Source organism: Lygodium microphyllum, chromosome 5 (assembly GCF_053477565.2).
Source record: "Lygodium microphyllum isolate KBCC chromosome 5, Lygodium_microphyllum_v1.1.10, whole genome shotgun sequence".
Lineage (NCBI taxonomy): Eukaryota > Viridiplantae > Streptophyta > Polypodiopsida > Schizaeales > Lygodiaceae > Lygodium > Lygodium microphyllum.
Genome location: NC_141139.1, coordinates 73,094,639 through 73,238,817, shown reverse-complemented (window position 1 = coordinate 73,238,817; position 144,179 = coordinate 73,094,639). Strand labels below are relative to the sequence as shown.

Sequence of the window (144,179 nt, the reverse complement as noted above, 5' to 3'; positions counted from 1 at the left end):
AAAATGCTTGCAATAAAAAAATTTATTACCTATCAAAGATTGTTGAACTGCTCTCCACACAGGATGCAGGGACCTTGAAGGGAAGTCGAGATGAAATTTTGGCAGAGAAGAAGACAATGTCGGAGAAATGGGTTTGAAATGCTTTTATATCAACCGTTAAGCATGTGGTGATAGTTCCAACGAAAAAGTTTGTGTGATAATGGAAAAATACGTGTACACGTGTCTGACTTAACATAGCGTAATAAGCTCCTCAGAAGATGTGCGCATTCTCTTTTTTCAAAAATACGTCACACGTGTGTTAAATAACCCTTTTCAAAGTAAATAAAAAATTCTGGTAAGCGAGAGTACGTCACACGTGTGTTATTAACACTTTGTGAAGAACGTTGAGTCCATGCAAATTCACCACCTTCACCTTTCATCGCATTTCATCGCTACTCCATCTTTGTTTTTGGTGTTCCTTCCAGTCTCCAAGCATTTCCTTCCAATCTCCAACCATTTCACTGCTTCCCCAACAAAGCAAACCTTCAAGCATATTGTCATCTTTAGGCTGAGATTGTGAAGAACAAGCTAAAAAGAAGGTATGATTTCTGCATCTTGCCTTTCAATAACAAGCTCTATTCAATGCATTGTTTTGATATTTTTCCTTAATCCTTTATGTTATTATTAGCTCTAGACCACTACAAAAGAATTTTTTCCACAGTGAAAGCATTACTTAATATTATGGATATTTAAGGAAATCTTCAAATTTCCTCCCTAATTCTGTGAATATTTTAAATAATCTTAAAAGCTTTCCTTGGATCAAAGCTCTTTTTTCTTGGTTTTTTCAATTTTTATGCTATTCATGAGCTGTCCGGTGAAACGCGAAAATAAGGTACTTCAAGCAGGTTTCCTGGCTTAAATTCGCGTTTCACTGGACACAATGGACAACAAGTCCGGTGAAACGCGAAAAGAAGCAGCTGCAAGGAGGCGCCTTGCTTGACACTCGCGTTTCACTAGACAGCTCGAGAAAAATTGAGCTAATACGAGAAAACGCCATGCAGCATAGATAACTCTTGTCTGGGACTCACGTTTTGCTTTACATGCTGGAGAAGAAGTAACATATGTTTTTTTGGCAGATGGCTAGGACTAAGGCAACAGCAAGAAAAGAGAAGATTGATCCTAGGGATTTAGCATCAAAGATTCATCAGTCTTCAAAGCCTCAGAAGCTCTCTAGAAAATCAAAGCCAAGAAGAAGGTTTTCTCAAAATGTCATGTGTCTAAGGGAGATTAGGAAGGCAGTAAATGCTCTTGACAATGCAATTCCAAAGTTGTCTTTTCAGAGGCTTGTCAGGGAAATTTGTGACAGATATAGTTTGGATAGATTCTATTAGAGTTTTTGAGATTTTATCCTACTAATTTGTTGATATATGATTGCTTTTAGTTCTCATTGGAGCTTGATTGCAATAGACCTTGTGGATAAGCAATGCTTTTTAATCAACTCTATGAAAGGAAGCCATGGAAATGCTAAATTGTAAGTTATATTATCCAAGGGCTCCTTGATAGTTCAATTCTTTTTTTTGTAAGTACTCTAAATTTCAACATATATTTTTATATATAGAGGTGCCAAAAGATTAATTGAAGAGCTAGAGAAAATACCCCCTATGCCATCTGATTTGCTTGCAACAATGCAATATAGACAAGTTGCGGTAAGTTATTCATTAAAATAATTGAAACATGAGTTTATTCTATGAACTACCATTCGTCCTCTTTATAGTTTTACTTTGTGTTGGTGGTTGCAGTGTCCCCATCAGGATGATAGCCATTCTTGTGGCTGGAGGGTGATTGCAAATGCTAGAAGAATGGTTAACTTTGTTTATCTAAACATGTAAAGGTAATATGAAAGATGCTAAACTTTAAGATAGATATTAATTGCAAATAGTCCATTGATGATAAAAATATAGTCTATTGTAAGAACAATAATGAACTAAAACTCTTTTTTCTATAAATGTGTGACAGTTTTCGAAGGATTGTTATACATCTGAGCATATTTGGTATATCAGAGCAAAGCTCTTGAAGCATATGATGGTCAATTGTATACAACCAACAATAGAGATTGGTGGGGATTTGCACCATGAAGGAGATGCGGTGCCTATAACCACGGAAGGCAAATCCACAACTTCAACACCTTCTATACCCAAGACATCAAAGAAAGGCAAAAGGACTCCTAGAAAGGATAGTTCTCCAAAAAAGAAATAGCTTTGCCATATCGCCTTGTAGGCATTCATATATAGAAATTTGCCCTTCAGCCCTTGTATATCTCATAGAGATGGCAGATAGACATCTGCTACAAAATTTGTACATGTATTTTATATTGATAGTTAAGATATCTTTTCTTGAATGTCATTGCAGTGTATTTTATTTTCTCTCCTTTTCGATATCTACAAAAAATAAATTACAAATGTTTGTTAGTTAGAAAGTGAGATCTTGATATACATCTAAGTAGATATAATATGATATGAAAACTTACTCGTTTCTTGTCAAGTTGGAATACAAAGGAGCATGGTAGTTCAATGTCTTCATTTTGTAAATCCATCCTCACTTGATGTAGCGTACATGATTTTCTGATCTTTAAGATTGCAATAATATCCTCGTTGAACCAAATATCAAGATCCACAATAGGATCCTTGCTGAAATCATTAAGATTCTAGTCTAAAGCAACTAGACTACTACCAACAAAATGCCATCGACTATAGTAAAAGCTAAGGATAAAATTTTGAGTAGCAATCATATATTTACAAGCTATAGAGTCTTGATCTATCTTACATATAATTTTTCCTTATGTCCTTGTATCCCATCCTTCATCAACAAATTGTATGATATGATCATATGTTAGTCTCTTCACTGAAAGCATGGTTTTTGTTATTCTTATCTCCATATTAGAGAAGAAATCAATAAATATATTAATAGGCATAAATAAAGTAACTTTGCTTAGCCTACTTGAGATATTAGATTTTAGTGCTTTCTGGATCTTAGAAAATATCTTACATCTATAGCCCTCACTAGTAGCTGGACTTGGCAAAGGCCACTCAAAGCTTGAAAAATCTGGCAAAGGAAGGAGTTTTATTGATCCCCATTGGTAACGCCGCATAGGAATAACATAAGAATGGTCATAAAACAATATTCTATTCTCTGCAAGCTCTATCTTCTTTCTACCTCTATACATTTCTTCTCCAATTGAACCATGTATAACATCAATAACATCAATAATAGATTCCACTGGTTGCCATTCCTCAAGATTAGAGGGATAGACATCTACAAGACAAACAAATATTATAATGGAAAAACCTCAACCATGTTTAAGAAAGGAAAAACTTTAAGAATCAAATTCTTACAATTTGGTCTATGCATTGGAAGCTTTGAAGATCCAGGTTTCAAACACAGCTCTCTATGCATGAACACATGTTGCACTAGTACCTCTTTGATACTATTCTTATTTGCTCCAAGCTTAAAATCTCAGATTCTGCCGTTCCAAGCAGAGATAAACGAGCTCTCATGTCTTTGCCTTTTTCCACGTTTTGCTTGTTGCATGGTGATCCAACTACCTTTGCTAATGATAGTAGGAATCCATCTTCCATCAGTTTGGAATGAGTTAAACACTGATATGGATGTGATTTGGGAGCTTGGACGCCTTGTTGAAGGTCGAATTTTTGTATCCATGGTAGAAGAGAGAGATACATGCACAGAGAGAGAGAGAGAGAGAGAGAGAGAGAGGACTGGGCTATCATAACGGAGGGAAAAACAATAGAGGAATAAAAGAAAGGAGGGAAAAAACTAAGCGCCATGCTTTTCACCAATTTGAATTTCGATTACATCAGTCATTATCATTAATCTAGAAACATCATTAAATAAAAGTAGCTGAGACTCTATGCCATTAATGCAAAAGATGTCATAATCACGAATATAAGAGACTAAAAATACATAATAAAAATACAAATTCGTAATATTCTCATATTTATATATTTTTGTAAAATGATTTTTTACTTTTTTTTAAATAGAAGTTCCGTTACGGAGGCTTTGCTCTTATTGGTCTAGAGCACTCTCTCTCCACATCCTAAAAGGCATTTTCGAGACCTCAAAACTCCCCTAATGCTTCCGTTCACGGAAGAAGAACAAGCCAAGTACGGGATAGGTGTGGAGACACAAGGATTTAATCAATTCACCTTCAAGCACACTCTAAACCTGGACGAAGCCATCCTTGAGGACCCAGCAGTAAGCAGTTGATGGACAAGTGTACTCTCCGAAAGTATGTGGAGAAAGTGGGACAAGCGGTGGATTACAGTGCTTGGCAGAGTTCTTGAGGAGTTTTGATGCTCGTAGGAACTGTGGCACAATGACAATAAGAAGAGTGGATGTTGCCCACGAGGTGGAGGTACCGCTTAATGCTGAAGTGGTGGAGAAGGCCCTTGGCTTGGCCCCCAAGTTTGTGAAGCATCGTAGAAGAGACGTATATGCCATGCTGGGGATGAACATGAGTGAGGTGCACACAGTGGATGAAGTAAGTTTGGCAAATATCCCAAACCCAAAGTAAAGATGCAAGCAAAGATGGTGCAAGCCCTCTTCTCAGAACAAAGATACAATGCTTTGATGAATAGGACCAGTATCCTGGTGTTGGAAAGCATAGCGGCAAGGTCCCCTGAGAAAGTGGATTGGAATGGGTTCGTCATAAAGACCATCAAGACATTAGCAAAGGCCCTTACTATGGGTGCAACAGCAGCTGGAGGAGAGTCCCCATCCTCTACAGCGAGATCAGCCCGCAAGAAGTCCTCTGCCAAGGCTTCTACCATCAGATACGGAGGTGTACTGACGGCCATTATTCACGAGGCCTCCAAAGAAGCAGGGGGAATTGAAGAGATAGTAGCACCCTCCCAGCCATTGCATCGTGAGGAAGATAGATCCGGTGAACGCATCATTAGTGACAGAGAAGAGCCTGAAGCACCATCCACTCAAGCCGAAGCTAGGGCACAAGGAAAGGTGAAGACTGCCAAGATCCAAAAACAGAAGAAGGAAAAGTTAAGCAAGGAAGAGAAAGCTGATTTGAAAATAGCACAAGAAGAGTCCAAGAGAATGGAGGAGGAACGAAGGAGAAAAGAAGAGGAAGAATTTGAAAGAATCAGAGAAGAGTCAAGAAGAGCTGAGAAGGAGAGGAAGAGAAAAGCTGAAGATGAAGCTAAAGAAATGAGGAGGAAGGAAGCTGTGGATTTGGTAGAGGCAACTCACAGGTCCGTGGAAGAGACCCATGGAGGGGGAGAGATGAGCCCACTAAGCCCGCATCATGAGGCTGGATTTGGTGGCAGTGTAGAAACAGCCCCAATGGTTGCAGGAAAGGGCAAGGCCCCACTGCACCCCCTCCCCTCTTCCCTTGTGCTACTCCCAACTGAAACCACACCCACCACGACACAAGAGTCGATGCCAACTGTGGACGCGGCTTAATTAATGGCAGTGATATAGCTGTGGACGCAAATGTAGAATCACAGCAAGACCCTAAGCGACAGAAGCTGGAAGCATCAACCACTACGACCCCTCTCACAGTGTCACCAGCAGCAGCAGATTATGACGTATATGTGGCTGAACTCCTCACTCAATTGAGCAAGGCTAGAGAGGAAAAGAAAGCAGCCTTGGCAGAGCTGGATGTTGAAAAGGAAACCTCGGCAACTTTGAGGCTCAATGTGTCCAAGCAAACCGCATATCATCAAAAAGAGCTTAAGGCCCTAAACGAGCAGTTGAGTCCCAAGACCAAGGAAGCTCAAGAGAATGAGGATCATTTGAGGCGAAGATTGGAGGAGGAAAAACAAGATGTACTAGCTCATCTAAAGAGTCAGAAAATGTTAATTCAACAATATGATGAGCTAATGGAAAGGACCGCTCGCTCGGAGAAGTACTGGCAGGAAGAAAGCCAAGAGTCGGAAGAGCAACGTCAAGAGCAAGAGGACACCCTAGTGTTCCAGCTGTGGTATGAAATAGAGAAGCAAGGAAGACTAGAAAGAGAGATCCAAGTCCTAGAGCAAGAAAGGCAGGATGCCACATGAAGAAGCACACAAGAGCTGAAAGATGACTTGGAAAACACAAAAAGTGATGTGGAAGCTTTCATGGCTATGGCAATAACAAAAAGAAAACTGCATTTTGTAGAGTTAGAAATCCGTGAGCAAATCCAAGAAGAATTGTCAGAGAGATTTGCAAAGGCACAACTGTAGTTTACCATTGCGGAACAAGGAAGGAAAACAGCAGAAGAGCAGTTGAACCGCCGCAAAGGAGAAGACGCAGATGCTAGACTTAGTGAATGAGCAGCAATAGGTGGTAGTGATGTTGTCTCGAGAAATGGAGGAGGGAAGAAAAAAGATGGAAGAGAAGGCATGGCAATGGGAGTGGCACAACTTTGAAAGAGTGCATGGACTAACAGAATGCCAGGCGGCAAGTAAATGCAAAAGAGTGTTCGCGAAATCAAGAGCAAAGGTTGCCGAAGTGTGCTCAAACACTTAGAGACAAGCCTTCTTGAGCACAATGTTGAATGTCACCCAAATTGAAGGCGAGGACTCAATGGAAAGGATAAACAGGAAGTTAGAATTGACATCTCGTGCCTTGAGATATGGCCTTCAAGAACACACCCTTCCAACCGACACAGGTATTACTGTGGCACAACAATACAGTTACCTACGGCAAGCCGGCCTTTTCGTTGACGAGCTCAGGGAACTAGGGTTTAAAGGACAAGTGCAACAGCCACCACCTGAAGACCAACTAGCGGTAGAGCAAGCCGTCGAAGAGGGGCCGGACTTTGAGCAAGAATTCGAGGAAGAACTGTATAGAGAGCCCAGTCCACCCCTACCTGAATTGCCACCGGAAGAGCCAGAAGGGGCACAAATTCCTGAACACATGGTAGTAGCCCAAAGAAGAAGGCAAGAGCTTGTAGAGCAAGTCTAGAGAAGAGCAAGAGTACGGCCACAACAACTCCCTGAAGAGCCCATGCCGATACATGAGGATCCCCATCCCATCAATTGGTCTCAAGAGTTGACTATATGGCGACAACGGGAGTTTCAGACACAACCATTTGAGTTGTCCTTTTATTATCCATGAGCTTTGGATCGTGTTCTACCCCTGGAGACGGTGGCAAGAATCAACAGAATAGCTAATGACCTCGCCAACATATGGATAGAGGAGAGAAACATTGTAGTTACCAGATGGAGAAAAGTACCAGCAGATTATTGGCAGGACAAGGTGAACTGGGTTCCCAAGACTGTCCAAGGCTATGAGGTGCAATTGAAGTGGAGGAGGAGGATTTGGGATACCAACTTTGATGCCTGGACTGCTTTCTGCAACTCATTGCCTGAAGAGCGGAATGACCCCATCTACATGCCTTATCCCTGACATGGAGTTGACCATGACATGAACCTGCATGGTCCCCTTAACTTTCCAACAATCTACAATGTCAATGCACGAACTCCCGAGGGATGCTTGGTTTTTAGATTGGAGGATATCCTTCCATCCATCAACCGCTTACTCGAGGATTTCTCCTCATGTCCAGACCCGGCATTTATAGTAACTTGTAATTACCTTAGACTCATTAAGTTTTTGCTTAAGCAAAAGCCTGCAGCTGATGAAGTCCACCTTCCCCTGCTCTTTTTTTATATCAACTTAGGCATCGATAGTTGTGCCATGACTAGACTCATGATGAGGGCGACTTTACTCCCCTCCTTCTACACGGGAAACCTAGAGGACATGAGTGATACCCACTTCACGAGGTGTAACCATCCCTTTTTGTCATCAGCACCTCTGAAGGTGAGAGCTAGCATCAAAGAATATCTACAAAGCCACGCATTTTTGACTAAGTGCCTGAGGCCACCTTGTGGACCATCCGAGGATGATAGGAATACAGCATAAGAACTCTTTCTGTATTCCAGTCGGCAGCCATGATCAATAAGTCATCCAACCAAAAAAAAAAAGAGAGAGAGAAAGAAAGAGAAAATAGAAAAAAGAAAAAGAAAATAGGCCAGTACCAAGAATGAAAAGAAATAGGGCACTAGAGGACAAAAAGGTGCAAGAAAGAGAAAAGCAAAGGTTTGAGCTCCCCATGAAACATCTGGAGTACCACATTCACTACACCTAGGGTTTCCACCTAGCCCCTTCCCCACCTCACGCTTAGGGCACATCAAGGGCAGGACTACCAGACCTGTCACCCTAAGATCTGCACCGCACCCATGATGATGCATGAACTGGGTCCTCAAGTATGGGACAACACTGTGGGCTTTTGCCCAAGGTTTGACCCAACTCCCAGTTCCATCACCACGTGCACTGCACGCACCATGGAGAGGCAAACACGCCCCTTAGGACATGCACAAATTTCCCTTGCAGGTTAAGATCGGGCCCTATCAAGGAGAAAGCACATCAACCAATGGATCTACCCCAACACCATTTTCAATTTCAAGGCCATGTAAAAATTGAGGATGACTGCCCGTGGGAAGTAGGGTATGTATATAAACTTGAAAAGTGAATGAGAAGCTCATTCTTGTGTGTGGCAAAAAGCTTCTTTTTCTTCTTCTCTTCTTCTTGCCTTTTTTCTTGTGCTTGAGAGAGGGAGTGAGTGTGTGAGAGTGAGGGACCGAGTAGAATAAGCTCCCCATCTCCTCTCTTTATCTTCTTCTCTTCTCTACTCTTCTCTTGTCTCGCGTGGCTATGGAGGATGGAGCTTGTTGGAGAGGGATTGAGGTTGCTTGAGCTTGCCTCAAGGATCGTGGAGCTATCGGCATGCACGGGAGAGGAGGATACTCGATCGGGCATCAAGGTAAGCTCACTACACTCCATAGGTAGGGAGGGCGTGTCGGCTATGTGAGAGGTAGCCATGGCCGCTCGGCTTGAAACGCTTGACCAATAAGTGGTCCATAGGTCTTGAGGATTGAGCTTGTAGCTCCCTTCATTAGTGCAATTGATCATCTTTTTAAAGGCTACCCCTCCTCCCTTTAGCATATCCATTCACATTCTTTCTCCTTGAGCAATGATATTCACATTATTAGAAGTAACAATATCGATTATGGGGGGTCGAAGTGAACGCTTTGCCTCATTTCAGCAGCTCATGGAAAGAGGGTAGTAACGATCAAAGTACATCCTTTGGTGATCGATAAAGTAGTTCTACACCTTGTGTTAGGCCAGTTGATATTGATATATTGGATGGGCATGCCTAATAGATTGGACATTCCATATCCAAGTTTTTATTCCCACTCTAGTTCTCTTACATAAATACATGTGGAAACAACTCCCTTCATCTAATTTTCCAACAAGTCAAGTTCATTGTTAAAGATGATGACATCATAAATAAATATGGCAAGGGGGGGTGGTGCTAGCAAGTCTATCCATGGAGGATAGGAGAGGACGATGGGGTAGCAGGGGGTCAAGGGCAGTCCCATGGAAGCCTAAGGAGGTAGCAGCAAAGGAGGAGGTGGGGGTGTACATGTGTGCTTGAGAGAGAGAGAGAGAGAGAGAGAGAGAGAGAGAGAGAGAGAGAGAGAGAGCTATGTCATGACTATATTATGACATTCTTAATGTCATTATGTATAAGATATTCAAATTTTGTGATTAAATTCCTATTGTACATGATACAAAGTAGGAATTGAGGGTTCAACACAAGAAAACATATTCAAAAATTAGGGGTGCTATAGTCCACATCCTCAGTAGCGACTTGAGCTCCGAGTTGTATATTACCTTCTTCAGCTTTATCATAGTGTAGAAAGTTGGATAAGGTGGCGATCATTCTAACTCTCTTGTCTTGATTAGGTCATAGAGCAAGTAGCCTACATGTAAGACATGTGCCTACATGTGATTTACCATGTCAACCTCCATTACCAACGTGGTAAGGGTAGGAGAGGTGATTATAGTCCACCTTCACTCACTCTTGATGAAGCAAAAGCAGCATGTGGAGGAGTCCAATAATAATGATAGCCTTGTTGACATGCCAAACATAGCTATAGATTACTTCTATCATACATAGGTGTCCAACCCACAGGCACAAAGAGGGTTTTTTTTTTTGGGCGGGGGGGGGGGGGGGGGGGGGGGGGGGGGGGGGGGTGCGCGCGGATAGGGAGGTGTACAACAACAAATTATAAGCTACTCTAACATGGAGAGAGAAAGAGAGAGAGATGATGATGATGATGCTAATAATGAGAAGAAGAAGAAGCAACAGCAAAAATAACAACTTGTCCTATCACGCACAAGTGTCCAACAAGGGAGAGATCGAGAGAGATAGCTTCAAATTTTCCCCCTTGTGAGTGTAAATAGACACACATGCATGCACACTCACACACACACATGCACAGAGCATTATGATCAATAAACAATGTCCACAATTTCTTTTCTCGAAATAGCCATGAATTCATCTTGCTTTCTATTTTCTTATTTCTTTCTTGTTATATTTGTTGATCTCTTACTCTTTATTTGGCCTCCCCTCCACTTATTGTGTTACATAGGCGTGGGAGCAATATCCTTGGTTTGGAAGCATTGAACCAAAGCCTTCGTCAATATATAGAAAAGATACTTCAACTTTTTCTTCCATGTTTCCAAAATCTAAAGTTGTTTAGTTCTTTCCTTGCTTGATGACTTGCTATGGTATCATCTACTTGAACCCTTTTCCTCCTAGTATTGGCCTTGGTTTGGTCTCTAGCTAGTATGGCTAAGCATTCTTGGTGCTCTTTGTTAACTAGTTTCTCATGTTTCTTCATACTATCCCTTAAGAAGGCCTTCTATACATGCATGGAATGCAATCTTCTTTTGCAATAGAGCTTCATTAACTACTAATGAAAAGATGGTCTTTAACATAGCTTGTTGATATGCCCCCTACCTTGTTTCAATTTCTTTATGTAATTCTTGGTCATCCTCCTTTCTTGTTTCAATTTCCTTTTATTCCTATTGCACTTTGGTAGTTGTTTCTTTGAATTCATCTTCAACCTTTTATATTGGTTGTAGCCACTTCTGCTGCCAATTTTTCCCCTAGCTCCGTTAAGCATATAAGCATGTTGACAATTGAGTCTTTCAAAGTCGCATTCTCTAATTCCCAATACTCATCCCTTAAGCTCAACTCTCACTTTGGCTTGGGTGATGTTGGTAAGACTATTGAGAAAGTCTTTAGGTTCATCTCCTTGCTAGGGCAAGAGTTTAGACCTACTCCTCATATCCCTAGATGTTGTTTAGGTTCATCTCCTTGCTAGGGCAAGAGCTTAGACCTACTCCTCATATCCCTAGATGTTGCCCTTGTACCCTAGGGGCAAGTGATGAGGGAGACTTAAAACTAATCAAACCATCTAAAGAAAGTCTTTAGGTTCATCTCCTTGCTAGGGCAAGAGTTTAGACCTACTCCTCATATCCCTAGATGTTGTTTAGGTTCATCTCCTTGCTAGGGCAAGAGCTTAGACCTACTCCTCATATCCCTAGATGTTGCCCTTGCACCCTAGGGGCAAGTGATGAGGGAGACTTAAAACTAATCAAACCATCTAACAAACAAGCCTTTATTTAAGGGGAGAAATATGTGGATCGGAGAGAAGAAATCAAGAAAGGAACGTGTGAGGACAAAGAGACCATGGTTGTGATGGCAAACTATGAGAGACAAACTAGCAAGCTATGAAAGAAACAAGGTTGAGGCAAGCTAGTGAACTTTGCACAAAGAGTCACACACACAAAGCAAACTATGTAGGGACTGTTGGATTGTTCAAAGATGGTTTGCTACTGGAAAATTGTAAGCACAATGCATGTGAGCACACCCCGCAAACTTGTCGAAATGCACAAAGAGAGAGAGAGAGAGAGAGAGTAGTAGTTTAAACATAATAGGAGCAATCCTAAGATGCATTTTAAACATAATCGGGAGCAACCCTCTTAAGACATCCCACAAATCCAAAACTTGAACACCTCAAACTTGCAAATTTGGAAACATTTCCACTAACATGAAAAAACTACAAACTTGACTGAAAATACACTAAACTTACTGTAGTAGATGGTTAACAGGTATTTGATAAATTCAAATAACATATTAGAGGCCGTGGTGGTTAACACGAGTATTTGATGCATGCAAATATTATACTAAAGGTTGTGGTAGCACTATGCACGCAGCAAATAGAATAGAAAAGCACACAGCCATTGGGATCCAAGGATTTATCAAATACGCCAGCTTTGAAGCTCTACCAGTTGTCAACTCAGAGTAAGAAATTGCACAACGTCGTAGAGATGCCATGGAACTGGTAACCCAGATTGTATCTGCCAAAAGATAAATAATGAAGCTTGCAAAGCTTCATCCGGTAAGTTGGTTCTCTTGCAAAACGTGAATGATCAAAATTGTTACTACAAAACTTCCGCAACATGAAGGGGAGCTCAAGCTGAAGCTCCACCACTGTGAGAATATGTGTGAGAACCCGCGAGTTCGGTCACATAGCAGCACTAACTTAGTTTCCTAGCCCTCTGAGATAGGATTGGATCCCTGCATACAGCAAAGTGCTAGCCGAAATCAGTACAACTGGCAGCGCTATTCTCATAATCTTAGATTTTGCCTCAATAAACCTAGCTTTCTGCATCTTTGATTCATCAATGCCCCTTTCTCCACTTGCTGTGGAGGCACCATTGCTGATTTGTCCGTCCATGGTTTGAGCTTTCCTATGCTTCAATTTATTTGCCTTCCTCTTGGATCTGGACGTCTTCTCCAGAGAGGATGATGGTGGTGTCTCTTTACTTGCTTGTATTACCTCATTGCTTGCATTACTCTGCATTTTCATAAAGCCTTCTTCATCTCGCTTTGACTGCTGCTCTTCCAGACATCTTTCATGGGCTGCATCCAATATGCTGCCTAAGTTGGCCTTGGCCTCTATCACTGCTGCACGGGCAGCAAGCAGCTCGCTTTCCACCATCTTTACGTGCAATTCCAATACCTGTTGCCTCTCAGCTCTGTTTGCCAGTTGAACCTCCAATGCTTGAATTCTCTTCTTAGCCTCCATAGCCTCTTTCTCTGAATGCAGATAAGCGTTCTGCAGCTCATTAGTTAGGACTTTCATGTGCGACTCCAATTCGTTTTCACATTGGTCATTAGATTTTAAATTGGCCTCAAGCACATCGACTTTCTTGCATGCTTCCTTCAGCTGCTCCCTGATAGTTGCCGTCACCTTAGCGTCATTCTCTGCTTGCAATGACATGTGATGCAGGTCCTTTTTCATGACCTTTGCCTGCAGTTCCAGCTCGTTTTGCTTCTCAGTCTTGCTAGCAAGTTGGGCCTCGAGGATTGCCACCTGCTCGCTTGCTTTGGTCAATTGTGCCTTACACTTCTTAATCACATCTTCAGCTTGGAGGACTTCATTCTGCTTGGCAGTAAAGTTACTTTCCAGACACTTTACCTGCGACATAAGTTCAGTCCGATTCTCTACAGCAGCGGTTAATCTGGATTCGAGTACAGAAGCATGACTGCAAACCTCGCTTAATCGGTGCTCGACCTGTGCTGCATGTTCATCTTTAGCCTTCAGCAAGCTGTCCAGCTCTATCTTTGCCTGTCTCTCTTTCTCCACAATGAGTGCTTCTAGCTCACAAATTCTTTCGTTCTTCATTGACAGTTGATCTAGCAAGCTTGTAGCCTGCTCAGATGCTTCCTTCAATTGAACGTCAAGCTTGGCGACAGCTTCATTCTTAGCCTCCAGTATACTCTCCAGAAGTGCTTTTTCAGCTTCGACGCTTTTCTTAGCTACACCAGTACTTTCTAATACCTTGGCCTCGACTTGTAATCTGGCTAGCTCTTCCTCCTCCTTCTTCACTGTTGAAAGCAACTGTTTAATTTCATGGTCGCATCTATCAATTTTGGAGTTCAGAGAGGCGTTTTCTTCAGTCAGTTTCGCATTCCCAAGTCGAAGATGCTCGATTTCACACATTAGGCCATCTTGAGCAGCTGCTGCAGCCATCCTTTCTGACCGAAGCTGTTCATCTATCTCCCTGAAGTTCTCTCTCAGTTCACAAAGTGAACCTTCAAGCTCAATTTTATCAGCAAGCATGACCTGCTTCTCCCCCAACAAAGTGATCTTCTCCATGCTTAAACGAGATGAATCTTCCCTCAGAAAGGCTACTTCAGACTGCATCTTTTCATTCTCTAGTTGAAGATTCTCGAGTTCGGAGGTCAAAGAAGTAAGAGTCTCCTGACCTCCAAGCGCTATCTTATGTTCTGCCTCTAGCTGTTCACTGATCACCTGTACTTTGGAATTGAGCGCAGAGATGGTGCCTTCAAGCTCCACCTTCTCTGCAAGTATCATCATCTTCTCAGACAGCAACATACTTTTGTCCAGTCCCAGCCCATTGACTTCTTCCTTCAAGTAAGACAATTGGTTCAGAAGCTGTTCATTCTTCACCTGCAACTTTTCAATGTCGGCGTTCAAAGTACAGACACTCTTCTGTGCTACAGATGCAGTCTCCTTCTCTGCTTGCAGTTGACTAGAAAGTTCTGCCTGCAATAATCTCATATCTGAGAAAGACGTTTCCAAAGCTGATTTCTCTGCTAATAAGCCTGACAAAGTAGTTTCCAACTGTGCCTTCTCTGCTGACAAAGAAGCTTCCATCTGTGCCTTCTCTGCTAACAGTCCACAATTGAGCACTTCAGTTGCATTCCTCTCCGACTGTAATTTTTCAACGAGCTCTTGGTGCTGAGCAAGGAAAGCGGCTATTCTGGCTTCAAGCTCAGACTTGGCTCGCAAGAGTTCAGAAATCTGCACTTCAGCTGCAGCTGCCATCTTCTTTTCTGCAGCCAACTGATCGATGAGCTCTGTTCTCTCGGCAATGGAAGAAGACAGAACAGCTTCGAGTTTCTCCTTCTCCATGATGATGGACTGATTCTCGGCAAGCACGCCTTTGCTTTGGGAGCTAAGATGATCTGCTTCTTGTCTTGTGGACGCAACTTCCCTGACAAGCTTCTTATTCAGAAGGCGCAATTTGTCAGTCTCATCTTTCATTGCCAGATTCTTTTCCTGCTCTTGCACCAGCAGTTCTTGCAGTTGTGCAGAAACCATTTCTTTCTCCTCGGCGAGAGACCGGATTTTGTCAGCAAGGTGACTTATCTCCTCTTTGCAGAGATCCATCTCAAGCCCATGTTTGTGCTTCTCCTCATCCATGTCAGCCATGAGTCCCCTCAATTCTGAACTGCTCTTCTCAAGAAGAGCTTCCAGGGAATCGATTGTCTCAGCCCTCTCCCTCAATAGTTGCTCCATCTGATAGGTACTGTGGAGAAGCTCATCTGTCGCTGCTACAGCAGACTTCTTCTCTTCTTCCAAAAGCAGCTCCAGCTCTTGCCTCTTCTTATTGAAGGCGGACAACTGAGTTTCCTGGTTATTCATCTCAAGCAGCAATGTCTGCTTTTCTGCTAGAAGAGTAGTTTTCTCGAGGCCCATGCGAGAAATGTCTTCTTTGAAGAAAGCAACCTCCTGCACTAGCCTGCTGTTTTCGGCCCGGAGCTCCTCGACCTCGCGGGCGAGGGAGCCTAGCTGATTTTCGGCAGAGGACCGGGTGTGCCTTAGCTCTTCCAGTAGGAGGCTCATCTCCTCCTGCACGGCTTGGAGTTTCTGGCTCATCCCTTCCTCCCTGGAGCACGAAACGGAAAGATGATCTTGCAGCTCCTTCTTTGCAGCAAGCAATTCTTGCTTTTCTGCGTGCATTCGGTCGTTTTCTTCCCTAAGAGAGGAAATTTCTAGCTGAAGCTTGGAGTAATCATTTTGTAAGCTCTTTCTTTCCGAGAGAAGTCGGTCAGCGCAGGCCTGGCTCTTCTGGAGGCTCTCCTCTCGAGCTTGGATTTGGTCGCTGAGCTCCCTCTGAGAAACCCTAAGCGAGGAGACCTCTTTGACAAGGGAAGCGTTGAGCTGGACGAGGTTGGACATCTTCTCGTCTACGGACAGCGCCAGGTTTTGCTTGGCGGCGGCCGTGGCGCCAGGGTGTCCGTGTCCGCCACGGCTTGCGTTGGCCCTGAGGCCCCCGAACGTGCGCTGCTGAGCGCTGTTGTCGCTTTGGCAGCGGACGAGGCGAGGGGAGATGGACTCGTGGTCGGCACCTAGGGCATTGTTCTCCTTTTCGGGGGAAGAGGCACGGCGGGAGGGGGGGTTGCGGCTCCTCCTGCGGAAAGGCATGGCGAGGATTGGACTGAAAACTAGATTCTGAGGCTATGGGAGGGGCGAGAACGAGGGCTATGTCGGCAAGACGAGCGAAGAAGGACTAAATGTTCATGACAGAGCAGGAGGTTTACGGCTATGGGGTTTTGACAGGTTGTGTGTGGGTACAAAAGAGTGTGTGAGGTGCGAGCCGATGGCAAGAAGGGGAGTCGCCATTTTCAAATCCATTGTTTTCAAATTTTTGCCCCACTTAATTTTGCCGTTAAAACGTTTGGTCTTTCTTTTTTTTTTTTGTTTTTGTTTTTAATCGCCTGCCTTTTTCTTAACGGCTCTTTGCTTCCCGGGCTCTCTCACAAACCCACGATGGACTCGAGAGTCGCCGCTCGCGTTCAATTGGCCGCAGCCGCACTCGTGTTTGAAAATCGAATCCTCTGGAAAAAAGTCAGAAACCGATCACCTTCTCTCTCCTGCAGATTTAATGTTTCTTTAAAGAGCACCTTAACCTCCCTTCACAATGTCTCATAACAGCAAACACACTCGTGATTCATGAACCATGATAATACTCGTGATTCCTTATCATAATTTTCTACCGTAACCCTTTGCCCTTAGGCAGTGATGAAGTGATGATAATTTATTAGTGTTGTCCTTGGGCAACACATTTAGACCATGATCATAGTTTATTACTGATTATGTGTTTTCCTTAGGCAGTGTTCATGCCTAAGAGCATGTTCTTGCACAGTGTTTGCAAACGGGCAGCCAAACCCCCTACGAAGAATGTGTTAAAAAAGGGTTACCTTCCCACAAGGGGTAGACAAATCTATGGGAGGTTGGGACAACCAATCAAATGCATACCACCCCACCCTTCACATGCAATCTACCAACCCTCTCCCACACCCTCATAAGTAAGGCCCTCCATTCTCGTTACTCCCATGGACATTGTCTTCCAGCAACACCTATCATCGAATCTCCTATCTATCCACCAATACTCTCCTTCCAATTTGCACCCAGCACAAGCGGTTCCATCTCCGTTGGCTGAATCCTCCACCTCCCTCTTCCACTAGCCACCCACAGTGGCCAACTAACTACATTATCCCACAATGGCTGACTGTTGGTAGTCCATCATGAGTGTTCAAAGTGTTTTTTTAATAATGCACATGAAAATTATATTGTCAACTCCTCTCATGCTAATATATTCGTTCAAACCAGCCTTTTGTAGAAATTGCAGAACACAGTACAAATAGAATCTAAGCAAGGAGTAGAGAACACACGACAAATATGAGCAAAATAGAAACTACTTTAATCTCGAACGAACTAATACAAAGATGGCTCTGTCCACTTATGCACTTCCATTGTAAAACTTAGATAGCAATTCGGACATATAATAAGTGAAGAGCTTAAGCGTAGCTAGAAGAACTTTAATTGCATGAAAGATTGATTGGCAATGGCTTTGGAGGGGTCCTTTTTTATAGCCTGAGAAGGTAATCTAGTCGGCTTGTCTAACCATATTATATGAACCTTCCTTAATCGTCAGGGAATATTCTCTTTATTGTCAAGCCAGAGGAGTTGCCCTACAAGCCCCCGTCAAAGGGGGGGCCATTAGCACCCTTGAGACCCCTTCCGTGACCCCCAAATCCTAAAATAAGGGTCCATAATAACTCCCACACCCCGTAACTCAATGCATTGTGCCTCAAGTTGCTACCAGCATAACTACTCTATCTAACCCAAAGGCTAGATCCACAAAGGTCACCTTTTTGCCATCTGTTCACATAGACCTCATTTGACATACAAGTCAAGGCCCCACTATCATGCTCACACATGGTTTCTCCTTATAATGGGGGCCTTACAACTTACAACACCATGGATCATCGCTAACACCTTACGAGGGTGGGACATTGAGCATATCTAACACCCCACCTCGATGTTCACCTGTAAGTGAACTACATCCTCACCCCAACACCGAGTCTTTAAAGATAAACTTTAAGTAGATCCTTCATAAGAGCTTTAGTGAAGATATATGCTTCATTCTCCTTTGTTGGATAGTAGACCAGCTCTTCCGCACATATTGATACTGGATCTCAATGTGTTTGGTGCATGTATTAAAAGCTGGATTTTTGGCAATGGTGATGCAACTCTAATTGTCATATCTTAGCACTGTTGGATCTTCATCTTATACTCCTATATGCTATAGGATCCTCCTTAACCATACGACTTCACATGTAACAAAGCAAGCTGCCTTGTACTCTGCTGCAATAGAAGACAATGCCATAGTTGGTTGCTTCTTACTGACCCAAGAGAAGATTCTTGAGCCTAAAGAGAAACAATATCCATAAACTAATTTCTTGGAATCACTATCATCTGCCCAATCTGAGTCACAGTTCATGTGATACCATACTCGAGAGCTCCCTTCAAGTAGTTGAGCACCTGCATCCCAACTTTTCAATGACTTTCTCATGGTTTGTTTGAGAACTTGCTCAAAACACTAACAGCAAAACTAATATCTGGCCTGGTATTATATAAGTAGATGAGGCTGCTGACCAACCTCCTATACCTCCCAATGTGTGCTAGTGCTAACATATTCTCAATGGATAACTTCACATTAACATCCATAGGTGTAGCTATCTCCTTACACTTGGTCATGCCAAATGCTTTTAATATCTCCCATAAATACTTCTTTTAAGAGATAAAGATTTTGCCATACTCTTACTAGACTTCAATCCCCAAACAACAGTGCAACAAGCCCAAGTTTGTCATTTCAAACTCAGAGCTCAAAGCCTTTCGAGTCCAATGGATCATATCTTCATAGTCACCTATAATAAAAAGGTTGTCCATGTATAGGACAATGACTACACATTTTTACTATCCTTGTAAACATACAAATTAGCACCTAGGGCGCATCTTTTGAAATTCAAGCCTAAAAATAATTTATCTATCCAATGGTACCATACTCTAGGGGCTTGTTTCAACCCATACAATGCCTTCTTCAACTTACAAACTTTGTTCTTAGAAATGGGGGGCCTCAAACCCTAGTGGCTGAGCCATGTGCACCTCCTCCTTGAGGTCTCCATCCAAGAATACTCATTTAATATCCATTTGATAAATTGGACACTTCTTATGAGCGCCCATTATAAGTACTATATGAATAGTGGCTATCTTAGCAGTTGGAGCAAATGATTCTTGAAAATCAAATCTTTCAACATTTGAAAATCCCTATGCAACTAATTTGGCTTTGTACGTTTCTAAACTACCATCAACCTTGTACTTTATCTTCCAAACATGTTTGATACAAATAATCTTTCACTTTTCTGGATCCACTAGCTCCCAAGTATCATTTTTCATTATGTTGTCATACTCAACTTGCATAGCTTCTCTCCATGCTAGATTCGGCAAGTGCTTCTTCAAAGTCTACTAATTCCTTTACTTCTCTCATAATGTCAGCCATCAAGGCCATATTGACTATGTGAGCAGAAGCCTTTCTTTACTCCTCTATTCTCAAACACCTCGTTGGTCCATCTGCCTTTTCCTCAACTGTGGTAGGCATAAGATTACTATTATCATAGAGCTGCTTCACCCATTGTGGCAATGGCTTTTCCAATGGCATGATTGCAAGTTGGTGAACTTTTTCCTCATCATCGGAAGATGATGTTTCCTTCTCCTTAAGGATTGGGACAACTCTTAAGATAGGTTTATAGTGGATTACTTCTTCACTCGATGATAAAGTGGAAGAACTTATATTATCCTTCTCAATTGTATGTGGCTGCTCCTTGAACACCACATCACAGCTTGTTATGATCTTCTTTGCCTCTTGGACAAACAATTTATAAGCCTTTTGCTCATTACTATAACCTAAGAAGATACATTTTGTGATTTTTGAAGTTAACTTGTTTCTCTTATCCTTTGGAACATGTGCATAAGATTCATATCCAAAAGTTCTAAAATGTGAGATAGATGGTTTTTTACTAGAAAGCCCTCATGAGGAGTTTTGCCCTTAACAACATTTATGTAACCCCGGTTGAAAATGCAGACTACAATGTTAACAGCTTCTACCCAAATTGGTTAGGCAATCCCTTCCCGTTAAGTATATACCTTGCTATTTCCACAATGCTACAATTTCGATGTTCAACAATACCATTTTGTTGAGGTATATGAGGTATTTGTTTGAAAGCAGAGTTGCAGGATTGGAATGTGTGCACAAGAGGGAGAAAGAGGCTCAAAGTACAAGAACAATTTCTTGTTTAATAAGTTGCTCAAGGTACAACTTGGGTACACTTTATCTCACACTTGATAATGACCCATAGGCTATTTATATAGCCTCTGCCAAGCTAGGGTTAGGGTTTCCCCTACCCCTAGGGCTATTCACACCCATCTGCCCTCATACTCCCTTGCTTAAAGTGGGTTCCTATGCCTATCTTCTAACACCCCCCTCAATGCCAGGGTGGCAATGGATTACAAGGCATGTAAGATGTCCCTCCCTTCTTGCGATGCCTTTATAAATCAGGCTTACAAGAGTGTAAATCAAGCTTACAAGAGTCAAAACAGTTAATCTTCAAATGGATTGGAGGCATAGTTGGCCACCAATTCTTTGGGTACATTAGGAGTGTTGGGGCATTTACTAGTGATATGCCATGTCTTCTTACATTTCATTTTCTCGGGATACTTCTTCTAACAATTGTTTACAAGATGTCCTTTTTTCTTACAGAAAGAACATCTAGTGAGAGCTGTATGTACCAATACTTGATCACGGGAAGTTGAAGATGTCTGACTGTTGCTGCTTTCTTTGTGGTTCCTCTTTTCTTCATCCAAACAAGATTGAATGGTACTTGCCAATGTAGGATCTGGAATGTTGGTGAGAGTGGTTACAAGAGTAGGAAACACTTGTTTTACAGCTTTTAGGAGAATAGCAATAGCATCTTCTTCATGTATTGGAGCTTGTACAAAGGCAAGCTGTGCCATAAGTCCCTTCATGTGAGAGATGAATTTTTCCAAATCTTCTCCTAATTTATATTCCAAGCTAAAGATTTCAATTTTAAGGAAGATTTTAGTATTTTTACCAGTGGTTCCATAGAGTTTTTCAAGCTCATCCCATTTTTCTTTAGCAGTGTTTAGTTGATCAACATGATGAATCAGGGACTCATCTAAGTGTAGCATTATGATTGCTTGGGCACATTGGTCATCCTCTATATCAATTAGATTTGCAGAGTTTACAACTCTAGTGCCTTGAATGAGAGGCCAATACCCTCTCTCCATCATTTTGTACTTTATAAGTACCTGCCATGGGTGGAAATCTTTGCCATCAAACTTTTGAATTTGAGGATGGACATCAGCATATGTTGTGGCCATTGGGAAGATCTTACCACTTGTTAGGACAAGGGCAATGTCTAGTCTCTTACAATTTTTCCACTGAATGTGAACGCAAATCAAACAATTGAAATCAAAGTTGCAAGGAGGAGAAAGGCTGAAAATCATACACATGTAATATTTCAAGGTATGACTGTGGTGGTCCTTTCTTATGTGCAATCTTCTTCCAAGGTTTAATAGTCTTTTTAGGTTTTAATGAAGTAAACCTAGACTAGACTTCAAGCTCCTCCTTGTGGTATGGCTTAGTGGATGAAGCTTGTGTTGGACAAGGTTGGTCCATGATCTCAATGCTTGTTGTTGATGATTCTGAGGAGAGTACAATGACACTCATCCTTTTGATTTCATTGACCAGTGTACTTGAAACAAAGTCACTCAAGATATGCAATACATTTCTAGTGTATGATGGTCTATGTGTTTATAATTGTACACATAGCCTTAGAATTTTAAGCAGAGCATTTAGTTGTTTCCATTTCTTGATAAAAGCATTCAGATTGTGTAGGTATTAGCAGCAATGATGCTTTAAACAAAGTGCCTTAGTGCTTATAAGCACTCATCTGTAGCTCATGTTGCTAGAGATGGCAAATGTCAGTCTTAATGAGCTTGATGTTGACTCTTCGAGTAGAGAAACTTTTGAAACGAGATTTCCAAATTAATAACACACTCTATAAGGCTTGACTTAGTGATTAAAATCACTGTTGATGACCAAACATTGAAAAAAAAATTGAAAATGTATGAAGCTTAAAGCTCCTGGCTATGGTTGCCACCAGAGACCCACAGTTAGGGTTTGGCTTGGCTTGTAGCAGTCAACAGAGGTTGAATTTCTCAGAGCCCTCTTAGGAGTAGATGGCCCCCTAGGAGGACTACAAAAGCCCTATGGTAGCTGCCATCAATGCATCTCCTACAGCCCGCGTTTCAGCACGAAGTAGTCGCCTGCCCAGAACTACGTCGATCTGACTCAGAGCGTAATGCCGTCCTTCTGCATGCCTTATTCCAAGGTCTATGGTGATAGGCAACTGCGCCCTGAGATGTGGAAGAGTTCCTCAGAAGAAACAAGGAGCTGATATGGCCTCCTTTGTCCTCCCTAGGTCCTCCATCAGAGATGGGACTGGTTTGGCTATGGAGTCAAGAGGTAAAAGATGAAGAGATGGACTATCTTATGCACTTAGTGAGGCTGAGGATATAGAAAGCTGAGGGGATTAGAGGAGGCTATGATACCATGTTTGAAAGCAGAGTTGTAGCATTGGAATGTGTGCACAAGAGGGAGAAAGAGGCTCAAAGTACAAGAATAAATTCTTGTTTAATAAGTTGCTCAAGGTACAACTTGGGTACACTCTATCTCACACTTGATAGTGACCCATAGGTTGTTTATATAGCCTCTGCCAAGCTAGGGTTTTCCCTACCCCTAGGGCTATTCACACCCATCTGCCCTCATACTCCCTTGCTTATAGTGGGTTCCTATGCCTATCTTCTAACAGTATTGCCAATTGATACTTAATCCCATTGCTATTGCAAAAGTCAAACTCCTTTGAGTTAAACTCACCACCACCATGTATTCTAAACTTCTTCACACTTTGCCATGTTTCATTCTCAACAAGTTTTAGCCATTTTATAAACTTACCAAAAGCTTGAGTCTTATCATAAAGTAAGTATAGCCACATCTTCCTAATGTAGTCATTGACAATTAGCACAAAATAAAGAAGATCCTTCCAAGGCTTGTGTAGGTATTTTACTGCACAAGTCAACATGCACCAACTCCAAAGGAGCATTTGTTCTATTCCTACTTTCTTGTGGAAATGCCTTTCTCTGTTGCTTGCCCATCATAGAAGCTTCACATGGTTCCTTTATTTCAGTTTACTGCAGGTAGGTGAGCAACTATGGCTTGCTTATGCATCTCCTTTAACATTGCAAAACCAATGTGACCAAATCTTTTATGCAAAAGTTTACTTGTACCCACACTAGTGGTGGTTGTAAGAGCACTTAGCCAACACATATTGTTCCTTCTTTCTCCTTTGCTAACAAATTTCCTAGCACTATCGATGATTTTTTCACTTGTCTTAGTGAACCTCACCTCATGGCCAAGTCATTGTTCCTTCTTTCTCCTTTGCTAACAAATTTCCTAGCACTATCGATGATTTTTGCACTTGTCTTAGTGAATCTCACCTCATGGCCAAGTTCATTTTTTATAAAGCAATTGATAGTGGATTTCTCCTAATCTCTAAAATATATAATACATTTGAAAGAATTTTTAGTTCACCATTTACACACTAATAAAGGAAATAGTACATGTGCTCTCAATAAGGTATTTTACATCACTTCCAACTATCACAGTGATGGATTCTTGTAGAGGCTTTATAGAACTATATAGACCTTCTTATTGGTCATGTGACGACGGGAGGCACCACTATACACTACCTATAAGTTAGTAGTAGATATTTCTTGTATTGAGAAACATACTTCTGCAATGATCACCATGAATAACTCCAACTCTGTCTTGGCCATATTGGCTATCTCCTTCCCTTTAGTCTTCATAGTGCCATTATTTTCATCTGCCTTCTTGACATAATAATTTGCCATTGTATGTCCTTTCTCCTTGCAGTCGAAGCACTCTCCTTGAAACTTTTTCTTACCACCCTTCTTCTTCTTGCTACCATTGGTAGAGGAACCACCTTTGCCTTTTGCATTGATAGAGAATGCAACATCTCCACTACTACTACCTTCTCGAGCTTTAAGTTGCAACTCCTCCTCCATTAATAGTGCACAAAATTTCTCAAACATCAAGGTTTGGGGTCTCACCGGAGTGTTTAGAATAGTTACCAATCCATCAAACTTTGGTGGACAAATTTGAAGACATCTCAGAGCTAGCTCCTCAATAGTCTTTTGTATCCCAACACCAACCATCTGGTCATGTAGATTCTTGATTTGAGTGATGAATGCTTCAATTGTCTCTCATTTAGCAAACTTCTCCATTGCTAGTTGATTCTCCAAGTTCTAAATCCTTGTTTGATTTTGTGTTTCATACTAACTTCTCAATATGTCCCAAGCATGTGATGCCTTGGTTATATGATGAATCAAAATCAAAACACTATCAAAATAACTTGTAACAAAGGTATGTAATGCATTTGTGTTTCTTTATTTTGAAGCTCGTAGAAGTTTTGCATTTGGAGAAATCACAACACTTGAATTTGATGGATTGGAGGTGGGTTGTGGTTCTGGATTAGTCCCTAGCATCATCTCTAGAAGCTCATAAGAATCAAGGATAGTTGTAATTTTAAACTTTCATAAACTGTGGTTTGTACCATCTAACTTACCTTCACTAAAGGTTGATGGACAAATCCTTAGTGTTTGAATTGTTGATATAGTAGTAGCACCATCTGATGTACCAACACTGCTACCTAATGCAACATACAATAATGTACTCTTCACTCCTCAAAGCCCTTGAGCTCTGATACCATGTAGAAATTACATAACACAACGGAAAGAATCTAAGCAAGGAGTAGAGAACACACATCAAATATAAGAAGAATAGAAATTTCTTTTATCTTTAACGAACTAATACAAATATATCCACCCGTGCGCTTCCACTATGAAGCTTTAATAGTGATCCTGATGACAAATGATAGGTGAAGAGCTTAAGGGTAGCTAGAAGAACTCTAATTAGGTGAAAGATTGATTGATGATAGCTTTGGAGGGGTCTTCTTTTTATAGCCTGAGAAGGTAGTCTAGTCAACCTTTTTAACAATATTATGAACCTTCCCTAGTCAGTAAAGAAATATTCCAAGGACATTAGTTACCGAGGTAGTCCTTGATAACTCCCACACCCTGTAACTCGATGCATTGTGCCTCAAGTTGCTACCAACATAATACTTTATCTAACCCAAAGGCTAGATGATCAAAGGTTACCTTTTTCCCATCCAATCACATAAACCTTGTCTGACATATAAGTTAGGACCCAACCAATGTCTATGTTCACACATGGCACCTTACAAGGGTGGGGCATTGAGCATATTGAACACGTTTGTGATTCACTCCTTCATACTCCTCAAATCATGTTGGCTTCCTGGTAGTTTCAAAAAGTGAGGTTAGTTGTCTCTATGTGAGTGACATAGAATCCACAAGTTGTGCTACATCTAGTGTACTTAGCAACTTTTTATTTAGTGGGTAGCTCCCTAGCCATCACCTTCCATTAAAGCAAATTTAACCTTTGATTGGGTGTGGCTCTCCATGGCCTAGTCAAGCACCTGTGCCATGTCCTAATTGTAGTTTTTGGGTAAGGGGTCTTCCATTCTTTAGCAACTATTCCTGCAATCTCCCTTCATTTCTTATTCAAGTCCCTTCACCTCTTGACTTTGCAGGCTGATTTGTCCTTGTGGTCAACTAAGCATTGGAGGACTCTAACAAGACCGCCAACCTTGGCCTCCTTTAGCCACTTTTCATCTATCTTCTACAAAATCTATTATAGCAACATGGGTTCTTGATCTTCCAATTTGAACTTATCCTTGGCCTCTTCAACCCCAAGGACCTTGAGGTTACTTCCCAAAGATCTATCATTTGAGCAAAACTTTTGACGTGACCCTCTTGTAGAGCTTTGGGTTGGAGGAAAGTCAAGCTTTCTTGTCTTGAAATGCAAAGGGGAAGGTCCAGAGGGACTGCAATGTTACGTCCCCCTTCCTAGTGCCATCTTCGCCCCAACTCTAGCACCTTTAATCTACTTCTCCATAATGTTAGCAGCCTCCTTACAGTAATATGCCCCTTAACTTGAATTTTGGAGTTGACAACCAATATCTTATCTTCCCAATTGAGTTCCTCCTAATGGCATCCTTCCACTTGTGCTTGATTCAAGATTGACATGGAAATCAGGGCCCAAGGTTCTTCTTAATCTAATCTAGAGAGCAACTTCAAAGCATGCCTCTTAGCCTTCTCATGAATAAGCTCAAATTCCAATCCATTGTCTGTTGTATCTATTGTGATCATCTTTCATACCTTTGTTTCTCTCCATAACGCCATAAGTAGGCACGCATGATCTTTTTCACATTCTCCCATTAGGATCTTTCAAAGGGAGATGTCACAATGACAAACATAACTACAGGCAAAAATAATTACCAAGATCTCTAAATATATGAGATATTTACAAAGTGGATATCTATGAAATCCTTTTGTCCACATACTGACTTGTCCTTATCTTATCCAAGATTTTATCCTTATCCACAACTTTATCTTAACATGCCCTCTCAAAAGGATTCCATAGGTATTTGTAGAGAAATAAAAGATTACATTCAATTCATCAATTTAGCTAGAATGTTTTCCCCTCCCTATCAGATCATGCAAAGGATTTGCATGGCAATTTTGTGCTTCAAGTGAGGAACTGATTTGGTGAGGAAATCAACAGCATTATCACATGATGGTACATATTGAAGGATGATATGGGAATTTTCAACTAATTCATGTACAAAATGATATTTCATATCAATATGGCGGAGTTTAATACTTAATTTTGGGCCTTGAATGATAGAGATTGATGCTTTATTATCGGTGAAGATTGGGATTTGCTAATGTTGATACCCAAAATTGATGTCTTCCAAGAGTTTCTTCAGGTAAATTATTTCTTGGGCGGCCATGCTCCATGCCACATGTTCGGCTTCAATAGTAGAGAGTATATGGAGTGTTGTTGTTTGGTGCTTCAAGAGATGGAACCTCCTGCTAGAGTAATGATAAAACCACTGAGAGATCTTTGGGTAGCAAGGTCACGACTCCAATCTGCATCAGAATAGGCTTGTAAGAGAAAATCATTGTTGTCTTTTGTAAAACAAATTCCCACATTTGAGGTTGCCTTTAGATATCGTAAGACCCATTTGAGTTGCTTCCAATGTTCATAAGTGGGTTTATGCATGGCTTTGGAGAGAATGTGTCCTACATAATATAAATTTGGATGGGTAGAAGTAATTAGATATCGAAGACATCCAAGTACTTCCATATAAGGAATAGTCTCCATTTCACGAGCCTGGTCAGTTGAAAGAGAATGGGATGAGGATAGACTCAATTGGAGATTTTGGGCAAGTGGAGTGACCATGGGATTACATTTTAGCATAGAATAACGAGAGAGAATAGACATAATGTAGGCATGTTGATGTATTTTGATGGATGTGGGTGACTGTTCAATTTCAATGCCAAGACAGTAATGCAAAGGACCATAGTCTGTTATAGCAAACTGAGAAGATATTATAGATTTGGCTTTGGACATTGCGTGAGGAGAGTTGGCAAGAATATGACTGTCATCAACATAGAGACCTAAGATAATGATGGTGTTTCCCTGAAGAAGAGTATAAATGTTGTGGTCTATTTCTAGCCTCCAAAAGCCATGGTGTAGTATGTGAGAATGAATACGAGTGTACCACTGCCTTGGTACCTGTTTTAGGCCATAAAGTGCTTTATGCAATAGACAAACATGTGTAGGAAATTTTGGATCAACAAAGTTTGGTGGCTCAGACATATAGATTTTTTCTTCTAAGTGACCATGCAAGAAGGTAGCAATATGGTGAAGAATCAATTTAAAAATGAGCTACCATGGAGAGTAATACCCATAAGGAGGATAAAGAAAGTACAGGAGAGAATGTACTTTCATAATGGAGGCCTTCAATTTCTTCGAAACCATGAGCTACAAGTTGAGCTTTGTACTTGTCAATGGAGCCATCTGGTTTGAGCTTTTTGCGAAGTACCCATTTGCAGCTTATTGCACATTCTCTAGGAGGAAGGAGTACCAATTTCCAGGTGTTGTTGTGAAGAAGAGCTTTGTATTCATCAAGCATTGTAGCTTGCCATCATTGAGAGGCTTCAAAACTTTGAAGTGCTTGAGTAACATAAGGGAAAATTGGGGGTTCAGGAATAGTGATTGGAGGCGAATCTCAAGCTTGGCCAAGGGCAATGTTAGCTTGAAGATGAAGATCATGTAAGTTTTTGAAGCAAGGAGTTGATTGTGATTATACCTCTTTAGTGTTGGAGTTGGAAGTACTGAATAGAGTAATGGGCATTGATGGAGAACCTGGAGATGGAGGCCGTAGAGTCGTAACAATGAGAGCCATAGGGGAAGTATTGCTTGATGTTGAAGACATTGCTGCTATGCGAGCAGACCTTCGAGGTTTGTGCCCTTTAGGGGAAGAGGATGGCGCTATTTGTGGAGTAGAGGCATGGAGAGGATTCTAATTCTGCCGATAAAATGGAGCTTGTGGGAGATAGGAGACTTGCTGGTTATATAGATTTACTGTATCATATTGGGAGCTTTGAAGCTGTGGAGATAAGAGAGTATTCGGGAGAGTTGAAGTGTGAATTTGTTTATTGTAAATGGGGGCAGGTTGTTGTTCTGGATAGGCAGTAGTCGAGCTATCATTGTGCACCAGTTGTTGCCATTTGGGATTCATTGAAAATGCCTATATCTGCTTGTCGTGGAGTGGAGCAGCTAGCAGCCTGGGACTAAGCGAAGAAGCCTTTTGTTGTGTGTCGTGTAGTGAGGGTGACAGTTGCTCTCGCTTGGCGATTGGAGACGCAAGTTGCTGCCTGGCATGATTATTCGATGCCCTTTGGATTGGTGCGATGACATCAGGTGGCATGAGTTTTTTGTGAGTATGCTGATTAATAGCTTTTGAAACTTTGGCTAAGGTTGGATATGATATATTAAGGATTGAAAATTCTGGAGGTGAGGGTTGTTTACATGAACCAACCAACTTTGGACCTTTAAAATGAGATAAGTATGATGATAATGGTGAAGAGCCTATGTGGATAGAATTAGAAGGAGTGGATTCTGTCAAAGATATGGTGGGCCTTATATGAGGCATGTCTAATGTCGGAGATTCATTGACAGGATAAAGTGTGAGAAGTGGATTCTGTCAAAGATATGGTGGGCCTTATATGAGGCATGTCTAATGTCAGAGATTCGTTGACGGGTTAAAGTATGAGAAATGGGCATTGTGTTGTGTTGGATGGAAGAGGATTAACTTCATGAAAGATGGCACTTCGACCATAAATAAAGACCTTGTCAGTTGGATCATAGAAGCGATAGGCCTTGTGACCATGTGGCTCACCATATCCTGTAAAAATTAGTTATGTGGTTTTGGGAGAAAACTTGGATTTGTGATCTTGATTGACAAGAAATGCAGTGCATCCAAAGACTTTAAGATGTGATAAGTCAGGAGGGTGACCAAACCACAATCCGTAAGGAGTATTTTTGTGTAGAGAGTTTGAGTACAACCTGTTTTGAAGATATGTTGTTGTAGCAATTGCTTCTTCCCAATATTCTTTTCCATGATGAGCTAGTGATAGCATGGATCTTGTGGCATTGAGTAGTGTACAATTTTTGCATTTGGCAACTCCATTTTGCTGTGGATGATGTGGTATGGTAAACTCATGTTGAATGCCAAAGGCCTTGCAATTGCCTGTTCAAAGAGCTTTGAGTTGTAACTCATGCTTATTTTCAGTTGTATATTCTTGGAAATTGGAGAGGAATGTGACTTCTTTGTGAGAAAATATACAACAGTGTATCTTGAATAATCATCAATAAGTACCATAAAGTATTTTGCGCTAGTGAGAGAAATAGGATTTATTGGACTACAAATATCAGAGTGTACTAATTGAAAAGGTTGAGTTGTAATGGAGTAAGATTTGGGATAAGGAAGATTTGTGGCCTTACTGAGAGAACAAGCTTGACAAAATGGAAGATTTGTGATAAGGAAGATTTGTGGCCTTACTGAGAGAACAAGCTTGACAAAATGGAAGTTGAGAGAGAGAAGGTGGAATTCTTCTGAGATGACTAAACTAGATATTATGGTTTCATCTAGCAAAGATTGTCACTATTCTAAGAATAATATCTGTGTGTTCATATGTATTGTTGAAGAATTCCCAAATACATTTTGTAGTGGGTATTGTTCTTACTAGTTGTACTCGATCTCCACAATGGACAAGTGTTTCCATTTTCACAGCTACATCTCTTTGCATCCAATCTTCCTTGTCTGCTCCTTCTTGTTCATGGCACTCTTCCTTGCCATTGATAATATTACATAGGTTTGTTTGAGATGGGTAAAGTTCCATCCTTAACTTCCACACTTGATAGTTGCTTCCATTGAGTTTGTCGATCTTGATGTGTCAGTTGTAGGAGGTAGTAGCATTGACGAACGCCATTGGAAGAATGAGAGTAAACAAGGACGAGTGGTTTGTGATTTTGAGGAGAGTATGATAAGCTAGAAAGATAGGACCTAGTGCTCTCATACCATGTAGCGAAAACCAGGAACTTGAAGATAAGAGGATAATGTGCACAATAAGAGAAAGAGATAGAGAAAATATAGAGAAAGGAGTGAACTGCAGTTGGACATTTCATTGCTAGTAGTCGTATATATACATGGTACATTAAATGAGGTAGGTGAGCTCCATCTCCAAATATTTGAGATATTTACAAAGTGGATATCTATGATATCCTTTTGTCCACATACTGACCTGTCCTTATCTTATCCAAGATTTTATCCTTATCTACAACTTTGTCTTAACATCCCCCCCCCCTCATACATGGTCAATCATTACCAATTGTCACTATCATCAGAAATATGATTACAAAATAAGATTTTCTCCCAAAGTCCCTATCATACTCATAAGTATGTGCTGTGACTAAAACAAAATGTAAGCAAATGATATAGAAATTTGTCCCCTTGCCTACATCATTAATACTAATGATGGACATTACAATTGTGGGAGGTGCCCATTGGATGGCAATACATCATTGGATTCATTTGATTTAGATACATCACAATTTTGAAGTGGCTTGCATGTATAGCTTACTTGATTGGAGTAGCATTCTCTTTCAAAACGACCAAAGAGGCTACAAATTGCACATTGATTTTTGCCATTGTTTCTATAACTATTTTCTTCATGATTAGTTATCCACAATGATTGCACTTTAGCCTTGAATTTCTTACACTGATGAAGACATTGTCAAGAGTAGTGGTTGTCGTACTCTCTCTCTCTCTCTCTCTCTCTCTCTCTCTCTCTCTCTCTCTCTCTCTCTCTCTCTCTCTCTCTCTCTCTCTCTCTCTCTCTCTCTCTCTCTCTAGTAAGGATACCTCAATTTCATGTAGCTTTAAATCATCCATATTAGATAATATCTTGAGTAGATTTTGATAGCCATCAACATCATAACTTGCTAATAAAATAGCTTTGGCTTTGACCTTTATCAAGTGTTCTTTTTAGAATAGCCAATCGATGTATAATATTCTTATACTTGTTCAAGTGAGATCTTCTTTTGGCTTGAACTTCAAAGTATAGAGTTGGATTAAAAGTTTCACTTGGGAGTACTTGGATTAGGTGTCAATAACTTTGTTGAGCTCCTCCCATTCTAACTTTGCACTTAGAATATCATCAATATGATGCATGCATTCATTGCTTAAGCTTGCTACTATGTACCCCAACACTTTCTCGTTACTTGCTTCATATTCTTCACCCAAGCTTGTTGTTGTGTATCTCCCGATGATGATGACCCATAAGCTCTTTTCCATAAGAAGATATATCATTTTGGATTTCCAAATATGAAATCTGAACCCTGCAAATTTATCATTTACACCTTGAGTTGACATTATGCTTAATGGAGAGGCCTTACTGGGTTATTTCCTAGGACAACGTCTAACTCCAAGATGGACATTTTTTGAGATGTACAAAGGCCTTTGAATAATAGAGATTTCCACATGCAATTGCCTTTCACAAGGGTGTGAATCTGTTTGGATAAGCAATAATATGAATAACTTCCAAATAAATAGTTCTAACTTCTTCAATGTGAACAAGATTTTAAGTTTGGAACAATTCCAATATATGCAATGTGAATCAAATGGTGAGATAAACTAGTGTAGTTACACCAATGTGAATGGGGATTAAGGTGGAGCTAGTTTAAGAAGATATAAATGTGAAAGAGGCTTAATGTATTAAGGTTTAGAGCCTTGATATAAAGAAGAAAAGGAAAGGAAGAAAAAATTGTGGTCAACATTGTTTGCATAGTCGGGTCAATCTATGACATGCCATGAGGCTATTTTCAGTGACACTAGATCAATCCAACACATGTTTTTGTTGTTGCCACTAATTTTTAGTGAAGCTAGGACTTAAGAACAACCACAAGACCTTATCTCTCTCCTCTTTTTGTTTGTGACAAGAAGGACACCCCCTACTTCTAGAATAAGTAGCCCCTCTACTTCTATCCAAGCTTCCCCCCTTAAGTAGGGCCTATTTATGAAAACATAAAGAGATTCATGTAGGCTCATAGACAATGTACACCATAAGTTGGAGAAGCATAGAAAACCATATACCTCTATTGCAAGAGCTTGCCTCTTAAATAGGCACAAGAGTACATTAGATACATTGCATTGGGTCCAATTTGACTTGGCACCTCAGATCCTTATCCTTCCAACTCATCATTCTCATCTCTCCACACTGTAAAGACTATTTCATATTACATTCGCATACAAAGAATGCATCATCCTTTCATACACTCAAACAAATGTTTTGGCAACCCCCCCCCCCCCCCCCTTGGTGCCTTATTCAACAACTAAAAGGTGCTCATGTGGTTACATGATCGATTGCCCCCCCCCCCCCCCCCCCCCCCCCTTGGTGCCTTATTCAACAACTAAAAGGTGCTCATGTGGTTACATGATCGATTGCCCCCCCCCCCCCCTCCCCAGGTACATTTTGTGGCTATTGCTAGTGGGTGGTCATGCTCTCTGTCTTTATTCTTCAAGTCTTTAGATAAGGTGCCCTTCGACTTTTTTGTCTTACTTAATTTTCCTCCATGAAATTTGACTGTCTTTTAAAACCTACATACTTTTGCATGATGTCCAATCTTCTTACAATGATTGCATTTGTGTAGATGCTTCAATCTACATTTGGTGCTTATGTGTCCTTTCCTTCCACAGTGGTAGAATTCCTTGGGATTCTTCTTCATAAAGAACATGCTATCCTTGCTTGTTGATACATCAACCTACCCTTTAAGTTCCTTTTCTTACAAAATAATTGAAGATATACAACCTTCAATGTTAAGTGTTCCATGTGTAAGGACAAAACCAACCCCAAATCCAAGCTTGGCCATGACTGCCAGTAGAAAATCCCATTGGAGTCTATGTTTTTCAAGATCCATATTGAGTGATACATATTTACATTTGCATTCTATCGCCTACTTTGTTGCTGCCACCAAATTGAGGATTGCATCTTGAATTTTTGTGGCCCTAAACAAAGACACATTGCAACTTGTGAAGGATTTTATTAAGAATAAATTAGATTTTGAGAGCTATGACCTTTGCAATGATCTTATACATCATATTGAGCACACATTGAGCATAGTGTACATCACATTGAGCATACTTAAGGGTTGCCATTGGCTTTGGATAAGGACATAGGAAGACACTTGAGTCTGCCTGCATTGAAGTCCTCTAGGATTTGGCCACTTATGACACATTGGTTGGCAAATGTGTAGATGTCTAATCCACACGACCCCATAGTGCCTGGAAAACCTACACAAGTAACCTATCCAACCCAAGGGATTTTTCTCTCTTCATCTTCCTTATGATAAAATAGAGCTCATCAATTGAGAATGGTCTAGCTAGTAGAGTGGTGGTCTCTTCATCGATTACTAGTTCTATCGATTGTAGCTATTGTTGGAGACTACCCCTATATTCCTCATCCACCTTAGGAGGAGATCCAACAATCCTAAATAAGTGTTTGGTAAAAACACTTGTGATTGACACGTCATCTTGCACCATTACACCCTTCTCATTTTCAATCAATAGAATGGTCTCTTTGTTTTTCTTGAACTATAGGACCGTGAAGAAGGCAGTAGTAGGAGCATCTTTGTCAAGTAGGTTTTGTTCTTTTACTTGTGATTGCAAAGCTATTGTAGCTTTATGCCTCTCCTACATTCAAATGAAATCTTCAATTGCTTGCAAGTGATGAACCAAATAAGGATCATTAGGATAATCAACAAGAGTGAGCATAAATTTAGTGGCAAAGTCCCATAGATTTCTTCGCATCTTGATTTGTTGTCTCCCACGAGATTTAGCTAGCCTAGTGATGCTAGCAATGCCTTTCATCATGTCATTAGTGGAAAGTGTCCAACACTCATGCAGTGCTTTTAGAAATTTGTCATATTTTAGGAAAGAGCAATTGAACATGAATGGGGGGACCTTGAATATACTGCCCTAGGACTCGCTTGAGATGGCAAGGCGACGCGTGAGTTGGATAGGGGAGTGGTCCAGGTCGATGATGCCAGCAACATCTAAGACTTGGAGCATGGGTTGTGGTGCCACCTACCAACCTCCATGAGTGGCAAACGCCCTATCAAATCTAGTAGAGCTCTAGGTAGCACCACTCTACCTGCTTTGCCATGTGAGGATGGGCTTTCTCCCATCATCTCGCATTATTGCTATGTCCACAAAGCCATGCTCTTGGCAAATATTGTCCTAGCTCTCCCTTTCAATCGCCAACATTGTACTTGCCTCATGTGAACTATCGCCTTTTTCAGTTGTCATATCCCAATCCCCAATTGATAGGGATTGTCTATGATTGATGTTAGTGGACAATCTTTTCCACAACTTGGCCCTGGTCGATGAGCAATTTGGACCATAAATAGACTAGATTGTTGTATGTGTTCCTTCAAAGGAAATCTTGGCAACCACATAAGAGCCATTCTCCTACTTTTCAATCAATGTAGGTCTCAGCTCCTCCCTGGCTATAATTAGCAAGCCACCTTTTCCCTTGCTAGTATGGGTAATAAAGCACATACAACTCATAAACTAAATTGTCCATGCATCCTCTTTGCTTCTCCTATATCACTAATAGATATAGCTTCTCCTATTTAGCAATCTCCTACCTACATGTCTTCTACCATCATTCGAGCACAATCCCCAAACATTCCCAAGAGATGATTTTCAATTTCTTGAAGACACTAGCCATAGTAAGTTTCCCCATAAGCCTTAACCACGTCATCTTCTTTGTCTTCTAAGGGGGGCATATATACTATGATCAACAAGTGGCTACATGGATGTCCTTTTGATGGAGATGACACTCTTCTACTTGGTGGTCATCCATTTGGAGGTTTCTTTGAAGGGTGGCTTGATACTTTCTTTATCTTCCTTTTGCAAGCTTGTGTTTTTAACATCACATGGCTCTTTATTTGGTTGGGTGGCTTCTTTGCTAGAACTAGAACATGGTTGATTAGGCACATTTGCATTGCCTCTAACTTGTTTGTTTTGCATATAGGGCTTCCAAGCCTCCTTAGGATTCTCTTGGCTACATGCAACTTAGAAGTCTGCTCCTTCTATGTAGGGGGAATGGCCCCATCCTTGGGGCCACAATCATGTGAAAAATGGCATGTTTAATGGCGTGAATCTAGAAAGGGGCTAAACCTAACCTCAATGCAAAACCAAAGTGTGAGGATCAAAGACTTGGAGGAAATCTAGTGCTTCTTTCCTACGATCCCAAAGGATTCATGCCTTCTTTTCCACCCAAAGGACACAAAACCCCAAAGTGTGAGGATCAAAGACTTGTAGGAAATCTACTGCTTCTTTCTTACAATCCAAAGGATGCATGCCTTCTTTGCCATCCTAAGCTTGCCATCTTGGGAGCCATGGATGTAAAGGACCTTTGTAGAGGGGGCTCATGCTCAACCGCCAAGATCCACGGAGCGCTTATTCATTCAAGTGTTTCAATCGAGCACCTATGGCTATATCTCACCTAGCTGATGCGCCTTTGATCCTATCGGGGTGTAATAAGCTCACCTCAATGCTCGAATGAGTTGCCTCCTCCCTCAAGCACACTGGTAGCTCCACGATTCTTGATGCAAGCTCAAGCATCCTCAAGCCTCCACCTCCAAGCTCCATCCTCTATAGCCACATGCAAGACAAGAGAAGAGAAGAGAAGAGAAGAAGAAGAGAGGAGATGGTGGAGAGCTTCACCTCCTCAATCCCTCACCCTCACACACTCACTCTCTCTCACACTCTCACACTTCCTCTCTCAAGCACAGACAAGCAAGCAAAGAGAAGAGAAGAAGAGTCTTTTATTGCCACACACCAAAGAATGAGCTCTCATTCACTTTTTAGAGTTTATATATATGCCCTAAAATCCCTTGGGCAGTCATCCCCCTTTTTTACATGATTGGCCATTATGGCAAGGCCCTCTTTTCTATTCCCTTCTACTTGGCCTATTTCTTTAGCCTATGCTTGTCTACTCTTTTACAATTTGCGAGGGAGCCTGATGCTCTTTTACAAAAGTTTTGGGATGCCTTTCACTTAAGCATGCACTTTTGCCTTTAACTTGATTTTAGAGGACGCCCTTGCGCCTTTGCTTGTTCTCTGTCCTACTTCTTCTATTTCATCCACATTTCACTTCTTTTGCTTCTGTCTCGGGCGGGGTTTAACATTACTCCCCTCCTAGACGAGTGCTAGTCCCATGGCATTTGCGGAGCTTTGTTGTTGAGGGTCTGGTGCTTCGAAGGGTGGTTGCCTAATGGGGCCTTGTGCTGATTGGTAGTGGTTGAGGAGCTTGGAAATGATTGCGTTCTTGGAGACCATGGGTATGTTGAGTGGATAACGGGGTCTCCAATGTTGGTGGTTGTAGGATTCGAGAGTACATGAAAAAAGAAGACGTGCTCTACCTAGGGGGAGTGTCTACCTCACTATCTAGTGGAACGGGGAGCTGGGTCTAACCTAGGTTATGTCCCACACTTGAGGACCCCATGCGTGCGGAAATGAGGTGTGATGGTTGAGACTCAGGGAGATAGGTCTAACTATAAGCAAGTGTTACCTCCTTAGGTATCTCTTTCCCTTGAGTGCCCTAAGCGTGTGTAGTAGGGGATCAAAAAGGGCTAAGGGGTCAAACACAGAGCCTGCCGACCAAGGCCACCAGATGCGTCTAGCTTGAGAACCCCTAGGTGTAGTGACTGTGGTCTATGTGAAACTCGTTGTGTCTTTGTGTGATTCTCTCTTTCCATTTCCATTCTCTCTCTTTTTTTTTTGTGAGTTACATAGTCATGACAAAATCTAGTCTTCGTCATCGGAGTGAGGCGGAGAAGAGGGCTTAATAGATTTGTTAAGGAATTGGTGGCTTTGGAGATACCCCTTAAGGTATAGGCGGACTTGAAGGGTGGTGGAGGAGAGGAATGGATGATTACAACGAGTGAAGTGGCTATCATTCATACCCTCTAGAATAGCCAAGCAAAATGAAGGTAGTAGTGCAGCTCGCATCATTACTCGAGAAATTGTGCAACTATCTATAGCATTAGGATCAAATTGGAGGGCTGGAAGGCCACACTCTTGCGGAGTGGGGTCTTGCCTAAGGAGTATCCTAAGCAATCTAAGGTAATTACAAGTGGTAATAAAAGCGAGGTCAGGGCACAAAGAGAATTCGTTGATGAAGTGGACCACGGTATCATACAAAATCTTTGAGGTGAAAATAAGGGCATCTTCAAATGTAGTATAATGTGGATTATAGATTATCAGGAAGTCATACCGACCGTGGACATTGGGGCCAAAATTCACTCCTACCCTTTGAGGATATGGCATGAACATTGGGTTGTTCTGCTTGAAGGGTTGAGTGTTGCAACAGGCCATCCAAGTGTCCATGTTGATGTCGCAGATCCGCCTTCTCCATGTAGGTTAGCATTCATAACCAGGCACCACCCTCAACACTTCAAAAACTTTGTTTTGCCAAAATTCAGCATCTTCATTGCCCCATAGAGTGGGGTTCTATTCTCTCACCTTCAATCGTTTCTCCCCAAGCTTGCCTCTGATATTAATCACCTCCTCCACCACCTTGATGGGCAAAACTCTATGCAGGTTTGTGGGAAATTGGAAATTAAGATCAAAGGGGTTCTTGGCTATTTCTTGCTATTCCCAAATCACAAGGTTGGAGTGGAAGCTTGATGGGCATTCGTCCTTGCATGGTGGGACAGGTACAAGTGGTGTTATTACTAGTCTGGCATTCCATCTTCTTCTTGTTTCCTCCACCATTTGTTTTCTCCTTCCTCTCAGTGATGCCACCTTTCTTTCTACGGAGGTATCTGCTTGTTGCTACTCATCTGGACATGGAAAAGGAGGTGGTGGAACAAGCTCTTCCTCCTACGATCCCATTTCAAAGTTCATTTCAGCCTCCTCCTCCTGCCTTGGCTCTTGCTGTCCCCCTTCTGTGAATCCAAGTGCTTCAACTTCTTGTGGGGTTAGGCCTGCCAACAGTAGATAGTGGCGGCGCTCTTCAAGGCTAAGGCCAACTCCCACGGGTTGTGGTGGCATCTACAGGCCTACTCTCAGGACCATGCGTGCTATCCCTATCTTCTTCTTTATGGCTTCTATGGATTCTCCTTCCTCTACTTGTGTGACATCCAGTAAAGTATTCAGGAAGGTGCATTGCTGAGTTTCAAAGCCTACTTGGGCGGTCTCTTCTCTGCTTTCAGTGAATACTTTGTCTTTCTCCACTTGAGCCAAGCAGTGTGCCAAGGTTTTCACCCTCCTTACATTACAGTTGCCCACTCTTCTACTCTCTTTGTCATATCCTCGAAGCTCTCCCCCTACCTCTGTGTTAAGGCTGTTATTGCTGATTCTTGTTCTTTCCACTTTTGAGTTATCCCCTCCTTCTCCTTTTCCAAGTGCTCGATCTCTCTCTCTCCAAACTCTCATGTTCATATATCTCCAGCATCACCCTTATGCCATGTCTTCGACCTCTCGGTGATGCTCTTTCTCTTCTTGCTCTCTTTCTGCTTCTCTTGCAGAGCAAGCTCATCCATGCCCAGTTGGACTCTCTTCAGCTGAGCTTTCGTGTCCTCATGCTATATTATTAAGAGTTTATATCCACATTGTAGTCCAACCAACTCCTGGCTCTCATCTTTGAGTTGTTTTCTCTAGGTTTCCTCCTTTTCTTCCCTGGTATTGAGCTTTGCTTTTAGATTTCTAATTTCCTTTTAGTACATGGCCACCTACCGGGTTTTTTCCAGCTTGAAGGCCACCACTGACTCCAACTCAGCCCACTGCTATTCTCTTTTCCTCCTTGGCTTTCTCCAGTTGAGAGAGTAGCTCTGCGACATACTCATCGTAGTTAGCCAATGATGTCACTGTTGTGGGGATGGGAGTTGTGGAAATTTTCACCTTTTGCTACTTAGGGTCCTGCCTTGACTCTCAACGTCAGCTATTTGCTGACGGTCTCTTTTGCCCTACGATTGGGGTTTCCACACTCTTTACTTGAGCCACTTCCTTGTTAACAAAGTACTGCACCCAGACCATAAGATTATTGGCATCTACCATGGCTGGGGTGCCCTGAGTAGGCATTGTTGTTGTGGGGGTAGGTACCACGAGGGGTGGAATGGGATCGATGGGGGCTTTGCCCTTGCCTTCAGTCACTACATGTGGCATCATTTCTGGCACATGTGCACTAGAGCTTGGGCCTTCATCTCTTTACGAGCTCAAAGCACCCAGCTCGTCTTGCTTGCCTTGCTGTTCGATGGATAAGTGCATGGCTAGCACGATGTCCTCCTCTTCCTTCCTCTTCAATTCCTCCTCCTTTTCAGCGGCCTTTCTCTTCCTCTCTTCTTCAGCTCTTTTTGACTTTGCCTCCAACCTCTTAGACTCTTCTCTCACTTTATTCTTCCTTTCCTCCGCCTCTTTCTTCAACTCTTTCTTGGCTTTCTGCAAATCTCCTTTCTCCTTTTTCTTCCTTTCTTCCTCCTGCTTTTCTTATGTCTTCTTAGACTTCTTTGATTTCCTTCTGCTGGACTAAGCTTCTTGTTTACCCTCCTCTTCACACTAACTGTCCTCTCACTCGATTGTTCTCTATCATGATGGGGAGGTGATGTGTCTGTGCATACTTAGATATTACGTAGTTAGAAGATTGCTAGTTTGGTGCCTCGTAGCAACGTGTGGATGAAGCAAGGGTTCAGTGGGGTGGAAAAAGTTGTCAATGTTGAGGAGAAGTACACACGAAGGTGTATGAGACATCATTTGTGCTTTGGCAACACAATGTAGTATGATTGAGCTCATCAACACCTTAACTTTTGGTAGCTAGTGGCTAAGTGTATTGCTCGACGAGTACAGTGTACTTTTCATGGTCTTCCGTGTGTTGCTTACCATGATCAATTGCAATGGTATTGAGGTGGGGTGCAAAAAAGGAATCATGGAAATGGGCCAGGATGGCAGGTCTAACCATAGGCGAGACAAGCTTCCTAGGTATGTCCTACCCTTGATGTGCCCTGAACAATTGTGGGGGATATGTAAAGGGCTAGGGGACTAGGGATGGAGGAGGGACGGAGCCAGCCGACCAAGGTCACTGGATGTACCTAATTTGAGAACCCCTAGGTGTTGTGTTGTAATTGTGAGTGCTTTTTTTTTTGTTTTTTTTAAACATGAATACAGCCATTGCAATACGTTGAGACTATCAGCCTTTCATTTGGATTGGGAAATGTTGAGATTCAAAGGCTATGAAAATGGATATTACAACGATGATTATGTTACTAGCCTCATTGCTAGGGGAACAATTGTTGAGACGGGAAGATACACTTGAGATTTTGCAAAACCTCTTTGTAATGTGCGATGTCAGTACGATTGAGGTAACAACTGCCATGAGCCAAATATAGAGTTTGACCCAAAAGGAGAGAGTAGCCAATGACTATGCTTTGGGCCATGTAATGTGTGCGGGCTGCAATGGTGATTTTCACTTTCGGCAATGAGGCTTTTGTCATGGCTCTTTGTGGGGTTGGTGGTCGTGTGGTACCTTGGACATTGAACGCTTTCGAATAGAGACTTGTGTCTTCCTGTATCCACTTGACAACTTGTGAGGGTACATGCAAGTCATGCTTCAACTATAATGAATATGTGCAACGCAAAGAGACATCACTTATCTGAATCCTATGGTGTTGACTTAGATACATATCACCTATGCTTGATTATATATATATATATTTAAAGGCATGAAATATATTAAAAGTAGATATGGAAAGTTTGCATAATTGGAGGATTTGGCCCTTTTAACCATTCTAACGACAAAAAGTTATGGCAAGATAACACTTGGTAAGCATTTTATACAAAATAGGGCTATTCTATTTGTATGAGGCGGGGTGAGTTTGGGCAACCAGGTGACTGGGGCGTTGCCATTGGGGAGTTCCTATCAGGCTCGGTGGCAAGGGAGATATCGGTTAGGACCCAAATGGTGTAGTCCCTAGCCGATGTCATATCAAGAATGCTTTGAAATAGTTCAGCAATATTCTTCTTGTTTTTAGCTTTCTTTTCTTCTTTCGAGCACCTGGTGCCCGAGCGTCTGGGGAGGGCCTGCACGGCAAGGGTTGCTACCCCCTGGGTGTTCCCTTGAGACTTCCTCTTCCTAGCCTTGGGAATTTTTGACCTACGTCATGGGCGGTGTCGCTTTGGGCCTCATCTAGGTGCATACGTCTTGAGGGTAGGCACGTAGCATTCTGGTGGAGGAGCTTGTGCCATATGCTCCCTTCTACGGAGGAGAGCTTCTGTAACGTGTATGCTCATCCACTTGTGGGACACATCTTAGCAGCCCATCGGGAAGAGAGTCTAGAAAGTGCCACTTGGCACTCTCAAGGAATGTCACAAGGTTTGCGATCTAGGTATTTCCGAGTCTGCCCCGAGCGAAAGTATTCGACTGTTCCCACTTAGGACTGACCTGAAGTTAGGGTTTCTTTCCTATCAGCAAAGTCTCTAGGAAATAGCTAGCGTCGAGCTCCAGATGATCCACTTTGAGTAGGAACAACAGAGTCGAAGTGGATTTATACCGCACTTGGTTCATGGAGAATGGGAAACGAGAGGGATGTGAAGCTCAACCTCTTTGCCCATAAGGCATAGACCCATTCTGCTCCCCTAAAACAGCATAAATCGGGATTCTAACTCTACTGACGCTAGGTCTTCACAGTTTCGTTATCACGTCTTTTGAGAAAAGTTCCCAGCTAACCAGGACCACCCTTCCGTAGGACGGACCCAAGTCACATCCACCGCGCTTTCCTCGGGTTGCTTAGTTATCTAATTACCTACCACATTATGTTTGACATGCAAAAGCAACTTCCTTAATTAATCAATTTAAACACATATTCCTTCACGTAACTTAGGCACTGACACAAAAACAAGGTCAAGCAAGTTCCTTTTTCAAATATCTGATCTTTATTTATCATAGTCTCGGAATACATCAAGTATCATGCCCAGAGGCTATCCCAGCAATCAACAGGATTGCTGCTCCAAGTTTCGCATGTAGACTAGTACACGGGCCTCGAGATCCCATCTCGAGTCACGTCGGCCTCTTGTGCGGGATCTGGAGGCAAGGAATTTACAGTTAGAGTCTCCCCTGGCAGCTAAGCGTTCTCCCGCTCCAAGCAGCACTCACGGAGAGACCTCTCGCGGCGGCGAGTTCGGTCTATATACCCGGTGCGGCTAACAACCCCCTTGGATAAGGCCAGGCAGGCGGTCGAAGGTTACTGAACCTGCCTCTCCCTACAGGCTATTAACCTGAAGCATTAAGTGTTTGACCTTGAATTAGTTCCTTGAGCAAAGAAGGTCAAACAATGTACCCAAGTGTACAATCACGATCATTTTTGTTGTTGTTCGTACGACCAACTGCTAAGGTGTGATTCCTTTTTCCCGAATGCTCCCAGCATTCGATCCTGGATCGTTCGCAACTTGGCGAGATTCCAAGGGATTGGCAAGCTAGGTTGATTGTTTTCCCTTTTTCTTCGGGTTAGGGTTTGTACCCTACCGACCCTAATTATCCTTACCTTAGGTCTCCTTGTAAGATAGATCATGGACAACCCCGTCGTCCTCAGTTGGTCAACTTGCTGGTTGTATCCTAGATCCCTTGAAGTACCTATGTAGCTTTATCTTTGATCTTAATTGATCAAGATTGTCTATCCCCTTGACCATGGTTGGTCAAGATGGTTCTGTTTAGAACAATTCCTACTCCATCTTAAGTATAATCTTCTTAAGCCCTCTTAATAATGCTCACATGCACTAAGCTTTTACCTATCCCTCTTGAAGTCACCAAGGATTTTGACATGGGACTCATGGATCTCAGTCCCATTTGGTAGATTAAAAACAATGTTGAAATTTTCCAATAACTTTAATGTCGCAGCTTAATGCCATGCCTTCATTTCAATGCTTACAATTTTGATATAATCCATACGATATTTTATGCCACAAATGCGAAGGTACTTTCTATGCATGCAATCTTAACATTATCCTCTATGTAATTATTTACACAAGCTATAACTTTCTTGAATGATCTGATCTTTATAACTTTATGTGATCATTGTATGAGTCTAGCTACACTTTAATCTTTTATGTAGTTTATTACATGTACCTTAGAATCCATCTTGCGATATAGAGATGCACTTTGCTTCTTTTGATGTCGTCTGAAATGTATTTTGCAAGAACTTGTGCAAGGAGCAATGCACTTTATGCAAGAATTCATGCAAGAATTTTTTTGGGAAATTTACAATGCAATTACCTAATCAATTTCACCTATTGTGATGTCATCTTACAACGAAATTTATCTTGTTTGTTACAAACATCACAACTAAATTCATACCAAGGCAATTACGCATCAATCGCGCAATCAATGTGGTGCATGTGAATATGATTTTCATATTGATAATTATAATCTATGATTTAATAATAGAGCAACATGGGTTTGGAGTGAAGTCTTGATTCCAGTGGTGTTTACGCCTGATGATAGACCATTCGTGGTTGCGGTGCCATCTTGATTCGAACCACCATCCACACTTGCAGGGTTTCCGGCCATCCTTATGGATCTATGCTTCGGGGCCATACTCGAAGACGCGTGTACGAGTGATAGAATTCTCGCACTCTCCTATGCAACTATAAGTAAATTCTTGCAGTCTCTCCTTGAGTGGAGAAAAGATAATGAAAGGGGGGTGTATTTTCGACAATATTAGAGGGGATGTATGACCTCTCTTTAAGGGGAGGGAAAGAAGAACCCTCCAAAAGCTTCCCCCCTCTCTCTCTCTCTCTCTCTCTCTCTCTCTCTCTCTCTCTCTTTGTGAGATGATGATGAGGGGGTGTTGAAATCACAACCAGGGGGGGCTGCTGTCCACGAGGGAGGGGAGGGCTCCCCTTTTAAAGTGGGGGGAGGGGTGGTTTATTGGGGGGGAAGGGGGGAGGGCCTCTCTCTCTCTCTCTCTCCCTAACATGCCCTCGAGGAGGAGAGAGAGGGAGAGTAAAAAAATTTAAGTTAATTTTAAAAATTTTAAGAAGGGGGGGTGTTCTTATGCATGGGGGGGCACGGGGGGGGGGGGGGGGGGGGGGGGGGGGGTAGATATTACATCCTCTCCCCCTTAAAGGAATCGAGATGTCCTCATCTCAAGAAGACTTGGGGGCATTGTTGGTTGAGAGTATTTTCATCCATCCAAGTGGCATCCTCTTCGAGTCTTTCCACTGGATAAGGTATTCTCTCAAGGTCCTTGATCTCAAATGCCTCTCCCTAACATCTAGGATTCCATCAGGCCGTAGCTCAAGGACTCGTTGGCTAGGCATTACAATTTGCTGATTATCAAATACATTATTCGGATTAGGTAGATACTTTTTCAATAGGCTAATGTGGAATACATTATGAATCTTTAGAGTTGTGGGCAGTTGTAGTCTATAAGCATTAGGCCCTAAGCACTTGGTGATCTTATAAGGTCCACAATACCTTGGACTTAGCTTCTTGTACTCTCCCAAGGACAGTGAACTCTTTTTAGGGCGTACACGGATGAAGACCATATCACCTTCAACGAAGGATCTGTCTTGCCGTTTCAAGTCGGCGTAAGCCTTCTGTCTATCCTTGGCAGCTTGAATGTCTTATCTTATTGATTTGATTTGATCATCCATGTCTTCCAGCATCTGTCTAGAAGCTTCTACCCTCAAAGTTGGATCCGAGAAGTTCAAAGGGGTACGACAATCATACCCATACAATGCTTGGAAAGGGGTCATCTGAATACTCTGTTGGTAAGAAGCATTGTAGGCAAACTCAACTAGTGGTAAGTATTGAATCCACCTTTTGGATTCGGGAAAGCAGTATGCCCTAAGCATATCTTCAATGACTTGATTGACTCGTTCTGTTTGACTATCAATTTGGGGATGGTAAGCTATACTGAAACAGAGTTGAGTTCCAATAGCCTCAAAGATAGCCCTCCAAAAGTGTGATGTGAAAAGGAGTCACGATCACTAATGATTCTTCTGGGTAACCCATGAAGTTTGAATATTTCCTTGATCAATAATCTTGCGATGTCTGAAGCTTTATAGTTCGTCTTGACAGGGATGAGATGTGCGACCTTGGTGAGCATATCTACTACAACCAAAATAGAGTTATATCCTCCCTGAACTTGAGGTAAGCCAACAATAAAGTCCATACTAATGAACTCCCATTTCATTTGTGGAATGTCAAGTGGTTGCAATTTCCCAGCCAATTTAACATGTTCTGCCTTAATACGTTGACAAGACAAACATTCCATGACATATTTGAGTAGGTCTCCCTTGAGCCTTTCCCAAAAATAGCTCTTCCTGACCATGTTAAGGGTCTTGGCATAACCAGGATGTCTTGAGAAAGGGGAGTCATGGGCTTCCCAAAGTATCTTCTGCTTGAGAGTTTGGCTTGCAAAGATACATAATCTTGTCCTAAAGTAGACAAGTCCACTACTGATGGAGAATTCTTGATACTTCGTCTTTAGCTTTGGGTCTTGATCCTTGATGGGGATCTCCCTTAGCATTTTTTGATAAATTGGGTCATGATATGCCCCTTCTTTTGCTAGCTCAAGGATCAGGTTGTTTGGCATTGATACCTTTGTGGCTAGAGACCTTGCTATTGATGGATCTTGCAAAATAAGAGAATTTAGAAATGCCTTGCGACTGAGTGCACCGGAACTACATTCTCTTTTTCATGCCTATATTTGATTTCAAAATCATATTCTTCTAGCACTTCGATCCATCGACGTTGCCTCATATTGAGCTCATTCTGGGTGAAAATCCATTTAAGACTCTTGTGGTCCATTATTAAGGAAAATTTGTCACCTAGCAAGTAATGTCTCCAAGAGCATGGATGACAGCCAACAGCTCCAGGTCGTGGGTAGCATAATTCCTTTCACGGCTCTTCAAATTTCTTAAAGAATATGCTACGGGATGACCTTCTTGCATAAGTACACATCCTAAAGCAAGTGAGCTAGTATCAGTTACCACTTCAAACTCCTTACTAAGATCAGGAAGTTTCAGGATGGGTGCTGATACTAAGCTTTGCTTTAGTTTGTCAAAGCTGGTCTGTTCAGCAGGTGACCATACAATTGCTACTTGCTTCTTTAGTAGATTAGTCAGAGGTGCTGCAATCAAAGCATAATCTTTGATGAAAATCTTGTACCACCTTGTCAACCCAAGAAAACTATGTATTTCTTTGACAGAAGTTGGTGTTGGCCATTCCAGAACGTCTCTAACCTTAGCTGGATCTACTAAAATTCCTTCTGTTGATACAATGAATCCCAGATATTCAATCTGTCGCTTGAAAAATGCGCACTTCTTCTTATTGGCATAAAGCTTGTGTGCTCTCATTGTTTCAAGAACAATGCAAAGCTGGGGTTTATGATCATTTCTCTATTTTGAGTAGACTAGGGTATCGTCAAAAAAGATGAGTACGAAGTCATCAAGATAGGACCTAAATATATCTTGTATTAACCTGTTGAAGGTAGCAGGAGCATTCGTCAGCCTGAATGACATCACTATGAATTCGAAGTGTCCATACCTTGTACTGAATGCAGATGTCTTCTTCTTTGATCCTTATCTGATAGTATCTAGATTTGAGATCTACCTTTGAGAATATCTTCGCTCCTTGAAGACAGTCAAGTAATTCATCTATTCTTGGGATGGGGTATTTATTTTTTATAGTTGCTTGGTTCAATCCTCTGTAGTCAATGCATAGGCGAAGCGTTCCATCTTTCTTCTTTTGGAACAACACTGGAGCTCCCCATGGAGAACTGCTAGGACGGATGTAGCCTTGGTCTAACAGTTGCTTGAGTTTCTCTTTTAGTTTGATAGCTTTCGGGATGGACATCTTATACGCCCTCTTTGCGAGACTGGTGCAGCTCCTCGTACAAGTTTGATTTCGTGGTCGACTTCCCTTTGGGGAGGAAGTTTCGTCAGATCTTCAGGGAATACGTCTGTGTATTCCTTTAACCATGAAGGTTTTTCTCCAGATTCCTGATTCTGTTCTAGCTTATTTAGTTTAATCAGATAGATAGGTAGACCCTTTTGAACACCTTTTATTATCCATGTTGCTTTTGCCAACTGTATTTTTGGCTTACCGGTCTCACCTTGAGTCGTGACTACTTCCCCTTCAGAATTTCGGAAGGAGACTTGGCCCTTCCCACAGTGGATGTGGGCATCATTGGGTATTAGCCAATCCATTCCAAGTAAAACATTCGTGGACACCTAGGTTCATTACCCTGAATCTCACAGAAGTTGGCTTCTCACCCAATAGGAAATTCACCTTAGCAGTTTGCCTAGTACAAGTGACCTCACGACCGTTTGCTAATTCCACAAGTAAAGTAGCTGCATCTATTGTGGCTATCCCTAATCTTTTTGCACAGATTGGTGAAATGAAGGAGTGTGTATTGCCATAGTCAATCAAGGTTTTGAAGCTTTTATCTTGATATTATGATGGAGTTTGAATCACCGAGAATTGGCGATTTGGACCCTTCTTGTGAAGAGTGGCATCAACTGTTGCCCTCTCAATGTCAGCATCCATGGATGGATCTCCTTCATTGTCCAGCTCCTTGTTGGAAACACAGGAAGTTCTTCCTCTGGCCATAACGGTAATTCCTTGGCCACCAGTGGCTTTGTTTTTCCCTTGGAATTGCCCTTAGAGATGCCCTCTGCCAACTTTGGGATACTCCCTCTTGAAGTATTCGGGCTCGTTGTAATGGAAGCAACCTGGGTTACGATCATTGCTTTGTGTTGGAACAAAGTTGTTGATAGCATTGACCCTATCTTTCTTTCTTTGGCCCTGATTCTAACCCTGCGCTCTCTCAGTCTGAGCCTCAGACATACCCTTATTATGATCTTTGTAAGGCCAAATCCTGTTGTTCCTTGGTTTGATCTGCACCTCTTGTATTATTGAAGTAGCTCGAATGAGTGCATCTTGTAGGTCCGTTGGGCGCATTGATTCCAATCGAGTGTTTATGGGTGGATTCAACCCAACACAGAATTTTGAAACCTGTTGTGTCATATCCATTGGGGGTGCATACTTTAGGAGTGAAACGAACTTCGAATAATATGCTTCCAGGGATAATCCTAGCTGCTTCAAGTCATAGAATTCATTTATCTTTTGTGTGCGATAGGCAGGTGGCAGATACCTCCCTCGCACAACTTCCTTAAGCTTATCCCAAGTGATTGTCCCCTCCGAGATCGCTTAGTCTCTGCACCACTGTTTCCACCAAAGTCTCGCTTCGCCTGTGAGCTTAAATTTGGCAAGCATGGCTTGGTTAGCAGGTGCAGTTTCTGCTACCTCAAAATAGTCCTCCATGGACTCAATCCAGATCTCGGCATAGGCTTGAACAGTCCTTCCCTTGCCATCAAACTCGGGTGGCTTAATTTGTTTGATAAGGAATTTCTTCTCTTGAACCACAACTAGACTTAGTGCAGGAGTGGAATTCGGAACCTGCGCTTGGGGTTGCATCTGAACAATAAGATTCTTTATGTTAACATCTTATCACACATTCCCATATTATGTTAATATGACTAGCATAGCTTTTTAGCCAAGTGATTTAATCACTTAACACCTTAGCTAACATTTACGATCAAGATAGACAATCGTAAAAAGTCTTATTTATTCATGAAGGCATATCCCTTTGAGTGCATTGATTTTGGATAAGTAGGACAGGCTAATTGATACATCAGTTTGGGAAAAATAGGATTGTGTTACAATCAGCTACAGGGACAGAATAATAATATGGAGTGGGGTCATGGATTTTTAGGAAACGGTAAGTCATAGGAAGCTTGGGGTATCCCTTTCTTTGATACCCGTTCTTCTCATAGTGCCCTAACACTTTGATTCTATCAGCAGAGATCACCCGGGTCACTTCTTCATAGACATACTTGTTCTGCTTGACTTGCCAACCGCTAACATGCAAAGTTGCATTTACGCGAGCTTCAACAAAGATGAACAACTTCACGATCTTTAAATCCTCCATCCACTTGATTCTCTTCAAGTTGGTTTGAAGGTACTGAAAGGGAGCGACGAATCGAAGGTTGGACTCGAGAGCTCTGGCGGGAGAGCAAGAGCAAGAAAGGGAGATACTAGAAATGGGAACTCCAATAGTCACAATGTGTGATCGGGCCTTCCTTTATTCAAACTATCACTAAAAGAATAAAGAATAAAGTGACGGTAACGGGCGCCCGCCACCTGCAGTGTGTAGTGGTGGTGACTGTCAGTGTAGTAATACACAGGCGGCTAGACAGAGGTGCCTTTACCCCTAACAACCTCCCACTTAAAGGTGAATCTGCCCCAGTGAGGAGTGAAAAGAAAAAGAAAAAAGACAATACAACATGTACACATGTACAATAGGATGAGGAAAGACGTCATCTCATCCCATGCCCATCAACCTCCTGAGGAAGGCAAAAGAACTCTGTAGAGAGGCTTTTCGTGAGCAAATCTACAGGATTCTGGTCAGTTGAGATCTTGACACGATCAATAGACTTGTCCTCAACAAGCCCACGTATGAAGTGATACCTCACCTCAATGCGTTTCATCTTCGCATGGAAGACTAGATTATTGGCTAACTGAATAGCACTCATAGAATCCGAATGTAGTATAGGGATAGCATCAATACCAAGACCAGCAACTAAACGACCCAACCAAATGGCCTCCTTGCAAGCCTCAGTGTGGCTGCAACATACTTGGCCTCTATAGTAGAAAGGGCCGTGCATTTATGCACCCTGGACATCCAAGAAACAACACCTCCAGCATATGTGAATACATAGCCTGAAGTGGACTTCCTACTATCTGCATGTCCTGCATAATCAGAGTCAGTGTACCCCATGACTCCTGTATCCTAGCTGCCATAGCATATGCACATATCTGCAATGCCCTTCAGGTATCTCATGATACCCTTCACGGCATCCCAATGCTTCTTGCCAAAAGTGTAGCCATATAGCGTGCCACAACACCAACTGCAAAGGTAATATCTGGACGGGTGGCTATCATGGCATACATAAGATTGCCCACTGCAGATGCATAGGGAATCTTGGCCATCTCGGCCCTTTGCTCATCTGTCTGTGAACAATCAGTCTGTGATACCTTCACATAAGGAGGCAATGGACAGCCAATAGGCTTTACGTCCTGCATGAGGAAGCGCTCAAGGACTTTATGAATGTACTCCCTCTATGACAAGTAGAGGAGTCCCTGATGCCTATCACGTCTAATGTGCATACCAAGTATGTGAGTGGCTGTCCTAGATCTTTCATCTCAAAGCTCTTCTTGAGCTGATCCTTAAGAGCATCTAGCTCATCATGAGCTTTCCCTGCTATCAGCACATCATCCACATAGAGTCCCAAAATCAATAAAGAACCATCACGAGCTTTCTTCGTGTAAAGACACCGATCCATAGCACTCCGGCTGTAGCCATGTGACTGCATAAAGGCATCAAACTTATGATACCACTCCCTAGGTGCATGTTTCAAGCCATAAAGACTTTTCTTCAATTTGCACACTAGGTGCTGCCTGCCAAGTTCTGCAAAGCCCTTAGGATGCTCCATATAAATCTCATCATGCAAGTCCCCATGTAAGAAAGCCATCTTGACATTCATCTCGTATAAATCCAAGTCAAGCTGAGCAACCAAAGCCAAGACTAACCGCAGGGTGGTCATCTTAACCATAGGAGAAAAGACCTCGTCAAAGTCCACACCATGCTCCTGCTTAAAACCCTTTGCTACTAATCTAGCCTTGTATGCCGGCTTGGGGTTTCCAGGGGTACTTTTTAGCTTGTACACCCACTTGTATGGCAAAGCCTTCTTGCCCGTAGGCAAGGAAACCAAATCCCAAGTGTCATTCTTATGCAGGGAGTCTATGTCAGACTACATAGCCCTCTCCCAGGAGTGATTGTTACCCCTACGCATAGCCTCATCATAGGTGAACGGCTCTCCTGCATCTGTAACCAAAACATAATGCATCAAGGGCTAAAATCTATCAGGTGGACGTCTGTCTCTAGTAGAACGTCTCATGGTAGGCTCTGTTGCCTGCCTAGCTGCCTGTCCAATACCCTGACCATGAGCATCTGCTGCAGTTGTAGGCTGTCCAACTGGCTGTGTGGGAGCTCTCGGCTCCTCTTGAAATATGACCCTGTGGATCTCAACAACTCTCTCAGGCTACCTATGCATTTTGTCTTCATGGAAGACTACATCATGACTGCGGATGACTTTTCACGCCTGCGGATCCCAGAGACGGTAACCCATCTCGCCTACATCCCCATAACCAAGGTAAATGCATTTGACACTCTTGGGATCCAGCTTACTTCTCTTGTCCCTGGGCACATGGCAAAATGCCTCACATCTAAAGACACGAAGATGCGCATAAGAGGGAGGTTTTCCAGTCCATACCTTCTCTGCAACCTAGAAATCCAAACCACTAGAGGGTGATCTATTTATGACATGCACAGCTGTACTAACTGCCTCAGCCCAAAAGCCCTGTGGTAGGCTTGCATGGCTAAGCATATTGCGTACACGCTCCTGGATGGTTCTATTCATCCACTCAGCCAAATCATTCTGGGGGGGGTGTAGGGGGCGGTCAACTGACGCTTAATACCCCTATCATCACATAACTGCTCAAAAGCATGTGAGACATACTCACCCCCATTATCTGTCCTTAGGCATTTTAGCCTATACCTAGACTAGTTCTCAACCAATGCAAGCCATCTCTGAAACACAGCCAAGACATCGGATTTCAGCTTAATGGGATAAGCCCAAACTTTCCGTGAAAAATCATCTATGAACGTAACAAAATACTTTGCACCACCCATAGACTGACAAGGCATGGGTCCACAGACATCCGAATGTACCAATGCCAAGGGCTCACTCATGCGTGGCCTACCAGACTTCTTATGCGTAGACCTAGTCTACCTTCCATAAAGACAATGCTCACATGAATCAAAACATGCATAATCAAGGGGCGGTAAGTACTGCAAACCAGAAAGCATTTTCATTCCCTTCAAAGACATATGGCCCAAATGGGCATGCCAAAGAGATACATGTGGGATAGAACCCACATACAAAACATGATCAAGGGAAGAAGCTGATACAATCAATCACAAGTCTACCATGAGTGATCTTCCATGCAGAGTCTCCAAAACATACATGATATCCTGTGTCATCAAGCAGTCCAGCTGACATGAGACTGTATGTCAAAGCAGGTACATGACGTACATCCTGCATAACAAAACTGCTGCCAGAAGGAAACTGCAGCCTAACATCACCAACAGAACCCGAAACAGTATGGTATGAATGAAACCACTCTCGACAAGGTGTCACATGAAAGGACACACCTGAGTCCAAGAGCCAACACTATGCATACATAGAGTGTATCTCTATCATCTGTGAAGCACTAGAAGAGACTACTAGGATATAATCATCATCATCAACATTCTCAGGCTGCATAACATTGATCTCTTCAATTTTAACTCTGGACTTTGCAGGTACTATGCTGCGATCAGAAGACTTATCCTGCACTTTGTCTTTTCCCTCATCTTTGCGCCTTTCATTGTGCAATTCATGGCATTGTGGCCTAATATGGCCCTTTTTCCGACAATGGTGACAAGTAACATCTGCATTCCTGCCACGGGATTTGCTACGTGACTTCCCACGAGACTTGGATCGAGATGTCTGAGAATCCCGTCCACGGCCACTACCACTGCCATGCTTTCCATATCCATCATTCCTGCCTCTAACTGTCATAGCATAAGACACGCGAGAGGCATCCAAATTCTTACGGTTAACCTCTTCCTGTAGAAGAGCACTCTCAACATCATATAATTTCAAGGTAGCAGTAGAGGCACATAATGCAGTGCGGAATACATCCCATGACTCATTAAGAGTACCAAGCAAGAAAAGAGGAGTGACATCCTCTGCAAAAGTGATGTCCTGCGAAGTCAAGTTCTTGAGTATAGCATGGAACTGGCTCAAGTGAGCAGACATAGTCACATTCTCCTTCCAGATCCATAAGCTGCTTCAGCCAATACATCTGACCCGCTGGACTTTTCTTATCATAGAGATTTTTTATCTTTTCCTACAACTGCCATGTACTCTGTTCTTCCTCAAAGACATTATAGTGAACCTGTTCTATGAGAGACAATACAATAGTGGACTTGCATAACTCATCAAGCTCAAGCCATTCCTCTCTGGCATAGTTGTAGGCGGATGCCCGCTTAACCTCAAAGGTTTGATCTGCGATTTCTGCACCAACACCTGCCAAATCTGGCTCTTCCAATAAGAGTAATTCATACCATCAAGCTTAGTGATGTTGAAAATAGCATGATCAGTGGACGAACTTGCCATACTGCAGGTTGGAAGACTGTAGACAGTTCAAAACTGCTTGCTATTTACTACAGAAAATGACCAAAAAATCACCAAAATTGAGGAAAAATGGCAAAGAATGTGGAACCAAAGCTGCTGCCCACCAAGTACTAGTGAAAGTACATCATTTCAGAGTGTTTTAGCATGAAAAATCCATGTCAATCCATACATATATATGCTTGCTGTAATAAATTTCAGATTTTAGTAAAAGAGAGCTAATAGTGCCAAAATCGGATCCCAAGGCAATCAAATACTGCCAAGACCAAAGCCAGCATCATGTGGCCATAGCATAAGCATATGATGGTCAATAAGCATGAATCCAACACCCAAGTATGTCATACAAACATCTGCCAGTCAATAGGCACATCCCCCAAGCAACGGGGCAAAGTGTTCCTGCCACTACCAAAACTTGACACAAGTAGGTGTCAGTTCACAAAGATACAGATCCAAAACTGAGACTTAGCTTATAAGCATACAGTGAACCAAGACATATGATGTATCATCCCAAAAGGTAAAAAGTCCCAAAGTCTCAAGTGTATGTAACTGCTCAATAGCATGTAATGGCTCAATGCATAAAAGTACCACCTGCTTAATGTCTGATAAGCATTCAAGAATGCTCCCACTGGCACAAAAGCCATATGTACGAGCTCAAGAGCTCAAGAGCTCAAGAGCTCAAGAGCTCAAGCCAAGGCAAGACATAGTGCTAATGACATAAGTCCAAGACAATACATCAATAGTACATCCCGAACATGTAGGCGGTAGAGCATCCGTATATAGCATCCATAAGCATGTAAGACATCAAGTACATCCCAAGATACAACTCTGGCAAGTCAATAAATAGCTCAAGTAAGCTTCGAGAATCCAAGGTCAAGCCAAGACCGAGCTCCAGTAGCAATAGGCTCCAAATAATGTAACTAGCATGTAGTAATGGCATAGGCTAAGCTTGTCAAGACCAGTCAGATATAAGCAACATACATGCCATAAGTACATCCAAGACGGAGCATCCAAATGCTTTACAAATCGAGCTCAAGCTCAACCAACGATCCCAAGTGTCAATACATCACCATATATGTTCGAAACATAGCCCGAAAAGCATAGGCATAAGTATACATGAGTAAAATGACTTCAGCCCAACCATGTACAGCAATTATTTATGTTCAAAACTGAGAATTTCAGCTCCAAAATCAGCTCCAAATGGTTGCCAAACAATAGGCATACATTCCCCTAACTTTCGGGCATCAAATGGGACCAACCGGGCATCAAATGACAATGTCAAACAAGCTGTAGCATCAAATGTCACTGTAACACTGTCATAAACTGCCTGTGGACTGTTATGATAGTCCCAAAATAGTGTTAAATCAATCCAAATGCTATGCCAATACATCAACCATCAAAACCAAGTATCAAAGCATGTTCATATGCCTGGAATGGAGCCTTTCCAAGTGCCAATGGAGGGGGAGAGCTGCTGTTGTGACTGTCAATGCTAAAGACACATATGGGAGGGCTGCGTGATTCCACCAACTGTAAATGCTGGTCCTGGGGCTGCAAAAAATTGTGGCCAAGCTTTGGAGGGATCCGATTAAAGCCAAGGAAGGCCTCAAACAAGCTCCAATAAGTCTTGTTCAAAGGCAAGTGAGATATGAAGTAAGGGAGCTTCAATGGTGGCTGTCCCAATCTTGTTTACAGCCTGTGAGACCTAAGAACTGAAGTAAACCCTGAAAAAAATGATCAAATACCTCTGATGTAATGCCCTGAAGGTGCCCAACAATGCCAGGAAGGTGCTCGGGAAGCCGGGGAGTGACGGGAGCTCGAAGGAGTTGGATATAGCTGCCGAGAAGGAGACCCAATGCAAGTAGGGAGTCAATGGGATGCTGAGAATGCCACAAACCAAGCTCAAGATTCGGAAAGCAAAGCTTTGATACCAATTGAAAGGGAGTGACAGATCGAAGGTTGGACTCGAGAGCTATGGCGGGAGAGCAAGAGCAAGAAAGGGAGAGACTAGAAATGGGAACTCCAACAGTCACAATGTGTGACCGAGCCTTCCTTTATTCAAACTGTCACAAAAAGAATAAAGAATAAAGTGACGGTGACGGGGGCCTGCCACCTGCAGTGTGCAGTGGCGGTGACTGTCAGTGTAGTAATACACGGGCGGCTAAGCAGAGGCGCCTTTACCCCCAACAGGTACGCGAGTCGGTGGGCTACTATGTAGTATATTCCTAAGTCTCCCGTCCATCTCCGTTCCACATACAAGGGCAAAGGATTATAGATGCGGTCCAGAATATTCATCATGCCAAGCCACTGACAATAATTCGATAATTCGAAGCATGCATTGCAGTCATGAACATGACCTGGAACACCAAGAACTTGCGCCATGCTTCGTGACTCTGCAACCCAGCATCCATAAGTGAGTAAAGAAATATTTTCAATAGGAAATACTACTCTATTCTACTCACCTTCCCCTGTTTATCCCCTTATTCCCTTTATTTTCCTCCATTAAGTTCCCTTGTAATCCTTAGACCTCATTGGTTCGCTCTTATACCCATTGTAACGTGTACGCTCGTCCACTTGTGGGACATATCTTAGCAGCTCATCAGGAAGAGAGTCTAAAAAGCACCACCTGGCACTCGCAAGCAATGTCACAGGGTTTGCGATCTAGGTCTTTTCGAGTCTGCCTCAAGCGGAAGTATCCGGCCGTTGCCACTTAGGACCGACCTGAAGTCAGGGTTTCTTTCCTATCAGCAAAGTCTCTAAGAAATAGCTAGCATCGAGCTCTAGATGACCCACTTTGAGTAGGAACAACAGAGTCGAAGCGGATTTATGCTGCACTTGGTCCATGGAGAATGGGAATAAATGAGAGGGATGGAAAGCTCAACCTCTCTGCCCATAAGGCATAGACCCATTCCGCTCCCCTAAAACAGCATAAATCGGGATTCTAACTCTACTGACGCTAGGTCTTCATAGTTTCGTTATCATGTCTTTTGACAAAAGTTCCCAGCTAACCGGGACCACCCTTCCGTAGGACGGACCCAAGTCACGTCCACCGCACTTTCCTCGGGTTGCTTAGTTATCTAATTACCTACCACATTATGTTTGACATGCAAAAGCAGCTTCCTTAATTAATCAATTTAAACACAGGTTCCTTCACGTAACTTAGGCATTGACACAAAAACAATGTCAAGCAAGTTCCTTTTTCAAATATCTGATCTTTATTTATCATAGTCCCGGAATACATCAAGTATCATGCCCTAAGGCTATCCTAGTAATCAACAGGATTGCTGCTCCAAATTTTGCCCGTAGACCAGTACACGTGCCTCGAGATCCCATCTCGAGTCACGTCGGCCTCTTGTGTGGGATCTGGAGATAAGGAATTTATAGCCAGAGCCTCCCCTGGCACCCAAGCGTCCTCCCGCTCCAAGCAGCACCCACAGAGAGACCTCTCGCGGTGGGTTTGGTCCATATACCCGGTGCAGCTAACAACCTCCTTGGATAGAGCCAGGCAGGCAGTCGGAGGTAACTGAACTTGTATCTTCCTCCAGGCTATTAACTTGAAGCATTAAGTGTTTGACCTTGAATTAGTTCCTTGAGCAAAGAAGGTCAAACAATGTACCTAAGTATACAATCACGATCATTTCTATGGTTATTCGTACGACCAACTGCTAAGGTGTGATTCCTTTTTCCCGAATGCTCCCAGCATTCGATCCTAGATTGTTCGCGACTTGGCGAGATTCCAAGGGCTTGGCAAGCTAGGTTGCTTGTTTTCCCTTTTTTCTTCGGGTTAGGGTTTGTACCCTACCGACCCTAATTATCCTTACCTTAGGTCTCCTTGTAAGATAGATCATGGATAACCCCATCGTCCTCGGTTGGTCAACTTACTGGTTGTCTCCTAGATCCCTTGAAGTACCTATGTACCTTTATCTTTGATCTTAATTGATCAAGATTGTCTATCCCCTTGACCATGGTTGGTCAAGATGGTTTTGTTTAGAATAGTTCCTGCTCCATCTTAAGTATAATCTTCTTAAGCCCTCTTAATAATGCTCACATGCACTAAGCTTTTACCTATCCCTCTTGAAGTCACCAAGGACTTTGACATGGGACTCATGGATCTCAGTCCCATTTGGTAGATTACAAACAACGTTGAATTTTTCCAACAACTTTAATGTCGCAACATAATGCCATGCCTTCATTTCAATGCTTACAATTTTGATATAATCCATACGATATTTTATGCTACAAATGCGAAGGTACTTTCTATGCATGCAATCTTAACATTATCCTCTATGTAATTATTTACACGATCTATAACCTTCTTGAATGATATGATCTTTATTACTTTATGTGATCATTGTATGAGTCTAGCTGCACTTTAATCTTTTCTGCAATTTATTACATGTATCTTAGAATCCATCTTGTGATACGGAGATGCACTTTACTTCTTTTGATGTCCTCTGAAATGTATTTTGCAAGAACTTGTGCAAGGAGCAATGCACTTTATGCAAGAATTCATGCAATAATTTTTTTTGGGTAATTTACGATGCAATTACCTAATCAATTTCACCTATTGTGATGTCATCTTACAACAAAATTTATCTTGTTTATTAGAAACATCACAACTAAATTCATACCAAGGCAATTATCCATCAATCACGCAATCAATGTGATGCATGTGAATATGATTTTCATCATGATAATTATAATCTATGATTTAATAATAGAGCAACCTGGGTTTGGAGTGAAGTCTTGATTCCAGTGGTGTTTACGCCTGATGATAGACCATTCGTGGTTGCGGTGCCGTCTTGATTCGAACCACCATCCACACTTGCAGGGTTTCCGGTCATCCTTGTGGATCTACGCTTCGGGGCCATACTCGAAGACGCATGTACGAGTGATAGAATTCTCACACTCTCCTATGCAACTATAAGTAAATTCTTGCAGCCTCTCCTTGAGTGGAGAAAAGACAATAAGCGGTCCGTGGGAGCTTTCGCTCAACCGCCAAGACCCACAGACCGCTTATTGTTTCAAGCGTTCCAAGCCAAGCACTAATGGCTACCTCTCACATAGCCGACGTGCCATCCATATCTACGGGTGTAGTGAGCTTACCTCCATGCCGTTCGAGTTACCTTCTCTCTCGCGCACTCCGGTAGCTCCACGATCCAAGTGTAAGCTTCAAGCAAGCTCCATCCTCAAGCTCCATGCTCCAAGCTCCATCACCGCGAGCAAGAGAAGAGAAGAGAAGAGAAGAGAAGAGAAGAGAAGAGATGAAGAGAGGAGAATATGGAGAGCTTCTCCACCCCACGGTCCCTCACCCTCCCACACTCCCTCCCTCACACTCTCACACTCCCCCTCTCAAGCACAAGCTCAAGCAAGCAAGAATAAGAACAAGAACAAGAAGTAGAGAGCCACTCTTTGCCACACACAAGAATGAGCTTCTCATTAACTTTTCAACTTTATATACAAAACCCTAAATCCCTTTTGGGCGGCCATCCCCTTATCCCCTTTTTTACATGGACGACCATGGCCTAGGCCCTTTTTCCCATTGCCCTTCTATCTTCCTAGCTTCATTCCTACCACCCATCTACCTTTACAAATTGTACGGGTGAGAGCCCGGCGCTCTTTAAATTAAACCATGATGCGATTGCGCTCTTTTACAAAAGTATTGATTCGCGTTTTTTCTTGTGTGCCCTTTTCCTTTATTTAGGACTTTTCTACATTTCTCGTGCTTCCATATTTTTCTTAGCGCACCTTCGTCTTCCGTTTCACTTTTGCCTTAGCCTTTGTCTTCTGCTTTAGCTTTTTCAGATTTTTCACCTTGTTCGTCTAACGGTTAACATTACCCCCTCCTAGACGAGTGCCAGTCCCATGGCACTCTTCGTCGAAGGTAGCATGTAGAGCTTGCACCGAAGACGTGGGTGGAAGGGACTGTTGTGGTTTGCCTTGGAGGAGTTTTGATGTTGGTGCGGATGAAGGTCATTGGTGGCACTTTGTTGTTCTGATTGGCTCGTGATATGATTGTTGTAGGTGGCGATAGGGCTACTCTTTGTTGGGAATGGTCACTCATAGCTGGCACGGGTGTTGGTTTTCTTGGGATGCTCATGGTGGATTCTGCTCATGATCATTCTCTGGTGGTCTTGCATGATGAAGTAAAGGACAAGAGTTCAGACTTGAGTGTTGATGTAGAGTTGACGGCGCTTTCGTTGGAGTCTTTAACACCTGCAATTGGAAAACCTCTCATGTGGTCTCTCCCTAAGGGGTAGTGCTAGTCTTCTTATCATGCACAAGAAATATTTTGATTAGTTTGGGAGACAGGTCGAACTCTAAGCAAGCCTGGAGTATTGTCCTGCACTTGAGGACCCAAACCGTGTATAGGTTATAGTGTGAATATTAAGTGAGTACATGTGCATATTTAGGTATTACTTAGTTAGAAGACTGTCGGCCTGGTTCCTTGTATAGCAATGGGTCAGTGAAGCAAGGGGCTAAGTTGATGGAAAAATTTGTCGATGAAGACGGGGAGTACACTTGAAGATTGCTTGAGACATCATTATGGTCTTGTCAAGGCAATGTAGCATAATTGAGCTCCTTGATGTCTTAGCTTTTGGTAGCTAGTGGCTACGTGTAGTGCTTGAAAAGTGTGGTGTACTTTTCCATTGTCTTTTCTACCTTGCTTACCACCGTTGATTGTAATGGCATTGAGATGGAGTACAAAAGAATTGTGCAAGTGGTTCAAGGTGATAGGTCTAACCATAGGCGAGGCGAGCTCCCTAGGTATGTCCTGCCCTTGATGTGCCCTGAACAATTGTGGGGGATGTACAAAGGGATAGGGGGTTAGAGATGGAGCCAGCCGACCAAGGTCACTAGACGTACCTAATTTGAGGACCCCTAGGTGCGGTGTTGTGATCATGTGTGCTTTTTTTTTGTGGAAAAAATGAATACAATCAATGCCATACATTGAGACTGTTAGCCTTTCATTTGGATTGAGAAATGTTGGGATCCAAAGGCTATGAAGAATGGATATTATAGAGATGATTGTGTCACCAGCCTTGATGCTAGAGAAACTGTTGTTGAGATGAAGAGATACACTTGAGATTTTGCAAACCTCTTTGTAACATGTGAGACATCGAATAATTGAGGTCGCACTTGGAGTGAGCTGTGCATGGACAAGGGCAGAGCATCTTGCGAATTGAATCCTGGATGATGAAGAGACATTCGCCCTTATTGAGAGCGTGGCAGTAATCTATGATTATGCTTTGGCCATGCTCAGTTGCAATATATGCTTTCTGTAGAGGTTTCCTTGGGTTCTCATCCAGTGGCACTTCCGTCATGGCTTTTGTTTCTTGGTATTCCTGTCACTTCCTCCATAATGATTCTTTGTGGGGTTGGTGGTCTTGTGGTGACTTGGATATTAAACGCTTCTAGGCATTGACCTGTGTCATTCTACATTCACTTGGAAAGGCGTGAGAGTACGTGCAAGTCACATGCTTCAACCATAATGAAAATGTCCAGCTAAACAAGACATCGCCAACCTGAATCCCTTAGTTTTGACTTGATGCGTATCACCTGCACTTGGTAATCATTGCTCATGGGGTGTGTTGGCCTTTACTTCTTTTAGTATTATTTACACAATCACAAAACACGTTGTTTATTTATGTACATGTTCATGAAACCATGTCACTCCATGAGGATGAAAACCAATTATAGAACTCAGGATTTTACTCGAGTGTGGCACACATATCTAGCTTCTATGGTAGCCTACTTAGCAATAATAAATATTTGGCAACATCGAGTAGCATGATGCCTTGTCCAAGTCTACTGGAAATATGTAGCTCCTCCTCAATGAGAACTTTATCAATCAAAGGGCTCTCTAGGCTAGTTCCAGCTAGGTCCATACCTCGAACTGTAGCTAGAACTCGAAATGAAGTTGGTGCCACATAGGTCGGGTCTCTTTGGGACCGCCATTTGGCCAGTCGCTCCTCTGAGACTATCATGATTTGGGCTCCAAGTTCGGCCATTGTAGCGTGGTTTTCAAACCAACGTTTTTCAAATTGGCTTCTACCCTCTGATTGTCACTTTAGTTGCTCTATCTCTAAGAGATTTGGCTGGCAGAGCATTTCATTAAATGTCACGGTTAAGCGTAGTTCGTCAGCCTCCTCGTCAGAGATGAGTCGCATGCATTCATGTAAGAGCTTGTCATAATGTCCGCCAAGATATTCTTGCTCTTCCCATGATAGCGGATAAGGCAAATATTCATCAAGCTGCTCCCTAGGGAATGTGCCCATGTCTGCATGAACATAGACACATGCGAATAATTTCAGTTTAGTGTCCCACTCGGTCAAGCACTCTGTGACATCTCTATGTTCTATGAGGGCTTGCTCGGTTGCTATCTCATGCAAAGTTCTAAGGGTTTCCTTAGGCTTTAGCATAGCTGGGGGCTTAGGCCTAGATGAGCAAGATTGATCAATACCAGGATTGCTTATGCCTTCGAGGTTTTCATGTTTCTCCTGAGGCTTTATGGTAGTTGTGTCATGGTTCTCCTCGGATGTGACCGGCGTGGTCTTAGCATCCTGTTGTGACAGTGTTGTATCCACTCTTGATTGATCAATGGAGTTTCTCTGTCAGTGGATTGAGTGTCGCAAGCAACAGTTGACGATAATTATTGCTTTGATTTATCAGAACACATGGATGTGTCTGAGATTTCACTATTGTTAGGAGAGACGGCAATGGGTTTATCTATGGATGAACCAGATGCTTCGTTCATCATCTCTTCAGTACTCTTGGTCCCAATCTTCTTGTCGTCTGCAGTAGCTTGCAACTGTCGTTGTTTTCGTTGTTTTCTTCTCTTTCTCTTGGGCACTAGAGGTGTATCCTTTAAGGACTCAGGATCCTGAACTAGGTCAGTAGTTGATGTGCTTGGTTGGGCCTTAGCATTCTCTTTTTGTGGCATGTCGTCATGGGATTTTGCTATGGCCTCACTAGGTTGAACAGCCTTGCTAGGTTGCGAGGGTTCAACTACCTCTCTTTTTGGAGAGTCTAGCTGTCCAACTAATTCTCCTTATTCAGCCCCGCATTTGATTGCATTGACAGTTGCTCCTGGTTAGGCACTTACTCTAGATTTTTGTCCTTATCTATTAGAACCTGTCTCCATTGCTTCTTGTCAAGGTGAGTCTTGTGTTTAGAGCTGTTGTTCTCTTGCTCTGGAGGTTTAGGTGACGACTCTAATGTAGAACCATGAGACGGTTTAGGGTTTTTGTCATGTAGGCTTGGAAGAAACCAATCGAAGAAGTCAGGGTTGTATTGATGGAAAGCATAGAGATCTAGGATTGCAGGGTCTTGAGTGAGGCAGAAGACATATGCGCTGACATCAAGTACCATGCTCCCTACTCCTAGCCTGCTAGCCACGTGTAGATCTTCTTCTGGAAGCACTTTATCATACAAGGGATGTTTTTGTTAGATATGATCAATGCCCCACCCTCATTAGGTGCTACCAATGATCCATGGTGCTCAAAGTTGTAAGGCCCCCATTATGAGGAGAAGCCAAATGTGAGCCCGGACATTGGTTGAGTCCTAACTTGTATATCAGATGAGGTCTATGTGATTGGATGGCAAAAAGGTGACCGTTGTGGGTCTAATCTTTGGGTTACATGGAGTGGTTAAGCTGGTAGCAACTCGAGGCGCACTGCATCGAGTTGCGGGGTAAGGGAGTTAAAAGGGGCCCCTATTGTGGGGTCCCGATGGTAAAGGAAATATTCCCTAGAATATTCCCTGGCCGACTAGTGGAGGCTTATATGGTAGGTCGGTCATGCCAACCTCACGGCCTTCGCAGGCTATAAAAGTTAAACCCCTTCATAGCCATCGATCACTCATCTTTCACCCAGTCAGAGTTGTTGTTCCAGCTAGCCTTAAGCTCTTCACCTATCTTCTATCTAGATCGCCATCTAAGCTTCACACAGTGGAAGCGCACGGGTGGACAGAGCCATCTTTGTATCAGTTGTTTGGAGTTAAAGAATTTACTGATTCTCCTCTTTTCTATTGTGTATTCTCTATCTCTTTCTCAGATTCTGTTCGCTGCGCCATGTAATATTTTACATGGTATCAGAGCCCAGGGGGCTCTAGAGATCAGAGAGTGTGCAAGAGGCAAAGGCTTCAACAGCAAAGAGAAACTATGTCGACTTCCGGAAGCGGTTCTGGCGCATCAGGAAGCGGTGCAGGAGGTGGTGTTGCTGTACCGGCTATTCAAACACTGAGGATTCGTCCGTTTGACGGGAGAGGCAGGTCTGTCCAAGCTGATGCTGAAATTTGGATTGAATCCATGGAGGATTACTTCGAAGCAGCCAGTACTGCACCCGCCAATCAGGCTATGCTCGCCAAACTGAAGCTCACCGGTGAAGCCAGGCTTTGGTGGAAGCAATGGTGCAGGGATCAAGGGATCGCCGAGGGATCTGTTACCTGGGAGAAGCTGAAGAAAGCCGTTCAAGGAAGATACCTACCACCTGCATATGGCATGCAGAAAATAAATGAGTTCCTCCTACGAATTTAGTGGGTTAGATACATGTGTTGTTGCTAAAATCCTCTCAAATCTATTGATAGGAAGCATAAAAAGACTTTGTCTAGTTGGTGGATGATAGGGGTTAGGTCCAATACTGGCAGTTTGTGTGATGACTGAGGACTGGAGGACATTTCAATGCTGGTAACTTTCCTCTACTACTGCTATCTATTAGTAGTATCATCTATAACTTTGAGAGTAGAGAGTAGAAGGGAGGTGCGATGACAAAGATGATAAGGGATGCAAGGATGGTAGCAAGTATGAGGGTCAAAGGAAAATCCACAACCATATCTACGATGAAGAGGCTAGCTTGTGACAAAATATCCTCTCTCTCTCTCTCTCTCTCTCTCTCTCTCTCTCTCTCTCTCTCTCTCTCTCCTCACTTTTTCCTTGAGCTGCCCCCCAAACCCCCACCTTGATACGGCCAACAAACCTATGAAGCCTTTGTTACCAGGCATCTTGTAATCTTCACCCTAAGGCATTACTTATTGAATACACGAAGTTCATACATTAAATTACACATCTTATGAGCTTGTGTTATGGGGCTCTCTCAATAGTAGCCATAAGACCTCTTGGAATCCCGGAGGGATTGTAGGGGAAATGCTATCTCTGTCACAAAAGTTGATTGCCTCTGTATGTACATTGTGGAAGGCCTTTCCTTCGAGCACATGAAGCCTACATCGGTAAGTATCATACAAATGTGTTCATAATTGAATATGAAGGCCATGATTCTCTAAAGTTGCTTTGTGAGCATCTACGTGTTGTTGGGGCAAAAGGCCACTGGGCATACCCATGTACATAGACAGCCCATTCTTTATTCATATATAATATGAAAGTGCAATAAGGTTGTCATATCATTCTTGACAACACCTACATTGTGTGTGCTCTTCTCTCCCGCATCTTCCTCTTCTCCTTCTCCGCTGCCATTGCATCCCCTTCAACTAGTATCAGAGCGGGTCTTCTGGAGTAAGATCGAGCTGTGCACACGAGGTACGAGAGCATGCTTCTCACTCAGTTTCAGCCATTCATAGGTACAACAAGGTTTGGAAGAGTAGGGGCAGCCATAGCTTCACTCTTTGGAGCTTGTTTCTACTTCCTCTCGGCTTGAGCCTTTGTAGACTTGTTTGGGTATACTCTAGGCCTCCATTGGGACTTGTCTTTCCTCCCCCCACCCTAGTTTTATACAAAAACATGATGTTGGAATGATTCAAAATTTTGTGCCATTTTTCAGACCTATCTACAGCTCGTGACCATCATTTGAAGCAACCCCTCATCAATAGGGCACTTGGACATGGCTTCTTGAGCCCTTGGCACTTGATTTCAACCTTGGCCTTGGTCTTCAAGCTTGGCATTGAGCATTGATGTGATTTAATTTAGATTTGGGACTGTTATACATAGTTTACAGGTAGCCCACAACAGTGCTACATTAGCATTTTATGTCTGGACCACTTTGGCATTGACATTGGTTTGCCCGGTTGGTCCCGAATGCTCCCTAGATGCTAGGGGAATGTATGACTATGATGTAAGATGCTTTTGGGGCTGAATTTACTTAGTCATTGACTATTTTACATAGTCCACAAGTAGCCCAAAATAGGGCAGCTCCCTGTCATTACATTTTATGCTTATGCTACATGGTCATTTGATGCCCGATTATGCTTGGTTGGTGTCTATACATATGGGAAAGTATGCCTATGGTTTTGAGCTTGAATTGAGCCGCTATTTGCTCAGTTTTCGATATTTATTGCTGGAAACTTTAGGGCTGAATGTATTTATGCTATAGTTGGGTTATGCCTATTAGTCACAGGGTCAATTGGCTATTTGGGGTTATGTATTGATGTATTTGGATGATGCCACATGGTTCTTTTTGCTCCCGGAATGCTTTTGAGCAAGAAGTACAGCTCAATTTTATGGTTCATTATCATTTTTTATTTGTAACTGGCATTCCACTTATGACTGCTTATGCCTAGGCTACCCATGTGGGTTTATGTCTAATGTGGATGCTTGGTGGATGCTTCTACACGTATGAGTACTTATGACTGCTTATGCCTAGGCTACCCATGTGGGTTTATGTCTAATGTGGATGCTTGGTGGATGCTTCTACACGTATGTGGCTTTTTCCGTTATGACCTTAGATGTTTGGTGGATGCTTCTACACGTATGAGTAGTGATTGCTCTACTCTTTAGCAGTTGGTTAATTGAGCTTTGATTGCTCAGTGATTCTTGGATCTTTGCAGGTTCTTTTTGGTTGATTAGTGGACTTCCCAGTGCTTGGGCTATAGTTATGGCTTTCTTGCTTCTTTGTTGTCTAGCTTCTATGCTAGTTGGCCTACTGTTGCCCGTCCATGTTAGAGAGCAGATGCTATGTATGCTTACCCATCTATGCACATGGTCTACTATCGTATACCTTACAGAGCCACTAGTATGGATGATGTTGTATAGGTATTTGGGCTTCTCCTGGAGCTTGGCCATTGCAAGATCTTATGCCACTTACCGGTCTTACATTGACTTGAATGCTACTATGTGGTCTGATGTACTGTAAAGTCATGTTTGCCATTATGGTTCTGGGCTGATTTCATGGCTGAAGATCGTATGCTCATATGACATATGTTTTATGCTTTACTGTATTGGGGTTGGTTATGTCATGCAGTTGGCTACAACTCTTCTTCATGTGGGATCTTTTGCATCCTTGGTTGATGCCTTTATGCCCTCCTGTCCGTTGAGGTTTCATGAGCCTTTGCAACATGCTTCTACCACTGATGTACTTGTTGATGATTGTCTTTATGAGCAGGTTCCCTTTGTTGCGACAACCCTCAACTTCTTGAGTTACATGGATGGTATGGATAGCCCTATTCATGATGACTTGGATTCCTTGTCGTCTTCTATAAGTTCTTCAGTTACAGATGTTGTATGCTTCCATTGTGGAAAGCTTGGGCATGTTAAAAATAAAATGTTTTAGACGAATTAGAGAGCAACAGAGATACTTGACATAAGTAGAGAGTCAGCGATGTAGCAGGTGTTACCGCTCTTTCTAGTGGTGAGGTACATGCAATTATCCATGATGATGCAGTTAAGCATGTCCTCTTGTCATTTAGTTTCCCTACAACTTACTTGCTCAATGATCAAGCCTATGTCTTTGATTAGCTGTTGGATTCTTTAGCCTCTTACCATGTTACCCCTCATAGAGCATGGTTCTCTTCTTACAAGGAGGTTGACAGATGTATTGATTTGGGACTTGAACAAACTTATGCTATTGTTGGTACAGGGGACATACACCTAGCTTTGCTTGATGGGACTTCTCTTGTGCTCCATGATGTGTTACATGTTTCTATGCTTAGTAAGAGCTTGATGTCTATCCATCATGATGCAGGTTACTTTGTTTCTCTTCATGATAGGTCATGGAAGATCTATCATGGATGCTTGGTTTTGGCCAGAGGTTCTAGAGTTGGTTCTCATTACCCATTGCATGTCTCTCATGTGGGAGATTCTATGGTTGCAGTTATCCAAATACCACATTCATTGTTATGGCATTATCGCCTAGGCCATATGCACCACAGAGAGATGGAGATCTTGTCTTATTCAGAATCATTGCTGCCTCCTATGTCACGTGCAGAGCTTGATGCTTGCCCTGATTGTTCTTATGGTCCTTGTAGAGCCCCTTTGGCTCATGGTGATCGTGAGAGGCATGATCCTCTAGATCTTGTCCATTGTGCAGTATATGGACCTATGCCTTCCTAGTCACTTAGTGGAGCGTCGTACTTTATGACCTTCGTGGATCATGCTACCCATTGTGTTTGGGCTTTTCCCTTGGTACGGATTGAAGATGACACAGTTATGCTTGACAGGTTTATGGATTTTGTTGGTTGCAAGCCTAGGTGCTTGCATATGGATTATGAGAGTCATGTTATCTCTCCCAGCTTTCAGTCCTGTTGTCAACAGTCTAGCATTGATTTCCTATGCCCACGATATTATGGAATCGCTCATGGCATGTGTCTGACTCTACAGGCAAAGGTTGCTTCTATGCTTACCATAGTTGGGGTATCTTATGGCTTTTGGGTTGAGGCCCTTATGACGCAATCTACTTTCTTAATAGGACCATGTGTTTGACTTTGGATGGTATTACACCACACGAGGCATAGAGTGGCATGAGACCCTCCTATGATTACTTGAGGATGTTTGGCTGTTAGGCATTTGTATGTATGCCATATATGCCCATATCACACAAATGTATCCTCCTTGGTTATGGAGATGGTGACTTTCAGGCTTACAAGTTATGGGATTTGGATGCCCAGTAGGTTATACGTAGCCATCATGTTGTCTTTTATGGGGCGCAGACATCTCTCAAGCCTCTTGATGTGCGTTAAGTGTGCTTTATGGTTGATGCTACAGTCTTCCGCTTCGCTGAGGTTGCATACAATCTTGAGACCCCATATGGGCCAGGATGCTGGCCCTTCTTCTATGATTGACTTTGGAGAGTCTATGTGCTCTCAGCTGTCTCCTATGCGCCACACTGATGCTATGTGCTACTCTGATGCTTATGCATTACAGCCTTGCACTCATGAGTTGTGCTTGCTTCATGAGAAACATTCTTGGACTATTCCATTGTATGGAGCTGTGGGATCGCTTGTCTCCTGGATGTCATGGACTTGCGGATGCTTCACTCTTCTGCAGAGGTTCCCGATGCTTATTGCATAGCTCACTTTTCAATTGGGCGTTGGGTGAGATGTCATGATCCCTCACTTGTTCTCTTTTTTCTTTTTCCTTTGTTTTTCACTCCCTGGCACATTGGCCTTTTAGTGGGAGGTTGTTGGGGTAAAAGGCCACTGGGCCTACCCATGTACATAGACTTCCCATTCTTTATTTATATATAATATGAAAGTGCAATAAGACTGTCATATCATTCTTGACAGCACCTACATTGTGTGTGCTCTTTTCTCCCGCATCTTCCTCTTCTCCTTCTCCTTTGCCATTGCATCCCCTTCACATGCTACTCAATTGCTACAAATACTACGCTCTTCTTAATGCAAGAGAAGAAAAAGATGAAGCCAATGTACATTTTCTATTGAGCAATCTATATAACCAACATGGATTTGCTCTTAAATTGAGTGAACACCATATTGTCGTATAGCTGTCACGAGTGATGTCTCTAATCTAATCTAAATCATCGTGTAAACTGAAAATAGCTAGAAACATGCCAATAAGTATTGGAAGGATTTAAAAATTCAGTCCCCAAATGTTTTCTGGAGTTGGATGGGTAGTTATAGAGAGACCAAGGAAGGCTTTATGTAGCTTGCTTAAGTACCTTCAAATTTCATCACCACTTGAAGCTTTTGGTGTCTCTTTCAATCTCTTGTTAGGATACAAATGATGCATATGTAAGAATGTCTCAATCTATGAATACTTTCTAATGCAATGCATTTTATTATTTTTAAAACCCTCGTGTGCATTTGGATGGAGAGTACAAGCTAACTTATTAATGTAATTAGCCTTGCAACATTTGAATAAAAGTACAAATGCTCTTGTGTTGTTTGGAATGGGTGGGAGATGCTAAGTAAGACACTTATCCTTAGAATTCAAGTTTCCATAATATAAATATTTGATCTTAACTTTGAAGGATCGTGAGTATGATGTAGATTCTTCCATATTCTACAAAACATGCAATCCACAACATGCATGACTTCACAACATGCTTACTTTGTTTGTAAATGCAACTATCACACAACATTCTTACTCACTCATATCAACTCAAAACGATTGTTGAAATATGGTTTGCAATTTTAGTTACTTTTGAATTTTGTAATAAAAGTGATTTAGTCTTGCCTATGATATGAGTTACTTTTGAATTTTTTGATTTAGTTGACTTGCTTTTGACCTGCGCGTGTTCTGGATGTAAATTTTGTTGCTTACGACCTGTATTTGGCGGGAAGAACGTCCGATGTCCTTCGAGTAGGTGGGAGCAGCAGGCGTCTGGGAGGGGTGCGTCATGTCGCAGTCTCCTGTGTCGGCCTTCCTGGCTTTGCTGGCGGAATGCGGTTGCACTCTCTGTCGCGATGGAGTCATTCTGCCTGCTCGCGACGTCCCCCGCTTTCAGCACAAGCTCGAGCAGCGTCTTAAGGCGGACCCTTCCCTCCTCCGCACGTTCATATCCGGCTTGCAGACTTTCATTTCCGACAGTTCCAGCCTCCGTAGGTTAGGTTTTCCCCGTGATTCTCCGCGCAATGACCAGATTGCTGTTCTGTAACACAATTTTCAGAGAAACGTCGGGAGCTCTAAAGGCTTCGTAGTTACCAGAAATGTAGATAATGCTGACTGCATCTTCAGACTCTCTTCCACATTCTGTCTGTATTTTCCTGCGTGTTTACGTGCTGTTTCAATCACTTCATTCCTGGCTGGCTGCATATTTCAAAATTTTGCCTCCTCATTGACAATGCTTAGAGATTGTTATTGAATGGAAACTATGATGCAGGCTGTTTGCTTCTCCTATTGATAATATGCAAGATACTGTTGCCCATGCCGGAGCTGATAGTCTTGCACGACTTTTCTTATCCACACCAACCATTCAAACTGACGTGGCGATCATGTTTCTGGAGAAACTTCCTGAACATTTTGGCAACACTGACACGTTCTCCAATGGTACACTTCCTAGCGTCCGTGAAAGCATACCGAGGCTAATATTAAGTCAGTTCAAGTGGCTTGATTATCTAGTTGATGGTGAAAATGTAACAAGGAAATTGATGGAGGTACTATCCATCTGTCCCATGGGATTGAAGAAGGAAATAATTACATTGATTCCAGAAATCGTGTCTGATGACAATCATCAGCCGGTTGTGACTACTCTAGAACAGATGTTACACGAGGAATTCCAGCTAGTTGCTCCTGTTCTAGACGCATTTTCAAACCTTAATCTAGACGAAAGCCTTCTGGACCAGGTACATTGAATGCTCAATGAAGAGCATTGCATTATTTCGAAGAAAACCTTATGATACTCTTTAGCATACTCTGCATACCCTGGTGACTTGCAACCAAGCGTTGTGGATATGCAGGTGCTAGCTAGATAAGTGTGTGCTTACTGGGTTTGTACAGGTTGTGTCCCTGGCAATCACAAGTCTAAGGTCTGCTGATGCAGAAGACCTGCCTCTTGTGGTTAGGTTCTTATTACAATCTGCAAATGTATCCAATGCAAGGAGGATTGTGCATCAGTTCCGTGAGAACTTGCAGTTTTCAGTTGTTGGTGTCAAGGAGGGGAAGCATGATAGGAAGTTGAAGGGGAAAGCTGTGAAGACAGATCATGAATCCCTTGTTCTTGAGGCAATCAAATCAGGCCTCCGGTTTCAAAATGTGGGAAGCTCACTTGATAGCTCTGTTCTTTTTCTTAATCAGGCATCAAGTTTATGTGACACTCTCAGGACAAGGTACTTATTTTATCATTGATGTTGCAGGTTATGTGTGAAGCATTCTTGAAGGAAATTAAAGGTCTTGACCAAGTGCAGGAGCATAAAGTGATTGACTTTCTGCTACTGCTCGTTATTTATGCAAATGGAGGGCCTCACAGGAAGACTGCAGGGTCCATCCTAAAGAAAAAAGCCGTTCAGGGATTGCTTTCAAAGCACCTTCTTAATCAAAGTATACGAGGAAGAGTAGAATTGTTGCAAGTCAGTGAACGTCCAGTTTTTTGATATTGGTGGTTTCTTGTCACTATTTCCAGAATTTTCTTTAATTCCTGCTATTTATGCTACTCATAATGGATCATATTTGGTGGGTTTTTGTATTGGTAAAGGACTACTTTCAACCTCTTCTATCCACAACTCATAATCTGTTAGCTTGCAAAGAGTCTTCTGCCAGACAGTTGGGGTCGCATGCATATGTACTACTTTTTGAAGAGTTCACCGACACCTATCACAGGCAAGAGGTACTCAATGTTACTGATTAGATCCTGGTTCTGATTATTTCCTAGAGTCTGAAATAGTGAAGAAAATTGGAGATCCAGTGGGTCTGTAGAGCAAGCAACTTCCTTTTTCTTGGTACTTCAATATGTGTTGTACCTTCTAGCACGTGTTTTAGATTGCTGTATGCATTAATTGTCATATCTTCCTCTCATCTACTTTATAATGTAACAGCAGTGCATTTTGCACACAGTGAAATGATGAGAGCAATTGGGGCCAATCGTGACACTGAGCCTGGGTTGCTCACTTTGGCCCTTTTTGTGTGTGAAATGACCCTAGGAAGAGCATTTATCTGGGCTAGCATATCTATCTTTCTCATACGTTGCATGATCTGGTCAGACATTTTGTTACTTCTTACAAGTGTTTTGATACAATGGGTGTTCATTTGAGTAGAGGTAACGCTGACAAGGTGCCACTTGCTTTTATTGCTATGGTAATGGTGAAGTGCTGAACTACTTATGGCGGTTTTCCAAGAGTTGGTGTTATGTTCAGCATAAACATTATGCGTATCAAAAACATTGGGAGAAGACCAAATACCGTTGCTGGTTTATCTCATGACTAGGAAGACAGTCAAACAAAGATTGCTGCAAAGATCTCTGGAAAAAGGTACACTTGTCAATGGATCTCCAAAAACAATTCGATTTGCAAGATTTCCATATAGCACACAATCCTCAGCATTATACCCAAGCAAAAATATAAGTTGGGTATCAAGGCAGAGGAAACAATTCAAAAAATCCAAAAGTTTCTTCCAAAAGCGATAGCAAGCTCGTAAACAAGCTGAGAGTCTACGTAGCAAAGCTTCAAGCAGCAGGGCAACCCTAGAGAGCATGTGAAACCATTGTACAAGAGGGCTGATGACCTGCACAAATTGAGCTTGCCATACCTCCTTTGGCCATAAAATTGCCCATAGACAATGTACCAGCTAGACATCTCCAGAAGAACACTCTTGATTTGAGAGGAAGCTTGCTTTTCCATGTTGCTCTAAGATTTTTTCCTCCACGACATCACCGATATGTCACAGAGAATTGGCTGCTCTTGATGATACAGTGATTAACCAGTTTAGTGGTCATGATCGTTAGAGACAAAGGCCAACATCCTAAACAATGCTCTGTTTAATCAGCTGTCTATATAAAGGCCCTGATCAACCACTATCCTTTTATTTACAGAAATAAAATATTGAAATGGCATACCCTATCCAATGCGAAATGACAAAACTTTTGGCTATGTTAGGATGACATGTTTTCACCTAGTTGGCAAAGTTTCTATAAGCTCCAAGATGACAACTTGTATTGATTATCTAGAGGAGGAATCAGTTGAACTGGCATCAAAAGCTCTTTGATCTTAATTCATGCCTAAGCCATGGTTAGCAGAAGCAACCTCTACAGAAAGCACATGAACATGGTTATTGATCACATCTTGTATGGAAGTAATGCCTTTTTTTTGGTGCAATAAGTTCTCCTTGGCTCTTGCACAACCAATGGTTTAGCAAAGACTTTGCTCAGATGAATGCTTTCTTTCCAGATGCAAGGAATTTGTTTGTTGGGTTTGTTGAGGAGTCCATTTAAGATGCACAAGAATCTTTCTCCAACTAGTAGTAAGCTTTGTGGAACTCTTATCCACTATCACTCTACTTGGCGGTTGATTATCTTAGTTATACAATCTACTATTGCTTTATCTAGCAATGTACTATCATATGTACAATGTATATTATCCAATGCTTCATTGCTTTTGGTTGTAAATTGTATGGCCAGCTTCACATAATGATGACCCTAGTTACTCTTCACCTGACTTGTGAGATGAGCACCAGCACTGATAACATAGCAGCTGATGTGGCATGCACTAATGTTGTCAAGCAGACAGTCATCACAGTAGCATAGGCGATTGGGTTTTTTGTGCTCGCAGACTGTTGATGCAGTATGTTGGACCAGCGCAGCAAGCTGGCTAGTTGGATTTTTTCCAGGCAAAGGCGCTCAGAAAGGCTGCTAGACCCCACACATTATTCAGATTGCATGCAGTCTTTGTACTTCCACACCCATTGATTGCATTTCAGTCCTACATTCTTAGTTTCCTACATGGTTCCCAGATTCTTAGAACTTTCTGCTGTTATAGCAGTCTCTGCTATTTCCATTATATACTTTCGACCCTTCCTAAGATGCAAAGGTTTCTAGACTTATAAGGATGTCCACCTTGTACACTGCATATTTTGAATTCAGTCTATCCTTCTCTTTTCTCCTTTCTCCAAGTTTGATTTACCAATTTGTGTAGATTCTGGTGACTGTTTGTTGTCGGGGCCAAAGGCTTAGTATTCCTAGTTTTGCTCCATCTTATGAATATGAAGGGTATGATGCTTCAATGGAAGATGGAGGGGAGGGGTGTGAAGAAATACCCTATCATAGAGGTAGAAATAAAAGTGTATGACAAAACATTAACTCAACAAAGAACATGGTTTGGATTAGGGTAACTCAAAGACAATGAACACATTGATTGAGAAAGTGAATGAATATTGAGCATATAATACTCATGCAGAGTAATGAGTTGGAGAATGTGTCGTACTCTTGACAAATCCCGAGTCGCAACATGGTAGCCTCCAAGATGTTGGATAGCAGTAAATGCAACAAAAGTGATGTTAGATTAGTGTCTAATAGGCAAAGGAGAGAGAAAACCAATAAATGCAGCCATTGATGATTATGTGGCAGGTTGACAAGTGCCAAACATAGGTTTGATGACGTGGGTAGGTTGATGGCAGCAAAAATGTAGGTATGATGACATGGCAATTTGTACAACAGTAGCATATCATTAACATAGCAATTCAAGTCTCCAGCTATAGACGATCTGGTTGATCAGCAAATGCATTAAAAATCAATGGAAACTGCACAATGGAGGCTAGAAACAGGTGCCCAGTGGATGGAGACAATGTCAGGTAGTCTTAATTGAGATGTCCTCCACGAACAGGGTGTGGGCAACGAAGCTAGGGCACCTGAAACTTGCAAAGGTGAGATTGAGGCTGAATGGAGGGTAGCATGCCTATTTATAGAAAGTTATGGGTCCTTAATAGTCTAGAGCCTCTTTTTGTTTTAATTCTCTCTAATCGCTCCCCATTTTAGGGTTTTTACATTAAATTAGCATTTTGGGGGTTGTTCAAGAGGCTAATTAGCATGTAATGTATACTTTAGCTCAACACTCCCTCACAAGCCAAAAATTGAGCGAGAAAGGAGGGCCAATCCAAATTTTGTTTGTTTTTATTTTTACCCCAAGGTGTTCAATCCCAAAATAGTTAGGGCATTGGACAAATGGTGCATGTCAGCTTTGGAAGTGTTTGTTTAGAAAATATGGGTCATGGTCGATAGGAGACTGATAGCAAAAGAGTCAGACCCAAGACCTTAACAAAGCAAGTAAGCTAACCCTACCATTACTAGGTGTTTATGACGAAGGAGGGCTAAGGGTGGGTGAAGCAAATATGGTGGATATGTGGAAAGGTAAAAAAGATGTGTCTACAACAAGCTAGACAAGGTAAGTAAGCAAAGGAGACTACCGTATGCAATGCCATGAATATGGTGGATCAAAGCAAGGTAATCGCGAAATGTTTCACGCTTGAAATGCTGCATTTCACCTTTGGGCAAGTCCTAAGCAAAATGCCAAGTGAAATGATTGAATAATACAAATGAGATGGCTTTCTTTATACATGCGAATCCTTTTATATCAATAAGTGATGTGTATCCTATGTATAGAGTGCCCAAAAACCTCAAAAGAATAATAAAAATTATTATTATTTTTTACTATTTAAATATCATGTTTTAGTCAACCATTTTACTTAGGGTGTTTTGCATTTCAATGAAACGTTTCAAGTGTTTTACTTTTAGTGTCAGCAAAATGCATTTCGCAATAACCATGATCCGGAGTTGACCACTCAAAAGGACTAAAAAGAGATAAATGCACACAGATGCATGTTTATACGAACATAATACTAATGCACTGGAGTTATGCAAGAGGGTGCATGCCCATGCAAAATGCTATGCAACGGTGTCATTGGACGGTGCCCTCGCAAGGGGAATTGTTTACTTGTTAAACGCCCTTTTATAATCACATCATCTTGATAGTGTGGATGAGAATACAAGAGTACAAAATATCAAATATTTGAAGCAAAGACTATAAAACCATCCTGTCACCAAGAGAAGAAATTTGTCCCCTCTTAAACTAGAAGGGAAAGCTAGGGGGTTGCATTCTCTCGCAGGGATTGGCAACAATATTGTTGATCAGGTGACATTATTTAGGAGGTGTTTGGTAGTAGGTGATTGCATTAAATGCTGGTTGGAGCAAGCAATAGGCAGATTTTAGGGTTTTCTCGTGAAAAAAATCAGATTTTTCTCTCATCTTGGCTTTCTCTCACCTTCTCCAATGCTTTCTTAGGAGATCTTAGCATTTCTCAGCCATTCTCAATAGATCTTAGCCAAATTTGGTGGACAACAAGAGGATTTTTACTGTAAATCCTTAATTTTTGTAGAAATTAGGGTTTGACAACCACCTTGGGACCCATATCAATAGAAATAGGCATCGTACACTAAACTCAGTACTTGAAATTCGTGGAATTGATAGGAATTTCAGATGCTAGGTTATCCAATGTAAATTGGGACACCATTTGGCTAGTTGGTGGTTCCATTTGTGTAAATTCTTGGGTGAAAATTAAGGGGCAATTGGCCCAACTTGCTTGTGCTGATTGTATGTACAACAAGGGGCTTTTGGAGATCAGCAAAGGAGATTGTCCATATCAACTTGTACACAGTCCATTAGGAATTAAAGATTAAAAAAAAACCGAAAGGGGTGTCGGTTTTTGGGGCCAACCAGGTTCGATTGTTTTGTTAGAAGTGATGTAGCAATGGAAGTGTAAACATAAGCCGTAATAAACTGCTGAAACACAAGACAAAAAAAGGGAAAGAAAAAACACAATACAGATGAGAACTCAGATGTATGCTTGGGAAATAGAATCCATATATCACACATGAGATTGTTGCAGACAACAGTGAGTCACTGGCTACGCGGGCACCGGCACCAGCACCAGCTCCTCTCTCCACGGAAACTCGAGGTGGTGAACTAACCAATTGAGGAGGAGGAGCCCAGAATAAATAGGCACAAATAATGCCATAAAATATGTTAGGTCGACCAGCATTTAATGCTGGTCGGCCAGCAATAAATGCCCAATATGACCATAAAATGACACAATAAAAAATGCCTAAATAACCTAAATAATGTGCCCAAGCCTCTGCAACTTAGACTCACACATGAGTTGACATATTTGCTAGCACCCTCTCTTAGATCATGGGTGATCTGATACAATACAATGGTACAATGAGAATGAATCATAAACCATACAACATAGAACCACCAAGTAGAACCATGGATACCCAAGCAGTGGGTGATCAAACCACCACCAAGGTGCCTCGGAGAGAACCTGATGTTGATGTCGATCGTACTAGCTCCGAAAAATAGAGAAGATCATAGTAGGCTCTCAATGTCTGTCAACAATGCCGCTGATGTAGCACACGTGACCATCCTGCTACCAATGCCACAACACATAAATGACCATGGATCCCCTCCTTTGGCCAAACCGCCAAAGTGTCCCCTCATGTGAGCTCCAGACGAAAGCCACTTGCTCTTTGTCAAAGAACCAATCCATCATGAACTTGGATGTCAATCCTAGCTCCAGGATTTACTTGCCAAACTTCGGTCGATGCGTCAGGAACGTCTCTCTCTAGATCCTGTGTATTTGTATAGAAATATAGACGAGGCGCGGTTGCCCCATCTCACCACCCTCTCATACTCCCTCTGGCACTGGAGAGTCGTGAGGGATGACCGCATCACCACCACTAGAAAGCAACTGAGGAAGGGGCCACCAAGCCCTTCCCATGATCCGAAGAAGAGGATCCTTTCTGTGTCTTTTGGACTTCGCCTTGGCTGGAGGATCGGAGCTGGAATTTGAGATAGATGATGACTTGTTGGAGGAGTCTGCATTCCGCTTCGTCTTCTGCGCCTTTTTCTTCCTGGAATCTGTTAACTCTGTGCAATCTTTCTATAAATGGCCCTTCTTGCCACAGTGGTAACATTGGGCCTTCGACTTCTTCGTCTTCAAACCCCTCTGAAGTTGTAAAAGCCTCACTTGAATCTCCATATAATGTATCATCAGTGGATGAGCACAGAGGGGCCATTTGTAGAGGATTTAGAAAAGGAGAGAAGAGAAGATATTTGGAGAGGGAACACAGCCAAAACACGAGCACAGACTACAAAAAACAAGAGTTCACATATAGTATAACCCAAAATCTGACCAAAAGAAGACAAAAGCAGCTGCAAAAAATCAACAAATCAGTCCAAAACTGCCAAAAACAGCAAAAAACGGCTTGAAGATATAGTCGCCTCTCCATGGAGGAGTCGAGAACACCAAAACGCAGGCTGAATACTGTCACAAACAGGCTGGAAAATTGTTGCAGCAGCCTGAAAACTGAAAACGCAAGTAGCAGAGGGGTTGTAGACAGTAGGTGATGGCAAATTTGCAAAAAACACAGGTAAAACAGGTCGCCTGCATGGAACAACAGTCACCTGATCAGTAAGGGTGAAAACTTGCATGGAACAACAGTCACTTGATCAGCAAGGGTGAAAACAGTCTTGGAATTAGCAAGAAAATACAGCAGGAATACAAATCATGAAATCTGATACCATGTCAGAAGTGGTGCAACAATGGAAGCATAAACATAAACTGTAATAAACTGCTGAAACACAAGACAAAAGAGAAAGGGAAAGAAAGAACACAATACAGATAAGAACTCAGATGAATGTTCGGGAAATAGAAACCATATATCAGACATGAGATTGTCGCATACAACAGTGAGTCATTGGCTGCGTGGGCACCGGCATCGGCTCCGGCTTCTCTCTCCACGGGGATTCTAGGTGGTGAACTGACCCATTGAGAAGGAGCCCAGAATAAATAGGCACAAATAATGCCATAAAATTTATCAGGTCGGCCAACAATAAATGCCCAATATTACCATAAAATGACGCAATAAAAAATGCCTAAATAACCTAAATAATGTGCCCAAGCCTTTGCAACTCAGACTCATACATGAGCTGACATATGTGCTAACATGTTCAAGATTGCTAAGGTAATGTGTGTATTTTAGTTATGTTCAGTTATTAAGTGCTTGATGAGGTTTTACCACCCTATCTGAGGAGGAAGGTTGGTTTTATTATCAAAGATGGATTTCTTTTGATGGAGAATAAGTTGTGTTACTAAAGATTTTAAGCCTAAAGTAATGGAAGAACATCATGTGGCTCCTTACATGGCTCATTGTGGTATTCTGGCCACAACCAAGGCACTTGAAATATATTTCTTTTGGCCAAGTCTTTGATGAGACATTGAACAATTTGTTAAAGAATGACTTGTGTGCTTAAAGGTTAAGTTTGATTGCCAAAAAGATGTGCCCAATCCGATCTTGGGTAGGATATACAACGATTGACTTCTTTGGTCAATATGTCTGCATAGTTGTTGGATAATGGCACAAACTCTAGGTGTATATTGCCTAGCTCAACTTGCTCTCTAGTGAAGTGAAAATGGACTTCCACATGTCGCGTCAGTGGTGTGATGATTAGATTATCCATAAGGGCAATGGCATTTTGGTTGTCGCAATAGACAATGGTGAGAGTTGCATGGAAAATGAAGCTTTGTGAGTAGAGTTCTTAGGTAGATGGCTTCAATGGTACCATCAAATAATGCTCGATACTTAGTCTCAGCCATGGAAGCCGTCATTGTCTTGTGTTAACGGCTTGATCAAGAAATGGGACCCATGCCCAAGGTAAAGAGGTGGCCATCATGGGAACATTGGATGTCGGGGTCTCCTGACCAATTTGAATCAGTGTAACCCTGCAAATATAAACCAAAACCATAAGTCAAGCCTTAAGCATAGGTACACCGAACATATCTCAAAACGGGTAAAGTAGCAATCCAATGTGACATGCGAGGTGTAGTGAAATACTGATTGAGCAGATTGATTGAGTAAGCTAAATTTGAGCTAGTATGTGAAACCAACCTTTCTTTTTGGAGAGGGTGGTAATTCCTTGATCAAGCACTTAATCATAGCAATCAGTAAATAAACATAAATTGAAATACACAATTTACCTTAATAATCTTGGACATTGGACATCCTGTTGGCCTCAAAACTGGCACCCCTTTCGATATTTCTTTAACTTCGATTGCTAATGGATTGATTACAAGCCGAGATTCCACAATCTCCTTGGCTAATCCAAACGCCCTTTGCTGTTTTAGCAATCAACAAACAAATTGGGCAATTTGCTCCTTGATTTTCACCCAAGACTTGCACAATCTAACCAGACCCCAATTGACCAAATGTTGCCCCAAATTTACAATGGATGGCAAGGCATTTGAAATCCTTGATAATATAACAAATTGTAGGTGCGGATTTTAGTGTACAATGCCTTCTCATATTGGCATAGGTTTCAAGGTGATTGCTAAACCCTAATTTTTGTAAAAATTTAGGGTTTATAATAGAAATTTCTCTGCTGCCTACTCTATATGGTTGAGATCTGCTCCAAATGTTTGAGAAATATTCAGATCTCTTGAGAATTGATTGGAGAAGGTGTGAGAATTCTAGAGAAGAGAGAAATTCTTGATTTTTATGCAAGAAATGGTTGAAATTGATCGCTATTTGTTCTAATCAATCCAATTTGCTGTCGCCTATTGCCAGTGAAATGAGCTCTCCTCGGAGAGGATGGTAAAACTTGATCAAGCACTTGATTATAGTAATTAATAAATGAATATAAATTGAAATGCACACACTATCTTATCAATCTTGGACAATAGATATCCAGTTGGCTTTAAAATTGGCGTTCCTTTCGGTATTTCTTTAACTTTAATTGTTGATGGATTGAGTACAAGTTGAGATTCCACAGTCTCCTTTGTTGATCCACTCTATTAACAATCAGCAAGCAATTTGGGCCAATTGTAGCTTGATTTTTACTCAAGATTTGCACAAATGGAACCACCAACAGGCCAAATGTTGCCTCAATTCACAATGGATGGCTTGGCATATGAAATCCTTGTCAATTTTAGGTGCTGATTTCAATATACAATGCCTTCTCTTGTTGGCATGGGTCCCAAGGTGGTTGCTAAACCCTAATTTTTATAGACATTTAGGGTTTACAGTAGAGATCCCTTTACTATCTACCACCTAATTTGGTTGAGATCTACTCAAAATGACTGAGAAATATTGAGGTCTCTTGAGAAGGGGTTGGAGAAGGTGAGAGAAAGCCAAGATGAGAGAGAAATTTGATTTTCTTTGTGCTAAAATTCTCAAATTTACTTGTTGTCTTCTTTAGATCGCATTTAACACGATCACCTATTGTCTTCTTTAGATCGCATTTAACACGGTCACCTATTGCTAGGCACCTCCAAAATGTTGACAGTTGATTATAGCAATGCTGTTGCTAGTCCTTGAAAGGTGTTTCCTTGCTGTCCCTTGCTTGCTGAGGCCCTTAGATGGCCATCTTTCATAGCAAATTGTTGTTCTTTGATAAAAAAATGAATCAGCAGCTCCCTTTCTCTCTCTCCCAAGTTGTGAATTGATTGAATGGTTGAGACCTAGCCCCAAAAACGTTTTCTTAGTTTGCACGGGCATTTTTGCCATGTGGTAGTCTTGTAAATCCATTTTTCAGCATTATGTAGCCATTTAATTAATTTTCAAAATTAAATAATCCAAAAAATTAATTTCAACTCTTTTGACCTTGCCCAAAATTAAATATGCCCATCCATATTTAAATTGGCTAGGCCATTTATAGTATGGAGTGGTTTCCAACCTTTGTTGACCTTTAGATTGACATTAAATAATTAAATAATGCTTGTTCCTAGTGTCATCACTAATATTTATTGGCCAAACAATTGTCGTAGGGTCAAAATTGACCACCAAAGTCCAATTGGCATAATTTATCACAACTTTTGCCTTTGATACCTATTACATCCTCGAGGTCCTTGGCTTGTTATTATAAAATAACTGCCATGTGCATCACTTGTTAAACAACCTTGCATATTTGATTAATAACTTAATCAAATATTATCAACAAGATTAAAACATCTTAAAATCTCATGTACTTGTAACAGCCAAGGAAAATGCCTAATTGTTGTCGCTTGTATTTGTAGCCATCATAAATGATGTCGCTTGCATCATCAGGGTCTCCTATGCTAGTTGGCAGTCTCATGAATGTCTTTACAATAGAAAAATCATACCATGAGCTCTCTCTCTCTCTCTCTCTCTCTCTCTCTCTGCCCCATCCAGTTTGCCCCTCGTCTCTCGCCCTGTCATCACTACCCCCTCACTGCCCCCGTCACTGCCTCGTTATCCCCCGTCATTGCCCCGTCCGGCCTGCCTTGTCTCTCGCCATCCCTCGTCACTGCCGGCGTGCCTCATCTCTCTCTCTCTCATTGCCCCGTCACCCCCCCTCACTGTCCCTGTCACTATTGACCATCATCCCCTGTCACTGTCGGCCATCATCCCCCGTCACGTTAGACGTACTATCGCTCGTCACATCGCTGTCCCATCGACGATCACTGTGCATGCCGCCTATTACCACCGCCACTGCCTCGTCATGGTCGTGATCACTGCCGCCTGTCACTGCCGTCATTGCCTCGTCAGCTCACCACATCACTTGGCTGAACGCCCAATCACGTCATTGTCGGGAGACCACGTCAGTGCCCCAGCCCGAGTCTCTGTTGCGTCACTATTCCTCACATATACTGAAATGGTTACCCTCTATTCTGAACTTTGAATCAAGCTTCCCCATAGGCCCAACACAACAAGATGGAGTTTGCTCCCAAAATGGAGAAAGTCCAGATAGAGCAGATGATTACCAATGCCATCAACAAAGTCAAGGAGTATGACAACGGATTGAGCATAGAGAACGGGCAGCTGAACGATAAGATTAAAAAGCTGGAATTGAAGATAGAAGCCCAAGATGGGGAGATTCAATCACTTAGGCAGCTACTGACTGGCATTCATCTTAGCCCCAAGCTAGAGGAAGGAGTAATTCAACCTAGCATGACCGAGGAGCTCATCCGCATCAAAGAGGAAGTACAACAACTCCAAAAAAAGGAGACGACAAAGGAGGCTGTTTCTTGGGTAGAGATGCTCAAGAAACCCCAATAGCAAGTAGAGGAGGCAAAGCAATGGATTCAAATTGCAAAGAAGGAGAAACACCTAGCACACGCACCTACAACAACCATAATCAATGACGCATTGGAGGAGGAACAAAAAAGGAAAATGAGAGCACTCCATGTTTGGGTGACGGAGTTGAAGATGCATTAAAAAGTAGACCAGGACACCAAGGTGCTATACACGTTAATGAATATTAAGAAAGACACGCATGTCTCCGCTTGGAGAGTGGGCAAGAAAAGCACAGAAAGGGAGAACTCAAAAGAGCGTGTACTCATTCTCCGCTTCTCCACCATGGAGGCTAGGAGAGACTTCCTAGCCCAACGCTGTACATTGAAGGGGACCGGTGTGTTTTTGGGTTACAATCTCATATCAATCCAACTAGCCCACATGAGGGAGTGCATGCCAAAAATTAAGGCAGCCAAGGAGGAGGGCAAACTTGCCTTCTACTAAGGAGGGAGAGTGGTAGTCATGGAGAGGCGCCACAAATGATGGCGTGAGACGTATGGGACTAGCCTTGCAGTGGTAGTCTGGAACTATAATGGAGCCCTCCGATTGGATGTGGGAGCTTTTAGGGAGACATTCAGAGGGAGAGATATAGTGTTCTACTCAGAGACACATCAGGGGCCACATACTACACTTCCACGGGTGACAGGCTATAGGTGGGAGTCAACTTGCAGGAAGGAGACACGCATAGACCACAGTAATCGCGGGTCGGGAGGAGTGGCAGTGTTAATCAGGGAGGAGCTACAGCAGATGATCCAGGTAGTCCGTAGAGATGAGCAGGCTAGATACACGTGGGTGAGAGTGCGCGGTGAGGAATGCACTTTGTATGCTGCCATATGCTATTTTTCCCCTATGATGTCTCGATACGCCCCACCCAAGGGGCAATCACCGCAGGATATTTGGGAGTTCTCGAAGGAGGGAGAGGTTATCTTACTAGGAGACTTTAATGCGAGGACAGCCTTCCATCAGGTGTCTTTCTTTGATGCATCTGAGGAGATGCTACAGGAGCAGGATGTGTCAGAGCTATAGTTGGAGAGGACATCTCAGGATATGGGGGAAGTCACCGAATATGGGAGATACCTTCTCAATGGCCTGGTTAGATATCTCCTATCTGACGCCTTCACATGTTATTCTCATCGATACGGTGCCAACACAGTAGACTATGTTCACCGACGCTAATATCTCACATCCAGGACCTCAATATCCCCACACCTTCTCGGAGTTGCAGCGGATTATGTCTACCTATCATTCACCATCGACCTCAAATTCATTGACACACAAACCCATCATGTAGCTCACCGACACTCGAGATACCTCTTTTCCAGAGAGACAGAGGATACCTATGAGGCGGAGATCCTTAGATTGTTACATGATGCAGAGCTCGATGTTCCATTACAGGAGCTGACTTAGCAGTTCAGTGAGGCCTTACACATTGCTGTAGGTGTAGCCTTCCCACACTCACGACCCACACAGAGAGCCTTCATCGGGGGGACACCTCGGAACAATTGGTATGATGATGAGTGCCGTGAGACCAGAGCACAGCTACAGAGAGAGATAGAATTGGGGTCCACTACCCACAGACAGGCACAGACGCCTCACACGGTGGAAGAAGATAGCATTCTTGGCCCAGCTGGAGCGAGACCTAAATCAATTATTCTTGAGACAGGACTCTAGAGAGGCTTGGAGGCTTTTCAGAGAGCATTGCCCGACCACACCTATTATGTCCACCGCTGTATGGGAAGAGTATGCAGCTAGTCTCTATACTGTGGAGGGTCAGCCACCTCTTCCTAACCCACTTGAGCCTTGTTCAAAGACCACTACTTTCTTTACAGAAAGTAGGGTCCGAGAGGCCATTGACAAGCTTAGCAGAGGAAAATCACAAGATTGTGACGGACTAGTAGCCAAGCACTTGATCCATGCTAGAGATTTGGTGGTAGGATTTCTAGCTTACATGTTCAACAGAGCCATGTGTGAAGGCCTACCAGAAAGCTGGAGCACGAACACTATTGTGCCTATCCTCAAGTCAGGGGACCCTACTATACCTAGTAACTATGGGACTACCATGGTTGGGCATACATTGGCTAAGTTATATGCTTCCATCCTTGAGCATGAGTTAAGCAGGTGGGCAGAGAGGTGGGGTCTTAGAGCACAGGGACAGGCTGGCTTAAGGAGAGGCTTCTCCACATTGGATCACATTCTCACACTTAGGGTGATCATGGAGGAGGGAAGGGCCCATGGTTGACGGCCCTATTGCTACTTTGTGGACTTCCGCAAAGCCTTTGACATAGTACCGAGAGACAAGCTGATACATAGATTGTATGCCATGGGAGTACCGAAAGAGCTCAGTTGGGGTATTTTGGCATTGTATGAGAGAGTTGTGGGCAAAGTCTGGACACCTGAGGGCCTTTCGGCACCTATTTACTCCACCATTGGGGTGAAGTAGGGATGCCCCCTCTCTCCGACATTATTTGGCTTGTACATTGATGGGATTGTTGATTACATTTCACATGAAGGAGATAGAGGAGCTCCACTAGCTGGCACTTGGATACCTCTCCTATTGTATGCAGATGACATTGTATTGATAGCTGACTCTCCAAAGGGTCTACAGAGACACTTGGATGCATTACACTCCTATACTTTGGACAGTGGGCTTTCAGTGAACCTTGGTAAAACCAAGGTGATGGTATTTAATACTACATCATAGTGGGTCAGGAGATTAGCACCTAAATTCACATATGGATCTGAGGAGCTGGAGTATGTGGATTCTTATACATACTTGGGAGTCTTATTCACAGGGCCCACCTTTTTCTATGCGAGAGGTAGCAGACACTAGATTGACTCGCAGATACACAACACTAGGTGGTTTGGAGAGGATGTGCTCACAGGTGCAATTCCAAGAACCCCGCACCAAGCTATGGCTCTTCGATACACTGGTCACATCCACACTACTTTATGGAGTACAGATATGGTTGTCTAGTCTTGACCACCGTAGCAAATCAGGGTGCACTTATGACAGATGGAGGTTGATGGAGAAATCCCTAGTGTCCATGATATCCAGGATGATTAGATGTAAGGCCTCAGTGCTACATGAGATTATCAGAGCCGAGCTAGCAGCTACACTGATTGTGGTAGAGGCCCTCACCCAATCGGTCACATACATACATAGCCTATAGGACTTACCCATACACAGGTATGCACGGTTGGCCCTTGAGTCCTCCAGGCAGCTTGCTAGAGCGGGTGATACTTCATGTTGGTATGCACAGATGTTGGCCTGGTTTGAGCTGCATGGCTTTAGCATGGACAAGTTACTCCCCTTCTAGTACTTCCTTGATGCACCATCTCTTGATCTGAGCAAGTTAGAGATTGGCAAGATCATTAGAATGGATCTTACCTAGTTGGATATCAGGTGGACATGGTTGATGCCAGGGCAGGAGCTAGGGACAAAGATGGCTTTCTACCGTGAGCATTTCCTTCATGCTATAGATGATGGATTTATTGCTCGCCCGAGATACATGGACACCCATCTTTCCTATGGGATCAATTGTACTATTGGCCAATTGCGCATCTCCTCACATCAGCTAGAGATTGAGACTGGCAGATATAGATCCATCCCATCAGAGGAGCGCATATGCCAGATATGCCAATTAGAGCCAGAGACAAAGGAGCATTATATCTGCCGCTGCCTGGCGTATTATGAGGTTCGTGGCTGTTTTCACTGTCTTTTCAGAGACGGATTTGGACCACTATCCAGAATCATGGATTTTACCAATCAGCGATGCCTTGGCCTCTTTCTTCTTGAGATACGACGGCTTTGTGACATGCGCCTCAGGAGTACAGCTGCTCCAGGACATCGAGACCCTCCACAGAGGCAGCTCACAGACTTCTTTGCAAAGGAGACTCGGAAGGCTTCAATACAGTTACAACCATAGTCCACACGAGAGCCTCTCTCACCGCCACAGTCCACACACAGACAAGGAGTATTGATTGATCGAGCCGTTCAGCTTTGCCGATCTAGATGTCCTAGGCCTCGACACAGACACCGGCGACACCTTCATAGGCAGATACATGGGATTATTGCTCGGGCTAGAGCTAGGTCCTCCATACCCACATGAGATTGTACCATTTGGAGCTCATTGTTACTAGATAGAGCTCTATTTTTTACACATAGCCATAGTTAGTTTCCTTTCTTATTTTGCTTTGTGCTACATATTTTTTCCAAACAGTTGTACCATCATACACATGATTGTTACTCATGGTCTCATAGGTCATTTTGGCCTTTTGTAGACGTTAATATATCATTTCATTTCTCTCTCAAGCTTCAAAAACCAATTGAATGGTTGCAATTCAGTCTAAAAACGTTTTCTCATTTTGCATGGTCATTTTTGCCACAACTGTTAGTCTTCTAAATCCATGTTTTAGCATTATCCAACCATTAAAGTAATTTTCAGAACTAAATTTTGAAAAATAATTTTAGCCCTTTTTGACCTTGCCCAAAATTAAATGTACCCCTTCATATTTAAATTGGCTAGGCCATTTGCAACTTGGAGTGGTCCCTAATCTTTGTTGACCTTTGAATTAATTAATTAATGCTAGTCCCTAGTATTACCACTAGTATTTATTGGCCAAACAACTGTTCTAGGGTTAAAACTTATACCAATTGACTACCAAAACCCAATTGGCATAACTTATCACAACTTTTGCCTTTAAGATCCATTGTATCCTTGGGGTTGTTGGCTTGTTACCATGAAATAATTGGCATTTGGAACACATTTGCTAAACAACCTTGTACATTTGATTAATAACTTAATCAAATGCCATTGGCAAGATTAAAGCATCTCAATATTTCACATCGTCGTGACAAACCTCCGCATCAAAATCCTTGCAATCGTCCTTGATCATATTGCATTGTGCTAAAGAAAAAGCTTATTGCATTGGAATTTCCATAAGGCATCACAATTATAACATTGGCTATTGTTGTCTTGTGTTTGATCATGCCATGTGTCCCAAACCTTGCTAAAAATTTCCAGCTAGCATATACATGGCATAAATTTGAAAAATAGTCAAGAATTATTGCTAGAAACCTATTGGATGCATCCATAACTCATATTTCTCAATTGCTCCGACTCCACGACCGTAGTAAAGCATATTCCCAGCATAAACCATGGTTGAAATTGCCATTAACATGTTGCTGTCCATGGAACCAGTTGTAAACCATTGAAAACTGAGCATAAACTATTACTTGTTGATCATGAACTAATCACAAAGTGTTGCAGATGTGACTCCAAACTGATCACAAACTAATTGCAAAAATTGATTAGTAATTGATGCAAAAATTGATGTAAAACTGATCCCAAAAGTGACCATAAATGGTTCTCAAATTGATTAAAAATTGAGCTGAAACTGATTAGAATTTGATCTCAAAATTGAGGCGAAAGCTCATGTTAATTGATGCAAAAACTAATCCCAAAAGTGACCATAAATGGTTCTCAAACTGATTAAAAACCAGCACAGTACCTTGGATGTATGCTGAATACATCCAAGTTCGACTATACACGAGAGTTGTTCAAAATTGAAATGAATGTACTACCTGTCCCTTGAGTATCAGGCAATGCCCTAGACTTCTACTCTATTGAACTTGACTGAGCCTTGGGGCCCTAATTGAAAGGCATATAGGTAAAGTTACAACAACTGAGAATGGTCTGCCTAGTCATTCTCTTCCATTCATTTTGCATCCATTGGTGAATAATTTTGAAACTTCACCAAATATCTCTTAGAAACTTTACCTCTAATCTTTCTTTCCTTATGTGTCAAGATTTGCTTAGGTACCAATATCTCATCCAACTCCTTAACCTTAGGCTGAATTTTAGTAGATACATTCTCAGGCACATCACCTTAAAAAGGCCTCATCAAACTGACTTGAAAGGCATTGTGTATTTGCCAATGTGGAGATAAATTTAGCCGATATGCCATATCGTTGATCTTCTCCAACACTTCGAAGAGCCCATAGTATCTTATACTCAACTTTTGTTACAATCTCTCTCTTTCTTTCATCTTTTTCAGCCTTGTCTCTTCAAAATGTAACAATACATAATCGCCCTTTGTAAACTACAAAGCACGTCTATAGCGATTAGCTGTCTTCTTTTGTTTTTCCTGTGATCTTTGAAGTGTATGCTTTACCTTTGCATAAGCTGCATCCAAGTTTTGTACATAATGATTAGCCTCAAAGATTTTATCATTAGTCTGCAAGATAGGTAGTATCTTTGTGTCACCCTCTACCACCTCAAATGGAGCTTTGCTAGTGGAACTATGCATTGTGTTGTTGTAAGTAAACTCAACCAATGGTAAATATTGCTCCCATTGTGTCTTGTGGTCTAAAACATAGCACCTCAAAAGATCCAATACTGTGGGATTTGTTTTCTTAGAGTGGTTATTTGTCTACGGATTGAAGGATGATGAGAATTTTTGCATGGTATCCATATTCTTAAACAATCCCTTGCAAAATAAATCGGTCATCTGAGGGTCTCAATCACTGACATTTAACTCTGTCATACCATGATACTTAAAGATGTGTTGTAAAAGCAACCATGCCATATGATCCGTCTTAATTTTCTTCCTTCGTTGGAATGAAACGGGCCTTTTTCCTAAACTTGCAAATGATAGTCCATAACCCATCCTTCTCGATAGGTATTCTAGAAAGCTAAAAAATAAAGTCTATTGCAATGCATTGCCAAGACCTCTCTAGAATAGGCAAGGGTTGCAACAAGTCCGACATCTTTTATCTATCGTGCTTTATCTTTTGACATACGATGCATATCCTGATAAACTGCTCTACATCATGCCTAAAATCTGGCCAATAAAAGAAGTGGTTCAATGAGGTGCATGTGGTAATAGCATTGGGACTGTTCTTATGTAAGATGATCGAGTTGTGACTTGTGAGAGCCGAATTCTCCACAATACAGAGAAGAATTTGCAAGTCTATGAGAAAGAGCTCTTGATTGTAATTCATACATTGTCTACATGAAAACATTATTTGTTGGGGGTTGATTTTACAGTGCAAACAAACCATCAAACTTTGAGGTACTGTTTGATGCAGACAAAGTTGTCAAAGAAACATACGAGATGGATGAATTTTCTCTATAAGTTTCATTTTCAAATTATACATATTGATGGTAAAAAGAATGTTGTGGCTGATGCACTGTCATGTAAGTCACAAATTTCAGCCATTGATATGGTTTATCACTCTGAGTTGGATGCCATAAAAGAGCAATATGCTACTGATTTGGACTTTGCTAATGTTTATGATCAACTTTGCAATGGCCAGAGGCATGAGCACTTTGTGATTAGAGATGGGTTTATGATGATGCATGGACGACTATGTGTCACAAAGCAATTGAGGCCTAGAGTTATCACTGAAAGTCATACTCCTCCGTATGCACGACACAAAGATATTGATGCCATAGTCAAGGCAGTGGAGCAACTTTCTTAGATTGTGCAATGCAAGCACAGGATTTGAAGTCATCTTTTTCTTTTAACTTTTCAAACGCTAGAATTTCCATTGATATCCATCTAAATGGTATATTTTCTTCTGCAAAGTATGCAATGGAGATGCAATTTCATCAAACTCGTATACATACCTTCTGCAGTAGGAAAATAAATGTAAGAAGCTACGGATCTCATATATACTCCTCAAAGGTGGCCATGATTGTATTGCCTCAACCTTTGCAAGGTCCATGTGAATACCATCAGCTGATACAATTCCTTAGAAAGTGGATCTCATGTAAAAAGAAATAAGTTTTCTTGTCATTGATAAATAGCCTATGCTTATGTAGCTCATTGAACACAATGTCCAAGTGTTTTCTATGTTCTTCTATATTCTTTGAATAGTTAATCATGTCATTAAAGAAATTGCTTACAATGCTCTATGTGGCTTGAAGATGCGATCTATCATTTGATTGAAAGTGGAAGGAATATTCATATGTTCAAAGGGCATGACAAGAAACTCATATGATCCAAAGGATGCTATGAAAGCTGTCTTAGGCACATTCTCTTGTCTAATGCATGTTTGATGATATCCACTTTTCAAATCTATTTAGTTGAATATGGTTGCCCCTTGCAATCTATCCATAACATCGTTGATTCGAGGGTCGAAAATTAATTTTTTATCGTGATTATATTTAGAGTACGATAATCAATACACATACGGCATGAACCATCCTTTTTCTACACCAAAAGCATTGGAGAATAAAAAAGAGATGAGCTAGGTAGAATCAATTGTTTTTCTAACAGCTCATCCACTTTGACTCATAATCTTCTCTTGTTGGTTATACTGGCTTTGTAGGGTGGCTTTTAGGTGGGCTATCTACAAGGATAAGATCTATGCCATGATCTTCAAGCCTTTTAGGTGGTAGCTACACTAGAAGTGATTGAGAGAAGCAATCAATATAGATTTTTAGAAATTGCTTTAGAAATGGCAACTATAGATACAATAGGGATAGATTTTCCTTTCAACTTTACATAAAGTGTGAGTGTCTTTTCTTTATTTGAATAGTGATCTCTTTTGCACGCAAATCAATCATTGCATACATTCGGTGATACCATGGCATACCAATCAATACATCACAACCCTCAAGTGGAGCAATGAAGAACTCTTCATTGTCCACATGTCCCTATATATGCAACTGGAGCTTTCCAATGAGTACTGTGATAGGGTCTACATGACTTTTACATGCCCATTGCCATTCCAAACTTCTTTTATGGGTTCCATCTCATCCTCCCTGATGCTTAGATGGGTTGCCATGTTAATAGAGATGAAGTTGGCTCTTGCACCATTATCAAAGAAAATCAATGCATGTTGATTTCTAATTTTGGCCCATGCTTTGTACAACTCAATAGCATCATCCTTAGGCTGACTTTAACAACATTGGGCACCAAGCCCACTGATGTTTTGGGCTTCTCTCCCTTAAGATTTCCTTGATTTTTTGATTTTCTAGCTTGTTGTCTATTAGGACAGTCCCTTGCAACGTGACCATCCTGTTCACAAATGAATCATTTATTTGCAGTCACCAATTCCCTACGTCGTGACAATGTTTTTGAGCTCTTTTTTTGCTGCTTTTGGTCTCTTTTCAAGTTGATTTTCAGATTTGCCTCTTTTCTTAGCCTTAAAACAACTTTTTATTCGACTTCTTTCCACTCTCTAGGAAGCTCGAATCCTTTCCATGCAACAAAGCATTTGCTGTAGTAGCAGTTTCTATGAGCCGAGACATGCTAGAGATGGTGGATTTAATGCAAAAATCCATGATTTCTTTAGGTAGCCCACAAACATACTTTTCCACTTGCTCATGAAGGGGTACGGGGCGATAAGAGGTGATGGACGGCAATATATTCCAAAACTTCTTATTGCATTGCTCCAAATTCTTGCATTCCTTAGCATCCAGCTTATTCCAAACTGTCATGATGTCCATCTCAAAGGTACTTGTCAACCAATTTGATGCAAACATTTGCTCGAATTGTATCCATGTTGACGGTGCTTTATTTTGTATCAAAAGAGTGGACCACCACTACGATGCATTCTCCTTCAAGAAAGTGGTGGCCTTTCGAATCTTCGAGGATTCAGTGAAGTTTTCCCTTGAATAGGATGCATCAAACCGTTGAATGAAAGTCAAAAGCTTTCAATCTATCTTGCATACCATTGAAGAATTCAAACTTCACTGCTTTTCCACCCTCATCATGGTCCTTTGTTACTCCTTTGGATGTCAAGTTGTCATACATTGGCTGTTGTAAAAAGGGTGCATTTGCTGAATGACAAACACCAAACAGAGCATTTGCATGACCAACACTCACTCCTTGAGCCCGATAAATATTTGGGGGTGTAGATGCATTACGAAACATGCTACTTTGTGTCCTAGGCATCAAGACAATGCTACATACATAGGGTTTTGCACATTTTCAGCGATACCTGAATACATTGGGCCTTGCATACCTTGCATTGGCTGTTGCATACCATAGGGATTTGTGCCATACATGCCAGTATGCAGTCCTCGTTCCACCATAGTATGACATAGTATGAAAAATCATGCTACCATCAAAGTTTCCTAGCTGCCCCATCATAGTATGCATGCCCGACTATCTAAAATCCATTGGATTGGCACTTCCATGATGGCCTTGCATTTGCATTCCTTGCCCTGTCAGTACCAAATGTTTTGCTTCATTAGCATCCTTGGGAGCTTCAATAGAAAATTTATGCATTGCCTTTGGTGCACCTTGCTGTCTTGAAGGTGTGGAAGATGACTACTTCTTCTTGCTCTTGTTGTTGTTCTTTGGAGCATTCAAAAATCAGGTGAATTGAGGATCCTTTGCCAATTCAGCAAAGAGATTTGCTGTTGTTCTCTTCCGATTCTTGAATTGGTCATCAAATTCCTCTTCACTTTGGTGGCCATCAGCCTCATTATGCCAATTTTCATAGGATTAACTTGTGGTTATCACCTTTCAATTCAAATCAATGTATCCCACAAACATAGGACTTGTTTTCTCGTTTTGAAACAAAGTTTTGGAACAAACTTATTTTACAATCTAGGGCTTAAACATTGATGTGCTAACATAAGTTCCATACAATTTGAAATGACTAGATGTACCACTATACATTATGTTAGTTTTTTCATGAGGGAGGAGTGTTCACATTCAGAGCAAGGGTAGTTAAGTTTTCTAGGTTTTTACTGCAAGTTGTCTTTTGGATTTTGACTTGAAGAATTATGTCTTTGTTGGGCTCGCAATTTGTGATTATATGTTGAAATAAGTTTTGGATTTTCGATATTCTATTGTGCAAGCGAATGACATTTGCCCAGTGCCAATTTGAGCTTGACATGGCTTACAATAGCTCAGGCCTCCCAATTGTTACCCGACTGCAATTTGAACTGACGCTTGGCTGGTATGTAAAATTATAGACATTGCTGCTTTCAGATCAGAACTGGACGTTAATTTTGAGAGACAATGAGATAGCTTGTTAAAGTTCATTACAACTATCTCAACTTGGTTTACTCTAGATGGCAACTATCTCATGAAGCTCCAATGTGCAACATGACTACTATAAGTGGACCTAAGGCTCATAATATGTGGTCTAGTCCAAATCACACCTAACCTTCTGAGGTAATTTGTCAACCCATTCTTGTTGGGGAAAGATTGCCCTTTCACCTTACTAGATTGATCGAGTTTTGAGCATTACATATTTGCTTGCTTTATTTCATTGTCCGGTAACTTCTATTCATAGTCATAGGTGATGGTCATTTTTGGACTTGAGGATTGTGGGGATGGTAGCTTCTTTCTGTCCCACATCCCATTCCATGTGACTATATAGTCACAAGTGATGACAATTCCTCCTTGTCCCCGTCCTTGTCCCAGTTTGCATCACTTGTGACTATGCTTCTTAAGTGTAGCGATCTTGAAAAATGGGACAAAGTCCACTCCCCTCTTCATGTTCCGTGTCTAGCTTTAGCAATTCTCATCAATATGTCACAATATGACATTTCTTAAATATGCATGTAAGCCTTGATATTTTACACTTCTACACTTCTAGATTGATATTTTTGGGTCTTCCCCTCATGTTGCATGATGTTAATTGGGGATAGGAAAGACATTAGAGGTCAATTTATGCTTGGTGGGTATCCTTCATCCACTGACATAGAAGAAGTCACCCTAGAGGCATAAAAACATAAAGACATCCTACTCTTAATGATTATGTGTTCTTCAAACTAAGATGTAAAGCTTAACTCTTAATAGGTAGATCCTTTAAGCTTAAATAGGAATGTGGGATCTTGATAAATGACAAGGTAATGTCTACATGTCTAGAGATGCTTGCTAGTTAAATTTCTATTTGTGGCAATAGCTTATTTACAATCACTGCTTGGATTTGATAGCCCTTAGCCATTATGGATAATTGAACAAATTAAAAATTTAAACCTCATTACCTCTTATTTTCTATTCCTGTTTTCTTCCTTCCACTGCCTCTATGCATGTTGGCTTAGGATTGTTTTCTTCATATGTGTCTCCACCAACTGATATTAACAGTTATTTTGTTGGTTGCCCAATTCAAGGTTTTGGGCTCGTTGGTGACTCACACCGGCTCGGGTATCGACTATGAAGTTGGTTCTGCTCTTGATGCTTTGGTTCTGATTTCCTCAACTTATGCACAGTATTTACTTCCATTGTCTTCCTTCATAAACGGTGTGTTGACTGTGGCATTCTCTATAATGATTTGGATGAAACTAAGACAAATTTTCAAGAATGTCCATGCCATTTAAGACAAAAATTGGTGTTGCAAATGTTAATCAGGCATTTTGGATTATTTAGAAGGCTTTCAAGACAACCATCTTCATCAGGTTTGTTGAAGTGAGTTCTGATGCATTGTATTTACTATTGCTTTCTCAAGACAACCATCTTCATCAGGTTTGTTGAAGTGAGTTCAAATGTTTAAAGAAGATGATTCATTGTAGTTACTCTTGCTTTCTCATTAATAGGTGTATAAAGTGTTCGGCCAATTATCTTTAGCAGCATGGACTTTAGGGCCTATTGCAAATGGTGGCTCAATGGCAAATGAACTTTCAATTGTATTGAGAAAACAGGTAGATTTGTTTAGTTTGTATATTTGAGAATTGGTGTTTTACTCGTCTCCATATCTTATGTGTTTTTCTTCTAAGGCTTGTGTGTGATGTGTACCAGATTACAAATCCAGATTCTAAATTTAAGAAAATGGGTATTATCGGTGTGGTTGGATTGATCTCATGTATAGGTTCTAAAGTGTCGCCACAAGTTTGCTCTCTCAATGGAAATACTCAGGTATTCATTCTTAGATGCTTTTAATTTCAGATTAGTTGTGCTAGGGTTTGTATCTTGGTGGAAATACTGGCATTAGGTACTTTAGAACATGAACTAGATCTTAAAAGTTTTAAATGCATTTTTTGAGAATAATTCAATTAAGTTGTCAAAATCTCCCATTTGTGGACACATAAGAATCCTACGATGGAGATGCTTCATAACATATGGATAAATAAATAATAAAACCGATGTGAAAAAAACACACTGATTCTCCAAATCTAGGCTAAGTTTTGAAGTTTAAAAAAATTTCTTGAGTCTACTACAGTTTTTGAACAAATAATCACACCCAAATAAAACATGTATCTACCTATTCTATCTGCTTCATAAACTTTGACAAACATGTTGGGTATTTGATTCACGCCTTACTTACGCCTACGCTCATATGGGAGTGTCGGTGATCAGTAGGACACTGGGGCACTTTTTACTCTCGGTAGGAGAGGTTTTTTCCCCCAGACTTATGGTCTTATTGTCGTATGTACTTATGTGCTTATGTTACACACATTTGGGCACTAAGTGTGTGTCGGGTGTGAACACCCCCCTACAACCCTAAGGTTTAAGGGTTGTACTTTGTACTTTCAGATTACACTCATTCAGTCTATTCTCTTGGGTGTCGTGCTTCAACTCTATCTCTCACTCTCACACTGTCTACTGTCCCAGCTGTACCTCGATCCTCTGCTCTCACAAAACATTGCCCAATTCTACACTTCTTTAGCAAAGTTTAATGACAATCACGCTCAAATAAAAACATGAATCTGCCCCATTCTGTTTGGTTCATAAACTTTGACATGAGTTTGTTTTCACGTACATCTCAAACTTGAAACTAGGTTAGCTGCCAAATGATCCATTTGATCGTTAGAGTGTTTCTTGTGCTCTCCTGTTTTGTTGCATGTCTGCATCCTCTGCCCTTGTGATGTCTGAAGAGTCCTAGTGTTTGGATTTCATGTGATTCTTGTTTATGTTGGGAATTCAGGCATTGTAAAATCCATATCATTTATCTTTTATCTTTGATCAATGACAATATAGACACTCTCTTTGTTCTTTGGCACATTATGCCTTCCTTCAAGTCAATTTCCAACTCATAAGAGAATGTGCCATTGTTCAAGTCAAATTTCCAATTTCATTAGAGCTAAGGGGTGCTTGCAACGTTGGTACCCTTGATCTTCTTACAATGTTGGTGTGCAGGATGTCTTTTAACATAGGGCATGCAACTTGCTATACTTTGTCCAAGCCATCTACTATCTCCCTTCTTCTACCAAGCTTTCTTTGGAACTATGAAAAGTTTGAACCATCTCAACTTCTAGCTGTAATCAATTGGGCTATCCTGATGTTGATCTTCTCATTCACCTCTTGTGGGTCAGCATCCATGTTAGTTCATCAGTATAAGACCATTTATTGCAAAAATATCACTGAAATAATTTGTATCTTATCCATCCTATTTATCATGAGTTCAACTGTCAAATTAGAACCTCCTAAAAGGTAAAAAATTGAGTTCCATCATGCACGTGACCTCACTACCTTCATTTTTGTCATGCACAGTGTGATTCAGAAAAGATCTTGAATGAAATGTGGCATTACGTTTAATTAAGTTTGGCTGAAATGTGGGATTAAGTACACTTAGTTGGGTTGCTTATAATATTAGCCTTCAATGTAAAATCATGGCTTACCTCTTAAAGAAATCTTAATCACGCCTTTCAATTTCGTAAAACAAATTGTTTCGAGCTGGTCAAAGAGATTTAAAAAAACAATAAAAATCCGGAGCCTTTAGATTCACTAGGATTGCTCTTAGAATTAGTCAACATGGTTAGCTGTTGAGCCTTCATCACCAATGACAACTTAATGTCACTGGTTGAATGGCTGCTGGCAGCTATACTGGCCTAAAAGGCGGCCCACTAGATGATGCACACAAAGAGAGCATGCAAAGTCTACAGGTATAGCAATAACTTGGGCACAAACTTCTTCATCCAATCTTTTCCTTGCAGGGATACTGAGGATCAGGAGCTTGAGCTCTAATGCAATGTCAAAGTTTTGGTGGGCTCATGAGAAAAGTGAGGAAAACTACAACATGAAAAGTGTTGTTGCAATATCACAAGAATATGCTCAAAATGTTGTTTAATATGAAAGCGATCATACTTCTAAGAGAATGTAGGACAGAAGGAAAGCACCTGTATCAGGATATAGGCATAGAAGAATTATGCAGTGAGGCATCAAGGAGGGCTCCACAATGTGCAATCAAGTAAGAGAGCAACAAGGTCTTGTAACAATGCAAACTCACAATGCCTTTTTAGAGGGTGTAAATGAGGGAAATCCTGGTTCATACTGCGTCTACCTTCAGTCCAGCTCTTAAGAAGAGGTCCTTGAGCCCATTCGACAAATCACCTCATTTAGAAATGCACACAGTTTCAAAGTTTGGTATTTGATTGTGAGAGTAAGAGTGAAGTGGTATAGATGGGTTTTGGACAAGAAGAAAGAATCAGGAAATGATTGATCAAGATGTGTTCTAGCACTTTTTAGACATTGTGTAGCACTTGGAATTATTAACGTTTAAAAATGCAGAAGGTAGGACTCACATTGCTGATTTTTCATGGTGATCAATCAGGATGCTTTGGACATTTTCTTCATCATTGAGTTTGAATTCTGTTGTAAGCACTTACACGCTAAAGGTGTGCCTTGCTCACAATCTGGAAGTTTTGTTGAACCAGAAAGCAAGCATTGAAGAAACTTTTTCACTATTACAATTGATTATGGAGGTATGCAAGACATCTTCCTTGGCCAGAGGCTTTTTCTATGATGAGCTTGCACTTCTTTGTGAAACTGTTTCTCTCGAGACAGCGTTAATGGAATGGTGAGTAAAGTTTGCCATTTGAGAGTATAATCATTTTCTTCTACACAATTGCAATCTGAGATTTTCAAGTTTAACTTTGCCAACTTCATAACCTACAGTTGCTGAGAACATACTGGTATCGTAGGGTTTCAAAGCAGACAGTAGACTTTGAATCACTATTTCTAGTGGACTTGGATGCTGGTAACATTCCAATTGAGCTCCGAGAGAATGAAGTGCTTGAAGGCAGGTTTTTATTCAACATTTGGAATCCAGAAATCTGCAAATATCTGCCTTGTGATAACATATGCTTTACAGCCACGTTTTCACAAATGTTCAAGTAATCTGGGAATCGCAGGTTGTGTTTGGATGAATTTGGATGGAGATGTGTCACCCATTCTACTCAATATTCAAAGCCTACTAAGCCCTGATGATCCAAGGTGATTTTTGAAACATTTTAACTTCAATTTGCTTCAGTCCACTGGCTCTTTTTGCACCATTTGTTTTCTGCTTCTGTACACTAAATGCCTTGCTGGTGTTCTATGCAGGTCATGTCAATTGTTGGTGTTTCTTCCATCTAGTTTCCGTCTGCTTGCTGCTGTAAGTTGAGCGCTGGCATCATTATGTGGGGTTGTCGTGATATATCCATGCACTTGTTGTCTAATCAGATATGTCCCGACTTCATGTTGTACACGTTACTGAAGATGCTGCTCTGGTTTCATCTGCTCTCAGATTGAAAAGGCAACCAATCAAGGCTCTCTTGGTAACATTGATGCCCTTCTAGGATGCCCTTTCTACCTTCCAAAGCATAAGGTCTGCATTTCTCTCCACTTGTGAGATCATATTTCTACCTGTTTTGAATTTGTTTCTTGGAGAAAATATCCTTCTATTAGTTAGGATGATTTAATGAAAGCTTTTTCAATGAATATGGTTTTCCTAGGATTGTATGTCTTGGGTTTTTGAAACTCATGTTTCATGTAGCCATGAAGTAAGCTTGAAGAATATTTTGGTTCATTTTGTGTGCACCATTCACAGAACTATTCATATTAGGTGATCAATATCTGGTTTTCAGTGATTTCTTAGCAAAAAGATGATTGCCATTATTAAACAAGGAACTTAGATGATTTAGTTTTCAAGCAAATAAATATCCATATGTTATGGGAAATTCTTAGAAAAGATGACTTGAAGAGGTAGATTTAAGAGGCAATTTAGTAGCAAAAAGACACTTGGCTTATGAAGAAAAGGTGTACTTCAATATTCGATCCAGTAAAATAAGATCTAACTATAGAAAGTTAGTCTTTCTACATGTAGGCCAATGAAATTGGCCTTAATAAGTTAAAGGCAGTAAAACTGTATTGTCACACACCATAGTTTCATGTTGCAAAACATAGAAAGTAGAAACACACAAGGGAGCTAGAATGCTCTTGCCTAGAGACACCAACACCTGATTGGCCCCAAACCTTTGTACCCCTTGCAGTATTTTATTAATTTATTGAATTTGCCTTGATAGAAAGGCTAACGGCCAAGCTGTTTCAAATTTGTGAAGAGCGTAGCATGACAAGCCAATGGGGTGCTTTCGTTACTTGTTGTCCGCTCTTCTAAGAGATGTAGAGAGTCTGTATTACAACTTCATGACTAGAGTCTTCGACAAAGGACTCTTCACATTGACACTTGCTCTATCTTGTTCCCTTTAGATGCCAATTCTTTCTCCCATTAGAAACTAGAAATCTCTTTGCAATTACTAGAATGACAAATGGGCTTAAAGATTTAATTAAAATGAACTCTAATTTTGGTACCCCTAGCTTTGGGCACAATGACCTTTGCACTAGGTATGAAAGATTTAATATTGGGGCACATGGTGGGCAAGTGTACAAACTATGCGGTACAAGGACATGGTAAAGGAACAATGTGGAACGTGAAAATTTCATTAAATTGAAAGTTTGCACCCTAGAATTGAGTTATTGAAAGGCCTAGTAAGTAGCTCACTTAGGGTACTAAATTGTAAATCATGCCTTGAGCTTAAGTTTGGTCTAGCAAGTAGCTCCCTTATGGTTAATGATCAAGTTTAATTAGCCCCTAATTAAAAATCAGATTTCATTAAGGAGCACTTGGATATTCGTTTAGAAACTTGATCTTGGCTAGTTGGGGTTTTTTCTCTCTCATTGTTGTGTTTTTGTGGAGACTTGTAGTAGCAAGAGAAGATGCATGCTTGTTGGTTTTTTGTGGTGAACAAGAAGAGAGCAAAGCTCTAAGATCATTAGATAACTAGGGATGAGGCCTCATTTGATGAATCGGATTAGTCTAGGATTGAGTTTCATGCGAATTTCTTATTGATGGTAGTGTGGTAATAGTGAGAGACCATGGATGCATTTTTGAATGTCACTTCGTTAACATTGGAGTGATTGTAGCTTTGTATGCTTGAAAGAAATATTGGTTTGAGTGTGTATTTAAGTGGATTCCAAGCTCATTGGTCAAGATTAGCGAGAGCAACTGAGGATTTAGTAGTTGGAGTGAATTTGGTCCTTTGAAGAGCCATGTATACAACGAATCATTAGCAAAGAGGGTGGTGGTTTGAGACAACTGTGTTGATTGCATGAGCGGGCCTCAAGTGGTTCATGTAAAGGCTCATCTTCAATTTGGTGTCATGTATTGCGCAAGAGCACTCTAGCTCCTTAGGTGCCGTGTCTTTTATTTTCTTTGCTCAGTTGAATAGTGCTTGTGTTGTAAGTTTATGTTTACTTCTCTAAAGATTAGATCTACAGGTTGGTTTCATGCAACACATTGGATCGAAGGAGAGCATCAAACATAGTAAGTGATATGCGCATGCCAAACAACTAATACGTAATCAAACAACCTAGAACAACACATGCTGAATGCAATAGTGTTTTAAGATAGCAATATGTCCACTAGATTAATGTGCCTGGAAATTGGATAGAGGTGGTAGAAGAGATCCACTCCTAATCAGATTGTGTTTGTTCCTTCAATGATTCCTAGAAGAATCCTCAATTTTTTTTGGAGAAAACACTATTTCAACAAGCAGAACGTGTTCAATTGGTTTAAAAAAGATGATTTTGAAAGTGAAATTTGACCTCCTTGTTAAATTTTGGTGTGTCAATGATGCAATGTGATTGCAAGCATAGTGGATCTCATCTTTGCCATATCGTCGTATCGGCACATAGTCTTTTTTTTCGTCAAGTTACACGTCTTGAAATAATCTTTTAGTTGGAAATCTTTTCCATAAATTTTCATATCTATTGAACATTCCTTGTCTTCAAAGCTGTCCACTATGCACATTGCACAGTTACGTTCTCACCTAACCAATGACTGAAGTTGCAACTACAATTGTGGGAGTAATTAAAGTAAGTCATTCCACATTCTTTTACAATACCAATGATTGAAGTTGATTGAAGTTGCAATTACAGTTTAGGAAGTGATTGACCTTGAACCAAACTAATAGTATTAGAACATGTGGTTAGTATATATATATTCTAAGAGTCTTGCTAGCAAATATACTAGCAACCACCAACACCTTGCTTGGAGTATAAAAATTTGCACAAAGTGACTTCTAAATCTCATAAGAAGTTTTTGTGTCAAGGGAGTAGAACATCAACCCCCCTCTTGAACATTAGGAATGCTCTAGACCTGCCCTTTGTTTAACTTGAATGAACTTTCAATGATGGGCTCCGATCCAAATGTTTAAGATGAAGTTGTAGAAGCTGAGGTAAATATGCTAAACCACCTTTTCCATCCACTTTTCATATGTAGGTGAGTGATTCCTAAACTTCATTGAGTAATGGCATGAAAGCATGTTTTTCATATGCTATATCTCTTTTGGTACAAGAATTCTATGAAGCCTTTTCTCTTTTTGGTTGAACCTCTTTGGAAACACCATCCAACACCTCATGCCTAAAATTGATAAGCAAACTCACATTGAGTAAATGCATGAAAGCGAACACCTCATGTCTAAAAGGTTATAAGCAAACTCACATGAAAAAGCATTGTGAATCTTTAGTACCTTCAAATGGTAAGCAACCTAATAATGATAGTAAGTCATTCCACAAATTCCTACAATACCAATGATTGAAGTTGCAATTAAAGTTTAGGGAGAAGTTGACTTTGAACTAAACTAGTAGTATTGGGACATGTGGCTAGTGTGTGTATATTCCAAGAGTCTCGCTAGCAAATATATTGGCAACTTCCAATACCGCGGTTGGAGTATAAAAATTGCACCAAGCAACTTCTAAATCTCATTAGAGGTTATTATGACGAGTAGAAGGTCTATCCACCTCTTGAGCATTAGGAAATGCTCTAGACATGCTCTTTATGAGAAGTGTTGGAAGAAATGCCCTCACCTTGGTCTATGAGTGAAGGACGGAGCTAAAAGTTCAAACATCAGAGCCCTCCTTTACTTCTTCATGAGTTGTTACTCATGAGTTCGTGTTCCTTCACCTCCATGAGATGGAGAAGCATTCTTCATCAGCTTATAGAGAGGCCTTGGCTTCTTGACAATGGTTCTTCAAGTCATACGACTCCTCAAGGAGATTTGCTATAGGATCTTCATCCATCAAAGGGTATCATCACTGTTGGTGAGATTTGTTCTCGATGCCTACTAGTGGTGTTGACAATTTTTTGCTATTTTTTGATTGTCCATCGATCCCTGTTTTGGAAGTCCTACATATTCAGGTTTCCTACTCCTTTTTGTTCATGGCCTTACTAGATTTGGTACTTCGGTTGTTTTCACCGAGTAAGCCATCTTTGTTGAGGATTCTTCTTCAGGAGCCATTTTAGTAATAGGTTGGTAGGAGAAAGGGCTATACAAGCTCCATTTCCCTTTCATTGAACATGGTCCTTTAAGGCAGTCTTCCATAGTTGCACTTGTTCCCGCTTGTGCAACATCTTTTCATAGGTTTCATCCCATCCATTGCCATTTGTTAGCATATTACTTAGCTCATGAGATAGTTTGTGCATGTGTATTTGTGGGCTGGCACAAGGGATTATTTTAGGCATTTTTCTAGTGCTTATTTTTGTGGTTTTTGATATAATTTTATGGTGGACTAGCATCTTATGATTATTTTATTGCTGGCTGACTTAATGCATCTTGGGCATTATTTTATACCTATTTATTCAGGCTTCCTCCTCCTCAGTGACATTCACTTGTAGCCTTCTAAAGCATGTCTTGTTGGAGAAAGAGAGCTGGTGCCAGTGCTCACATAGCCAATGACTCACTGTTGTACGCGATTGTCCCATGCTTGACATGGATTCCAGCTCTATTGCCTACATTTAATGCTGTTGTTGACAGTGTTTTGTTGTTCAACATTTGCATTTTCAGTTCTGTTCATCCTTGCAGGCTGAGCGACTGATTTTCTAGGCTTTGTTGACTGTGTTTGGTCTGTCTTTATGTAGCAGTCATCTTATTTTCCTGATCAAATCTTGTGTTTTACATTGTGTGTGAACTTGTGCAAGTGCAATTTGTGCTGTGTTTGGTTGTACTCTCTCTATATCTCTCTTCTTTTCTTTCTCTTCTCATTCTATCTTCTCCAAATGACACCGCTTGCCGTTCCATTAATGATAAACTTCATGGCCTGGATTACTTAACTTGGAGTGCTATTATGAAAGCATGGTTTGTGCAGAAGCAATTAGGGTACGTGGTTTCAAGAGCTATTGAGCATCCCCAACCTCCTACTCCTCTAGATGATTGGGACCTTGTCAACCATGAGGAAGTTGTGCTTACGTGGGATTGTGATGATGCTTGTGCGTATTCTACTCTTCTTCGATGTATCTCTAAAGAGGTTCTACCAGCGGTCTCCTCTTGCAAGATAGCTTTAGTGGTATGGGAGAAGCTTCAGATGTTGTAAGAGTCTTCCTCGACCATATGTGCATTTACCCTCTATGGACAACTCTAGCAAATGGAAGTTTGAGTCTAAAGAATTGTACAATCTTTCTTGCTTCTTGTTACAAAGGTATAGGATGAAAATCAGCACATGTAGTCCACGCTTCTAGAAGTTCGTCTTGTGGGGATTGTGCTCTAAAAGCTTCCTCAAGAGTTTGATGGAGTAGCCAATGCTTTGCGAGCCCAGATATTATCGACACCAGTCAGTTTCACACATATGTCCTCATTGTTGCTCGAGCACGAGGCATCGTCGAGATTATAGGGGATGCTTCCATCAAATGCCTCAAAGAGGGTGGCAAGAAGAAAAAGTCAAAGGCCAAGTGCTATCACTCTGGTGAGAAGCGACATTTGTGCAAGGAAGTGTAAGGAGTTAGCGGCTTTATGGAAGAAGAAGAAGATGTAGGATATGGACTTGTCAAATGAGTCATCCTTATCCTCCTTCGACTCTTACTCGGATTCTTTGGGCCAAGGCAAAGGTCAAGGATGTGGAAAGGGTCATCTTCTTCAGAGAAGTGGAAGGGGTTTGCTGCCCCTCCTTTCATTGCTTTCTAGACGACTCTCTAGTACCAGAGAGAGAGTGTAAGAAGGTGGTAAGGTGGGATTGTTGAGCTTCATGTAAACAAGTATATAGTTGCAGAAGATTTAGAGAGTGATATTCCTTGATGCATCAATTGAAGTTTGATAGGTTTTGAAAACTTTGAGCTGGGATTGACATCCAGGTTCATGATGGACTGTTACTTGATCGAGAGCAAGATTGACTCTTAGTCCAAGCTCACATAAGGGGACACTTTGGCTATCTAGTTGAAGGTGGGGAATCCATGGTCATATATGCCTAGAGGCATTTCTGACAAGATGCTCACATATGCTACTAGGAGGCATTATTGATAGACTAAAGTGTTGCTACAATTCTTTTCTATTTTCAAGAGTTGGTACGACCAACATTGATATCAAGTCTCTCCGAGGCACCTTGGTAGTGGCTTGATCATCCACTGTTTGGATATCCATGGTTCTATTCTGACAGCCTTTGTTATATGGACTATGATGACTCATTATCATTGTATCATTGTATTGTATTAGGGGGTGCTAGCAGATTAGTCAGCTCATGAGTTTACGTGTGTGTAATTGTAGGTTGGGCATAGGGGATTATTTTAGGTTTTTTTTGGGTGCTTATTTTTGCGGTTTTTTGCATTATTTTATGGCTGATCAGCATTTTATAATTATTATATTACCAGCCAACTTGTTGCATTTTGGATATTATTTTATACCAATTTATTCAGGCTCCCCTCTCCTTGGTGACTTATTCGCTTGTAGTCTTGTAGAGTAAGTCCTATTAGAGAGAGGGAGCTGGTGCTAGTGCTCACATAGCTCGTTATTGACTATTGTACACGATTGTCTCATGTTTGATATATGGATTCCATTTCTCGAGCATTCTTTTGAGTTCTTCTTTGTAGCGTTCTTCTGTTTCTCTTTTCTCTTGTGTTGTGCAATCTATTACAATAGTCTTCTATGCTTTCATCACTACACCCACTCCTAACACTATCTCCTCTAGTGATTCCCTCGTACTTCTCGTTCCTTTCAAAGGGGGACGATATTGGTAATGCGGTTGTGGATTTCTTGGCCCCATCTGTTTTAGAGAGGGATTCCCAAGATCGTGAGGAGTTTCTTTATTGATAGACTATATCGATGAACTTCATTAGCTTCGGCACTTCTTTCGCCACCCTGGATCCATTTTGTCTTCTTTGGCCTTTAGCCACATCTAGGATCAGAGAGGTGTTAGCCGTTGTGTGTCTTGCATAGTCGTCTCTTGCTTGTGAGTTTGAGTTTGAGTTAGACAGGGACAATAGGAGCTTTGGCATTTAGTTTGTCATATGTTTTGGCATAGGAGGCAGCTCTTTCTAGAGCATGCATTTCTTTTCTAGTGGGTTTCGAGTATATTCACATTGCCAAAGATCAGTTTCCAGCCCCTTTGCATCTATTTTTCTAGTGGGGTTGGAGGGCTTGTTCACACTTGGCAGAGGCGATCAATATTATTATTTAGCGATCCACATTTTATGTGGCTGCCAACATTATTTTATTATTGGAAAGGCAGTCGACCAGCATTTTTGGGTCCAACTTGACCATGTTGACCAAATTTGGGCATTTCTTGCTATTTGTAGTAGTAGGGCGATTTGGTGGTAGTCATCAGTCAGGTTTTCTACTATATATTTTAGCACTCTCTGACATTCAGGGATTCTTCTTTGTCTTGTGATGCTGCCTTTCATCATCAGCCTGATCTGGTGCCCTCCTCGATGCCTTGGGCTGCATGTAGGGATTGATTAGTCCTCTTTGTATTGAGCATGCTTTTGGAGTTTGGTGTGGATTTTTTTCTTCCATTCTCCTTTCATTGCAGTCTTTCTCTTTCTTTCTCTCTCCATGTTTGTGTTTTCTCTTCCATTGCTCACTCTCACATCTTCTTGGGATCTCACAGTGCTTTTTCAGCCTTCTCCATCATTGGAGGCCTTGAGGAGGCATTATGGACTTCAACTAGGAAGACAACACATCTTTACTTCTTCTTCTTGGCCAGATGTAGGGCATGATGAAAGAGTTCAATGAATTCTTGTGCATTAAATAGTCTCACTACACTCATGGGAGCCTTGCACATAAGACATGGTCAATGGGTGAGGACATGCTGCATTTAGGACCATCGGTTACCCATTTTCTTCATCAAAGCCAGCTCGGTGTCAGGTTTATATAACCCTTTTAAGTCATATGAATCAAAACCCTCCCCTATTTATTCTTTTGTTGTGCAGGATCTCAATCACAAAAAGTTTGATTATGTTAACGTCAATAGAGGAGGCTGTGGATGTAGATATACATCTATAGTTGTATGTGCAATTGTATCCTCTATATCTTTTGAGCATGTAGTTGGCATTTCAAGTTCATAATTTCCTCCCATCCAACTCTCTTCTGTTGATTCTCTTTCATTTGCTTTTAGTAGCTTAGGAGCAAATTCCACTACTGCATCAAGTACACTAGGATTAGAAACAAAACAAAAGTGCACTAGAATTAGGAACATTTGTTTCTGTTCCTAGCGCTTTCTCTTTTTCAGCACTACATGCTAGCTACCCACTGGTGAATGCCACTCTGCACCATGGTGCATTGTTAGTAGGAATCCCACCTATTAATACCGTCCCTTACACAGACCTGCAAGTGAGCACACTTGTCTATTGTGGGACATTTGTAATGGGTATCCTGTCACTCCCTTAGCACATCACCATCCTTTTCATCCCTCTGTCTACAAAGTCCCTATCCCTCCTCCTTGGGCTACTCATGTGGCTACCATGCCCATGCCTAGTCAGCCCATACCTTGTGCACACATCCCACGTGCATGGTGGGCACTATGGGGCTGATTCCCAGGTGTATTCCACTCCCTTACCTACCCACCTCACCCACCCTATCCATACTATTCCTTTCTTAGTACTACCACTTTTGTTGCTACGACCAAGAATATCTTTACGGATAAGACTTGTTTCAATGGGTCAAAATTCACCACTTGGTCTAATCTAATGCAACAAGTGCTTAAGTCGTAGTCTTTGGGACCTAGTAGTTGGTTGGGACCCTCAATTGATCACAGTCGTCAATGGAGAGCTCGCAATACTATAGCCAATGTTGAGTTAATGTAGGGGTTACTTCTTGAGTTCCACTCTCAGTTACAATACTTTTCCCTAGCATCTAATCGTCAGAGTCATCTCCTTGAGTGCTATGTAGTGAGCGATTGAACCTGAAACATCGATCTTGATTACGAGTTGCAAGAGTTTTCTATTCAGAAAGGGGATGATCTGAAAGTCAAGTGAGCTGAATATAGAGGGATACACTGTTGAGTTTACTGCTACTAACTCACAAAAGTTAGATGATGTTCATGTTAGATTCTTCTCGAGCAAGTTGCCTTTCACTTTCTATAGCACATCATTTCTTTGCCTCAATTGCCGATCTCCTATGAGTTTGAATATTTGTTCTTGTGCTATGCAAGGCGGTATGACCAAGTCGATGAGAAGTTCTGCCCACTTTCCTATTCGAAGGGGGACTTTTGTAACCACTAGTACGAAGGGGAACATCAGAGGTGGCAAGAACTCTCAAGTCAGAAAGGTAACTCAAAACAAGCATGACACCCCTTTCTTAGACGAAACCAAAGAAACTAAACCCATTTGACTACAACTCCCTAAAAAGAATAGGTTTTGCACATATTGCAAGAGATTAGGCTATTTAGATGAGGAGTGTTGTACTAAGGCCTAGGGTCTCCCAGTTAAGAAATCACAATAGGCCGCGATTGCCTCTAGTCCCCTTGGACAGCCTAGTGGGTCTAGGTCTCATTGCTGCCCTATCTGCTCCTTTTGGTATACATGCCACTAGATATGTGCCACATGGACAGCCTTATCCACCCTCGCCTTAGAGGTCTCTTATAGGCTTGGGTGAGTGGTCTACCAACCCTGTTCCATTAGATTTTTCACCACATGCACTTTATACATCCATTTTGGAGTCTCCTCATGCAACCCCACCTAGGACCATTTTTCCACCTAGGATTGTCTCCTCGCCTCAACATGAGTTTTGTTGGTAGAGACCCACTGATGGTTGTGCTTGATGGTTGCCACACACTTAGGTTAGCACCCTTAGGGTCCTCTAGGCTAGTCTAGCTTTTACTTAGCACTCTTAGGTCCTTAGGCCAATGAGTCCGGTCCATAGACTACTTTGTCCTTAGGCTAGTTAGGCTTTAGGATTTCCTTCATTTGTCTTTCATTGCATTCACACATCTCTTTTCTTCATTTTAGTTTGATATTGTTTTGCTTTGAACCATCTCACTATAAAGCTCTAATCTCTATTACAGGGTTTTTGTAATTTAGTCTAGGACTAACATGCAGGTTTACATTGTTCCCTCTTGGGCTGGAGACATGGGAAGTTCACTATTTCTTTGTGGTGTCATTTTTCTTGGAGACTTGCTCTTCTACTAGCATGGACGCCTCCCCTCTTGAGACGGATCTTGTGATATCTTGTGATGCTATCATAGTGGTAGCTTCTCCCTAGCTCCTCTAGCTAGGGTGCTTCGTTCACATCTTCATGGTTCTTGGCACCACACGAAGACCGACATCAGGTTTCTCTTCCTTCTTCGACATTGACATCCATGGTTGAGAGGGGTCTCTACACTTTCTTTGTATTCTATAGGTTTTGACATTTGTCTTTGATATTTGCTTCCCTTCCTTATTGTATCTCTCCTTTGCATTGCATGATTTTACGTATCTTTGCAAAAGGGCACTTGGGCAAGTGAATAATTTTCCCATAAGAGACTATCCAAGTAGCACTTACTACATGCACATTCTCATCATGTAGCATTACTCTATGCATCTCATTGTGTAGAGCATTCTTGAGCAGATTTTGGAGATTTCCACAAGTTTTTCGAATTCTATAGGTTTTTGAGTTATTTCCACTGGTCCTTGCAAGACAAGGGACTAGGCTGAATGGTGGGCAGTCTGTCTATTAATAGATGAGTGGATAAATGAGTGAAAGACATGTCATGTGTAATCACAGATTTGTAGGGCTGTTTTGGATGCAAAACTTTGGCATGCATATTTGGATCATTTGAATTTTCCTAGATTATCGTATCTACAAAAATTTAATATGGTATTTTCGTTTCCACTCTTGAGGCATCTACAATATACATTTGTAGAGATTGCATATTGGGTAAAATGCAACGTGCTTTCTTTCCAAGAGATGGTTCAATGAGAATTGTTTGCAAATTGCAACTTGTACACATTGATGTTTGGAGTTCAATGTAAATATCCTCCTTTGGCAATTGCCAATTACTCGCACTTTGTGACTTTCGTTGAGGATTACTGTAGGCATGCATGGATATATGGTTTGAAAGCTATGTTTTAGTTTTTTTGTGCTTCAAGCGATTTGTAAGCATGGCCAATAATTTGTCAAGATTTAAAGTGGCCACTCTTTGTTTTGATCGAGGGGGGGTCGTATGAGGGGGGGATCGTATATGCCTAAGGAATTTAAAGAATATTTGACTGAACGTGAGATTAAACACCAATGTATAATGCCATATACACTACAATAAAATGGTGTAGTTGAGAGAGAGAATAGATCTCTTATGGAGATGATGCGATAGAGGATTACGTGTTAAAACTTTGATACACAGTTTCTGGCTTGAGGCTTTTTTGTATACAAGTTACGTACTTAACATGTGCTCCACTAAGACGATGCAATCTATTCTTTGTATGAGACTCAGCATGGCAGGAAGCCATTTGTTGCTCTCTTGTGTGTTTTTGGTTGCTTAGCTTATGCTTTAGTATGGGTGCAACAATGCAGGAAATTGGGTGATAAGATTGTGAACTGCATTTTTGTTGATTACATTATTGAAAGCAAATGTTATAAGTTATACCATCCATAAACCAAGTGAATTTTGGTCAGCCACGATTTATCTTTGTGAAAGATGTTGTTCAGTCTTTACCTTAATGTACCAAAGAGACATATGTATGCTCACACGTCATCTATGACACTTTGTTGTGTCTTTTTGATGATGTGATGTTGCATGTAGCACCACATGAGGCAGCTTTTCAGCCTATGCAAGTTCTTCATGATTTCATAGATTAGTCCATTTTTGATGCGGATGTGAATGATGCACTTTTTGATGAGAGGGTAGAGATTGAGTAGTCCTAATCTATGCTAGAATGGCAGGTGCAAACATTGTGTGATAGTAAATTGGATGCACCATTGACTAGTCGTACTCGTTTTAGCTCTTACTGAGTCTCTTAGATATCTAATTGTTGGCTATTTCTAGTCTAGTGATGAGGGTGAGCTTGTTTCTTTTGATGAGGCACAAAATTCAAAACATTGGATTGCAATTTGAATATGGTGCTGCTGTCAAAAATGTTACTTGGTTCTTATGTGGCTTGCCTTTTGGCAAAAACGCCATTAATACTAAGTGGGTTTACAAGTTGAAGCGTAAGCTGGATGGTAGTTATTGACTATTGTAAGGCTTGACTAGTGACAAAGGGTTTTGCTAAGAAGAAGGGCATTGACTTTGATGGGACATTTGCTTCCACTTGCCATTTGGCAATAATTTGTAGCATTTGTGCATTAGCAACTCATGATGGTGGGAATGTATGTCAATTGGACATCAAAATTGCATTAGCAACTCATAATAGCTAGAATGCACATCAATTGGTCATTAAGATTACATTTTTTTAGTGGTAACTTAGACAAGAAAGTGTTTATTTTTTAGCCTCGTGGTTTTGTGCAGAAGGGGTAAGAAAACAAAGTATGTGGATTGGAAGAGGCAATGTATAGTTTGAAGGAAGCACCTTGGGCTTGGTATGAGAAGATACTTTCGTGGTTGATTGCACATGGTTTTTCGAGTTGTTTAATTGAGAGCATCTTATATGTTAGACATGAAGGTGATGTGCCTTTGATTATTGTGGTTTATATGGATGACATGTTGCTCATTGATCCTAATGAGACATATGTTGATGATTTTAAAACTGAATTGAATTCAACTTTTGATATGTTAGATTTAGGCCTATTGCATCATTATTTGGGCATTCAGTTCAAGTAGTATTATAGAGGTACTGCTTTGTATCAAACAAATGATGTTGAGACATTATTGCAAAGATGACGGTCTTGAGGATTGCAAGCCTATTGCTACTTCTATTGAGATAGGTTTGAAGTTGAGCCTTTATGATATTGGAAAGTGCTTTGATATCTTTCTCTATCAATAGACTATCTAATGCTTGATTTATGTATGCGTTATGAGGCTTGACATTCAGTTTGTGGTCTCACAAATGAGCGGGTTTATGCATAGCATAGACACCAAGCATTGGCAAGCAACAAAGTGTATCTTTTGCTACTTAGCACTGTTTTATCCCAAGGGAGATCATTACTGATAGATTTACATGTTTTTTGGGATTTTGTTTGGGCGGTTGTTGCGACACTCGTGTATCCCCAAGTGTTTTTTTTCTTCATACTTCGCAACTCATGCCTATTGTGGTTGAGGAAGAAAAAGCTCATAATGGCCACTTCTAGTTGTGAAGCTGAGAATAGGGTGGTGTTCACAACAATGGTTGAGTGCGTTTGGCTTAGATGCCATTTGGTTGATTTGTGGTGTTGGCCAAACATTTGTCACCAAGTAGAGAGCATGGGCAGTTGCATGTGACCTAGTGTTTCATGCTCGTACTAAGCACATTTAGGTGCACTATCATAATGTTAGGGAGAGACCCTTTGTAGGAGAGGTCATCTCGGCCTATGTGCCAATGCAGGAGAACCTTGCAAATCTTTTGACAAAGGCTTTATGAGAAGTTTGAAGCTTTTTGCAAAGCTTTGGGCTTACTTTCCTTTTGTGGACTGATCATGGTCCATCGGACGTGGCATTTTTCTATACATGAGTTTCAACTCTTATTCATTGCATCAATCCCAAGGGGGATTCGCTACCATATTTCTGGTAGTTATATGTGTGAACACACTTAGGATTGCCAGGGCTAGTGTTTTCTTTCTTTAGGAGGTTTTTCTCTCCTAGCCTTGTAAATATACGTATTCACTTTCATGGCATACTTAGTCTTGTAAATCTTCTCTATTGATACTACTTAATACACTGTGTTGTGCTCTCTCAAGCTTCTCCAAGTTGTGTGTGTATGCATTCCTACAACCCTAAATCCAACAGTACACACGATGGTTTCTTTGCCAACCTAGAATTGCCTCACAAGGTTAGGCCCATTTAAGAACAAACATTAGAGTGAAAGAAAAGTACTTTCACACATAAATTGTACAAAGTCTATCTTGAGTGCATAGCTACATGTACTCATGAGTACTTAAAAGCCAAGAAGAGAGTTGACCAGTCTTCTCAACATAGTTTATTCCATATGTTTCCATTAACATTGACAGTTTTGGAAGTATAATTGGAGTATGAATTGTGACCCTAAATTAAGGGAAAAGATTGACGAGTTTTCATGGCATTGGGAAGCATTGATATTAAATGCATATGATTGGTGGAACTAGATGTCTAAATTTAGTGAGACCCATAAGAAAATACACATTACACCTTTGATGTTTGTTGTTATATAGAAGAATAGATTGCAAAAAACTGAGATTGTAGAAAAGCAACATTATTGTTGCAAAATCGTGGTAAGTTCTTAAGTCTGAGAACCTCATTTTTAATCCCTGAAAGGGTCAAGTATGTTTTAGGCTGTGAATAGACAGATTGCAAGGTGCCTAGCTTGGTGGTGATAGGTTTAGAGTTCTAGCATGATGCCACTAGTGTGAGTTTTAGTAGTTGGCACTTGGTTTTTAGTAGGCAAGCTCGTGTTGGCATTGGAGTTTCGAAGGCATAGAAATGGATTGGATCTACTTGGTTTCATTGATGTTACCTACTTCTTGACTAAGCTTGATTGCATAGAGCACTTTGGGACTAGGAAAAGCTTAGTTGGCAATCTCCTCAATATTAGGGATCAAAATTAAGTCTTCAATTTTCTTAAAATAAGAAGCTGATTAAAAATGCAAGTTGATCAAATTTCCCATACCACATTTTGATAATGTGTTGTCATTTTGAACGGCAGTAGCAGAATGACAATAGGTGAGTCATATATGATCTCCTTGAGTCATATATGATCGATCCATTTGATTGTTTTGTTTTCCCCTATATGAATTTGGCGCATTTTGCTCCAAAATGAATGGTGAAACATTTGCAATTTTGAACCCAAATATAAGGTGTTCCTATAGGCCATGAGTTGGTTATAATGGTGGTCATATCAATGGTTATTGGGTTTGCCACCTGTGAGTACGTCTCAAGAGTAGGGCTGTGAGAAAGGTTCTATGGAGTTTTTTTGTGCAATTTTGGTGAATTCTTCATGTTTCTTTCAATTTGCTCCTGCCTAAAATTATGTTTAATGCATATCTTTTAGATTGTGTAAGGTGCATTTTGGGGCTAGTTCTCACAAAATAGCATTTGTACCTTTGTAGGAAAACCTTGAATTACGCAATTCATGAAGGATAAATTCATAGGGTGCTCACAGAGGTTTGGGTAAGCTCATATGAGGGCTTGTGCTTGGGTCAAAGGGTTATTGTGCTTGGGTCAAAGGGTTATTTAGTTTGGTCTCAAATGGACATTGCATAGTTGCTTGAGAACAGAATAACATTTGAGATCGACTCCTTCAGCTTAAAACATTTCAACTTGTACATGATGATTTAGACAAAGCTCCATAAATATTGAAGCATTACAATTAAAAGGCCGATCCCTTACATGGATATAATCCAGCTTTTCACTGTGCAGTATACTACTAGTCACAGGCCACAAGGTAGCGCCATGGATATTTCCTGTAAAGAGGACTTCATCCAGCCTTGATGATGTCACTCAATTTGCATGTGGCTTCTTATCTAATATTGTTTGATTCTCTAGGTTTGGAGACCCTCTAGACACAGCAGGATAATGCACACTCCACATAGCCAGAGCTACCCAGTTGTCTATTGGAATGATCTATAATGAGTTCCTTCTGCATAGGAAGCTAACTTTGCCTGGTCCCTATTATCTTAGTCCTCTTGTCCACATGGTGCCATGCTTGTACTTATTGTATCTTGCATTGATCACCAAATCTTAAGATTTAATGTGTGATGCACCGAATCTTAATATTTAATATGTGATGCAAACTGTGTATGCCTAATATCAAGATATTTTCTTGTCTTGCATGATTCAATCATAAGCTAACATCTAAGATGCAACGTGACTATAGAATCTAACAAGAAGAAATTTTTTGTCTTGCATAGTTTACTCAGAAGTTAACATGAAAAGAAATGTAACTATGGATGCTGCTGTTGTACCTTATCTAAATCTGGGATTCGACTAGAGAAAATAATATGGAGTGGGTCAGATTCTTGCAGGTGATCAGTGGAAAGGCTTAACTAGAAGTCTGAAAGAAACTGCCTGCCTTTCACTTTTTTATGGCATCAACTGGATTAGAGAACTGGTAAGTTCTAGCCTGGAATGCTAAGAACATTGGAATGAATGTTATTTGCAAAACTTAAATGAGACAAGGAAAATAATCCCAATACTTGTGCTCTATGCAGCTAAATGCTTACTCTACACAGATAGAGGGGCTGCATGACAATCTTACACAAGCGACACGAGAAGAAATATCGGTTAAGCTCCTCAAACGCATGCGCAACTTAATGTACTGGCTGTTATCCTTTTCCATCTACAGCAAAATTCTTCTGATCGTTGTCTGGATCTTAGCCGTCTCAAGATAGAGCTCAGAAGGGTTAGGTGTTAAAATATGAGTATGTGCTTGTCACTGTATGTTCCCTGGTTGCTGTGCTGAGAAAAGTATGGAACCAGTAAGTCTTAATAACTTAAAAAGATGGGGACAGCTTTTTTTTCTGTGCCGGGCCGAGAATGTGGATATTTTGATAAACAGAAACTACAGTAAATATCTACAGCTTAATTGTGTGGAAATCTGGCAGTTATGATCCGTTCAACAGGTCACCTAGAAGATGCTGGTAAAAATGAAGCATAGACTATCTGGGGCCAAGTAGGAACTAAAATTGCATGCATATGTCTGATGGTATTTTAGTAAGACTGGGTGGTTAGGACAAAGGTGTACAATGGATTTCAACTGTATGAGTGCAGACATGACCACCTTTACTGTCTGCAGGTCCTAGGATAGGCAGCACCTTTATTCAGTTTTCTGTGTTCCTTAATGCTGCGTGTTTTTTAAGCCTTGAATCAGTTTGAAACAAGGATTCGCTATAAATGCATTTGCCATATTAAAACTACACCAAGAGTTTTTCAGCAAGAAACATCAGAATGTCTGTGACTTGAATGACAATCATTGTAAGCTGATAAACCCTCTTTTGTGCTACAGATTTCTAGAACGTCTTTTAAATGAGTGTATGAAGTGCACTCCCTTATCCCTTCCACTGTTGCATTGTGACTCTGAGGAGGAAAAGCCAGCTCACAGGCAATTGCTGTCTTCAAAAAAAGCATCAGGAACTATCAAACGAGGCAGAAAGAGGAAGGCTTTATCCAGAGAAGAGACTCAAAATGCAGCCAACAGTCAAACTGACAACAATGATTCCCAGGTTTCTGGAAGCAAGCAAAAGCAAACAAAACTGCCCGAGTGTTTTGGGAGAAAATCTGGAGAAGGCACACAACTTTATAATAATTCTCAAATAGGGAATGGGGACATGCATCCAGATACTAGTGGTGTTCATGACAAGGAATGTAAGAGCACAGATGACACAGATTCAACCATTGAGGTGGCAGTTTTCAAAGAGATAAATGAGAAGATTGGACCATTAGGGGAACAGAGATGGAAGTTTCGACCCTTAAACATACATAGCCTGTCCATACTAACTATCTCCCAGGTTTGCAATTACTGTATGTCTAAGCTTGGCATGAAGTTTCTCTTTTCAAGGGTTGACAAAGTTTGTCAACCCTGTTAATGTAAGTTAAATTGCTCTCAGCACCCAGTGATTTTTATACAGGATAAGCCCGAAGTGACCTGCTGTCCAGACCCTTGTGCTGAGGTATTTGGCAATTCAAGTTAATGTTTGACAAGGAAGTTGTGCTACTCATTGCAATTGATTGGATCGGAATAGGATATTCCTTAATGTATAATGTTTTCTCAACTTGCAGCTTCTCCTCCATGTCTATTTGCTTCGTGATATTTTCAACAAGCTGGAGTGTTTTGATTCACACCCTCGTAAACAGTTTCCTTGGACTACAACAGCTGATAGCCCGAAGGCTCCATCTGGTCTTGGCACCATGACAGCAGCAGCTTTTCTTAAGAGCCTAGAACAGATTTTTGTGAGCCTCAGAAAACATTTGGATACTGCAGCAAAGATACTCTGTCTATGTATGTGTCTAAGCATTTCTGCAGTTTTACCTGTGAGCTTATCAAACATTGTAGTCCTGTGTTTTTGTGGTGATTTTGTCGCAAGTCTCATTCGAAGTAGTTATGATTTAATCATCTTGTGGATATTTTCATCTCTAACAGGTTCTACTGCAATGGATAGCTCATGTGATTGCCATTGGGAGGTTGAATCCCTTGCTGCTGGATGTCCTGATTCTCCCTTATTAATGCCTTCCAGAGATGTTGTAGCAGGGTCAACTTTTCTTTTGATTGTCCGCTGTTTGTCAAAGGTAACCTGTTCATAGTGATGCATGAAGTAAAAGTGCTTTGGATGTGCCATTGTCTTAACAAATGATGCAGATTTGCCAGATATTTGCAAACAGTGAGCTTATCACTGAGAAGTGCGTATCTACTTTAATGAACCTTCTGTCAGCCCTTAGTACCAAGGACTCCACAGAAAAATTCTTGTTAGATCTGAAGCCACCTCCTTCACCAGACTCACTGGAATATGCCTTCTGCAGCACATATACTTATCTTGACGAACTTTTTGATGCAGGTATGGGATAAGTCTTCTACATAAATAATTGTTCCAAGATTTAGCTGTGGATAGACTTTAATGTACATTGATACCAAAATAACCAGCCCATGATTATTCATTGTTTATTGCAGCAACATCAATATCTTTCTCAGTGGCTACAGAGCTTGTTTTGGTGCAGAAAAGGCTTCTGACATGTGCAGAGGCTTGTATTGACTTGTCAAAAACTGCTACAAGTGCGCGATCTAGCCTAATATGCACAACAGGCTTTTTGTCTTACTTGAAAAGTAGATTGAGTGTGTCTGCAGGTCGAGTTCTTCGACATGAGTGGGACGATGAAGGAAAAGGTTTGAAAAACAAGGTAAGTTACATATGCCTTGGTTGAACTTGGTTCCTGCACAGGAATAACATTTTGCTGATAACCGGGCTCCTGCACAGGGAGATGCTCTTCAGCAACTTTTACATATGTTTATTCAGTATAACGATGCACCAATGGACCTGCTCAAAGAACTATCAAGTAACATTATGCCTCAGGTTAGCTTTGGTCTGGATTTTGTACAGAGTCCTCATGTGAGCAGTACTTTCTACTTTTTTCTCTAGAAAATGAAGGGCTAGACAAGTCAAAAGGCCAAAAACTGTCTCATCCCAAATTTACCACTTGACTGAGTATGAACTTGAGATCCTTATTGCCTTTGTAAATTTTGTACTCTATAGAGTGGAACTTGCTGCAGTATCCTAGAAAGTATCTAGCTTGTCCTAAAACATTTAACAGCCCCAAGATTTTTGTTTCATTGAGAGAAAGTATCTTCTATGAGTGCAGAGCATGAAAACTGAGTACAGATGTAGAAAGATATAGGTGGAATAGACAGTAGAAGATATATCACAGGAATCCAGAAGGGAAAGCTGATTTATGGGGAGAGTATCTCATACATTATGAAGGAACCATAGTGGTAGTTGAGCTATAAACCATCAAGACTTAAGAATCATGGTATTATCAAATAGCTTATTTCAGATTTTGAATTCAATAATGCCTCAGGTCCATATGGAAAAGCAACATAAAATGTGAATTGGTCCTTCATAATGGGTTTGGCATTGCAGATGCTTGGGTTTCACATGAATTTTGCATGTGGTGGAAACTTGAGCACTCAGGGAATGCATGAAGCTCATACTCCACCTTTGACTGATTACAAGATGGACAAGGTCTTAGTTCTCTAGGCATATGTTACATTCACCCATCTCCAATTGCACCATACAGTTGAAGTCCCAAAACATCCCTTCACTGGTTACTTACAAGACCTTTACTTTTTGCTTCCTGTAAAAAGAGTCAGGAAAAAGCATAACTTCTGATCTCAGTTAAATCTTTTGCAGGTCCCTGTTCAAAAACCAAGAAGTGGTGGTTGTGTGGGTGGATATCCAACTCTTTCACTGGCCACTTTCCTTGTCTGGTACCGTGTGCAGGTTTGTGCGTGTCCAGTGTTTTAAAAGTTTGACAGCATTGACTCCTACAGACCATATAATAGCCATTGTATGCTAGTAACATTTGTGCTTTTGCTTTTGCTGCATGCTCTCGTGTGGACTCCACAGCACGAGCAGCTATCAAACATTTTTCTTAAAGTAGTAAGTTACATTTCCTACCTAACCCTTAGACGTGTCGCAAGTTGAAAAGTTCTTGTGAAAGAGAGGAGAAAGTCTGGTCTTGGTTTTATTAAGTTTGTATTTTCTTATTCAGATGAAAAACGTGTTGGCCCTGCATAAATCAAGGACTGTGGATGAGGATGATGTCAGTGTTGTGCTGATCAAAGTTCGGGAATGTGCTACCATCATGGTTGCTTTAACAAACCTTACCAAGATTCACCATAATAAGGTGGGTTGGTTTATAAAACAGCTTTGGAGGTCTGCATCATTTATCCAAAAACTTGCAAAGGAAGATATATCAGTGTTTTATTGCTTTGTATTGGTTCTCTATTTTTTTTTGTGTACTTGTGGCTGTGTATATGTATGCCTTCTTTTGCTAGTCCTCCTTTGTCTCCTCACTAGTGCATGAGATATATATGGATGCTTACATTGCTTGCCACCAGGATGATGACCATGTACATGCGTAATAATTTGTCCAGCAAGCCTTGCTCATTTGTGTACAATGTAGAGCAGTGATGGTGTGACTTGTTGATGCCTTTGTATGCCAATATTTGGCCAGCACTGTTAGTGTGATACTGATTTTGGTTTTCTCGCTACTACTATTGAATCATGATGTTTCTTGTGTAATCTCTTCTTCTCCCTTTATGCTAAAGTCGCCTTGTATTCACTCCCGTCTCCCATGAAGCGAGCAGATAATCTCTATCTAGATCCTAGAGAGAGATGTCCTATAGATCAATGGCATGATTTCACCTACCAGTTCAAATGAACCAAGCAATATGCTAGCAATTAGCTCATTTGTTGTGGTGCACCTTAGTCCACTTAGCTTCTGGGAAGTTTGGCGTGGCGATCATAACCAAGTATTGGCCAACAATGATCAATTTTTGACTTCCTTGAAGACTCTTGTATCCACGTGTTGGGCATTTGTCCATGATCCAAGCTATTGCTCCCAAAGTTGCTATCGTAGTCTCAGAAGTACCATGAAAGACCATCCAAAGGATTGTCCTTCATACCTCCGATCCCATAGCCAGTGCCTCTAAGTCTCCTCAGGTTCTCCACATCTTCTACATGCTATAGCAATCATTGTTGTAGCCAAGCCAAGTTCCCATGTGCTACTAGCCAATGAAGAGTGAGATCTTCTTGGTTTTGAAGCTATCAACCAATCTCCTCCAAAATTCAGTGAAGAAAGGTGCAAAAATAGCATGTTTGCTAATATTGAGTAATAGTTGGCTTCCATCTGATCGTGCTCATTTTGATAGAAGGTCCAAAGCTAGTCACTAACTGACTGCTCCAACACGGCCAAACTAAAAAGACTATCAAAGAGGTCACCCCAAGTGGTGGTCTGAACTACCTACCTAACTAAGGACAACACAACCAGGAGCTCCTACTAGGTGAGGACTCCTATAGCCTGATCAAAAAATATTTTCTTTGAGCACATTTCTTCTTTTAGGTTTTTATTTTTCCATACTCAGGCATGTAAAAAGGAGGGAGCTGAGTGTAGTGACCCAAGGAGAATAGGGCATCGGCCTCAGGTCCTGTCTCGGTACCCAAGAACCTACCAAGCCCTCACGAGGCAACACTTAATCCTTTTCTGACGCTCACTTTTATTTTCGCTCCAACCTTTCTTACTTCTATTCTCTTTGCTAACTTTGTGGTGTAGCCAAAGGTCACATTGCAAGGCCAGTTGAGAAGTGGGTATAGTTATTGGGTTTCTACTATCGGAGGCATATTGTGTTTCTTGTTTGCTTTTATACAAGGCAAGAGCTTTCTCAAAGTCATAGGTAGCGACCACGGATGTTGAGGTTAAAGTCCACCCCTACCCTTCTTGGATATGGCATGTACACTTGGTCATTTCTTTCATAGGGTAGGGTGCTACAAAATGACATCCATGCATCTACATTCTCATCCTAGATCCTTTACCTCCATCTTGTCTTTGATTCATACCCTTTGACAATCCTAGGTATCTCCATGACCTTGTCTTCCCAGTAGTCATGTGCCTCTGCCCCCCACATTGTTGGATGTGTCTCTCTTTCTTCACTCAACCACTCCCCAAGCCTTCTACTGATGCTAATCACTTCCTCCACCACTCTAAGGGATAATACTCGGCTTAGTGTGGGTAGGTATTAGAAAGTGAATTCAAAGGGCAAAGCAATCAAAGAAGAAAAATAGTCTCGAGAGAAGCACTCTAGACATACTCCGAAGAAGAATCAAAGTCTTCAAATTAAACCTTCCACAAAGAAGAAACTTTGGATTTTTGAAGAAGATGGTATCAATAAAAAGAAAAAGAAAAATAAAAAAAGAGGAGTTGAAAAAAAAGATTCTAATTCTTTGTTGGAGTCTTTTAATTTTGAGCTACTCATCACTGTGATGGATAGAAGAACTAGGAGAGAACAATGAAAGGGCTCAATGCTGGCAACAAATATGTGAAATTCAAAAATTGTGGTGGCAAGTACAAAGAAGAGGTTGAAAATGAGAATGAAGACTATGGGCTCAAAAATTTTGATGGCAAGTACAAAGAAGAGGTTGAAAATGAGAATGAAGACTATGGGCAAGGTATTGGGATACAAAAACATGGCAGAACTTTAAGAAGCAATGTTTTCATGAAGTCTTGCCTTTGAAGCTTAAACAAAGGGTCAGCAAAAATGGTACAACCTCACATGTGGTTTTAACATTGTAAAGGTTTGCAGTGAAAGACTTTAGGAAGATGGACCTTCGCATGATGCCATTCAAGGATCTGAAAGTGAGTACTTTGATAAGGTCATTGCAAGATTAGATCCATTGATTGAGAAGCATATGGACTTGTATCCTCGTGCTAGATTACAAGAAGCAATGCATTCGGCTTGTACTTGTGAAGATTTGTGCACTAAAAGGGAATCCAAGAAAGATCAAGTTTAGTGTGGCTAAGTAGAAAGGAAGCCAAAAGTGGGTGGCCGTGATTGATGCTTGACTATTGCGGCTGATGAATCTAATGCCTCCACGTTTCCATTGCCCTTTTGATCGCCTAACCTATCACGCTTCCATCATAGCTTGTCATGTCTCCTATCTCTTGCCACTTGGCCACCACAGCCGCGTCCAACCTACCACAACGACAGTCCGCCCTCCACTTGCCCAAGCCAGCAACCCTCCACTAGCCACCATCTTCCCTCCTTCACACATGGCATCCTTCGCTTCTTCATCCATCCTTGTAGCCTCCCTACTTTAGCACATCCCCCCCTACAGGCGCCAAAATTGTTAGAGCAAAGCTCAACACCAATCGTCTATTTAGAGCCACAACACCACAATCACATGGAGCTAGCACATCACACAAGATTGCAGCTGGTCCCCCACCACAAGGGGGCTCTAGTGCATCCCCCCGCACACACTCTGCTTATTCCATCTCGCTAATTCGCTTCTCTCAAGACATAGAGGTAGCACTTAAGGACAGAGTGATGGCCCTTGAGGCATCTTCTCTAGCTTGCAGATTGGTTGGAGATCAACTACTCATTCGCATTCTCAAGGACTCCATCCAGTCGGCTCTTACTAGCATTCTTGTTAGGGTCACTCAAGTGGTACCCTTGGGGAAGGGGTGTGTGAGGCTCTAGTTCCGCTCGCCCGAATAGATGGAGGAGTGCTTGCTACCAACCTGCTTGATGTTAGATCTTCAATGGCATACTTTCACAGATGGATGAAGGATTGGGACTACTCATCGCTCGGAGATGACACTATCATCACCATCTCTTTTTTTGGCCTCGATGAGTATTTCAGGCCATACATCTTTGAGATTGGCAATGCATTTGGCCATGTTATACAGAGAGAGGACCTTTGTTGATGCAGTCTTGGAAGGTCCACATAGATACCTATTAGTTCAAGTTATAGTTCCTATGGAGTTTCTACATTCCTTTTCTCAAACCATCAAGATTCCCTCCATCCATGGGGCCTTTCTCACCTAGCCCTCACCTAGCCCATTACACACACATGACTCTTGGGTAGTGCTTCGCATGCAAGATGATCAGATATCTTGCAATAGAGTGCCCAAGACTTTACAATGCTAGACCTCATTCGGAAATGAGGGAGGTAATAGATCCAAGACACGGAGGAGTGACGTAGAGCATTAGAGATGGCGCAATGTTCGACAGATGAGGAAACAGTGCTAGTGATAGTGAGAGCACGCATACGAGGGATAGGGGCAAGAGGAGAGAGGTCCAAATCTAAGATAGGCAGAGGGATTGTGAAGAGTGGTTAGGAATCTTAGACCACCAGCCCATTCGATGTTGGGGGGAACTTAGTCTCCTACTACTTTGACAACCACTTCCTTGGTTATCTAGGAGCTAGAGATTCCACAGCACTTGATTACGACAACACCACAGATTACAAGAGCATTGTAGATAGAGGTGACAACCCACAGAGGCAATGATACCAGCAGCAACTTAGGAGATGCAGCAAGCTATAGACGCACCACTGCCTCCCAGACTTCTACCTCATCAGTAGGTAGAGATCCTAGAGCTGATCTCGTTTCAGGTACTTGATATCTAATAGGGTGGGGAGGGTAAGGAGACACATGAGAGTGAGCAGGAGATAGAGGACTTGGATGCATACTCCGAGGACTTTCCCCACTCTTGGTTGCATTTCGTCCGTGAATGGATCCATATAGTACGATCCATCCAGTCCTATCAGACATGCATGATTTGTCCAGTTTTTGTCCCTTTTTATTGATGAGTTGGTGTTCAAAGAAAAGTTGTTTTTTGTTGTATCCCTTTTCTCTTTTTCCTCATTGACCTCTACCTATACCTCACTTACCACCTCCTCTTTTTCTACCTCTTTCTTATAAGCTTCTCTACTCTTCTCTCTTCTCCATCCACTTCTCTCTACCTCTATATCCTTCTCTTTCTCTCGTGTCTCATCCCTCATGTGTAGTTGTATTTCTATTTTTTCTTCCTTTACCTCCTCTCCCTTGCCTCTATCTATATCTCTATATTCTTTGCTTCTATTACATGCCTAAACCTCTTCATGAAGCCTTTGCATTACACACAACTCATCCTAAGTCTTAGCTTTAAGTTTCTTTTTATAACTACTATCTACTATTTTTTGTACTTGCTACTTGGTACTTGTGACTTGCTATACCATGATCCGTGAACTATGATCCATTGTATATGTATTCAATCTTATAAATAAGATTGGATCTTGGAAATTACTTGTGACTAAAGTCTTGGATTTACATTTTGTCTCAACCTCTCGTCATGTTCATGACTTGTTGTTGAAAATGAAAGCAAAGACATTTGTGGTTTGTAAATTGTATTAGTGTTGGATGGATAATGCATTGTGATACTCTATCTCATGGATAGCCACTCTCATGTTAAAACAAGTAATATTTACTAGCCTAACCCTTAATTTTCTATGTATTTTTTAATGACCGTACGAAACAACAAATTTTATTCGAGGATTTTTTGTGTACATTCGATACCCTAGTAAGTCCATGGAGTGGACAGATCATACCTCACTACCTTGCCCCCACTACACCATGCAACAAAGCTAGTAGAGAGGACACATGAGAGGGTGTATGCTAGGAGATAGTAGAGACATGTTTGGGCGGCGGAGCCCGGTTGGTCTAATAGGCTGAAATGCACTCCATGAGGATGCTTTCATGGAATGTACAAGGCTTCGAAGGACGATACTATAGGCAGAGTTGGAGCCTCATAAGGTAGAATTTGCATAGAGCATTAGTAGGTGGTGTTAGTATGCTTATGCTAGTCATGTTAGTCTGTCATCTCGTGGTTGTGAGATCCTATCAAAGTTTGATAGAGACATAGGAGTTTTGGCAGTTCAAGTGTATTTTCTTCAATTGTTGGCTTCCTGTGTGCATTCTTTAGCCTACCTCCCCCACTTGGCAGACACACTCTTTAGTCTTCAGTCTTTCATTTGCAAGTACACACTTCGACACTTCAACACTCCATACTTGGTGCTACCATCGTCATCAGCCTGATTTGGTGCCCTCATTGATGCTTTGGGTTGTGTGTAGGCATTGATCAGTCCATCCCCATTCTATCGACTTTCTTCTTCAGTTAGTGTAGTATACTTCCTTCATCTTCTGCTTCCTCTCTTTTTGTCTCTCTCTCTCTGTTCTCTTTGTGTTGGTGTTTCTCTTCTGTTGCACACTTGCACTTGGTAACATTGTCTAAGTGAGGATGTAGTCAGGAGATTTATATTAGGGGAGTTGGTGTTCATCGCAGATGAGCAGCATGGATCTTTAAAACACAGATTTTCAGCTTGCGTTTGCTACATTAACAGCCCGGCCGTGCAGGTGGTCTAGTGCCCAACCAACCCTCGTGGACCAGTGAACATCATCCAGAGCAAGGTAATCCTATCCTCTAGGCGGCCTTTTCTTTTTGTGTTTGCAAGTGATTGCTCCATGGCATAGGTGACATCTATCTGGAGGAGCTAATAACTTGGTGCAAGCAACCCCGTTTTAGTGGCAATGATAACTTTTTTCTAACAGATGACACATCTACAGTTTGTGTAGTTGATTGCCTTATGTTTTCCATATTGTCTCCATCCAAACACAACTTATTGGATAATTGCAAGATTGAAGATGTCTTGCCAGTTCACGGGATTCTTTCTAGACACTCTTCTAAGCGGAGATACGATTATCGTTGAAAGGAGTCGTCCCCCATTCGCACCCGCCCCTTCTATTCATCTATCATAGAAGGCTCCGTAAAAAATGAAGATGTCGTCCTTGATACTCTCTGAAGCACAAAGCTAGGCTTGCTGCCAAGGGTTTTGATCAAAGGGTAGGTTTGGACTATTTTGAGACTTTTGCACCTATGACTTCGATGTCTACTATTCGGGCTATCTTGGCTCTTGCAATCCACCACTATTGGCTTGTTTATCAGATGGGCGTAAATTTTACCTTCTTAAATAGTGTCCTTGAGGAGGAGATTTATGTTTCACAGCCTCTTGGTTTTCTTGTGTAGGGGAAGGAGGACCATATCTATAGATTGCGGAAGGCCCTCTATGGCCTGAAGCAAGCTCCTAGAGCTTGGTACCAGAGGATTGATTGATTCTTTCTATAGAGTGACTTTCATCGATTAGCTCATGACCCCAACCTATATACCAAGGTTACGGGTGACAGGCTTGTTTTTCTTATCTTGTATGTGGATGATCTAATCATCATAGGGAGCTATACTCAAGAGGTTGATCGTACTTGGGAGATTTTGAGACAAAAGTTTAACATGACAGATCTAGGAATCCCACACTTTTTCCTTGGCTTGGAGGTCTACAAGATGGCATAGGGCATCTTTATTTCCTAGCACAAGTACATTACCAAGCTTGTCTCATAGTTTGATATGGTTGATTGTTGGCCTATTTCATGCCCCACGGACCCAGAGTCTAAGCTTTTGGTAGCCGGATCTCCCCTTACAGACGCCACCCATTACAGATGTCTTGTTGGCTCCCTCATCTGGCTTATTCATGCTTGGCCGGCCTTGCACGTTCTTTGTTATTTACAAGGGACTCGATCCTACGAGATCATGTATGGAGAGGGGATTACTCTCTTTGGTTGGAGTGATTTTGACTTGGCAGGCAATGTGGATTCGAGATGGTCCACTACAGGTTATGCCTTCTCCATTGGATTGGGAGCTATCTCGTGGAGCTGTAAGAAGCGACATATTGTGGTCCTTTTTTTCTATAGAGGCGGAATATCGTGCATTGTGTTCTACAACCAATTTGGCGCATGTTGGTGGAGATTGGCTTTTCCCGGCTTGGACCTATGGAGCTGTGTATGGACAACTAGAGTGCTTTAGCTGTGGCAAAGAACCCTATATTTCATGCTTGCATGAAGCATTGGCTATTTATAGCCTACCTCCCCCACTTGGCAGACACACTCTTCAGTCTTCAGTCTTTCGTTTGCAGGTGCACACTCTGACACTTCGTGCTTGGTGTTGCTATCGTCATCAGCTCTATTTGATGCTCTCACTGACGCTTTGAGCTACGTGCAGGGATTGATCAGTCCATCCCCGTTGTATTAGCATTCTTCTTCAGTCAGTGGTGCAATATTCTTTCTTCATCTTTTGCTTCCTCTCTTTCTCTTTCTCTGTCTTTGTCTTTGTATCTCTCTCTCTCTTTGTGCTTCTCTGTGTTGGTGTTTCCCTTTCATTGTGCACTCTCACAGGTGGAGCAGTTGATCTTCTCATGTTGCAAGGGTACCATCTCTTGGCAGAGAGGATATCTCGATGTTGCGGGAAGCTATTGCCCATACTTATTGGGGAGCGGCCATGGGAGCCACAAAGATTTAGGTTGGAGTATACATATGTGTTGGGGAGTAGTGATCCTAGTCAATACAAGGCTAGGGTATTGTGATTCCATGGAGAGCTATGTGGGTCTCTGTGAGTGAAGGAGTCATACTGGTCTGTTAGTCATTTATGCCTTGAATGGCTAGCGAGATAGGAGACAGTTTTGGACACCCTTAGCCCGTCTCTATACCACAAGTGGATCATTGGATAGTAGTGGGCAACTTTAATATGATGGAGGCTCTTGAGGACAAGAGAGGTAGATACATGAAAACTACTAGAGAAGGAGAGCAAGATGCGTGGGAGGAGTTACTATTTTAGATTAGAGGCCAGGAACCATGGTTCACAACAGAGTTTGATAGGTCCACAGGCTCGCTCCATTTCTGCAAGAGAGACAGGGCAGTGGGAGCCAAGACATTCTTTAGGATTGACCGATTTTATGTAGACGATTGAGCCTGTGACAAGGGCAGCCTAACGGGTATCATACTTGGCACGACCCTCTTAGACCATTCACCTAGTCAGCTACTTCTCTTTGAGAGAGTCGAGGGACCCCACTCTAGTGTCAAGATTCCAAAGCACTTGTTCTATGAGGACAATCTTAGAGAGTCGGTCACACAAATATGGAGATCTAGACCCTTCGTAGTCGGATGAGCATCTGGTGACTTGGATGAGACCTTATAGGAGATTAGTTCCTTCTTAAAGGAGGAGGCCATGAGGAGGAGAGAGGGCTGTTTAGAGGAGGAGAGATCAGACAAAGCATCATTGGATGCCTTACAGAGGGGAGAGGAGAGATTGCGAGGGTGTAGATGGACAATTGAGAGGATGCAGATTGCCAGAGTAGTGATTGATGCTATGAAGAAAGCCATATCAAAGTACAAGTTTCACGCGAGAGCTTTTTGGATTGAGTTTGGTGATAGGGTTGACATAGATTTTTTTGGCATGATAGGGCCAAAGCAATCTAGATAGGGTGTTAGGAGACTCAAGAGTCTAGATGGATCCATTGCACAGGGCCCTTTGGCAATGAGACAGGTGGCTACACAATACTACACAACTTTGCTTGGGTCTAGGATATATTTGATGGCCCATTTTACATAGGAGGTGTAGAAGGCGCTTTTGGCATTGCCCTTAGGCAAGTGTCCACTAGGGGAAGACCAACTGGATAAGTCCTTTTTAAGGTATTGGGATCTTATTAGTGTAGGCCTCATCTCAGCTTTCTAGCAGATCATGGGATTAGGGGTCATGTGATAGAGACTTTCTAAGGGATTGATTCACCTCATTCCCAAAGGAAGTGGAGACATATTGAAGTTCACACAATGGAGACCAATCACTTTGCGAGAATTGCCTATAAGGTCCTTGCAAAGGTGATTAGTCTTAGATTAGCACCATTGATGCTAGATATCATCAATCCCACATAGATAGGTTTTGTCCAAGTGCGCAACATCTTGGACATAGATTCAACATTTGGAGATTAGTTAGACGGGGCTGTCCACTAGCCCCCCTTCTTGTTCTTATTTGTAGCATAGGCCATGAGCTTCTTCTTGAGAGACACATCCACTTGTATTAGAGACATCAGCTTGCCCATCCTTGAGTTTGAGGAGCTTTTGGATGTGGACTTTGCGGATGACACAACAATCTATCTAGACAAGGACGAGAGTAACTTTAAGGCCTTTGTATCGGCCATGGAGATATTTTGTAGAGTAGTAGGTGTCTTAATTAATTGGCACAAGTCCTATGGATCTTGGGTATGTGACACAAGGCAGCCAGAGTGGTGGCCACATGAGGATTTCATGTGGGTTCCCCATGGGACCGCAGTGAGACATCTTGGGGATTGACCATAGTGACAGGAAACGGCCGGAACGGCCCCTCGGCACGTGGAATCGCCGTCCCCGGAATGTATCCGTCATGGACCGCGTTTCCAAATGATGGAACGTTCCTTGTCCCGTTTCAGATAGGGAACGCAGCAGGGAACGTGTTCCCTGTTTGAAACGGGACAGAGAACGCCACGTGGCAAAACTTACCTGCGCCCGGTCGCGTCCTGCTCCCGCTTGCATCCTGCCCCCATCCACCTTCATTCTCTTCCTTCTTCTTCTTTCTTCTCTTCCTTCTCTTCCCTCTCTTCCTTCTTCTTCTTTCTCTTCTTTCTCCTCCCACCTCCAACCTCTTCCTTCTCTTCCTTCTTCTTCTTTCTCTTCTTTCTCTTTCTTCTCTTCCTTCTCTAGGTTTGGCGTTCTCGTTCCTACTTACTTCATGAATTTTGATTTTTTAAATGCCGTTCCCGTTCCCACGTCCCCGTTCCCTAGGTTTGGCGTCCCCGTCCCCGTCCCCTGTTCCCGTTCCCCATTTCATGTTTCTATGGGATTGACATCACCTCAGAACAACAACTAATACCTCTCCTCTTGAGCCTAAGACAGAAGCTTCTTCATTAGAGCTCGCAAGACTCATTAGCACGGAGAGTAGTGGTTGCCAACTAGGTCCTTCTTGTGACTATGTGGTACATCACTTCGTATTAGGCAATCTCCAAGTCATGCATTGGCCAGGTGAAGTGTCTTATAAGGAACTTCATTTGATTAAGAGGAGACGGAGCCAAACTAGGGTGAAGGTTGTTGGGGAAGTCATCATACAACCTAGATCTAGGAGAGGATTGGGGATCATAGATCGAGACAGCAAGAGCAAAGCCTTGATGGCTAGCCTCATTGTCAGGGGTTGCTTCGAGGTGAGGAGCCTTGGAAGAAACTTTTGATAGGGAGGCTACAAACTATAACACTTGCACATGGAGGATCATAGCAGCCCAACATCCACTAGGATTTTTTAAGAGAACAAGACCAAGGGCTTAGGGAGGAGCTTCAAGTTCAGATTCATGGTTGCCATTATTAGAGCCTAGAGATTTGTACTACTAGGGTTTAGGGTGGTTTCGTACGATTAGTATGATATGTTCAGTACATGAATATGTACAGTATGGAACGTACACAAAAATTTTAAGAATAAAATATATTGTTTTGTATATTCATTGAAAAAATACGTATAAAATTTTATATAAAATCAGCCTACATATATAAAATGTGCAACTTAAAAATAGATCATGAAAGGGGCCTAGACATTGAGGAGAAGAATGAAGAGAAAGGAGGAGAGGGATAGGGGCAGGAAAAAAAAAAAAGGGAAAAAGTTCAAAAAGAATGCATCAATGGACATTTTAAATGGTCGTTTTTTTTTGATATAGTTTGAACGCACATAAATCGTATGGTACCGTATGGAACATACTGTACGCACACGAAATGCAACCCTGCCAAGGCTCCACTAGCTACCCCTATTGCAACTAAAGAAAAGAGAAGGCAACCTCTTCTCTTGAATCACCTTTTGAGATTAGACTCTAGCCATACTCTTGGATAGACGACATACTTATCATTGGGGGTGGGGGGGTTTCTCTTTACAGGTTGCTGTAACGTGTGCTTGGAGTTGATACCAGCTTAAGTACTCTATCTAAACCAAATGCTAGACCCACAAAGGTCACTTTAAATAGGGATCCTTCATAACTCCCACACCTTGCAACTCGATACAATGTGCTTGAGTTATTATTAACTCAATTACTCTATAACCCAAATGTTAGACCCACAAAGGTCACCTTTTTGCCATCCGATTACATAGACCTCATCTAACATGCAAGTTAGGACCCAACCAATGTCTAGGCTCACACATTGTTTCTCCTCATAATGAGGGCCTTACAACTTTGAGCACCATGGATTTTTTATGGCACCTTATGAGGGTGGGGCATTGAGCATATCTAGGAGAGTAGAGACAGGTTTGTAGTCCTCACGCTGAAAACAGTAATTGTCCAAGGTGCTTGGAATGCCTCAAAACAACAGCCCCCTTAACATTATCAAATTGGATACCAAGACAGTAGTGCAAGTGACCAAGATATGTCATAACAAGTGCTTGCTGTAAATCAGCCTTAAATGCTGAAATTTTCTGCTCATCACCCCCAGTCAAGTGCATATCATCAACATACAAGATGAGAACGAGGAGAGCATGCCCTCTTATCTAATGTAAATGGTGCTCTCAGTCGAGCTGTTTTGAAAGCCTAGGCTATTCAAGTAACAATGAATCTTCTTGTACTATGCTTATGGTGCTTGCTTCAACCCATATAAGGCTTTCCACAAACGGCAAACTTTCTTTTCCATGCCCACCTTACAAATCTTGGTGGTTGGTTGACATAGACTTCCTCATTCAAGTCACCATGTAAGAAAGTAGTCTTAATGTCAAGCTGATGTACATTCTAGCCATGATGTGCAGCGAAGCAACAACTGTATGGATGGTTGTTGTATGTGACATGGGTGCAAAGGTATCTTCGTAATCAATGCCATGTCTTTGAGCGTAACCCTTTGCCACAAGTCTAGCTTTGTAGCAATCAATGCTACCATCTACATGACATTTAAAATTAAAGACCCACTTAGTGCCAATTGCATGCTTGCCTTAAGGCAAATCATGTAACTCCAAAGTATTGTAATCCTCAATTCTCTGCAACTTTGGTTGCATAGCATCCAACCAATGTGTATTCTCCAAAGCATCCTCAACACAAAGAGAGTCTTTACCACAAGTAGTGGCTAATAAAGCACGATTTGTAAAGTTTCTTGATGCCTAACGAGAAGTAGCTCTAGTATGTCTAGGAAGAGTGGCACCCTGTTTGCTGTCCCATAAGGTATCCAATAGCCATCTAGGCACTAGCCTTTTCTCTCAATATTGTACCTAATAAAAATGCATTTAATTGCTTTGTCTTGCAACTTGTCGCTTTAGATGGAACATGATTATAGACAAGACATCCAAAAGTACACATGTGTGCAACCAGTGGCTTTCTGCCATTCCATGCTTTGTAAGGCATGAAAATCTTTAAGGCTTGAGTAGGTGAACGATTCAGCACATAGCAAGCTGTATGAATTGCATCCAACCAAAACTTATCTGGCAAAGACTTTCCTTTAAACATACATTCGGCCATCTCCATAAGAGTTCTATTCTTGCGCTCAGCAAGACCATTCTGTTGGGGTGTATAAGGTATAGTGCATTGATTAATAATGCCCCTAGAAGTAAGAAATGCTGCAAATTCCTTTGACGTGTACTCCCCTCCTCTGTTGATGCGTAGCGTAACCAATTTGCAGCTAGTGCAGTTTTCAGCCTTGGTAATAAAATGCTGAAAGCATGATAATACCTTTGACTTGACCTTCAAGCCAACCAATAGCCTCCAATAGCCTTTCCCCTTGTTACATGGGAAAATCTTTCCACTAGGCGGCCTTCCAAATGGATTTTCCAGCTATATAAATTAATTTTCATAATTATTACAATTAATTTCCATCCTTGTCCCTCCCCAAAAAGTTAAATGTGCTCGTCCATAATTAAATTGACAATTCTGTTTTGACTCCTGAGTGGTCTTGAGTATTACTTAGCCGTTGAACTAGCATTAAGTAACTAATTAATACCTACTTCCTAATGTCACCACCATTGACATTCAATGGCTAATTAAATGACCTGGGCTGAAGCTGGCACTAGATAGCACCACCTAGTTCATGACCAATGACATAACTTATTACAACTTTTGCCTTTGATAGCCGTTGACATCTTGGGGTCCTTGGCCCGTCATTGTGACTTATTGACTTTTATATCACTATACATGTCATTAATGCATAAGCCAAAATGCCAAGCACAGAACATTAAAATTTCAAGTCCTCTTGACAAATCTAGTATGCAATTGCTAGAAGAACACATGAAATTGTTAAAACTTATGCATCTAGGACAATTAGCTCTTCAAAGATCATGGAACTAGCTTTTGTTGTGCCAAGTTTGATGGGTTGTAAGGTCTAATGATGAAATGAGAGAGAGAGAGAGAGAGAGAGAGAGAGAGAGTGTGTGTGTGTGTGTGAGTGAGAGAGAGGCTTCTTATTGGGGGTCTTCCCACTGGGAATGTGCTGCATGCTTGTAAGATCTCTGTTGGTTGATGTGTATTTTGTTCTACATGTGATGAGACAGTGCTTCATCTTTTTGTCTCTTGTTGTGTTGCGAGACAGATTTGGAGTTTTGTTTCCCGTGTATGGTTCTCCTTGACACAACACTGGATATCAGCTTGCTCATGGATTATGGGAAAGATGACCTCCATGACCTCTTTGAGTTCAGATTATTCCTACCTTTTCCATTTCCTTAGATGGACAGCCTTGTGGCATATTTGGTGTACTCAGAATGCCTTCATTTTTGATTCAGTTTCTGGCATTCATGGTCATGTGGCCCGAATTTGTGGTTAATTGTCGTGGCAAATCTCCTCTATGGTGTTTGCTGATCTGGTTCTTCCTGACATTGCTGCTCCCTGGCTAGATACTGTTCGCTCCACACCAGCTGCTCTTTCAGTGTGACATTTCTGTGTTAGAGTCTGTGTAGACTTTCCTTTATGTTTGTCATTTTCAATGTTGACCTGATGGTCTGATGTAAATATTTACTACTTAATTCAATTATCTTCACAAAAAAAAACAAGAGGGAGAGAGATTTTACTAAAGAAAAAGAGAGATTAATTTAGATGATTATGGACAGACTCCGCTTCACTCACTTGCGGTCAAATTTGGAGGAAAATTTATTGATACTTTCCTGAAAGGTAACGTTTATTAGGGAGCCAAGTTTCCAATGGAGGTTTACGATGGACTCTGTTGATAACGTGTATGCTTGTACAGGGATTGACTTCTTCCAGGCCCAATATCAGGTGCATAAAGATGCGATAAACGCATTGGTAAGTTGCAGGGGCGTCCATTTAAAGGGCCTTCTCGTTCCCACCTTATAAAGCATGCAGTTACAAGCTGTGTTGTGACAGGTGAAGGAGCTGCAGAAGGCCACTCGGACTGTTCAGACATTGTGCTCCGAAGCGAAGGTGTGCAAGTGCAATGTTTTAAAATCTTGTTCCAGAATGTGCTTAATAATGCTCAAGTGCATTCTTGGATTCCTGGCATCTTTTGAAGTCTTGGCGGCAGAATGCTCTTAATAATGCTGCCCTCTGTCTCTCTCTCAGGGCTTAAAGAAGATGCCAATCACAAGCAAAATTCCTGCTGTTAAGCGCTCACTTGAGCGCTATGTGTTTTGTGTCAAGGCTCTACTGCATTCTGCTTCAGATGGCAACTCATTTTGGATGGGTACAGTCCTCTCCTTTCCTCCCTCTCTTCCTCTTGCGAAAAGCTGTACAATCTAATCCAAATTTTGCGATTTTTGGCAGGCAACTTGAAGCACAAAAACTTACAGGGTCAGGAAGTGGGTTCACAGCTCCCTGTGAGTGATGAAGAACGGGAGGAAGCTCTATCTGTGGATGATGAGGAAGAGGAAGGTGAGGCAGTGGGGTTGGCTGAGGAAGGGAGCGAAGGAGAAATGACTGGAAATGATGAAATTTAAGGTCCGCCATTCCGGAATCGCCAGACAAACGACTTCCGAGTTACATGCAGTGTGCCAGCTCAATCTGTCCAAGTAATAATGTCCAACTCAATGAATCCCGGGTTAAGACTGATGAGGGCAGTAGCGTGACTTGAAAGACAAAAGATCAGAGAGAAGAAATCATTCTCAGAGAAAAACTCGCAGCGCATGTATATGCTGTCACCTGTGCAAAATACCATGTCATCGTCGATGTATATAGCACGAGATAGCCTACTATGTATATTCTTCAGACGCTATTCTTTAGAGGCAAATACATTTTATATTACCTTGAGCAATGTTACGGATTCAAGGACTGGAGTTAGCCAATACATTTCACTATTTGGCAAGTCCCTCTTGCCCATCTTAGCCTAACATACAAGCTCTACTCCAATACCATCTAGCTCTATATGCCACCATTTCCTAATTGAGTTCTATATTGCTACCTTCTAAGACACGTCAATCCAGCCTCTCGAATGACATGGAGGACCAGAATATGGATAGAATGAAGGCTAAGCTCGCTTATCTTATCAATTCAATCCTGCATACCAGAAACAGAAAGATCTTTGCTCTTTACCTTTGGAATCCATGCAAGGTTAAATTTCATGCTATGTATTGGTGGCAATACACCCATTAGAAAAGAGAACTTGGAGATTTCTCTCTACCACCAGAACAATTGCCATCAAATAGCCCTTTGCTCTTTAATTTCCTAGTAGTCATGAATGCCCCTAGTACTACCTTCCCAGCAAAAACCATATCCTTGAGTGGTAGTTATAGGGCCCAACTGTTAGACGGCCCCCATCAATTGGTTTGGGAAAATCTCAACCTCCCAACCTTTGCAAACCTTGTCCACCTCTAGCTCCCTATTTGCTTAAAAGCGCCTTGATAACATTGGTGTTGAGACCTTTGGTTATTTGTTTATATGCAATTTGTGAGTGTCAGTTTGATCCCAAACGGGTGATGGTCTAGGCTTATGAATCTATTGACAAATTTTGCACCCAAATCCCAATCCAACATGTTCAATTTAGAGAGTTGCTATTCAGCTCTTCACTTGAAAGAGGATATGCCCATCAAATGCAATCTCATAACGAGATCTACATTCAGCTTGCTTAATTAGAGATCTCCCTCTTCTTCCTCGCACTGTTGTGGAAGGTGAGCTCAAGGTCTTGGACTAGAAAATATTTTCATTTTCCTCGATGTTTTTTGATATGTAATCCTAGGGTGAAAGGTAAAAAATCCTTGGTAGGAATGCGATAGGTTTGTGGTTAGCCCATGTGCTTTTTAAACTTTCACGATGTGTGTAACTACGGTATTTGAGTTGGCCAAATCCCATGCATCACAAAATTCCTTGTTAAAGCATGCTACATCTGTCATCATTTGTGACCATTGGGCATCTTGTTGCTAGAACTTCTTAAGAAAAATTGGCCCTTCACACATTTGCTTCTTCTAGGCTCGACAATTGTTACCCCCTCGTTCTCCATTGTTTTCATAGGTACTTCAAAAGCAACAAAAGCCAAATGTCTAGTCTTCTGTTGTTTTCCTTGAAGAAATTTCCATAGTATACAACCTTAGGATTTTTGCAGTTCCACATACAAACATGCTAATAGCAAGTAACATCGTAGGTAGGAAAAATAAAAAGGTCAAGATCTTGAGCTTTACATGTAGCAGCCAAGCAACATAACTCCAACAATCTATTTTCTTCTTGATTCTCTCTAAGAACCATTTCGTCTATGCAAGTTCTTTGACCTAATTCCTATTGGGAATCCAAGGACTTGAAATACAACCCCTTTGTGTCATTCTTCTCATCCATCCAAGATCAAGATCTTTCCCAAAAACATTAACAAGAGAGCATTTCTCATCGCTTACCCTAAAACTAGCTACGTTCTCATACTCTTCAAGCACCCTCGTTGCTTTCTCTAATTGTGCCTCATCTTCGTGCCATAAAGAGATCATCAATAGAACCTTGCCTTGCTAATTGCTTTCCCTTATATTTACTTCCTTCCAAACCACCATCCATAGTCAACTTGTCAATTAGATAGAATAAAGGATGAGTTGCCATAGAAAAAATTGTGGGGCATAAAGGGCTTCCTTACCTAAACCTTGTCAATGCGTGTAAGTAATCAAGTAAGGGTCCATTTATAGAAAATAAAGTGTATGCCTTGTGCATTAGAAGAAAGCGAACATTAGCAAAATTAAAATATGTCCAATTCACCATATCAAAAGCAGTTTTAACATCCAGCTACAAGAGGAGCGTCTTTTGCCACATGAACTTAATATTTCTTCCTTATAGAAATCCTTGAATAGTGAATTATTGTTCTCCCGTGACACTACTTTGCTAATCCACTCCAATGGCATCCCCAATTCTTTAGTACTGAACGTCACTTGAAGGTGGGCACTAGTCTTTCGAAAGAGGAGCTGTTAGTCCTATATGACCTTTTGTAGGAGAACTTGGACGTGTTTGCATGATTCTACAAAGATCTAAAGGGGATTGATCCCATAAAGTTTCAGCATCACATCGACCTCGAGCTTGATGCCAAACTCGTGAGGCAAAGATAGAGGCGTATAAATCCAAATTACTCAGCCCTAGTGAAAGCAGAATTATTGAAGCTCATTGAAGTTGAGTTTATTTATCCAGTGGTCAATAGTAAATGGGTTTCGTCTATCATGGCAGTATCCAAAGAAAAATGAAAGGTTGCGAATATGTATGGACTTTGAAAAGCTAAACTCCAAGACTAAGAAGGATTATTTTCCTATTCCTTTTACATACAATTGTTGGACACAGTGGTTGCACATGAACTCTATTGTCTCTTGGATAGATTGAATGGATACAATTAAGTCTAGATTGCAGAAGAAAATCAATCCAAAACAACCTTCACAATTGAATGGGAAACCTATGCTTACAAAGTGATGTCGTTTATGCTTTGTAATGCATTTTCTACCTTTCAAAGAGTGATGATGGTTCCAAATTCACTCACATGGTTTTATTAAGGTATACCTAGATGACTTTTGTGTTTATAGCCTAATCCGTGAGCATTGGGGACACTTGGAGCAATGCTTTAATAGATGTCGAGAGCATCGAATTTCTCTCAATCATGACAAATGTATCTTTGGAGTCTCTTTAGGAGTTCTTGTAGGGCACATTGTCTTTGCACAAGGGTTAACAATAGACCCTGCCAAGATTGAGAAGATTGTAGCTCTAACAGTGCCAACTAGCCTCAAATATCTGAGGGGATTTCTAGGCCATATGGACTATTACAAAAGTGTATCTAACTCCTACAATAGATGACATTTCTTACCTGCAATTGAAGTTCGAGATCTGTAAGCTACCTTCCTGGGTACGCCTCTTCATCAACAAACATTGTTTGACATCATTAACCAGACGAAGCCGATCTTCATTGAAAATCCCTTTCTAACTAGATGGGGATGTGAGTATGGGCTGCCCTCTGTATTTATCAGATGAGTGTGAGATAGAGGGTGGGGTGAGTGACACATCTTTGCCCTTTAAATCCAAAAGAGAGGTGAGATGTGTGAATGGAGTATTGCATGCATGGGTTGGGCCTCTCAATGCACATAGTATGATCTGTTCTTGTGCATAGCACTATGTGTTGGTACAAGGCAGGATGCAGTGTTGCACCATCAATTGCACACAAGACATACAACCTTCACATAAGTGGCAGTAAAGATTACATCAATCGGTGTGAGGGACCCGGTTGTCCTCTTGTAACTACAGAGTGTGAGATAGAGAGGGTGGTGAGGGTGATTGATTTTCCTTTCATCACAACTAAGAGGTGAGGATTGAGGGATGTTAGGATAATTGGTGTCAAGTATGTTTTCATTTCCCTATCTAGATATGGGATGGGTCTCCACCATCATTATACACATTACTTTGTTTGGCACACTGTACTACAAGGCTCCCATGCCTTTCTTCCTCCTTCTATAGTAGATGAGTTGAGATGCATTGATGCACTGTTAACTATGCACGTTGGCATACTCTTGAACTATCTCTCTTGTTGATTTCTCAATTGGATGTGAGATATGGGTTTTATTTCACTTCTTGAGTGACGTGAGCCATGGGGTGAGTGATTGATCTATTATCCCAACATGAGTAACCATTGAAATTGCATGTTGTATTCTTCGTCCCCGACACCTTAACCGGCGATCTTCATCGACAACGCTACTTCCTTGGGTGTTGTGGCATGGTCCATGCTATGATGAAAGTGTACTGTGGCGAGCCTTGGTACCTCCTATGGATGACTTCGACTCCCCAATACGTGTTGATGATCTACATCAACCAACTGAATGGGCTATGTATTTCTAACCCTACCTCTTGTATTCATTTATGTGTATATCATGTTTTAAGTGTGGGGACGTATGGGTATGGATCGTGGTCAAGTGTTAGGCCCTTGTTGATTAGTTAACTTGATCTATTCACATCTTAAGTGTGGGGATGTGCCCCTATGGATCTTGGTTGCATATATTTATGAACACCTTGTTAATTGATCCTTACATGATCTCCTATTTTCTTTATGCCCTATTGAGTCCATTTCTCACCCACACGAATTCGATGTGTTTCTATGCCAACTGCCTTTTTCACATTGAAATTGTAGTTTGATGTGATAGCTTTGATCTTTCCCTTTTTAGTTGATACTTTTTCTTTTTACAACCTATCTTTCCAATGAATGAGCTAGTCGTTATTTATTTTTGTGTTTGCGGGTATACTTTAATTTATTTTTTTATTTTTTTCCATGTGAACATGCTTTTCTTTCCTCAGGATCACATTTTGCTTAGATCGCCCTATCAACCACCATTCCCCGTTTTGTTGCCCCTTGTTCCAACTTATGGATTGTTTGGAATTATTATTTTTTTGGATTTTTGGATGGGTTTTCATTTTTTTTTCCATGAGAACCACTCCCTTTGCCATCAAAACCATGTTTCGACTAGATAGCCCTATTGAACTTTTCAACCCAAACATTTTTTCTTCTTATTGCATTCCATTCTAACTTTTCGATTTTTTGTTTATTAAATTTTTATTATATTTTTGGGTTTTATTTTTTATGTGAACGGGTTTTATTCTCATTGGAATTGGATTATGATGTGGCAAGCTTGTCCGGCACTCCATTTTGGACAGTTTTTCTTCTTTTCGCCTTTCATTTCAATTGATTGATTTTGCAAAATTAAATTGTTTGTGTCTTTTGATGTGTCGTGTTTGGCCGCTCGACTTCTCCCTCGCTCATGTCCGTTCCTATGAGTGCAAAACTTTTTACCCCTTCCCGTGTTGGTGGGCGGAATGGGGGCATGCTTCTTAATTTTAAATAACTATTCACAATAATTCAAAAAAACACCCAAAAAACACAAGAAGAAAAACAACCAAATAATTCCCCCCTCAATCGTCTCATACCCCTCCCCTTGTCTCCTCTCTCTTCCCTCCCTCTTTCTCTCTTCTACCCTCCCCCCTCACTCTTGGTGGTTCCCTCTCCTCCCACCCTCTCCTCTCTCTTCTCCTCTTGCTCCTTCTCCTCCTACTCCTCCTCCCTCTCCTTCTTTCTTTTTCTCTCCTCCTTTTTCTTCTTTCTCATTTTCCCTCGCTTCCTTCTTCTCCTCCGGCCTCTTCCCCCTCCTCTTCCATATCCCCCCCTTCCTTCCTCCCCTTCCATGTTTGCTGCCTGGTCGCGCTCTCCACCACAGCCTTGGTTGCCCATTGTAGAGGTTGCTGCCACCGCCCATCGTCGAGGTCATCGCCATCGCCCATCGCATAGTTCGCCATCGCTACCCGTCACCCTATCCATTGTCGTGCCTCGACGGTTGGTTGCAATGGCCACCACTTGATGCCTCCTCCTCCTCCTCCTCCAATTCTCCCCCATCCCCCCTCCCCCTCCCCCTCCCCCCTTCGAGTGGCCTACCCCTTCCTTTAAAAAAAAAAAAAAAAATTGTTCCCCTACCCACTTACCCACCTAATCTAAAAAATATATATCTATATTTTCAAAGAATTAAAAAAAAAACAACACAACCCTAATTCCATTTCCCCTTCCAAGTATACTTTTTGCCCTTTGCCCACCTTCGAACCCATTTGCGGTCGTTCACGCACGCGACACATGGTTCGAGATCGTTTGAGCGTTCGTTCACGTGGTGCAAGGATGTGCATGTTCCCTTGTCTGTGTGATAGCGAGATGGTTGCTATTCACACATTGGGTACAGAAATTTTTGTGAATTTTTAATTGTGAAACTTAAAACAGTAAAAAATTTAAACAAAAACCACAAAAATTCAAAATAAATAACAAAATTTCAAAAAATAGCAAAAAAAATAAAAAAACTCCAAATTTTTTCTTATGCATATTAGCTAAAAATAAAAAGAAAAAAATAGATAAAAATGAAACCTCTCATAAAAACCTAAAAATTCCATTAAATTTTTTTTAAAAAAAGCAAAATTTTACCTACATATTCAAAAAAATAAATCTAGTAAATTTCCATGATCAATTTTATAACTTCGTATTATTAATTGAATAACACATAAAAATTTTAAAGGAAAAATTTAAAGAAAAAATGCAAATCAAAGAGATCTAAATAAAATTAAAAAAAAACCTAGAAACAAAACCAAAATAACTCAAACAAAATACACATGGTATTTTGGTATTTTTTGCTCATGCCAAAAATTTTCAACTAGGTGAAGTGTATTTTGGATTGAATCGTAGTGATGATTATTTTTTATCCTACATTGATTTTTGTGCACATTCAGATATACTTGCATTCACATCTCCAAGTATCATGTTCCTTTCCTTCTTTCGTTTTTTACACCAAATATCACAACTAATTGTTAAAAAGAACTAGTTGACCACATTTTTCACACACATCCTTGTTATATACACACATATAATTTTATTAAAATGAACTAGCCGTTCACGTAGCACATGCTTCATGCATTAAACACACTTTTTAAATTTGTAATCAAATAAACCTGTCGTCACAAAGGTACGTGCTAAAAAGAAAGCACTCCACACATTAAATTTCTAAAAACGATTCTACATTTAGAGACCTTGAGTTGAGAATGATATTCGAGAAATGTTCAAGTACCATGAAACTTAATCATTTTTAATTAAAGGGTAAAATGAATTGTTGTTTTCTTGCTAATGTTTATCATTTAATCAAACTTATCTATTTTTATTTAATTATTAAAATTTACACTTAATTAAATGTCTCCTTCCTCGCACATTACATGATTTCCCTTATAAATGAAGCGCTACGTGGGGTGGGTGATGTGGTTGCCAATCTCACTCTTTGTTGATTGTCTTAGTCAGATGTGATTTGGTTATCAGTGTGTTGTGGTTTGGTTTAGTTCAGCTTTCTTTGGTCATTTGATTTGACTCATGGTACAATGTGTATTATTATTATTTTTTGCATGATTACGAGGGTATTGGGTACCTGTATGTCTGTACAGCTTGAAGCTTTCGTTGCATAAGTGAAGAGATCATGCTGCTTTTTTTAAAAGGATGTGGATTACCTAGGGTGGTCAGTTGATTGTGTCCATGATACTTATTTCTTTTGTTGATATCTTATGCTGTTTTGCAGGCATTCCTTGTGATTGTTTATGTGTGTGTCATGTGAGTGATCCATCTGAATGGTGCCTCGTACTCCTCCCTGGGTCCATTTTGTTCCATTGGTTTCTTATGATTATTTGCAATTGCTAGAATCATACCTTATTTCTAAGATTGGGTTATCCAAATTTATGGCTCTTACACTACCACTTGTCCTTGATGATCCTCATGTGTGATCAATTCTTAACTCCTTACAATAAGAGGTCTAGCTCTATTTGTGACACAGTTATTCTCATGATGCCTACTAAGAGCTTGGGCAAAGCTTTCTTTACCCTACCGTGGGGAACCTTTTCCTACTACCCGTCAACTTTTCTCAAATGCGAACATTTTGAAGCTTTACTACTTCCGGAGTTAGTGTGTCCAAGATGTCTAATCCTTTCTGCAAATAGTTGTGCTAGTTCCTTTAGGATAGGTTCATGCTTACCAAAACCCCTTCTAATTATCTTTCAAAGGAATTGTTTATAACTTCTTGCATGGTGCTGAAGGGTATCACTATTGATTGGAGTTCATATCTCCTTGCTAAAATG

General features: G+C 41.4%; 2 protein-coding genes across 4 annotated transcripts; one reads left to right on the top strand and one right to left on the bottom strand.

Moving 5' to 3' along the window:
* Positions 1 to 12,361: 12,361 nt before the first annotated feature.
* On the bottom strand, positions 12,362 to 16,335 carry LOC148035981 (uncharacterized). The gene has a single exon (XM_087677976.1). The coding sequence runs from the start codon at positions 16,143 to 16,145 to the stop codon at positions 12,450 to 12,452; it is 3,696 nt and encodes a 1,231-aa protein (XP_087534102.1). The 5' UTR covers positions 16,146 to 16,335; the 3' UTR covers positions 12,362 to 12,449.
* A 54,178-nt stretch (positions 16,336 to 70,513) lies between these two features.
* Positions 70,514 to 136,967, top strand: LOC148035980 (fanconi anemia group D2 protein). 3 transcript variants are annotated; one of them, XM_087677975.1, is made up of 32 exons: positions 70,514 to 70,802; positions 71,080 to 71,542; positions 71,697 to 71,951; positions 72,053 to 72,265; positions 72,391 to 72,522; positions 95,853 to 95,982; positions 96,091 to 96,137; positions 96,276 to 96,380; positions 96,478 to 96,594; positions 99,333 to 99,475; positions 99,600 to 99,697; positions 99,810 to 99,891; positions 100,000 to 100,051; positions 100,184 to 100,264; positions 116,234 to 116,329; positions 116,430 to 116,533; positions 117,224 to 117,725; positions 117,846 to 117,887; positions 117,997 to 118,216; positions 118,358 to 118,503; positions 118,574 to 118,769; positions 118,883 to 118,984; positions 119,057 to 119,109; positions 119,187 to 119,282; positions 120,117 to 120,206; positions 120,333 to 120,365; positions 120,478 to 120,612; positions 135,206 to 135,266; positions 135,343 to 135,398; positions 135,480 to 135,536; positions 135,675 to 135,795; positions 135,876 to 136,967. In XM_087677975.1, exons 1-32 carry the CDS (start codon positions 70,597 to 70,599, stop codon positions 136,046 to 136,048), a joined length of 4,407 nt encoding a protein of 1,468 aa, XP_087534101.1. In that variant the 5' UTR covers positions 70,514 to 70,596; the 3' UTR covers positions 136,049 to 136,967. The 3 variants fall into 3 exon arrangements, with proteins under 3 accessions (XP_087534101.1, XP_087534099.1, XP_087534100.1); XM_087677973.1 differs by having other exon boundaries at positions 70,515 to 70,802; positions 118,883 to 119,109; XM_087677974.1 differs by having other exon boundaries at positions 70,515 to 70,802; positions 118,583 to 118,769; positions 118,883 to 119,109; positions 135,876 to 136,966.
* Positions 136,968 to 144,179: the final 7,212 nt, after the last annotated feature.

Bases quoted from the DNA above. Each gene is read 5' to 3' on its own strand.
- LOC148035981 (XM_087677976.1), bottom strand. From the start codon at position 16,145: ATGCCTTTCCGCAGGAGGAGCCGCAACCCCCCCTCCCGCCGTGCCTCT.
- LOC148035980 (XM_087677973.1), top strand. From the start codon at position 70,597: ATGTCGCAGTCTCCTGTGTCGGCCTTCCTGGCTTTGCTGGCGGAATGC. The intron at 100,265-116,233 runs GTCTGCATTTCT...GGAGTGGGTCAG, and splicing joins TCTACCTTCCAAAGCATAAG to ATTCTTGCAGGTGATCAGTG. The intron at 118,217-118,357 runs GTATGTGTCTAA...CATCTCTAACAG, and splicing joins AGCAAAGATACTCTGTCTAT to GTTCTACTGCAATGGATAGC.